At 37.0% G+C, this 144,179-nt stretch overlaps 8 protein-coding genes, 3 long non-coding RNA genes and 1 pseudogene across 17 annotated transcripts; 2 read left to right on the forward strand and 10 right to left on the reverse strand.

The window, feature by feature from the left end:
• The first annotated feature begins 7,777 nt into the window (after window positions 1-7,777).
• Window positions 7,778-8,833, forward strand: LOC112171315. Its single transcript, XM_024308517.1, has 2 exons — window positions 7,778-8,170; window positions 8,399-8,833. The coding sequence occupies exons 1-2, from the start codon at window positions 7,778-7,780 to the stop codon at window positions 8,831-8,833; spliced, it is 828 nt and encodes a 275-aa protein (XP_024164285.1).
• Window positions 8,834-21,030: 12,197 nt separating this feature from the next.
• Window positions 21,031-21,873, reverse strand: LOC112173802 (heavy metal-associated isoprenylated plant protein 2-like). Its single transcript, XM_024311490.2, has 3 exons — window positions 21,752-21,873; window positions 21,528-21,603; window positions 21,031-21,376 (listed from the first exon to the last, which is right to left on the reverse strand). The coding sequence occupies exons 1-3, from the start codon at window positions 21,755-21,757 to the stop codon at window positions 21,129-21,131; spliced, it is 330 nt and encodes a 109-aa protein (XP_024167258.1). The 5' UTR covers window positions 21,758-21,873; the 3' UTR covers window positions 21,031-21,128.
• Window positions 21,874-26,721: 4,848 nt separating this feature from the next.
• On the forward strand, window positions 26,722-27,792 carry LOC121050009. Its single transcript, XM_040508534.1, has 2 exons — window positions 26,722-27,100; window positions 27,458-27,792. Exons 1-2 carry the CDS (start codon window positions 26,722-26,724, stop codon window positions 27,790-27,792), a joined length of 714 nt encoding a protein of 237 aa, XP_040364468.1.
• An 8,457-nt stretch (window positions 27,793-36,249) lies between these two features.
• Window positions 36,250-39,523, reverse strand: LOC121050268. 2 transcript variants are annotated; one of them, XR_005802523.1, is made up of 5 exons: window positions 39,262-39,523; window positions 38,042-38,141; window positions 37,870-37,925; window positions 37,411-37,500; window positions 36,250-36,400 (listed from the first exon to the last, which is right to left on the reverse strand). It is a non-coding gene; the product is annotated as an uncharacterized LOC121050268 (long non-coding RNA). The 2 variants fall into 2 exon arrangements; XR_005802522.1 differs by lacking the exon at window positions 36,250-36,400 and having other exon boundaries at window positions 37,096-37,500.
• Window positions 39,524-40,394: 871 nt separating this feature from the next.
• LOC112173800 lies at window positions 40,395-42,273 on the reverse strand. The gene is made up of 3 exons (XM_040507900.1): window positions 42,076-42,273; window positions 41,851-41,978; window positions 40,395-40,920 (listed from the first exon to the last, which is right to left on the reverse strand). Exons 1-3 carry the CDS (start codon window positions 42,248-42,250, stop codon window positions 40,804-40,806), a joined length of 420 nt encoding a protein of 139 aa, XP_040363834.1. The 5' UTR covers window positions 42,251-42,273; the 3' UTR covers window positions 40,395-40,803.
• A 643-nt stretch (window positions 42,274-42,916) lies between these two features.
• Window positions 42,917-44,107, reverse strand: LOC112173804. Its single transcript, XR_002925718.2, has 2 exons — window positions 43,720-44,107; window positions 42,917-43,417 (listed from the first exon to the last, which is right to left on the reverse strand). It is a non-coding gene; the product is annotated as an uncharacterized LOC112173804 (long non-coding RNA).
• Window positions 44,108-49,126: 5,019 nt separating this feature from the next.
• On the reverse strand, window positions 49,127-51,192 carry LOC121049792. Its single transcript, XR_005801343.1, has 7 exons — window positions 51,111-51,192; window positions 50,825-50,976; window positions 50,254-50,361; window positions 50,045-50,153; window positions 49,789-49,899; window positions 49,550-49,667; window positions 49,127-49,245 (listed from the first exon to the last, which is right to left on the reverse strand). It is a non-coding gene; the product is annotated as an uncharacterized LOC121049792 (long non-coding RNA).
• Window positions 51,193-59,331: 8,139 nt separating this feature from the next.
• LOC112173801 (heavy metal-associated isoprenylated plant protein 43-like) lies at window positions 59,332-61,309 on the reverse strand. 3 transcript variants are annotated; one of them, XM_024311488.2, is made up of 4 exons: window positions 61,171-61,309; window positions 60,072-60,210; window positions 59,800-59,875; window positions 59,332-59,699 (listed from the first exon to the last, which is right to left on the reverse strand). In XM_024311488.2, exons 2-4 carry the CDS (start codon window positions 60,075-60,077, stop codon window positions 59,443-59,445), a joined length of 339 nt encoding a protein of 112 aa, XP_024167256.1. In that variant the 5' UTR covers window positions 60,078-60,210; window positions 61,171-61,309; the 3' UTR covers window positions 59,332-59,442. The 3 variants fall into 3 exon arrangements, with proteins under 3 accessions (XP_024167256.1, XP_040363436.1, XP_024167257.1); XM_040507502.1 differs by having other exon boundaries at window positions 60,072-60,190; window positions 61,171-61,299; XM_024311489.2 differs by having other exon boundaries at window positions 60,072-60,170; window positions 61,171-61,284.
• A 12,659-nt stretch (window positions 61,310-73,968) lies between these two features.
• On the reverse strand, window positions 73,969-75,330 carry LOC112171316. The gene is made up of 3 exons (XM_024308518.1): window positions 75,118-75,330; window positions 74,661-74,714; window positions 73,969-74,556 (listed from the first exon to the last, which is right to left on the reverse strand). The coding sequence occupies exons 1-3, from the start codon at window positions 75,328-75,330 to the stop codon at window positions 73,969-73,971; spliced, it is 855 nt and encodes a 284-aa protein (XP_024164286.1).
• Window positions 75,331-79,378: 4,048 nt separating this feature from the next.
• LOC112173803 lies at window positions 79,379-82,351 on the reverse strand (annotated as a pseudogene).
• Window positions 82,352-117,197: 34,846 nt separating this feature from the next.
• Window positions 117,198-122,198, reverse strand: LOC112173795 (alcohol dehydrogenase). 4 transcript variants are annotated; one of them, XM_040508691.1, is made up of 11 exons: window positions 121,840-122,198; window positions 120,870-121,006; window positions 120,518-120,564; window positions 120,080-120,405; window positions 119,889-119,971; window positions 119,733-119,808; window positions 119,579-119,640; window positions 119,159-119,254; window positions 118,907-119,068; window positions 118,673-118,790; window positions 117,198-117,486 (listed from the first exon to the last, which is right to left on the reverse strand). In XM_040508691.1, the coding sequence occupies exons 1-10, from the start codon at window positions 122,108-122,110 to the stop codon at window positions 118,674-118,676; spliced, it is 1,377 nt and encodes a 458-aa protein (XP_040364625.1). In that variant the 5' UTR covers window positions 122,111-122,198; the 3' UTR covers window positions 117,198-117,486; window position 118,673. The 4 variants fall into 4 exon arrangements, with proteins under 4 accessions (XP_040364625.1, XP_040364624.1, XP_024167247.1 ...); XM_040508690.1 differs by having other exon boundaries at window positions 117,198-117,504; XM_024311479.2 differs by having other exon boundaries at window positions 117,198-117,518.
• An 18,085-nt stretch (window positions 122,199-140,283) lies between these two features.
• On the reverse strand, window positions 140,284-143,678 carry LOC112173798 (alcohol dehydrogenase). The gene is made up of 10 exons (XM_024311482.2): window positions 143,524-143,678; window positions 142,637-142,773; window positions 142,339-142,385; window positions 141,903-142,228; window positions 141,712-141,794; window positions 141,556-141,631; window positions 141,403-141,464; window positions 140,979-141,074; window positions 140,727-140,888; window positions 140,284-140,610 (listed from the first exon to the last, which is right to left on the reverse strand). The coding sequence occupies exons 1-10, from the start codon at window positions 143,558-143,560 to the stop codon at window positions 140,494-140,496; spliced, it is 1,143 nt and encodes a 380-aa protein (XP_024167250.1). The 5' UTR covers window positions 143,561-143,678; the 3' UTR covers window positions 140,284-140,493.
• Window positions 143,679-144,179: the final 501 nt, after the last annotated feature.

Consider the following 144,179-nt stretch of genomic DNA (forward strand, 5'->3'; position numbering starts at 1 on the left):
AAATTGTTGGTGACTTAGTAATCGGCATAACCAAGGATTTGAGTTAACTTATCAATCCCCGTGGTAAGATAATTTCGGGTTCAAATATTTCCCACTTCTTTGATGACCGTGCCCTTATTGCGCGTAAGTTGCATTTAAGCACCAAATCAGAATGAATGTAGTGCATGTGAGATAAATTAAGAATAGTGAATGATGGAAAGAAATTGTTCATGTGTATTTGAAAGTAGTGCCGATATCAGTTTACCCTTTTCATGCAATTTCTTATCTTGCTGGAAAACCATTCTACTTCTTGTACAGCTCAACCGGTCATAGTAATACAGTTTGATAAATTTTGTGATTATTGACTTAAGTCATGAAATCTTTTGGAGAAATAAGGTGATCTCTTCATCAAGTGCAGTGTAATCTGCAAGAAATAATTACAGAAAAACGAAATTCTCTAAGATTATCAAGTTATTTGAGTAGTGTAAATAGTGGGTTTCATGGTTGTATCCGTCATGGAATTGTCTTTCTTGAATTTATATGTAGGCACCATGTAGGGAGTTGTCCTTGTTTTATTCGAAGTGCCTATGTGCCTCATGAGACCAGGAAGGAGAGAAAAAAAAAACAGTTTAGAAGGATAGTCTGATGTTTAGATCATAAGCTTCTTGACTATGCGTAGTGGAGTTTGACAGAATAAGATCCTTTTCATTCAACTGTGTTTTAATTTTGTCAGTGAGATCAGTGGCCACTCCTGCGTAAACTGTTGCCAGGTTTGAAGAGATGGTTGCTGGGACTCGGTGAAAGTATTACATGCTAGGTGGTAAAGGTGGAGTTGGAAAGACGAGTTGTGCAGCTTCACTTGTAATGCCCCATACCTTAAAATTTCTACTAGTTACATTTACCGGTTTTGACCGAGGAGTTAACTTTTTATATTGTCTGTTAAGTTGGGAATTTCCTCGAGAATGTCGTAGTTTACTGAAAATCTAGTTTGTGGACACGTAGTTTGTGTAAATGGGAATTTCGACGGGAAAGTTATGACCTAAAATAAGAGTTACTATACTTAGTGGGTTTTATTTAAGTGATTTCTATTTTGGGAAGAGAGAGAAAGTGACATATATAACAAGAAAAATCGGGAAAGCCCGATCTTCTACTTCTCCCCCTTTCCTTTTCGCGCGCACAGTGACCGGAGAAGACAATCCGGCAAATTTGTCGCCGTCAAGCCACCCCAGGTCGTCTCACCGGTCGACAAGCTTCCTCTCTTCCTCCTCTTTCATCTCAGGTAAGCGATTTGCATTGGGTGGCCTTGATTTGAGAAAATTTTTGGAGAAATACCGATCGGGGTTTGGGAATTTGCGACTGGGTTTTCGATTTCCGGTGGTCACCGACCGGAAATCCTTGTGATTTTGGTTCTTTGTGAAGTGTTGAACATATTTCCAACCTTGTTGTAGTTCGATTTGGCCGGAGGAGGTGAGATCAAGGTTTTAAATATCGGTATTTTCATATCTATCGGTACTTTGAAAAAGGGAGATATCGGATATATCGGAGATACAGTGTACGAAAATATCGTTTTTTGAAAAAAGTAAATTTATTAGAAATTTAGAACTACATATAAATACATATGAATGTAAACTTCATCTACATTCAAAAAGAGACTCTAGGCGGTTGAAAAGCCACTCGCTGGTCTACGAAAATGCAATAATCAGACCAAGACATATGACACATATAGTGCGAATTGTAGTGATGAACATGATAGTTATAGATCTCTTTAGAGCTGCCGACTGTTTCCCCTATAAGGATGGACCCAACTAGATGACTGATCATATAGTTCTCCATATTGATTATATCCATAAGCACCATAACCAAATTGATTGTTACCTTCATGAGATTCATTTGAGATCCCACTGTGCTCTATGCGTAAACTTATAGAGTCAAAACTTAAGGCAATTGAAGAAATATCAGGTGGGGTACTTTGATCATCAGTTGCACCTCTAGTCCTCCTCCCATATTGGGTCTTCTCTTGAGCACCATGACCAGCTGTTCTCACTCCGTGGTCTTCATCTTGGGTGGCATTATCAAAATTACCTTCAAAACTACATATCATATGTAGTTTGCTTCATATCATATATCACTTTCTATTTTTAATTATGTTGATCCACTAAAACAAGAGACAACTTCCAAAAAAAAATTTCTGGTTTAAGACACAGACTACACAGTAGTTTCGTTATTCCTCACTTTTTCAAGATGCATAGCCAAAATTTAATACTCCGTACTCTGTACTCTCTTCTTATCATGTCATCCATATATGGTTCCTTGATTTCCTTCTGCAATGTCATTTGGCCTCATTTGAATAATTGAACCTTTATGGCTTTATCTTATTTCTATTATTCAACTACAGAGTTACAAACTACATACAGAGTTACAGAAATAATCACAGACTATACAATACCAAATCTCTCCTCACACAGATTTGCATTTAGACTTTTAGAGAATTACTTCTCACCCAAAATCGCCTTGAGGGTATTTATCCAATTCTCCTCACCTAGATTCGCCTTGAGGGGATTTTCTACTCACCTAGATTCACCTTGAGGGGATTTCTCCTCACTCAAATTTGCCTTTAGAAAATCTCTCTTCACACAGATTTTCATTTAGAGAATTACTGAGTTTTTTTTTTATTTTTACCTCAAATTTTACAGATATTTCTTCACTTTATCGGGATATATCACAAATATCTAATATATCAGGGATATTTGACAATGTCGGAGAAATTTCGCAGAAACGGTGACAGATAAGATATTTACCCCCCTAGATATATCGGTCCGTCGAAAAAATGAGATATCGGGGGATATATCGGAAATATCGCAGAGATTTAGAACCTTGGGTGAGATTGATGATGAATAGTGGTGATGAACAGTAACCATCCGATTTCTTGATTTTGGAGTGAAATTCCGGCATTTTCTGCTTAGAAGTGGTGGTTGTTGCAGGTATATATTTTGTTGGGCTAGTTGTGGAGATTGTGTAGGTAAGTTTTGGTGGCCGGTTTTGGATGTTGGAGTGGAGGCGCGTGAGTGCCATGTGCCGCCACTGTTGGTGGCGTTTAGAGGCCCCATCAATTCATTAGAAATGCTTTATTTTAGCTGTTAATTATACTTATTGTTGGGAGCCCTTGTTTGTCACTGGTTGTGCTTATTTTGAGTTGAAATCGTTGGGAGGTTGGAGAAGTAGAATGGATTATAGAATATCAAAAGAACAATTGGAAATTTGGAAGAAAATGTATTTATAACCTTGATGACTAATTGTTGGTGGAGAAATTGGATGGAATTATGAATTGAAAAGGAAAAAAATTAAGGAAGAATTTGGAAGTTCGGAAACGAAATCATTTTATATTTGGTGGTTAGTTTTGGTTAAGTAATTGCATTAAATTGGCTAAGTTATTGAACAATCCTTGTGAAGGTTAAAGATTAATTGAGGATGTGGAAGTGGTTAAGAAAATTCGAATTCGAGAATTTTAATTCCAAATTGAAGTATGGGATTTTTTTTTATAAGAATTTTTGAGTAACGAATATTAATTCCAGAGGGAATGAGTTTTGACTTTGAAATTATTTACTTATTATGGTTAATTATAGACAGTAGTCCTTTCTAGTGATCTAATGAGTCTTCTTAAGAAGGATATAAAAGGATTGAGTTGGAAACGTTTTTATAAATTTTGCTGCATGTCGGTTTTTGTTAATGAGAAAATGGGTAACCATTCAATTATTTGTTTCATAACTTGTTTCAGTTTTGTCCACTCACTCTAACGGACTTTAAATGTTTTCCCCTGGGCCCTTCGGTTTCAAATGCCCAGATTTCAGATTTGCCGAGATCGCGTCCAGGAACTCGAGGCATAGGAATCAGCGCTTCCGTTTTGACCGTAGGTTAATACTTAACCTACCTTGTATGATATCGGCTTAGTTATGTAGCACTGCTCTAATAACCTTTTAATTTGGAGATTGTTAATGCTTGAGAATCTGTAACCATAATTGAAGTTAGGGTGGATTTCGTACTTCCTGAATGTAACTTATATACGTGGAATGTAAATATTGGAATGTGTATCTAAGTAGGAACTTATTACTATTCAAGTCCAGGTTTTGTGAAAATTTTGGGTAGCCTATTTTAGGGGAGGTTCTGCTGATTTTTCGATAGGATTTCACTTAAAGTGGACCCCACAGGCTCGGATCCGGGTTTCGGGGTAAAGGTTGGGTCGGTTCCTGTCAGTTGGTATCAGAGCACTAGGTTACTGGATTCTGTGGCCGATATCTTGTTATAGTTTCTTACATACTTGATTGTATTCAGTACCTCCCGAGTGATGGCCCGACTGCAGCGGTTCCCCATCATATACTCTTCGGTTCTGATATACATATCAAGCGTGTAAGATGATTGTTGTTGGTGTAAATATCTTTGGTGTAACTAAATCATGGAAAATTTTAGGTGGAATGAGACACGGACGCAGATCTCGTGCTGGTAGGGACCCTTCACCCGCTGGTGAGGGTGATGATGAGCAGGTCCCTCGTTGGTTGCTACGGACCGAGGAACGGTTGTTTGAGCATTTTGCAGCGGCACTCCCTAATCTTAGTACTGACTATATAGCAGAGCGTGCTAGACGCCATGCGGCGTATACTTTTTCCAGTGCTCCTACGGAGTCCGTAGCAGGAGATTGGATTACTCGGATGGAGAGAGTATTCAAGTCTTTGGGTTGTCCAGCTGCTAGGAGGGTTCCTTTGGCTATTGATTTCTTAGACGGGGATGCATGGCTGTGGTGGCAGGGTACCAGGAATATGGGTTTTGACCCAACTACCATGACTTGGGAAGAGTTCAAGGCGGAGTTCTCGAATCGATATTATAATCAGGCTTCCCAACATCGTCTACGACTTAGTTTCATGCAGTTGAAGCAGACTGAAGAGATGACTGTGTTGCAATATCAGGAGCGTTTCATTGCTTTATCTCGGTATGCACCTGAGTTGGTGGCGACAAAAAAGTTGAAGGTTGAGCAGTTTATTGATGGTCTCCTACCTATTTATCGAGACTGGTTGGCGCCTCACAATTTCCCGACTTTTTAATTAGCTATGGAGGCTGCTATGAGATGTGAGGCCAGATACCTAGATGGTTCCCGACCTTTGGAGAGTGGCGGACCCAGTCAGGGGCCATCCGAGAGAATTGCATCTAGTTCGGGTTCTGCATCATCATCGGGCAGTAGACCGAGTGGTTCAGACTCTAGCTCTCGACATCACTTCAAGGGACGCTTTAGGCTGCCTGGACAGTCTGGTAGGAGGTAGTCCAGGGGTGGCACTGCTAGTTTTAGTGGAGTTTCTAGTAGACAGCCGATTCAGAGAGACTATCCCCAGTGTGCCACTTGTGGTAGGTACCATATGGGCCAGTGTCAGGCAGGTATGGGGACTTGTTACCAGTGGGGCCACTACAGGAGAGATTGCCCTCAGTTGACTCAGGGAGTCCTTACTACGTCTGATTAGACTGTGGGGCAGACCACCGTGGGTGCTGTTAGTACAGGTTCTCGTGTTAGGCAAGAGCAGCACTCAGCCGAGTCGAGGACAGAGAGGGCGTCCAGTAACCCAAGCTCGTCTGCATGCTATGACCCAGCAAGAGGATCGCACTGCACCGAACGTCATTATGGGTATGTTAATTATTTTTGGCCAACCGACTTTCATTTTGATTGACCCTGGAGCCTCTCATTCCTTTATGTCTAGGAGGTTTGCTTTCTTTGCTAATGTGCCCTCATATCTTCTTCCTGGAGAATGGCATGTTGTTTTACCATCAAGAGAAATGCATAGAATTGAATGGGTTTATCGTTTTTGTGGAGTGTTTGTAGAAGGAGTTTGGTTAGAGGCTGATTTGATTCCATTTGAGTTAGTGGAGTTTGATGTAATTTTGGGGATGGATTTCCTACGGATGCATCATGCCCTAGTGGATTGTTTTTGTAGTACGGTGTTGTTCCGGAGTCCGGATAAGCCAATTGTCACCTTCTATGGTGAACGGGAGGTTCTCCCATCTTGCTTAATCTCAGCTTTAACTGCTAAGAAGATGTTGAGTAAGGGTTGCCACGCTTATTTGGCACATGTGGTGAATACAGATACTGAAGTTTTGGATCTTAGCCAAATTCTGATTGTTGGTGACTATCCAGATGTATTTCCAAATGAATTTCCTTGTTTGCCCCCTGTACCAGAGATAGACTTTACCATTGGTTGATTTACTTCCTGGTACAACACCCATCTCTCAAGCCCCTTATAGAATGGCACCGGCAGAACTAAAGGAGTTGTACTTACAGTTACAGGAGTTAACTGATAAAGGATTTATACGACCTAGTGTATCTCCCTGGGGTGCACCTGTATTGTTTGTGAAGAAGAAAGATGGTACCTTAAGGCTTTGTATTGATTACCGGAAACTAAACAGGGTTACTGTAAAGAATAAATATCCTTTGCCCCGCATTGATTATTTGTTTGACCAGTTGAGGCGCGCAAAAGTATTCTCAAAGATTGATTTGAGGTCTGGATATCATCAGTTACGGATTAAGGAGGAGGATGTAGCTAAAACTGCCTTTCGGTCACGTTATGGTCATTATGAGTTCCTTGTTATGCCTTTTGGGTTGACAAATGCACCTGCTGCTTTTATGGATCTTATGAACTGGGTGTTTCGCCCGTACCTTGACCGCTTTGTGATCGTGTTTATTGATGACATTTTGGTTTATTCTAAGAGTGATGAGTTACATGCTGAACATTTGAGTATTGTGTTGGAGACTCGGAGGATACACTAGTTGTATGCTAAATTTAGTAAGTGTGAGTTTTGGCTTAACCATGTGACATTTTTGGGACATGTCATTTCAGCTGCAGGTGTTAGCGTCGACCCTCAAAAAGTTGAAGCAGTGTTAAATTGGGAAAAACCTACCAATGTGACAGAAATTCGTAGTTTATTGGGTCTTGCTGGTTATTATCGACGTCTTGCTCCTTTTACCAAGTTAACTAGAAAGGGTGTCAGATTTGTTTGGTCTGAAAATTGTGAGCGGAGCTTCCAGGAACTTAACAGTTGTTTGACTAGTGCTCCAATTCTTTCCTTGCCTGATGATAGTGGGGAGTATGTAATTTACAGTGATGCCTCTAGACAAGGTTTGGGATGTGTCTTAATGTAGCATGGTAACGTAATTGCTTATGCTTCTAAACAATTGAAGCCACATAAGTTGAATTACCTGACACATGATTTAGAGTTGGCAGCTATTGTGTTTGCTCTTAAGTTGTGGAGGCATTATCTGTATGGAGCCAGATGCCAGATTTTCAAGTATGTGTTTACACAGCCAAATTTAAATTTAAGACAACGAAGATGGATGGAATTGATTGAAGACTATGATTTTACCATTGAATACCACCCCGGGAAGGCGAATATGGTGGCGGATGCACTCAGCAGGAACCCCTCCGTAACTTTGTCATATTTAAGGACCATTCGGGTATCGCTATTGTCTGAATTGAGGTCAACTGGGGTTGAGTTATCGGTTGATGAGGTTGGTACCCTGGTGGCTAGCTTTCATGTGAGGCCAGTGTTCATAAATAAAGTGCGTGAGGCACAATCTCTTGACCCAAGAATTGAGAGGATTAAAGAAGGTGTTCGTAGCGGTTTGCAACCTAATTTCTCTATTCGAAGATATGGAACTTTAGTTCTTGGAAAAAGACTTTGTGTTCCTAATGATGAAGCACTTAAACAATAAATACTTAATAAAGCTCATAATTCCGCATATGCTCTACATCCTGGTGGTACAAAAATGTACCGAACTCTCAAGGAATATTATTGGTGGCCGAACATGAAAAGAGAAATTGCAGCCTTTGTGAGTAAATGCTTAGTGTGTCAACAAGTGAAGGCGGAAAGGCAGAAGCCGTCGGGTTTGTTACAACCTTTGCCAATTCTGGAATGGAAATGGGAACATCTCACAATGGACTTTATTTATAAGTTACCTCATACCCAGGATGGAAATGATGGTATTTGGGTGATTGTGGATCGACTCACCAAATCCGCGCATTTTCTGGCGGTTAAAGAAACCTTTAGTATGGAAAAGTTAGCAAAGCTGTATGTGGATGAGATTGTAAAGCTTCATGGTGTGCTCGAGTCTATTGTTTCCGATCGCGATGCCCGCTTCACATCAAAGTTTTGGAGGAAGGTTCACAAACTTATGGGGACAAAACTACAATTTAGCACCCCTTTCCACCCTCAAACTAATGGGCAATCTGAGCGAACTATACAGACTTTGGAAGAAATGTTGAGGGCTTGTGCTCTACAATTTAAAGGAAGTTGGGATAAGCACCTGGCTTTGATGGAGTTTGCATATAACAACAATTATCATTCGAGTATTGGTATGCCTCCCTACGAATCTTTATATGGGAAACAGTGTAGGACTCCCTTGTGTTGGGATGAAGTGGCAGAAAGACAACTTATTGGTCCTGAAATTATTGAAATCACAACGGATAAAATTAAGGTGATTAGAAAGAGACTCAAGACGGCCCAAAACAGACAAAAGAGCTACACTGATAACCGCAGGAAACATCTTGAATTTCAAGTCGGTGATTGGGTGTTTTTGAAGTTATCTCCTTGGAAAGGTGTGGTAAGGTTTGATAAACATGAGAAACTTAGTCAAAGGTATATTGGCCCTTATGAAATTGTGGAACAAATTGGTCTTGTTGCTTATCGCTTGGCTTTACCTCCACAACTATCTAGATTACATGATGTCTTCCATGTATCCATGCTTCGCAAGTACATAGCTGATGCTTCACATGTGTTACCATCTCAACCCATTAAACTTAGAGAAGATCTATCAAATGAATAAGAACCAGTACAGATCTTTGATCGTCGTGAGCACGTACTTCGAAGTAACGTAATACCTTTGGTTAAGGTATTGTGGAGGAATCACCTTATTGAAGAAGCTCCTTGGGAGCCAGAGGAGCAAGTGAGGCGGCAGCACCCACATCTTTTTCCATGACAGGTACAATTTCGAGGACGAAATTTTATAAGGAGGGGAGATTGTAATGCCCCGTACCTTAAAATTTTTACTAGTTACATTTACTGGTTTTGACCGAGGAGTTGACTTTTTATTTTGTCTGTTAAGTTGGGAATTTCCTCGACAATGTCGTAGTTTACGGAAAATCGAATTCGTGGACACATAGTTTGTGTAAATGGGAATTTCGACGGGAAAGTTATGACCTAAAATAGGAGTTACTATACTTAGTGGGTTTTATTTAAGTGGTTTCTATTTTGGGAAGAGAGAGAAAGTGACATATATAACAAGAAAAATAGGGAAAGCCCGATCTTCTTCTTCTCCCCCTTTCCTTTTCATGCGCACAGTGACCGGAGAAGACAATCCTGCAAATCCGTCGCTGTCAAGCCACCCTAGGTCGTCTCACCGGTCGGCAAGCTTCCTTTCTTCCTCCTCTTTCATCTCAGATAAGCGATTTTCATTGGGTGGCCTTGATTTGAGAAATTTTTTTGAGAAATAACGATCGGGGTTTGGGAATTTTCGACTGGGTTTTCGATTTCCGGTGGTCTCCAGCCGGAAATCCTTGTGATTTTGGTTCTTTGTGAAGTGTTAAACATATTTCCAACCTTGTTGCAGTTCGATTTGGCCAGAGGAGGTGAGATTGATGATGAACAGTAACCATCCGATTTCTTGATTTAGGAGTGAAATTCCGGCATTTTCTGCTTAGAAGTGGTGGTTGTTGCAGGTATATATTTTGTTGGGCTAGTTGTGGAGATTGTGTAGGTAAGTTTTTGTGGCCGGTTTTGGATGCTGGAGTGGAGGCGTGTGAGTGCCATGTGCCACCACTGTTGGTGGCATTTAGAGGCCCCATCAATTCATTAGAAATGCTTTATTTTAGCTGTTAATTATACTTATTGTTGGGAGCCCTTGTTTGTCACTGGTTGTGCTTATTTTGAGTTGAAATCGTTGGGAGGTTGGAGAAGTAGAATGGATTATAGAATATCAAAAGAGAAATTGGAAATTTGGAAGAAAATGTATTTATAACCTTGATGACTAATTGTTGGTGGAGAAATTGGATGGAATTGTGAATTGAAAAGGAAAAAAAAATTAAGGAAGAATTTAGAAGTTTGGAAAGGAAATCATTTTATATTTGGTGGTTAGTTTTGGTTAAGTAATTGAATTAAATTGGCTAAGTTATTGAACTATCCTTGTGAAGGTTAAAGATTAATTGAGGATGTGGAAGTCGTTAAGAAAATTCGAATTCGAGAATTTTAATTCCAAATTTAAGTATGGGATTTTTTTGTAAGAATTTTTAGTAACGAATATTAATTCCAGAGGGAATGAGTTTTGACTTTGAGATTATTTACTTATTATGGTTAATTATATCCTGTCCATTTGCTACAAGACGTATTGATCCCTCGAGCGAGGAGGATACGAGCAGGCAGCAGGATTAGCTGTGAGATTCACCTGTGAGTGGACTTTTATTTTATTTACATAATGCATGCAGCACAGTATTAAATTTATAATGGATTATTATTTGAGTAAATGTGGTTTTTGTGAAAAGAAAAGAATTTAAAGAAAGGAGTTGACAAGGAGGCTAGTTCCGGCGCATGCGTACATTACCTAGTCAGCAGTCCCCTCTAGGTAATAGTCTAGTCGGCAGTCCCCTGCAGACTATATCCCGGTCGGCAGTCCCCTCCTGTGAGTCATCTGGTCGGCAGTCCCCTCCAGATGACATGGGTTAGTTAGTCGGCAGTCCCTTCTAACTACTTGTGGTTAGTCAACAGTCCTCTCTAACCACCGCCTCCTAAATTCGGTCAGCAGTCCCCTCCGATGTGTCATCTAGGCGGCAGTCCCCTCCAGATGGCATGAGATGACTAGACAGCAGTTCTCTCTAGTCATCGAATGAGTCTTCTTAAGAAGGATATAAAAGGATTGAGTTGGAAACAGTTTTGTAAATCTCGCTGCATGTCGGTTTTTGTTAATGAGAAAATCAGGAAGCATTCAATTATTTATTTCATAACTTGTTTCAGTTTTGTCCACTCACTCTAACGGACTTTAAATGCTTTCCCCTGGGCCCTTCAGTTTCAAATGCCCAGATTTCAGATTTGCCGAGATGGCGTCCAAGAACTCGAGGCATAGGAATCAACGCTTCTGTTTTGACTATAGGTTAATACTTAACCTACCTTGTATGATATTGGCTTAGTTATGTAGCACTGCTCTGATAACCTTTTAATTTAGGGACTGTTAATGCTTGAGAATCTGTAACCATAATTGAAGTTATGGTGGATTTCGTACTTCCTAAATGTAACTTATATACATGGAATGTAAATATTGGAATGTGTATCTGAGTAGGAACTTATTACTATTCATGTCCAAGATTTGTGAAATTTTGGGTAGCCTATTTTAGGGGAGGTTTTGCCTATTTTTCGGTAGGATTTCACTTAAAGTGGGCCCCACAGTCTCGTATCCGGGTTTCGGGGTGAAGCTTTGGTCGGGTTCTGTCATCATTTGATGTAAAGTTTGCTAACAATGGGCATCCCACTCTTGTGGTTTCCACTGATCCAGCACATTCCTTGAGTGATTCCCTGTGCAGCTTCACTTGCTGTAAAGTTTGTTAATACTGAGCTGCTGGTTTCCACTAATATACAAAACTGCACACCCAAAAGTTTGCTTCTTGTTGGTTTGGATTGCACCTGGGCATATCATTCTTGTTGGCCTTCGTGACTATCAGGATGACAAAGCTGATTTGATTCTCAAGTACATGCCTGATGAGCCTATGCAGCTGCAGATTAGGATGAAGGTGGTGCTGATGCATGGAGTTTGAAGATGAAGATATTGATAAGACTTAGTGTTTGCAAATCAACTTTTCACTTGTGTTATATGTTAGCTTTACCGATTTGGGGGTTATTGACACCACCCTAAGTGAAACTTGGATTGGCAGCTGGTACTTTATGGTTTTGTGTTTTGCGTTTCTAGATGGGCAATTTGTCATGTTCCATGTAAATTGGTCATGTTCCCCTCTAAATCATGAGGGAATGGACACATGGTTTTGTTTCCTAACCATACTTTCTCCTTATTTACATGAAAGTGATCTGGTGGGATACCATTTTGTGTACTTATGCTCTAAGTAAAAGAATTAAATACATGAAACTGATAGCTGAAATTGAAACTCGTATCCATATAGATTCTGACATTCCACAGTTTCTCCAAGAGTTCAACAAACACTAAAACGCTAGTTACAAGAATTTAATAAATGGGATCTTTCTGTATGCATGACACTACAAAATGTAAATACACAAACTATGCCATCTCCTTTCCTACGTCATCTACAAAACTCTCCTCTACTGTGAGAGATACAAAAATAATGTAGTCCAAGCCATGTTGCACAAAAAGCTATCATAAATTTCTTGTTCTCTGAAGCAAAATGTAGACAAAGAGTCAGCTTACATTATTCATTGAACAAAGGGCATGGTATGTATTGGATGCCAAATCATTAGAAAAAACAACCTAATTTCCAAGTCCCATCTCCATTATTAGTAATTTCCAAATCATTAGGATGTAAGTCTTCTTCCATATCATCTAAAGACATAGAAATTTGCAGCCCAGCATCCACGAGCTCTTCTTCCATTGTACTGGTGACCTCCTCAGTAGCTGATTTTGGGCATAAAAGCAACCCAATTTTTTCAATCTCCAAATTACGAAAAGCAATAAGGACTCCAAATTTCTCAATTTATCAGCAAACATATTACCCACAAATCATAAAGAAAGAAACTTGTGCAATTTGATATGAGCCAGAAGAGAAGGAACAGTAAGAACAATTGAATTGCAGAACAGAAAAACAAAGTTAAACATGAAATTACAGTAGATATAGTGAGATAGCAAAGAGAAAAGTTGGGATTTGACCTGGTTTGGAAAGATGAAGGTTGAGGTTGGTCAATTTTCAATTGAGTTTGTCTGGAGAAGAAAGAGAGAAGAGGAAGTGTTGTCGTGATTTTGGAGAAGAGAACGCGTGAGAGAGAGAGAGAGAGAGAGCCAAAATGAAAATTTGACTTTTGATGGTATTTTAAGAAGTGCAAAACAATTTGAGATGAAATATTATTAAAAAAATGAAAGGGGGTGTGATTTGCAAATTTCAGTAGGCTTGAATTTTGATCCTCGCATTATAAATACCCTCGGCCAAACCTCCTTAACATCAAGCACATACGTAGAACAAACGTTTATTTCATACTACAGTTCTGTCACTCCTTTTGCCCTTGTCCATCTGTTTCCTCTTCAACCAATTATCCATTGTAGCAGCTGAAAATTCTTTGATACAGAAAGTATGAGATGCCACCCCATATTATGATCTTTGTGTATCTACCTCCGATTCGATAAAACAAGCGAAAAATCTGATACAACGGGTCTAGTATCCCTTGTGGTGAAACAAGCATGCAGAAGCTAGTGCATCAAGCACATACACGTACATCTTGAACTAACTGCTTACAAACGGAACGGTACTCGGATCAGCTGGTGAGTTGTGCGAAAGCAACTACGGTTCTGCAAGACAGGCACTTCAAGAGTCAATCAAGGATTTGGAAAATGGTAACTTCGACTCTGCAGGACGCAAGGCAAGTGATGCTACAGAACAAGTTAAGATCTGTGGAAGTGAATTTGCAAGGTTCAGTGTCACTTATCCTCTAAACTTGGCAAAGAGGGAAGCGTTGCTAGTGCAACTGTGTGATATTGCTTCTAATATTATTTCTAGTCTTTTGGTTTGATTTTGGAACTAGTGTAGGTACAAGGTTTACACATGATATGTTGGCATCCCTATAAAGGTGGTGAACGATACTTTTGAAACATCAGGTGCATAACGCCAACAACTAATCAGAATTTGAGCCCAGAGCCTCACATAGGTGAGGACGTGGTCGTCTTTCAATTACTAACGCTTAAGTTGCAAATGAAGAGAAATTACCTTGTACTGATTTAATTGATATCGCTCGAAATAAAGCCCCATTATGATCACAAAACACTACACCAATCCTCTTCTACCATTTTTCTCATCGCATGCATCATCAAAATTCTATTTGATTTTGGGTGGACTTGGAGATTGCCACTGTTATCATATATACCACATCAATAGTAAATTAAGTAGTCAGTACTCTTATCATTTTTGCCACTGTTGTTGTTGTTGGTTTTTTTTTTCTTAATGAAAAGCCGTTTATACAACACAAATCTCAATAAAAATAACTTTAAAAGCAGCATTAAACTTAATAAGTTAAGAGTTTTTTTTTATTGGAACCTCCAAAATTTGCTCACTTGACATCTATGCTTTTTACACCTCTTATCAAATTTTCAAATACTAAATTTACTCGCTAAACCTCACTAAACTTTCTCAAATAACCTCACTCATATAATTTGCAAGGGGGCGGATCCGTGGCATTACAAATTATAGTTAAAATTATACTTCAATTACCAACCATTAGATTAAAAGGTTATCAATGGATGAGATTAGTCATAAAGAATATATCATTACCTATTATTTTTCTTTTCTTTTCTTTTCTCTTTAATTAATTAATCAAATCTATTTATTATGACTTAATAAAAATCAATAATTGCTATTCTGATTTGGAATACAATTAAGGAATCAAATCTTTCAATTGTTTTCCTATTGAAACTCATCTATTGAAAAGAAAAAGAAATCGATCAGATGAGGCCTTTGACGAAGCATGATGAAAACTGATTGGTTCTTTCTCACCGTTTCCTCATCAAGATGACAGAGCAAAATCAAGATTCATCATATTTTCATTGCATATCTCCAATAGGTTACCCTTAATTCTTTTCTTTTTCTTTCTGTTTGCTCTAAATATTGTACAGTTCATGCCATTTGTTGATGATAAACATCAGGTCTCATGATATCTAGTTGAGTAGTTGACGTTGTGTAAAATTCTTTCATGTTCATTTATTTGTTAAAGTTTTCATTTAGTTCATCAAAGGCCTCATCTGATCGATTTCTTTTTCTTTTTTGAGGAGTAGATGAGTTTCAATAGGAAAACAATTGAAAGATTTGATTCCTTAATTGTATTCCAAATCAGAATAGCAATTATTGATTTTTATTAAATCATAATAAATAGATTTGATTAATTAATTAAAAAGAAAAGAAAAGAAAAGAAAAATAATAGGTAATGATATATTCTTTATGACTAATCTCATCCATTGATAATCTTTTAATCTAATGGTTGGTAATTGAAGTATAATTTTAACTATAATTTATGATGTCACGGATCCGTCCCCAATTTGCAAACAAATTATTAATTATCTTTAAAATAAAATTTAGTCATTTCAATGATTTAATCACTCTATAAATCTTAACTAAATATACATTTCTTAATCAAACTTGAGTTTCAAAAATTAATGTCTAATCAATAATAAAATGCCATGAACTATTATGTTTTTTTTTTCTATTTTAGCTGTGCAAACAAAAAATGAAGAAATCATTTTGTTTTTATTCTAAAAAAAAAATCATTTGTTTTTTAATGTTTATTTTTTTCTGTATTTTTTGTACCACATGATTAATTATTTAAATATTTTTATTATTATTATTTTTCCAAAATATAATGGATTGACTTAGATTTAGGTCATAAATCATAAGAGGATTTATTTTGTTTCCCCTCACCAATATACGTTCAACATATATATCATACATTTTTATGTCACATGATCTTAATCATATTTTTAATTCTTATTAAATATATATGAATGCTTTAATGAGTATGTAGTGAAATTGGAAAATGAAAATATATAAGGAAAATAATAAGGAATACAATCTAATATTATTGAATTGGAAAGTCTACATAAAATAAATATAATATTTTTTGGTATAATTATTGTCCTTAATAGTCAATTTATAGTAGGTTATATATGTCATTTAATAATTCATAATAGTGTGAGGTCAAGTGAGCAGATTTGGAGGTCCCAATAGAAACTCTCATAAGTTAATAGAAAGAGTCTAGAGCACACTAATATGTACCCCCACATAGTAAATTATATGGCTGCAACTTGGTTTGGTAATTACCAAACTGATTGAATACCAACCAATATTTTAAAGTTTGGTAAACTGATTTTTTGATAATCGATACCGATAAAATTGAAATAAAAAATTACCGAAAAAGTTGGCTTAGTTTTGGTAAGGGAAAATTTCAGAAATAGTACCTGAAGTTTGGCCCACTATTAATTTATGTACATGAAGTTCCAAAACATAAACTTTAGTACATCAAATTGCAAGCCCGACCCAATATATGTACACGACGTCAATAACGGTGTTAACCCTTATGTCATTGTTCATTTGTCAAAGGGTAATTTAGTACTTTCAGTTTCCTCAATCTCTCACTCTCACTCTCACACTCTCTCTCTCTCTCTCTCTCTCTCTCTCTCTCTCTCTCTCTCTCTCTATGTACACAGACCCATCCCCTTTCTCTCCTCCATGTCCACGACCACCATATCTCATCCACCTTCCAAACCCATCCTCTTTCTCTCTTCTATGGCCACGACCACCACATCTCCTCCACCTTCCAAATCCACACCTACCAAACTCAACCCCATCCTCATCACCAATCACCTTTGGTCCACCACCCAAAATCTACCACCAGTTTTGCCGTCCTTCCTCGGGTCCTTCGACTACGACAAGTGTTCCTTATTACACCGGCGGCACCTCAACGTCCTCCACTACTGCCCAATTGATCGAATTTTTTCCCTGGCGGCGACCTCAACGTCCTCGCGATTCAAAACTCATAGAGAACTGCAACGTCTGGCTCCCTCTCGCCCTAATTCAAAGCCTCCATTCTTCCTCCACTTCTCTGACAATCGAGGTAAGCTCAATCTCTAGTGTCCGTACAGAAGACTTGATGTTGAGGTGGAAAGAAGGAGAGGAAGAAGAAGGTGGGGGAGAGTAGAAGGCGTGGTAGAAGAGCTGGAGGTGTAGAGAGCAGCCGCCGAGGAAGGAGCAAGACTAAATCAAGAAGAAGAGGGTGAAGTCGGTGTGGTAGGGACAGGTGGTGAGGTTGGGGGTGGAGGCATCGACGGCAGTGGTGGTGGTTATGAGCAGAAGGGCTTGGGATTTAAGAGGCAAAACCAACAAAGTGAAGTGAGAGAGAAAGAGAGAGAGAGAGAGAGAGAGAGAGAGAGAGAGAGAGAGAGAGAGAGAGAGAGAGAGAGAGAGAGAGAGAGACCGTTTTACCCCTCAAAATATGACACGTGTCACACAAACTAACGACGTCATTGACGTCGTGTACATATACTGGGTTGGGTTTGCAATTTGATGTACCAAAGTTTATATTTTAGAACTTCAAGTACAGAAATTAATAGTGGGCCAAACTTCAAGTATTATTTCTGAAAATTTTCCTTTGGTAAATACCGAATCTACCGATTATCTAAATATTAGTTTTATATATTATAATTTTCAATACGCATACATGTATATTAAGAGATAAACATATAAATGTTCATAATAGTATGAACATTATTGCATATACTACATTATTAGCACATGTACTTTAAGTAACCTGGTCAAAGATGATTAAATAATATAGTTTGATTAAAAATAGCTAAAACTTGATGTCATATGTATAAAATAAAACTATAATAAGTAGATGCATACAAAGTTTACGACTATAAAATTGAAAAACCTAGTAGTGCTTGTTCTAATTTATACTACAAAGAATTAGTTGTTATAAAGTTAGTGTTTGTTTTAATTTATATTACAAAGAATTAGTAGTTTTAAAGTTAATAATACCGAAAACTGAAATATTGAATTTGATAGATATGAATAAAAACTAAAAATTTTGGTTGGTAATTAGTAACTTAATTTTGAAATCAAATGTTTGAAGAAAAACTCCTAAAAATTTGTTTTGTTTTTTTTTTCATTTCCATACTTACCCTTTTAATTAAATAAAAATAAAAGTTAAAAAACTCTTTTTATCTTCTCTCTCACCCCAGCCGGTAACAACCAGATCTAATTGGGCCACTCTCCGGCGGTCATCTCCCTTCTTCTCCGACCTGACCCGCTTGCATCATCTCCGGCCGCTTGTCTCCGTTCAAACTTACCAAATATTTAATAGACACAAAGCTTTCTTTTATTTCCTTTGCTTCTTCTTCTTCTTCCTGTTGTTATCGTGTTCTCTTCAGACTGAGAGAAAATGAGTTTGAGAGAAGGCATCGATGATCGGAGCAGTTCAATTGGGACTCTTAGCGGCTTGCATTGTGGTTTTAGTTCCTGTAGGCATGGTTGGTCATCACACTTGCCTTCCGTCGTCACCACCGTCTCCTCTGTCGTCGTTTTCTAGAACCCTCGCGATTCCCGCCTCTCCCACCTTCACGACGTCGTTTGGCCGGGACGTCACTCCCTCCCTCCTCCAATTTCAACCCTCTCGACAACAGCTCCGTCAATTACCACAAGTCCTGGGCTTGGGACGCTTCTTCCTCTTTCGTCTCCACCTGTGGGTTTCAGAAGCTCGGCCGATTCGAAGCCTCCGATTTGCTCAACAGATCTTGGGTTGTCATCGGCCGGGGTGAGAGAGAAGATTTTTTTTTGGTCTGGGGTGAGACAGAAGATAAAAAGAAAATTTTAATTTAAAAGGGTAAGAAGGGAATTGAACAAAAAAAAGTACACTTCTATGAGTTTTTCTTCAAGCACGTGGCGTGCAGATCCACACGAGTTTGAGCCTAGCACTCCTCAAATTACCTAACTTGCTTCTTCGACTATTTTATATACATACTATAATTAGGTTATAACCATGATGAGGACATAATTATTAGTAAACTCATGACTCCACTCATGAGGATTCTCAAGTTCGATGTATATATATCACTAAAAAAAAAGTTTAATGTATATTTCTCACTTAAAACAAAGTTTGATGGAGTTTAAAAATATAAAGACAAGCTGCAATTGGGGAATCGATTATCAGAGACAGGCAAACAAATCATAGATGGCATCAAAGAATTATTCATGCGGACTAATTAAGATATGAGTTTTTTACTTCAACAGTGTTTGAATTCTTCGAGGACTTTTGAAATAATACATGAACTTTCAAAGTTATCAATGTGATACCTGAACTCATTTTTTCGTATCAACGTCATACCTGCGGTCGATTTCCATCACAGAACCGTTAATTATGACCATGTGCCCAACACGTGAGGCACAAAATAAGGGTAAAAATGACATTTCCCACTTCCTTTAGTTTTTCACGTGTCTCGTCGCACCTTCAGTTCTTCTTCTCCATTTCTATTTCCTTTTTCATCTGCAAAATGCAATTAGATGGGATGATGGCATTTTCTAGCAAAATGCAAAATCCAAAGCAAAACTTGAATCCAATTCTCTGATGGATGGACACCGCCGGGGACTCCATCTCGTCGGAGTTCTCCAAGCACAGCTTGCTCGATGGCTTTGCTTCTCTGAATTTATTGCAGGCAGGCCGGTGTAGACGGTTTCATGACTCTTGGCCTCCAGATCTGAGACTTGGAATTTACCTGAGATTTCAGACAAAGGGATCAGAGAGAGAGAATATGGCCGACGGCAATCCAAACCTTCTTGTGCAGCTTGCCGGAGATATGACAGAGGCGGGCCACGCCGTCATGGCCCTCGGCTTCCTCACCGCAACTAACATTACAACATAAGTTCATGAATTTCCAAAAATAGTCTGTGTCTTTGTAATTGAATCAAAATCTGCAAAAGTGAAGGAGACTGAGAGTCTCTCTCTTTCTCTCTCTCAACAGCGGCGAAAAGGCAAAGGATGGTGATGATGGGAGAAAACCCAAAACTGATTTTTCCGCAACTGCGTGTCTGTGTATAACTATATCTATCTGTATATGATTTATCGAACAATGAGGCAATGATCATTTCATTGATTCCAGCTTCTAATCAATTTGTCCAAAAAAGAACCGGGCTTGGGTTATTCGCGGCTGTAATATCAGTACTTAGTGGGAGCATCGGACGAGGTACTCTGGCGAGACAATCGGCGGCGGTTGGGGAGGGTGAGGAACAATCTGAGGGTTTTACGGCAGCGGAGGTGGATGACGGGGCTGGCGGATGGGCTGCACGTGGGGCTTCAGGAGACGACGGGGCATTGAGTGGCGAGGAGCTTGAATTTTTGCAAGGTAGCCATATTGATCTAGCTGAGTTCAATGTGGTTATAGTCAGGTAGTGCTTGGAAAGGGTTGGGTGGTTGAGAGAGAAGGTGAGATCTGATTTGCGGCCATGGCTTCCAATCAGAGGGGACAAATCAGAGGGAAGAAGACGTCGAAAAAGAAAAACAAGAAAGAAAGCAAAAAAAATAAAAATAAAATACTTTGGAGGGTAAATTAGTCTTTTGACCTCATTAAGTGCCTCACGTGCTGGGCACGTGGTCATAGTTAACTGTTCTGTGACGGAAATCGACCGCAGGTATGACATTGATATGAAAAAATGAGTCCAAGTATCACATTGATGACTTTAAAAGTTCAGGTATCATTTCAAAAGTTCTCGAAGAGTTCAGACACTGTTGAAGTAAAAATCCCGTGAAGAACTAAAGGAAGTGGGAAAGGTCATTTTTACCCTTATTTTGTGCCTCACGTGCTGGGCACGTGGTCATAGTTAACGATTCTGTGACAGAAATCGACCACAGGTACGACGTTGATACAAAAAAATGAGTTCATGTATCACATTGATAACTTTGAAAGTTCAGGTATTATTTCAAAAATACTCGAAAAGTTCAAACATTGTTGAAGTAAAAAACCCTTAAGATATCATACAAGTTAAATAGTACTCCTGACAACAACAGAATATACAATATGGTGTAGATTGCCAATGCACACCAATAATCATATAAAAGGAACGTATTTAAAGGACAACATGCATAAACTAAACTGTATTAGCTAGATTAACTTTTAACAAAAATAAGATATCTTCGTTAAAAAAACTTAATATTTAGGGTTCCATCTAAAAGTTCATCCTTGAGAATTATAACTTTCTAAATACCACAAAAAAAATAAGAAGAAATTATTCACTAATTTAATTATCAATCATCATAATCCTTGCAGAAAGTAATGATTTTTGTCCTTTTATTTTACAACAACTTGTGAAGACGGAACATTGAACAAATATGTCTTACGGAACATGATTCAGTAAATGAACACCTCAAAGAATATGGCACCCTCCACCCTCATAAGGAACATATTTGAATCCAACAAGCTGACATTGATTACAGCATGAAGGGAGATCAAGGAATATAAGAGGCTTAGGTTCAGAAGCCTTTGGGGGTCCAACACTCACAATTTCTGCTACTTTCCCAACCTTTCTTAGTCGTCTCACCACCAACACTGGATCAACATCTCCTACGACAGTCAATGTTCCCTTCTGACCATCTACGGCTACAATATCTATTCCTATTCAACCAAATAACAAGATTAGTTAGTACTAATTGTCACTGTTTAGCCAAGAACTAACGATTATTTGAGGGCGACGTTCCCATGTCAGAGTTTCTTGTAATGCAAGGAAATGAAGTACATACAAAGGCTGTTGCATGCTGTTTATTACCTTGAAGCTTGGTAACGGCTTTCAACACATCTGTCTTGCAGATCTGGCAATTTATGCTGACTTTTATTACAATTTTCTGTGGTATATATGTAGATGTTCATATACAAACAGATGCACAAGAAAACACAAAAACAAATGAATGTGTGAGCAAAACTAGCATATTGAACCAAATCAACAAGCAGCTTTGGTTATGAAATGGATGCATAAACAAACTACTGGTTTACCTTCATGGTTGCAGCTATATAAGAGAACTTGGAGGATTCAACTATCTGCCCCCATTGTAGAATCAAAGACAGACCACTTTATATTTGACAAACCTGAAGGATGTGGTATATATGGATATTTCTGTTCTTTAATTTTAAGATGGCGTACACAAATGTATCGCAAAAGCCAAAGAAGCCATCTTGTTGACTAGGACTCATGAATAAATCAAAGATACATGAGTATGTTGACTTGGTTATTAGTCTCTTCCAAGAGGATATTAAGATACTACATATGTCTGTTAGGTAAAAGAGCACTGTTGGCATAAATATATGTATATGTAGTTAGGTTATACAGTGCAATGTTGTTGCATATTCTTTGATTAATTATGCTTTGTTATGTAATTACCAATTGCTGATATACTTGGTTTTCTTATTTTAAGTAATAAGAGATTCGGTGAGATTAGCTCTTCGATCTAAGACAAACACTATTACTCGATTGATTCACTTCGCGAAAAACATGGGGAAACCTTCATATACTGAGTTGATTTGATTCCCAACATCAAAGTATCCAGCCAGGTATGTATTACACCATATTCATGAAAATTTAGAAAATAAAAATATAAAAAATATAACAAATTACATATAAGTTATTGACAGAAAATTGTTTGACAATGACAGCTACATCCTTTAAAGATGAAATTAAACATCCAAGGACAAAAACTTAAAGAAAATGACAATCTGATATCCACTTGCCACCTGTTATAAGATAAATTACTTATTTGCCCTTAACTTATTTTTTTGGGTTCTTTTATTCCCTTTATGCTAACGTGAAGGAGAGACCGTCTCTCTCTCTCTCTCTCTCTCTCATCAACAACCTCTTCTTCTTCTTCTTCTTTAATTTGAACGTAGTGAGAGAACCCGAAACCGATCGAATTTCTCTTCTCCTATTGAAACCGATCGAACTTCTAGGTTAGTTTTATGATTCTTCATGTCTTCAGGCTTCAAATTCATGCTTCTGTGTCAATTTCATGCTTTCTAAGATTTTGATCATCTACTATTTCATCCAATTTCTTGAGAATTTCTTTTCTTCTAGTTTTGGTTCAATTTGTTTCGTTTTGAATTATTGAACTCGTTTTAGGTTGAATTTGATTCTTCTTTTTTCTTTTTACTTTTCAATTTTGAATTTGTGTGTTGGTTTTGTTACCTTCTGTGTTTTTGCATAATTGGTACGGGAATATAGTTCGTGTGTTACGTCCCGAATCTAGAATTAACGATTTACTCACTTTTTGGACGGTAATTGTCAGATACTTACAATTTTTACTTTTTATTAATATTTTAGTGGCCCTAAAAGTTGACTTTTTGTTCGGGTCAAAATTTGAGGAAATGTTCTTCATGAAAGTTGTAGGGGACGTTAAACCGAGCGCGTACATATGTGGTGCGTAAAAATTGGGCTTAGTATGTGAGAGTTATGGCTAAAAATGTAGAATTTACTGTTCATGGTAAGTTATATAGATATATGGAAATTACTGTTGGTAGATTTCTATTTTTGGAAATCTACCTAGCCGGGTAACTCTCTCTTCTCTCTCTCCCCGACCCTTCCTCCCTTTCGGCCCGATTCTTTCCCCTTTGATTTCTTCCTCCTCCGGCCGACCCAGGATGTAATCCGGCCACCCCCAAGCTCGGTTTCTTCCCCTTGACACGTCTGTGGAGGTATATTACGGCGATTCGGCCGGAGAAGCTCGATTTGGAGCGGAGGAAGCTACGGTGGCAGTTAGCCATTTTTGCCGATTTCCGGCGATTCTGGCCACCTCCGGTCACCATTTTGGCGTCGAAGGCTCGGTTTTCCACGGAGATCATTTCGCCCCTAGCCTCGAATCAAGATTTGCCGTGTAGGGGCCGAATCGATAACCTAGGGTTCTTGATTTTCTGGGTTAATTTCGCCGGTTGAATTCGACCATTTACAGGTATAATTTGGGAATGTTGTAGTTGAGAAGTTTAATCAGTGTGTTGAGTAGTTGCTGTATATGAAATTTGGTAGCCGGTGGTGGAGGTTGGTACCGGCGCGTGGGTGCCAAGCACCGCCACTGTAGGTGGCGCGTGAGACTGTGTTTTGGCCGGAATTTGACTTCTGTTGTTGATATAATTAGTCAATTATACTTTTAGTTCCATAATTGCAGTTTTGGGATAAAGTTGGAGAAGAGTGATTATGGATTTTGATGTTGATCAATGATGAAATTGTTAATTGAATTATGAGAAATCCATCTATCGGATTTCCTTGATTCAGCCCTAAAGCCCATACCTTAAGGGAATAACATTAGTGAAGAAGATTGGGAGGTTTTGGGCAAATAAAGATAATGTTAGGGTTTGGTTTTATTTATCGTAATTTAGTTTTCCCTCCAGTAATTATGGGTTTACGAACGTTATATTGTACAGGACGTGAGGAGGATTCCCTCGAGGAGGGTTCGGATCGACGGTAGGCTTAGCCGTACACTGTGAGTGGACTTTTGTTTTCGAATAAGTGATGCATGCCTTTATTTATTAAAGCATGTTCTAGTTTATTAACATGTTTTCCGAGCATATAAAGTTGATTGCGAATTATCTCGTGGATTTGTTTCCAATAATGATTTTGTGAAGTATTTATGATTTATACCGGTGGTGAGCTTTGGTTATTAAGTTGTTATGCTCGGATTCGAATTTATATTTGATGTGATTTTTCGACGAATGGTTTTCGATGTGATTTCCGGATTTATACCATTTATATTATATTTATATTCGTCGATTTGAGACTTTATTTGCAAATTGAATTTTGTTGGAGTAAATCTCCATGTTTATTTATCGATTTTCGATTTTAGCATTGCGAATGCCTCATTGACAATCTACTTATTTCTGTAGCGTGTGGGACACGCTGTTAGTTTATACTACTTTACGAGAATTTCTGGGTACAGTTGGGAATCGTACCCGTGTTTCTTTTATTCGTGGGACATGGGGAAGCCTTAAGGATTTATTGGATTTTATTAGTTTTTACCCACCATACCTGGGTCGCTATATTTTATTGCTAGCTAGCCTATTAGTACTCCTCCCTGCTTACTATGTGTTTGTGGGTGAGTAAGATCAGAGCATGGAATGCTCCAGAGTGTGGGACACTCCGACCCGAGCCTGGGAGGCTCCCTTCTTTTGTATGGTGAAATCTCTTCCCCATATTTTATCATTACTTGACTAGCTGGGCTAGTCCGTTTTCTTTTAACCAGCGAGGCTGGTATGTTTTTCATGAGTTTTGAATTTAAAGAAACACGTTTCATAACGTTGCATGCATCGAGATTGTTTTTATAATGTAAATTTGTGGGAAAGTATAAACTTTTATTCCTTTATACTTATTTATTTTGGTCCACTCACGCTAACGTTTTTATGTACTTTCCCCTTGGGCCATTTGGTTTCAATTGCCCAGATCGCAGTGTTGCTGACCGGCTTAGGAGTGGAGGCTAGTACCACCTTTGTCATCTATCCTCAGTAGGTTATTTATTAACCTACTTTGTGTATTATATTTCGAGTGTGTCCTTTAGATTGCTCTGATTACTTAAAAAGGGTGGATTTATACATTTGTATAATTATGTGTGTATGGGAGTTGTTTAATATTGGAGAAAGTAAAAAGATTTGATTTGTTGGGTTGTAATTTATATAAATGGTTATGTTTGTGTAGTACGATGTTTATACTTGGAAATTGCGGATTGTTGCTTGGAAGCAGGGTGGCTTCAAGCATAGAAATTACTATACTTAGAAGTGTTTTCAGCAGGTTTAGGGTTGTCCACTTTTAGGGGAAGTTCTGTCGAATTTTTCCGAAAAGTGGGCCCCGCAGGTCCATCTTGGAGTTAGGAAGGTAATTCCGGGGTGGGTCCTGACATCGTGGCTATGATATTCAATCTTGAATTTTGAGGTCTGAGTTGGTTTATAATTGGAGTATTGTGATTTTTGTGTCTCATGGTTTATAATTGTGTTATGATTGTAGTAGAGCAGTAGTAGGTGTTTGAATTTGTGTAATAGCAGTAGCAGGTGGTTGATTATTGTGTATGTGAGGTTTGATATCTTGTAGAGCAGTAGTAGGTGTTTGATGTGATGTTTAGTTTTACTATTATCATAGTAGCTGTTTTAATTGTGTTGCTTTCATGTTGTGCAGTAGCAGTATATAACATTAATAATAGTTTTCTAAATGTGTTTTATAGTATGTCAAAATCAACATTTGGAAGATTTACATATGGGACAGAGACTATTCTTTTACTATTGTCATGAAGTACCACGTATGAAAATTTGTGTGCCAAAATTTCCTCAAAGTTTCGAAACCTCAAGGATGGTCAATTTGTTTTTAGATATGCACTTAACGATTGCCCCAATTGCTACTTAGAGTGTGACGATGATATTTTGATCATGTTGGATATTTTCCAACTGCTAAATTTTCCCTTTATAGATATACATGTTCTTGATGTTGGAGCTTGTTCCAAGATGTGTGTCGATAAACAGGAAATTGCTGCTACTGTGAAACATGCTACTGTGGATACTGCTATTGTGAATATCCCTGAACTTGTTGATGAAGATCATGCTAGTAGTGATGATTCAAACCTTGAGGATGACAACAACATGATAATTGGAAATTTTGTGAGCAACAAGTCTAAAAGGAAGTATATGTCTAGTGATTAGAATGACAATATATATAAGATTGGTCAAGTTTTCATTGGTGGTGCCGTCGAATTTCGAGATAAGTTGTGCAAGTTTGCAGTTGAGAAGGGGTTTGAGTTTAACTATGTTAAGAATGACAAGTGCCGTGTTAGTGCTACTTGTGCCAAGAAAGATTCCGATGGGTGTGAATGGTATGTTTATGCTTCCTTAAAAAGGCTAGTGGTTATTTCCATCTAATAAAGTTGGTGAATAATCATTCTTGTGTTGCTGTTGTCCGGCATCAAAATCATAAGAGGTTAGGATCCAAAGTTATTTCCACTATTATGGCTGATAAAGTGAGATCCGATCCTTTAATTAAGCCCAAGGATATTGTCAAGCATTTCAAGCATGATTATGGGTTTGATATTCCTTATCACATGGCATATAGGGGCAAAGAGGCTGCTAATAAGACGTTACATGGTAGTGAAGCATTTGGGTATTCTCTATTGCCTTGGTATATTGACACATTAAAGAGAACTAACTCCGGTTCATATTGCATCCTTGACTCTCTTGATAATCGTTTTCGTCGATTGTTTATATCTTATGGGGCTTGCATAAACGGCTTCAAATATTGTCGACCTATGCTGTTCCTTGATGGGACTTTTATTAAAAACAAGTATAAGGGGATGCTATTGGGTGCTTGTGCTAAAACAGGGAACAAAGGTATGCAAACTTCTTCTAAAGTTGAGTTTTCTTTTATGATTTTTTTTTTGTTTTGTCCATGTAGTAGCAGCATATTTAAATTTTGATTAAATGTGAATTTTTAGTGTAATTTATAAGAACCTGGCAGTAGCAGCCCTTATTGTGTTTTCTTGTGATCTTCACATGATGATCAGATGTGAGTTTGTTTTGCATGCTTTCCTATTGTCAAGTTGAATTTCTTTATGCCAATAGCAGTAGCAGTAGCAGTAACAGTATCAGTAGCATTTTAAAGCAGTAGCAGTTCTTATATTCGATCCTTTTTTTGTCTTATTTATTCTTGCTTTTGTTTTTGTTTTTGTTTTTTGCTTTTTTTTCCAGATGTTTTCCCATTTGCCTTTGCCATTGTTGATGCTGAAAGTAAAGAGAATTGGAGGTGGTTCCTTGAACATTTGGCAATAATCTTAGCGAGTGACTACCGGACTATTGTATTCATGACAGACCATGGAGCTGGTCTTTTGGATGGTGTGAAAGAGGTGTTTCCAAATGCGCCGCACTCCTATTGTATCAAGCATCTAGAGGACAATTTGAATGGCAGGTATCCATGTTCCTATGGTTCTACTTTTAAGGAACACATTGTGAGATTGTTTACACAAGCTGCATATGCTAGGACTTTAGATATCTTCAATGAAAAGTTGGCAGAATTTAGGAAGTAAAGTCGTGGGCAGGGTCAGTCCTTTCTTGCTAACTTGCCACCCGAAAACTATGCTATTGCTTGCTTCCCTGCTAAAAGATATGGCGAAATGAGTAATTCTTTGTCAGAGAGCTTCAACAACATGGTCAAGGATGAGAGATGCATGCCCCTGCCTCAGTTGCTTGAAGGCATTCGTGTAAGAGTTATGGAGATGTTTTGTGAAAGGAAGGTTCAATCTTCTACTTGGAGGAGTGTGCTATGTCCTAACCTTGAGAAAAAGTTGTCGAAAAGGATAGAAACAGGGAGAAATTGGAGAGTTAGCCAGTCCACTAATGATATTTTTGAAGTTTGTACAGAGGATAGCACCGTCATGGTGAACTTGGTTGAGAGGGAGTGCTCTTGTGCTTGGTGGTAGTTTAGGTGCTTCCCATGTTCTCATGCAGTTCAAGTAATGCAGAAGGCAAACCTTTTCCCTTACCGTTACATTGAAGATTACTGGAAGACCTCATTCAATAGAAGTGCTCATGATCTTCCTATTTTTCCAGTCCCGGATCTTGATAAGCCCAATCCTAGTAGTTTTGGTGATTCAGCTTTCAGCCTCCCAAGACTCGAAAACCTCCCGGAAGACCACGGACAAGGAGGATCAAGTCGTTTGGGGAAGAGTCCAGACCAGTGAAATGCACACGGTGTGATCAACTTGGCCACCACAATCGCAGGTCATGCAATGTGGCGATCTGAGATAGTAGCACATTCAACAGTAACAGTAGCACATGACATGATTCAGCAGTAGCAGATTGATTCAATAGTAGTAGATGACATGATTCAGCAGTAGGACATAACATGATTCAGTAGTAGCAGATTGATTCAACAGTAGCAGATGGCATGATTCAACAATATCACATGCAATTTTTTTATTCATATATGTTCGCACTACAATTTTATATAGTAGCATTGCCTCAGATTAATTTTTTGAGTTTTTGAGAAGTTTCTATGTCATGAGGAACTGAGTATTATAGGGATAAATGGTCATGGATGATCGTTTTCAAGCAGTAGCTTATTCAACAGTAGCATATGACATTGTTTCGTTATAGAAAATTACAAAAAAAAAGTTTAATTTCAGTGATTGATATTTTTGGTTTCTAGCAATAAAGTAGCAGATTTGTTTATGTTCACTCCTAAACAGGTGTAGTAGCAAAGTGTTTTAGTGTAGTAGCAGGGCCTGTTGGCGGTGCAGCGGCACGTTGCCTTGTTTTATGTTCAAGTCTTCTGCCTCCGTGTATATTCAATCTTTTTCATTTTATGTTTGGTCACCAAACCCGAAAACCACAATCAAATGCCTTCCAACATTACAATTCCCCAAGAAAATATCACACCAACCTAACATTAAATGTTGGTTTGGCTTAGAAAACTTGAATCAATTTCAACCTTTTAAGAACCTTTGCAATTCAAGATTTTGATCCCCTTCCCATCCTGCTTGTTGAAAGATAAAAAAATGATAGGCAATAGCAAATCTACAAACATATCCCTATCTTCTGCACATGAAAATATATACTAATTTGGCTGTCTGACTTAACACCGAATCCCATACGATTGGTGCACCAAAATAGACTACTAATATGTTTGTTAAGTCCTTTAATTGCTCTTCTTCCTCTGTTTCTTCAATGGTTTCTGCACCTCAAAACCTTCTAGTTGCTTCTCTTTCCAATCGGTTCTTTCTTTGATTCTCTTTATCGTTGATCATGTCCTTGGTTCATTTGTTGGAGCAGTAGCATGAGCAGGAACAGTAGCAGGAGCAGCAACAGCAGGAGGAGCAGCATCTTCATTGGCCTCTTCATCTTTTTCTACCCTTTGTACTATCATCATTAGTTGTTTGCTTTTGTTTCTCCATTTTCTAATCTCTTCTTGCTTCTTCTTCATCTTTGTCTTCAACTTTTTGTATTTTTTTGACACTTCTTCTTTTTCATCCCATAACCTCTCTATATAAGCTTGCTTCCTCTTGCAGCTCTCGATAGCGCTTCCCGCCATGTCTTGTTTCAACATTGTTACATCTTGCCAATGCTCCACTGTGTTGATCTGTTCTTCATCAGTGCTTGGATAGCCAAATTTGTCATACTCACTCTCCAACAAATCTTCCCATTCCTTGAACCAAGCTGGATCATTCCTGCACATAGTAGCATACAACCTCACCCAATTATGAACTTTCTATATCCCAACATCAAAACAACCAGCATTGCAATCCACACAACATGAATCAAAATAAATTCAAACCATATAACGCAAAAAAAATAAACTTAATCAAAAAATAATAGAGATAAATACAAATCTCTTCATTCACAATCATACCATATAAATGCAAATCATACCTGCTCTTGTACTCTTCATTCACAATCTCTTCTACAATGGTTTTGAGGATTTGATCCGTAATATTTACACCTCCCTCAGTAGCAGCTTCTTCATTCCTTGCACCTTCATATGCTTCAGTAGTAGCATTTTCGTTCCTTTCAGCTTCATACACAATCTCTTCTACAATGTTTTTTAGTATTTGATACGTAATATTTGCACCGGCCTCAATAATAGCTTTTTCATTCCTTTCCATTTGATCTGGTTCTCCTCCTTCAATTCCATCCCGATCCCGATCCACAAGGTTTGTTTCATTTTCCTGCCCCCCAATCCAGTGTCAAAACTAAAGTCACCTCCAATACCATCCGCAGCATCCTTAATCAAAAGAAAATGATAACTCAAAAAAATTAGAAAATAATGCAATATCACATTGTTACCAATCAAACTATATCAAAACAAGGTAAAGATCCAAAGTGAAGTAGACCAAAAGAAATCTGCAGAAACCGGAGAAACTTAAATTTATTTACCTCTTCTTCCTCCGTTGCACCCAAATCCATATAATTAACATTTACTCCACTTGTGCCTTTTGTTTGCATCCCGTCCTCTCCTCTATTTTTGTCAATCTTTTTCACAAAATTCATGCCGTTCATATCCACCTAAAAAACAAAACAAAGATGATTTTAGTAAAAATGTACATATAGCTACTATAAATGTAATTTTTCATTGTACTTACCCAATCTCTAAATGTCATGTCTTCATGTTCATCTTTGAAACCTTCAGATTCATTATCAGCTGTCTCTTCTTCATTTCTACGCTTTTCCTTTTCAGCTGGTGCAGTAGCATCCTCATTCGAGAACTTATTTTCTTTACTTTTTGCTCTCTTTTCTGTCACCCACTTTTTGGCTGGTTTTTTGGCAGCTATTGTGACATTTTCTTCTCTTTGTCTTTTCTGCCCCTTTGCCTGTGCAGTAGCAGCATGCTTTGATGAAGGGTTCTCAAAGTCATCGTCGCTGTTTTCTTTGCCATGTTTGCTTCTATTGTTGTCGGCCACTGCATTATCAATCTGCAATAAAATATTTTTCAAGTTAGTAGCATATTGCACAGTAGCAGAAGCACATACAGTAGCAGACAGTAGCGTATCCATCACCTCTATTTCATCAACTTGCATTTTCTGCAATTCTTTTGTGAATTGATGGAGACTCCACTTGACGCACCCTGGAGTCATTGCTTCTCTGCCTTCAATTTCAACAAGCATAGTACTCCTCTCGGATATCCAATACTATAACAAAAACAAAACAGATATAAGTAACACATAATTTTACTATACAGTATCAATAGTAGCAATAGCAATAGCAGTAGCATTAGCAGTAGTGACTTACCAGGATTAATGTTACACATCCACTGATTTGCCTTGCTTTTCCCTTTGTAGCAGCTTGCAAACACAATAACAAATAGTCTCTAACAGCTCGTGCCCAATTATATCTCTTCATTGTCTCAATATCCGTGATGCATTTCACGAAACTCCATCCTAAGGTTGACCCCGAGCTTGCAAACAGTAGCGTGATGAACAAATGCAGTAGCAGCAACTTTGTCATGTTCTCTGTCCACCCCGGAGCTTTTTCCCTTAACTGCTCATCAATACAGCTCATGATTCTTGCTTTTTTTATCCTTTGGTCATTTGGAAAGAACCTTCGAACAAGAGGATGATCAGTCGGCTTCTTAGGATCATCTATTGGGTTTGGCACCGTGATAGCTGATTTTTGGTTTGGCAAACCCAAAATGTATTGCACGTCTGATACACTTATTTCTGCCAACTTGTTTCCAAACTTAAATTTCTTTAAATCCGGCTTGTAGCATTGCACTAACCTATGCATCTCCCAATCTGATTTTGCAGTTGTGTTCTTAGTCATCAATCCCTTATCATAAGCTTCAATCAAGTTCCAAAATGGCGTCTTCTTCAACTCGGCTTTCAATCCCATCTTTGCTTCACGATTGAGCTGCTCATACACTTTATGAAGCACGTCGTGGAAGGAAATCATATTGCACCTATATTGGCAATATGATTGTTTCTGGCCTTTGCCTCTGTTCCTTGCTCCATCGTTCTCTTCTTCCTCCTCTTCTTCTTCATTATCTTCTCCTCCCCCGTCTTGTTCTTCTTCATCTTCTTCCTCTTTTTCTGCATTTTCCTCTTCTTCCCTATCTTGTTCCGCCTCTTTCTGCTTTTGTCTCTTCAATCTTGCTCTTGTGCTTGGAAACTTTTTCCTACATGCCAGAGTTTTTCTTCTCACCTACACAAAGTAGCAGTATATAACATTAACACAGTAGCAGTATATAACATTAACAGAGTGGGCAGTATATAACATTGACATAGTAGTAGTATATAACATTAACACAGTAGCAGCATATAACATTAACGGAGTGGGCAGTATATAACATTAACAGAGTGGGCAGTATATAACATTAACAAAGTAGCAGTATATAACATTGACACAGTAGCAGTATATAACATTAACACAGTAGCAGTATATAACATTAACACAGTAGCAATATATAACATTAACACAGTAGCAGTATATTACATTAACACAGTAGCAGTATATTTTGCTGAAACACATACCAAATAATTCACTGATACATTTCTTAATCAAAACTCATACTCTTTATATTGACATATATAGATTATAGAACATTAATACAGTAGCAGTATATTTTGATCTACAGTAGCAGTAGCAGTATATCTAATTGATGAACTACACTTCCATCTTAAAATCAGGCATTCAAACGTAATTCCACAGTAGTTATGCACTGATTGGACCTCCGAAATGAACACAAACAGTAACAACATTGTATGAAATCTGCATCGAATTGTGAATCACTGGACTATACACACACTAACCACAAAACACTTAATCCACTCGAAATGTGAGTCTATGAATACCACAAGATCTCAATCTCCACCAAAACCAGCCATCATATCCAACTCTCAACACCAAAACACAACTAGCACAGAGACACAGTAGCAAACATGAAGCTCAATCAAACAACACATAGACATAGTAGTTACTATACAAATCCTCGAAATCGATTATACAAGTGTTGAGGTTTCAAGCTGAGTAAATCGAACTTTGGAAGTTTCAAGTTGAGTGAATCGAACTTTGGAGGTTTCGATTCTACTGCTACTTTTGATTTGCCCAGTTTTGGAGATTTCAATCGATTCTACTGCTACTTTCGATTTGCTCAGCTGTGGAGGTTTCAATCGATTCTACTGCTACATAAACGAAGAAACATAAACGAAGGCAGCAAAATTGGAGTAAGAGCTTACCTTACCAACCTCCATTGGAGCCAGATTCAAGCTGAGTGCTACTGCTTCGGAGATCTTGGAGTGTGTTTTGGATCCATCGCTAGAGATTTTAGGGTTTCTGATTTGGGTTTGGGCGTTTTGTGTTTTGGGATTTTGGGTTCAGTCGTTGAGTATTATGCACAATGGCATGAACGTAAATTGTTATGAAAACTGGGCATTTAAGTCATTTTCTATCAAAATTCGAAGCCAGACCTGCTTCATTTGGTTTTGGGCCTGAGCTTGTGTCCTTATATGTATAAAACAAATCGAAGGTGGGTTTTTTGTGTTTATATCTTTGGTCAGGTGCTACTATGTAATTTTCTAAAAAAATAAGGGGTCGTCTAGGGTACCTTGATGTATGGCATACCCTTGTTTTTTTTTTTTAATAAATTAATGTAGTTGAAACCTATTGAACCGGTTAATAGGTTACCCACTTAAATGTTAACATATGTCATTTTTAAAATAAAATTTACTATATTAACAACACATTCTTTCTGGATATGTAATATTGTTCAGAAACATGTAACAAATAATGTGAAAATAATAAATTACACCTAATAGAACTAAAATTACGATTTATAACCACACTTATTGTGGTTATTATAATTGAGTGGTCAAGGATGTAAATATCATAGTTAGACAACTTTTATCAAATAAAGAACATTGATTATCAAATGGAGAACCTTCTTACAATACTAAGTACTTACATATCTTTTTGTCTAATATTAATTTTACCATGTTCACAACACGAATGTTGTCGGAATTGTAAAATGGTTGACAATCTTGTAAATGATGTAGTATTTAAAGTAAGGACTAAATATTGTTTAGTCCTTGAGCTTTTAACCATAAAACACTTCAGTCCCTGGCCTTCTAATTTCACACGTTTAGTCCTTATACTCAAAATTTCAGACCAATAGGTCATTGCCGTCTAAAACCTCAGTTAATTCGCAGTGAAATGTCTATTATGCCCTTAGTTTTTTTTTTCTTTTTTTATTCTTTTTTTTCTTTTTCTTTCTTTTTATCTCTTCTCCTCCATCCCCTACGAGGAATGATGAAGAAACAAATAGAAAGAAAGAAAGGGAAGAAATAAAAAATTCATTTTCCAAAAAAAATAAAATAATTAATTAATTTTAAAAAAAGAACTGAGGGCATAATAGACATTTCGCCACGACATAATGGAGGTTTTAGACGGCAATGACCTATTGGTCTAAAATTTTGAAGTACAAAGACTAAACGTGTGAAATTAGAAGCCCAGAGACTGAAGTGTTTTATGGTCAAAAGTTCAAGGACTAAACATTATTTAGTCCTTAAAGTAATTACTACAAATAGAACAAAAGTTACCGCTTTTACACCAATTGTTGTGGGTTGTGGTAAAATGTGTAGTCATTATAGTAATCATTTCATTAATGATAAAAACATAAAAATTTACCACTGACAACAAATTTGTTGTCACACTTGTTAAATTGTCCATAAACTACACTACACCAAAAATAGTCTTTTATCGCCCACATTGTGCACCGTAAATACCCTTTTACGGCACACAAATGCATTTACGGTGCACAAATGCAGGCTGTAAATGCCGGAGCTCTAAAAGTCATTACTCTTTAACGGTGTTCATAAGAGGGCCGTAATTGTGCATCCAAGCAGGCCGTAAATATATTCTCAAGTATTATCCAATTTGATTTATGGGATGTTTGCACGCCGTGAATGTCAAGAAAGCACGCCGTAAATGACTTTTTTACCACTTATTACGGCACACAGGGCATGCCGTAAAAGGCTATCTAGCACTCTATTCACCGCCTACTTCGAATGTCGTAAAGACTGTTTTTATGGCACACTTTTGCATGCCGTAAAAGAATTAGTTGTCCAGTTTTTTACGGCCCAATTTGCACGCTGTAAAAGGCTTTCCTGACAATTTTTATGTCACTTACGACGCACATAGGCAGCCATAAAAGTCTTTATAGCAAAGAGGTTTCGTGGCTGCTCATAATCCAAAAATGGTCAACTAACATTTCATTTTGTAAATCCTAAGCAAGAATAATAATTGCAAAGTATAGGTGAATCAACATATATATCATAGATAATAGAAAGGGTTTTAACAAACTTTTCATATCCAATCTACTACAAACTAAGTACAATTTCTGGCCAACTTGAGTTTAAACTTATGTTGAGAATATAGCATATTACAAAATATACTGCATCATCTTTTGAACATCTAACTATCCAAATGCAGATTCTCTCTATCGACCATCACTTTGAGCACTTTATCATCAGTAGGGCATGTTAATATAAACCTCAAAATCTGGAAGTCCCTCAAAAACTAGAAGTCCCTATTATGAATGTAAAACACAGTTAATAATAAACAGAAGTAAGTACTCAACAAACCATCTAATAGCAAATGACCATCTGAGTTAAACATATATATGAAGATGTCAATTTTTCACTAACAGTAACAAGTTCAATTACCTAATATTTCAGCACAACTTTACTGAAAACAATCAATGACTTAAAAACACAAAATAAACCAACAAACACTAAAAGAGAGAGCTAGTATCCAGCCTTAGCGCTTTTCCATTCTTCCAATCACACCAAAAGTAAAACCCAAGCTCTCAACTTAGGAGAACATATATAAACTCTGTAAAACAAACCTATACATAAGCCCAAAAAGAACAAAAGTAACTCTGAAAAAATGCAGCTCTTTCAGACTTTCCAACAATGCAATAAAAATCTGAAGCTATATGAAAACTCAGATAATTTGAAATGAAACCAAGAAGTAAGAACCAGAAACCAAAAAGAACAAAAGTAACCTTATATCTGCACACAGATATGGAAGAAAAAGAGATGATAGAATAAATTACCTCAAAGATTCAATACTAGCTAAACCAACTTGATGTACTTGATAGGCCATGCAATTGTACTTCCTTGAGCCATACTTGGTGTTCCAAACTCTCTGGTTGTAATTTAGGTATTATAAATGCAATCAAATAGACTCTTACATCAGAAGTGCAAAAACAAAGAAAATTGGTAGCAAATAAAAGTATCCTCACAAGGAGGTAAACACTCAAGTGATACAAAGGTATCATAGAACCATAAAAAACAAAGAAAGAAAACAAATAACTTAAGAAATACGCAATCTAGCCTTGTGAAGTCCATTATGTCATTATTCCAGCTAGCAAACACACATTTAAGTTAATATAATCAAACTCCTATAGTATTACTGAAACTCCTATAGTAATGTAAAAGATTGCAGTAGTGAATATTTGGTCAGAAGAAAACATGAACTCACAAGATTTTCTCAACAGAGTACAGCATATATAATCGAACTGTCAAAAGGGAAGTATTATCTACTTGCACAACCCAACCTAATCATCTATTTACCCTGCATATCAAGATTAATGTGCTAACAATACCAAAAGAGGAAATTAAGAATAGCTAGCTTGTCATTTTCCGATCCTGACTTTTTCCTAAATACCAAGTTCAACGTCCCTCATGTTGCCCTCATTTTGAACATGATGTTGCAGCTTTTAGCCTTCCCAGCTCCCATAAATTTTGACATGTGTACAACATTTGGGCAAATACTCATCTTAGAATTCCAATTTCATTAGTCAATTATAGCACCTAACTCCAAATCATAACCGTCTCCTACTTCCTGCCTCAGATAGGCTTTGCCAAATCAGTAACTATGATCAAAAGTTAAGAGCCCCCGAGAAGCATGAGCCTAGAACACAAAAGCCAGCCATTCACTTATCCAGGTCTTATACATTACCCAAATTTCGAACTTTTCACTCTCTAATCTCAAACACTTACTGTGTGCCATGCAAAATGAAAACATTCTAATCATTTGCCGCTTCACCTTGCACTATCTCTTGAATACTTTAAGTGAGGTCCGACTCATATGGAAATTAGAGCAATTTCAGAAACCAAAACAGGGGAAACATAATGTAGGAAACAGTATCTTACCTGCAGCTCTCGTGCTTTCCTCAATGCAATTCCAAAAATCACCTTCCTTCTCCTTGTTCATGACAAACCCAATCTAACAATCATAAACCCCTGCAGCACCAAAATTTTTCACCAAAATCAAGACAAAAAATCAATCCATTACCTGAACAGCAATGATTTTAATGAATGACAAAGAACATATGAGTTAAATTGGTGAAAATTTTTAGAATAATGCATAGACAATGATTGGTATGTCCATATTTTTGCCAGAATAACGCATGACAATGATGACATTAAAAAAATTGCATCTCCAACACCAAAAATGGATACAATTAAATATTTAAACACATTGGAGATAAAATTTGCATATGAATAAATCAAAATATGTGAATTTTGATAATAACCTTTATATGCCTGCTACTATGAGTTAACTTATATGCAAATTTTAACTGAACTAACTTAGTTTAAGGAAGCAAAGACCTTTATCTAGAAAGAAACAGAAGAAGTTTGATTTCAATGAAACCTCCCTTGAATCCCTGACATGAACATTAGAAGTAATATCAACTACTTGTTAACTTGTTCCAAATGTTAAGAATATGGTATTTTAAACAATAGTAAATCCTACTATAAAACGATACAGAAGATAACACACCTCTTGGACAGACTAAACCCAAAGCCGACCTATGCCAACATGCTTTCCCTCAATCTGACCAAGGCAAGGAATGCAGAAAGAATTCTTTGCCTATCCAGACCTGAAGGGCAGAAAATTACACTTATTTTTTCCAAGTATCAAACTGAATGTACCAAGTTTACGAAGTTAATAAAAATATGCTATGCATCCGAGAATAGAAGCCAACATTCAAATTAGTAAATATCCATCAAGCATGTGTTATAAGAAAACAGAAACGCATAACACCGAATTAATATCCAAAACTAATGAAGGAAGATGACGGTCATGTTATGGTATTTCTTGCTTCTGTCCAACATCTTTTCTAATAATGGTGAGCTAAAATGTCACTAGAAAGAGCCACATAAAAAATTATTGTGGAGAGGATGAATGTATTATTTGTTTATTTGACAATAAGAGTGCATTACAACAATATTCTTCAAAACCGACATAATGGTCGGACAGAAAGAGATAACAAAGCCTCTTCAATATGGTATAAATTATCTAACTACTGAACTTATAAAAATAGCAGCAATCATAAAGATAGAATGTGGTCCAATTATTTTTTTCTTTCCAAAAGAGTTCCTTGCAACATTTCCTCCTGGCATTTAGGGTTGTTTTCGTTTTCATATTTGAGCACTGGTTTCAGTAAACTACTTGCAGAAGAGATTTCATTTTGCTTCTACCCAAAGCATTAGGCAATAAAACAAAATCATTTATTAGACAATAAATAATGATAACATGGAATGTGCATGATCCAAAGAAACGGCTTGGTTGAAAAATACCAGAAATCTCATTTATAAGTGAAAGGAACTCAAATCAACACCGCATTCATCAAGTGCTTTCTCCTCAGAAGCTCGGATATTGATAGAACAATAGTTATTAATTCATAATCTTAACCTCAGTATATATGACACAGACATGATCCAAATTGAAGGATAGGAAAATCTCTGTCAAGGAAGGAAAAGCAGTACATGTATATATAGACACAAACATACAGATTCAATTATCTAATTCAATTGAGAAATGATAATGGTAAAATCTAAAAAGTTCCCATTTGAGAAGTTCTCAGATTCAATTATCTGAAAATTGTGATTTTCCAATGATCCCAAAAACCATGCAAACACAGGAAACCCAAAAACTCAAAAGGGAAAAAAATTGGGAAAATTGCGATTCTGGAAAAAAAAAACAAAAACAAAAATTACCGATTTTGATTGCTTCCCGTCCCCCTCTTCCTTTTCTCTGCTTTATTCTTGTGCTTCTTTCTTCTCTCTTTCTCTCAATCATGAATTTCATTCTTTTGGGCAAACAGAGCTGAGGTCTGGCGTCCCTAAACACGGTGGCAATGATGGTGTCCTTAGCAAACTACGCTGCACCGATTGCCCATTTGATTTGCTTCTTCTACTATCATTCTTCTCTCTATCTTCAACTTCTTCTTTTTTGCTTACAGCAGATGGTAATTTGAGTGGTATCTGCAGCATTTTCTGATGTGATGTGTTAACAAAATTCAAAATTCAAACCCAAGCACATATTCAACTTCAAACTTAACAAAAAAATATAAACTTTTTGTCTAAACTATCTATCTGGGCTTGATCATAAATGCAGAAAACTCAAAATTTGAACACAACTCAATAGACCCAGAATGGGATTTGATTCCCCGAATCGAAACACTCTCCAACTAAAGTCTCACTAAAGCTAAGAACAATCAAGATTGACCAAAATAAAACCTCAAATTTAGGTGCATACGGTCAAACCAACAAATTCACTACACCAATTTTTCAATCAGACGACAGTTTTTCACTGTCGTCTGATTATAGACTTTGCTGTTGTCTATCTCAATGCCGTCTGATACATGGATCAGACAATACCAACAAACTGTCGTCTGATAAAGTTTACTACAACAGCGACTACTATGCTGTCTGTTGTCTGAACACCAAGAAAAACAACAGCGGCTTATATACTTACTATTGTCTGAATGATGTGCCACACAACAAGAGCTTATATGCTTGCTGTTGTCTAAAGGCTGTGCCAGATAACATGGGCTTATATGCTTGCTGTTGTCTGAAGGCTATGCCAGACAACAAGGGCTTATATGCTTGCTGTTGTTTGAAGGCTTAATCAGACAATATATACTTGCAAATCCCATTGTCCATCCATTACTGATACTATAGATTTCTCCAAAAAACTGTTGTTTGTTGTTTTGTTGGACAATGACTTTCTCGTTCTTTTTAGTCCTTATAGTATTATAGTTAGATGGCTCATACAACAGTTTTTGTTAAAAATTTTGTGATGATCAATTATTGGACAATAGTTTTTAGCTGGATTGAACGGTATGATAGACATTCAAAATGACATCACATCCAAAACACATTCATTTATGTTAAAATCCGATACATTTATCCATATATCCAACAAAGTCATTACATCAACAGAACTAGTTTTCTAACAAAATTTAGTAAAATGTTGAAACCAACCAAGTCTTGAAGAACACACTTTATGATGACAATGAAGATGCCAGCAGAAGTTGCATCAACAACCTTTACTTTCACATCAACAGCCTTTACTTTCGCTGTTGAGTGAGCTTAGTAGAGAATCCACTGGAAGCCGTCTTGTAACAGCTAATATGATATACTACCAGGATCACACTACATTAGTACATTCAAAAAATAGATTTCTATTACACCAGATGCATAACTAATTAAGCACATTCCGAACCAATTGGGACTTGAAGAGTTTATATTCCGAGTTTATGTTGTTCTTTCAAAGCTACCACCAACCTGCATATGCAGCCATTCGGCTTGCGAGCCCTGCACATACTCCCTTGGTGTGTGTGGTCCAAATAACAACGCAGCTGCATGAAATTGCTGTGCACCAGGAAAAACAAAACAAATGCATATAAAGTTCAAAATACAAGCAAACAAATTTGTGGAGTAGATAGTAAGAGACAAAAGAGACTGGAATGATTAAACAGAAGCAACTCTATAGCAGAAAACTACAAATAAAAAATGTATCCTTGCTCATTAAATATGATATAATGAAGAATCTAGCAATCAGTGTCTTGTGTTATAACCATTGACACTAATGCAATCATAGCTCAAGTTCAAAATCATTATAATTCACTTAAATACTTAAAAACCAATGAAGTCAAGAATACTTCACCATTCAGTAACATTCGTTTACTTCAAGTAGGAAAACCAACTTTAAACTAGATAAACTGAATGTCAACCATAGCTTAGCTCCTACTTCACATACTGATAAAGATAATTGAATCTCTCAAAAGAAAATCCCAAAACGTTCCCTTTGACAGGAATATTTTCAGAAGCATAATAATTCAAAAGTTAGCAGCAAAATTTAGAAACAAATGGTCCAAACTCCAAAATCTAAGTCTCGTATAGGACACAGGGTTCTGCACCATAGGCAGGTTTTGGAAGGACCAAAAAGGTGGCCTCCACTGAAATTAAAAAATGATGAAGGCAGTCAAATACAATATGTTTCGGGTTTTTGACTTTTCAAAATCTCATATCATAACATTTGGAACACAAGATCCAATATGCTTTAAAACCAAGAATAGAAGAAAATACAATTAAAAAAACAACAAAGACACCAAAAAGTGATTATGTCCCCACAATGCAGTACTTACGAGTATCCTGGCAATGCTGAAACATTATATGGATTAATGAAATATTCTTTTCAAAATAGATAATATATATCACTCACATAAGAAGATATACGTATACGGTATACCAACAGAGAACTAGTATAACTTATTTCAAATATATGTAGACATCACATACAGGAGATGAAGGAGCTCCCATCGTAAATGACTTTGATGCAACCTTGTCAGAATTAATTCTTGGTGTAGGACCTCCATCCCTAGAAGTGTTGGGCAGTCTACTCTCACTCTCTACACAATCTCTATCACTTGAAAAAATGAAGGAGCTGTATAAGATGGTGATCAAATATTTAAGGGAAATTGGAGCATTTCAAAATCATTTGGCAGCACAAGAGAAGCTTATTACCATTCACAAGAGTATGAGTGGATGGTGTTGCCCGAAGAATTCCCCTTATGCTTTGAGACTTCATATGAAAACCATAAACCTCATCTTCTCGAAGAAGACAAAGAACTGATGGCCATAGTGAAGAGATTTCCTTGTTATGGGAAGTCTCTAAAACTTCACTGATAGCTCGGTTCATCTATTCTTCAGAATACCCCATGCGTGTAAACTAAAGAAAGGAAAATGAATTGAGAAAATTTTCTGACCAAGTAAGCAAACTAATACTAATACTCTATATTAAAAGAATGAGATCAAGACAATTGCACAAGTTAACAAAGCACAAAGCAAAAAGTTAAAAATAAAATAAAAAAAATAGAGAGAGGAAGAATGAATGTTCTAGTGGCGTTGCAGACCAAGGAGATAGCTTAATCAAATTACACTACCACATTGATTGCGACTCTGATTTAGGGATTAAAAACAGCCTTAAAACTAGAAACTCTATACTTCTCAAGATATTCCAGTAAACAGACTGCATATAACAATACAAATCAACCCAACAAGTAGGAACCCATTAGTCTAAAGCTTCTAACCAAGCAAGATTAAGAATCAGAAAACGAAAAATGAACACTGATGGCTGTGGCAATGAATAAGACTCAAAATTCAGGACAACTAGGTTCAAGGAATATAAGCTACCTGACTTGGTTCTGGGTCTCAGTCGGATGCTGCAGATTTTGGATGAGCTGAGAGACAAAACCAATCTTCAGAATCTGTTGAAAAGACCTAATTGATTCTGTTGAGAGACAAAACCACATATCAGGGGAAAAAAAACTAAGACTTGGTGGGTACATAGAGCCAAGTTCAATGCTTTTTTTTTTTTTTTTTTTTCTAATCAAATTCTAACTACAACAAAATGAACTAGGATGTTCAAATAATGCTATAATCTACTTCATTTCCTTTACCTCCTGTGTCATTTGTGATTATATTAGGCAAGCCGATATAGTTCACAATTCCACCACTCCTATATACCCAAAGCACCAAAGAACAAAACCCATATAGCCAAATTACACCATTTCTAGAACAGTCCTCATTTTCATCTAATCTCCCCATTTACTGATATACTAAAAGTATCGACAATTGCAGAAGCATGCATATACATATTGAGCCCGGGAGTAATAAAGTAAAAAGCTTTAAACAAATCAACAAATAATAGAGACTGTTTGGGTGAGTGATAGAAAGACCAGGTTGTGGTTCTCGGCAAGCTTAGCCATGGTGGTGCTCTCTCCTCCAGGGATTATGAGTGAGGCCATGGTTTTGAGCTGCTCTGGTTTCTTTATCTCCACGCCCTTCACTCCTAGCCTTCTCAGCACTGCAACACAGAACAGAGAGTTTCAATAAATATTTACACCACAATCCCCTCTCTCAAGTACCTGCATTGACGACATCAATTAGCCCTTCTAACCCATAATAAGGATTTGAACACAAACAACTTTAACTAAACAAAAAATCGACAAGAACACTAACCCCCAAATCGAAATTAACAGCAAACCCTAACACCCCAAATCGAGTTCTATGAAATCCCCAATCCCCAAATCCATTTTAACCAGAAAATCAATCAAACCCAAAACCAATCGATTTCAAAAACATGAAATTTCGAGGTAAGAGAAGTACCAGTTAACAAAACCAGAGCGCTTGAGCTTGTTTATCTTTTGAACTGGATAGCCTCAATTAACTTGTGTCGGATTAATGGGTTCCCAAAAGCTCTAGTCATTCTTTTTGTTGTAAAAGAAATCGAACCGTCGAGGATAGAGGCTGAGAGGGAGAGGGCCCGTGCCCGAGAGAGAGAGAGAGAGATGGCGACTTCAGTTTAGGTTTTGTCATTTTGACGAGGGCTTCTTCTTCGTTTTGGTTTTGAAATCTGATAAAGAAGAGAGAGAAGGATTATCTGATAGCCAAATCAAAACTAGAACTAGGCTATCTTTTGGTGGTGGTGGTGGTGATGGTGGCGGTGCCAAAAGTCGATGGCCGGAAGTCGAGCTTTCCAGAGTGAAAGAGAGAAGGAGAGAGGGAGAGAGAGCGCCCCGTGCGACCCGACAGAGGAAGAAGGAGAAAAAAAGGAAAGGCTAGGGTTTTTTCCTTTATATACTACTCGATGTGAAACATAAAATTTGGTCGATGGAGGGAAGTGAAAATTGAAAATTTTGGCCAAATGTTACAGCCAATTAACTAGGGCGGTCTATTGAACCCTAAAACTCAGACAACAGCAATTTCAGTATATTGTCTGAAAGAGAGTTGCACAATAGACAACTGAAAAACTGTTGTGTGAATCAAAACAATCAGACGACATCTTTTTCAACCATTGTATTAATGGTAATTGCACAACAGAGAAGTAATAACTGTTGTCTGATTAAAAACAATCAGACAACATCTTTTATCAACCATTGTATAAATGAACCTTGGACAACATCACATAATAACTGTTGTCTGAATTGACTCATTTAGACAACATAAAAAAAATCAACCATTGTCTGAAATGCTTTTGCACAAGAGCCAAGAAAAAACTGTTGTTGGATTCGAAAACTTAGACGACAGAATATTTCTTGCTGTCGTCTGATTATTTCAGACGACAGTTAAAATGTTTGCTGTCGTCTGATATGTGTTGTCTGATTCCGAAATTGGTGTAGTGATTAGGCAAACCAAGCAGACAAGAAACCTTCCCACAATTGAAAAACCCTAAATAGATCAAGCAGAAGATGAAAACTGAAACAATAAGTGAAAAAAATTGTACCTTGATTTGGCCAGAGAAGAACCCAGATAGAAAATGAGCAATACAAGGCCAAAGTTCTCAACTTTCTCCAAAAGGGGTTCAGAAACTTCAAGACCCTGAAACAGGTGGCCCCAATCTCCAAGAGCGGCAAGCACTTCAATGTTCTTTAATTCGTAGCTCAATCGATCCATGACATTTCGATGAGAGGAGCAGAGAACATGATGGTGGTGGGAGGTACGCGGCCAGCGACTCTGCGGTGGAGCAAATCCAGTGAACGGCGACTTGGCGGTGGGAAGAGACGTGGAAGGAAGAGATGGCGAAAATTGAGGTCTATGTCGGGGAGAGAGAGGAGTTTTTGTGTTATGAAATGAAAAAAATAAAAATGAAACGTGTACTGGGAAGAGATGGAGGGAAATAAAAATTTTGGCGAAAATTTTTGCTCTTTTTACTTTTACGGCACACATCAATGCATACCGTAAAAGACCATATTGAAAAATACATTAACGGTGCACTATTCTTGCACGCTATAAAGGATAACACTATTACGGCGTGTATCTATGCATGCCATAAAAGACCAACTGAAAAATGACATTAACGACGTGCATCTAATGGTATTAACAGCCTAAAAAAGAAAGATAATGGTATTAACGGCATCTAAATGAAAGATAACACTATTACGGCATCTAAACGCCGTAAAAGACCATATCAGAAAGAGTATTAACGGCCTGCATGAAAATGCGCCGTAAATATATACCTATTACGGCATGCATTAATGCACGCCGTAAAATGTGCGCGGTAAAAGAGTCATTTTCTTGTAGTGCTAGTACCTTAATTTAGGTAGAGTAATTACTATAAATAGAACAAAAATTACCGTTTTTACATCAATTGCAGTGGATTGTGGTAAAATGCATGGTCATTGAAGTAATCATTTTATTAATGATAAAAACATAAAGATTTACCACTCTGACAATAAATTGGATATCACAATTGTTAAATTGTCCAAAAACTAGTATATAGGTTGTATGTGGAGTAATTATTACAATTAGAATAAAAATTATCGTTTTTACATCAGTTGTTGTAGTTTGTGGTAAATTATGTCGATTGAAAGTAATTACAACTTCAACGATAGAAATTATATAATATATTACTTAGATTATGCAAGAGAGAACTTCATTACACCAATGAGGACATACATGCTTTTAGTCAAAATATAATGGTCTGCCTATATGACAACACATTGTGGTAACATTTGCAAATTAGTTCAAAAATTAGTAATAACAAGTTGTACGTGAAGTAGTTACTACATCTAAAACAAAGATTATCTATTTTTACATTAATTGTTGTGGTTGTCATAAAATGCATGTAAAAAGAATTATATTTGGTTAAGGAAACTACTAATACTATAATTAAGTAGTAATAAAGACTATTTAACTAATACTAAATCTGTGAGCCTAGGTTAGAAAGTTTTTGTTTTTAATAAGGAAAAAACATAATTGTCAATTGTGTAATTTTTTTTTTTTGAGGTAAAATGATGATTTCATTAATAGCAAAACACAGGCCAGAATGGCACAGGTACATAGTTCCCACCAGGGGTGATAGGTGCCATTACACTTGAAACATTTTCACTCCTCAATCAGGAGCTTATTAGAACTAGAATATTCTAGCTAGGAATAATAGCAAAGAAAAGCTTCCGAAGCCAATGCGCTGAATTGCGGTGCATTAAGAAACTCTTCCTCTTTGGATGTAGAATACCAATATTCTGTAGGCCAAAAAACTGGTACATAGCTTCCTAATACAAGGAATTTATTGTAATTAGACAACTAAAAACATAGGATGGGCCTAGGGCAAAAAATACCCCATCCCACATAGTAAGCCCAAGAGTAGCCAAATGGTAGTCCAACTCCAGAGTCCATTCAGCAGACTTGGTCCGAGCCCATCAGTCCGGACAACATGTCATACACCACAAACCCAGCGGCACCGCTCCTGAACCGCATTACTCCGACTCGTTCAGACCCGCTCTGCTCAAACCTGTGTCACCTCGATCTAACGGTGCCGCGACCTCGAAACAGCGCCGCAGCACACACCAGCTAGAAGCACAGAGGACCATCGCCTCAACCTCTGCCCACCGTCGAACCAGAACCCATGTTGACCATCTTGAACAGCATAAAAACACGTTGCCGATCGAGATGCAAACCAGAAACCAAGCTTAGGCTTCCTGCGACTCCATCGAGCGCAACCAACCATGGAAACCCTGGAGACTTTATTGGATCGAATACCCATCCGGCAGCAGCCCCAAGACGTTGGCGAGGCCGGAGACCAGCATCCTTCTGGCACCGCCGGACGAGGTCGAATACTCACGGAAAAGAAAACCGGTTTGTGGGTGGTTAGGGTTTCTCTCAAGGAAGAGAGCTTATTGGTGATCTATTATTTTCTGTGTTTGTCAATTGTGTAATTGTCAATTGATAATCAAACATTAGTCAAACATTAATTGGCTAATGATAAAATTAATTAGTAATAAATACTTTTTAACTAATAGTAATTGGCTAAGGGTGAAACATGTTACCAAATTTTAAATATTTTGGATCATTGGATATATTACTAATCCAGTGATCCAAAACATTTAACAAAATGAGTGTATGGCAAACATCCAGATACCTAAGAAAATTCCTCAAATCCTACCTTCTAAATAGCAAGCAAACTGCAACGCACCTAGTGCCTGGAGTTGCACGAGTCACCTTTTATCGGCTGATCATGATTGTATGAGATAGGAAAAGCGTGTCAAACGAGAACATTTCAATGCGAATTTCTGGCAAAAACAGGACCCAACTGGTATTTAAGTATTCTACAACATTTTAATTAATTTGTTAAAATATCCTCATTAAAAGTTCTAAATAATTAATCTATCCAATCCATTGCTTCTGCTCCACTTTTCAGGTTGATTAAGGAATCACCAAAAATTCTAATTGGATCAATATATTAATTATGTGAATATCTAATTCGCTTGCTTTATTGCAATTAATCAAAGTACAGAAAAGAAGACTAGAACTTTTCCCGAGGCATTTTTGAAATAAGATCAAAATGAAAGCTCAAACACTATTCGAAATATCACTACCACAAATCTAGCCTTTAGACACCATCACTAATGGTGTCTATTGGGTCAATGGGTACCAATCATTGGTGTATAACACCAATAGCCATGGTTGAGCCACCATTATCAGCAATGGTTTCCTTTGCTGGCGTGACAAAGACACAAGTACCCACTATCATATTTTTGGTGTCTGCCATTATGGGTCCCACAATAGCTTCATACCCACAAATACAAGCTTTGGTGAATACATATATTCCATTTTAAAATATATATATATATATATATTTAAATATGTAAATACCATGGTTCTAAAAATCGGCCTGGGCAGCCGCCTAGGCGCTAGTCGCCGGCGTACCGTTCTGATTTTGGCTTGGGCGAAGGTATTAGGCGCTGGCCTCTTAGGCGCCCGCCTAGGCGAGCTAGGCGGAGGTTAGGCGGCCTGAGCGGAGTCTGGGCGGAGCAGGCTTGGCCTTGGGCGCTTGAATTTTTTTTTTTTTTTTTTATCCTTATTCGTCAAAGCAACGATTGTCTTCTCTCACTCTCTTAGTTTGCCAACAACCCAGAACTGAAAAATCCATATTCTAAGCAAACAAATCACAATTCAAAATCAAAATCATCTATTTGGGTGCAGAGAAAACATGGGATTCCCTCTTTGGTTCAAGAAAAGCAAAAGCTTCAATCTTTACTATAATCCCCAATTTCTTGACCACGTTTTCTGGGCAACGAAACAGAGAGAGAGTAGTAGCTTACTGTTAAAGATTGGAAATTGTAGATGGAGATCTTGGAGGTCTCAGATCTGTGGTGGCCTTGCCTTGGGTCTTGACGCAGAGAAATGGAAGAGCTTGCCTTGGGTTTTGATACACAGAAATGGAAGAGAGAGGGAAGAGGTTGCCTGAGATTTTGACGCACGGAAATGGAAGAGAGAGAGAGAGAGAGAGAGAGAGAGAGAGAGGTTGGAATGTCGAAGACTCAAGCCAGGTTTTATTTTTTTATTTTTTATATTATTATACTTAGTGAGTTATTGCTCAATTGACCTATTTGTCCATGCCATTCTTTCTATTTTCCAACATTATATATACCTTATATTTTTATTTAAATAATTATATGTTATAAAAATAAAAATAAAATATAAAAATAAAAACCGCCTAGGCTCCCGCCTAAGCCCCTGGGCGCTAGTCCTCGGGTCACTGCCCGACTAGCGCCTAGCGTTTTTTAGAACCTTGGTAAATACAAATTATTGTAAACAACTCCTACAAGAGACTCCTTTCACTCTTCTTTCATCTGAAATAAGAACAATATATCATCTCTCTTGGTCCATCACTGAACTGCAAAAAGATCTCTCCTGCAAGCAACAAAGAGGCAAGTCAGCTTACTTGGCTAGAAATAATCACTATGATTTCACAGAGTATGCATGCTTAGGGACTAATGCACAAACAATATATGAGGGTATAAAAACTATTCCATAGTATGCATGCTTCTTGCACTAAAATGAAAATGGCACAAGTATCATGTCCTAATATCTAGAGAAACATAAATAATCAGGCATGGTTACTGTTTACAAATGGGATGTCAATGTAACTAGCTACATTCTCTTAAAGAGATACTCAGAGTTAAATAGTAAGACTCAATTAAATTCTTCCTTTTACCTGCATTAGCCAGACCCCATCCTTATCTCCGCTTTGCATTCCCTTGAATATTGTTTCACCCAATGCAGAGATGTACTCTGGATCATCAACAAGTGGAGTATTCTCATCGAAAGTATAACTGCAACAGGTTCATTAATCAGTTTAACAATCATTACATAGCATTTGTGAAGGGAAAAATACCAAAAAAAAAAAAAAAACGGAAGAAGCTATAATAGAAGAAAATGGAGGAAGCTGTATACCAATTGTATATGTGACTGGTCCTTCCACATTCTGATCAAGCAGGCAACGTGCTTTCCCTAGCTGAATCCTCTATTTTTCACAACACAGTTGATAAAAGCCTCAACACTCTCCTATGGAAAAAGTACAAGTCATTGCGTAAAATGGAGGACTCCTACTAAGAAAGAACAGGAGTAAAGGGAAAAGGCACATAATATGCCTCCTAAAGGAAACAAGAAAAGCTTGCATTATACAAGGAATTTGGACATTCTATTCAACCTGCAGAGCATCCTTTGAGGGAAAGCGAAATGTAATAACAGTTGTTGCACCACTAAACAATCCTTTCGTCTTGGCCTCCAATTCAAAAGAGTGGGATATAATGCCACCTCTGGAAACCAGTATGCAGAATTAGTAAATAATAAACAGAAGAAGTAGAAAGTAGAAACCATACAAAGCAACATGAGTCATATTAAACAGTTGGCACTTACACATCAAGCCTTTCCCATGACTTGAAAGAGTTTAAGAGTTTGCCGCTGACGAAATCAAAGAGATCTTGAGGTCAGCTCTCATCACTCAAACTCACATCATACGCTGTTCTGCAAAAGAAACATGGCAGATCATGACCAAATTTGTCACACATAAGCATATATGTATAAAGAATGAAAGTAAAATAGCACATAAAATAAATTAATGTAATGAGAAGTTAAAACTTGCAAAATCAAAGAATATCCACAAGAAGCATTATCAATTACTATTTCTAAGTCCTCATCCATAATTCCAACCAACAATTATTCCAGTAAACCAACATAATAGAGAAAACAAAACATACCAAGCATATCTGGAAGAGGAAAACAATGGCATAAATCACAATTTAACAAAACGTACCAAGCATATATGCTATTACATTTACAACTAATCAGTGGCATGCAAAACTAACGTTAAAAACGTTATCTCACCAATATGCCTCTTTCATGCTGAGAAGAATAAAATTAAAAGATAAAATCTTAGCCATATAGCAAACCAGAAACAAAAATAAGCTACATGGATTCAGATCTATACCGAATCTAAATTCAAATCACAGTGACAGAAACTTTCCATGACGAGCTGCATGCGTGTCAAGATAAACTCCAATTTTGTAACGAGGGAAACAAATTTGATAGGTTGCTGCACAAGCCCCAAATTTGAAACCCTAAGGTTGAAAAAATTGCAACCTGCGAATAAATTTGACAAAAGAAATTAGGTAAAGAGAAAGTGCAGAAAATAAAAAATAGACAATGGTTGATGTTCAGCCAGATCCAGCTTGAGAAGCTTCAAGAGAGACAGGTAAAGGATGAAATGATTATACAGTGATGCAAGAGAGGTGATCGTGGTCGTGGTGGCCATCGAAGAGAAGGCTGGAAAGAACAGAGAGTTAGTGAGAAGCCCCGGGGGGGGGGGGGGGGGGGGGCGCGAAAGAGAGAGAAGAAGAGTAAGAGAGTGGCATAGTTCGGTCTCGATCTAAACCAGGTCTTTTGTTTTTTTGTTTGTGAGCTTGGCACCGCACAAAATGAAAATGAGAGCTAGAGATTTATCAACAATTGTTTTGATATTTTTATAAATAATCTTTTATTGCTTCAAGGGTTTTGGTGACGATAGAACTCTTTTATTTTTTGCTTTTATTGATTTTATAAATATAAAAATCAATCAGACACACACCATTAAAAACATTGGTGAGCACAAATTGGCAAGACACACCATTAGCCCAATAGTGGGTAGGAAATGGTATCCTTAGCCCATTTTTGTGGTAGTGTATATATTACAAAATACGGATTCATTTAGGGTCGAAATTGGGTACCTAAAACAAAGTGATTGTTCGAATACATATTATTACATGGACACAACTCGTTCTACGTAGTTATTGAGTTAATTAGATGATTGGAACGAGTTTAGGATAGAAGAGCTTAAGCAATATATAAACAAATATAATTTTCAGCTTATGAAAATTGTCTCTCACTTACTTAAGTTACTAGTGAAATGGTCAAACTAGCTTCTTTATCCAATTACTTATAAAATTTTTACTGAACAAACTTTTGTCGTTGCTTTTTATTAAGTATTTTCTAAATGAGGTAAGTTGCACCAAAGTGGCGAATATATCATGGAATTGTAGCTAAGACCAAAATTCAGTTACAGATTATTATTATTATTTTTTTTGGTGACTTGAAGGAGGTTAGACTTAAAAATTTACCGATGGTATGGCATGGAAGGGTTAAAAGAAAATTATTATGTATATAGTAGTAATATGATAATACACCACCGAGTTATTGTCATCATTCCTCGAATTCTACTAGCTAAGACCTTTCAAGGATGTTGCAGACCCGGCCATCGTCAAAGATACCATATCCAACGGTAACAATCTGACATTGATTACAACATGGAGGGAGATCAAAGGAAATATCACCACGCGGAGGCTGAGACGATACCGTTGTCTGTTGATAAGGTGGTTTTGGTGGCGGTACCGGTCCAACACTTATAATTTCTACTATTTTGCCGATCTTCCTTGGTCGCTTCATGACCATTACTGGATCAACAACCCCCTCAACTGTTAGAGTTCCCTTCTCATCATCTACAGCCACCATATCTATTCCTGTATAGGCCACTTGAATAACCTAAATAACAGCTTAGTTACCTGTAAGCTTTATTTGTAACGGCTTTTAGTGAATCTGTATTGCAAATCTGGCAATTAATATTAATTTTTACCACAGTTTTCTGCTTAGCACAGTGTAGGCATAACAAGAAAGTTAATGCATGCATATATAAGAGTAAGAGAGTGGCATAGTTCGGTCTCGATCTAAACCAGGTCTTTTGTTTTTTTGTTTGTGAGCTTGGCACCGCACAAAATGAAAATGAGAGCTAGAGATTTATCAACAATTGTTTTGATATTTTTATAAATAATCTTTTATTGCTTCAAGGGTTTTGGTGACGATAGAACTCTTTTATTTTTTGCTTTTATTGATTTTATAAATATAAAAATCAATCAGACACACACCATTAAAAACATTGGTGAGCACAAATTGGCAAGACACACCATTAGCCCAATAGTGGGTAGGAAATGGTATCCTTAGCCCATTTTTGTGGTAGTGTATATATTACAAAATACGGATTCATTTAGGGTCGAAATTGGGTACCTAAAACAAAGTGATTGTTCGAATACATATTATTACATGGACACAACTCGTTCTACGTAGTTATTGAGTTAATTAGATGATTGGAACGAGTTTAGGATAGAAGAGCTTAAGCAATATATAAACAAATATAATTTTCAGCTTATGAAAATTGTCTCTCACTTACTTAAGTTACTAGTGAAATGGTCAAACTAGCTTCTTTATCCAATTACTTATAAAATTTTTACTGAACAAACTTTTGTCGTTGCTTTTTATTAAGTATTTTCTAAATGAGGTAAGTTGCACCAAAGTGGCGAATATATCATGGAATTGTAGCTAAGACCAAAATTCAGTTACAGATTATTATTATTATTTTTTTTGGTGACTTGAAGGAGGTTAGACTTAAAAATTTACCGATGGTATGGCATGGAAGGGTTAAAAGAAAATTATTATGTATATAGTAGTAATATGATAATACACCACCGAGTTATTGTCATCATTCCTCGAATTCTACTAGCTAAGACCTTTCAAGGATGTTGCAGACCCGGCCATCGTCAAAGATACCATATCCAACGGTAACAATCTGACATTGATTACAACATGGAGGGAGATCAAAGGAAATATCACCACGCGGAGGCTGAGACGATACCGTTGTCTGTTGATAAGGTGGTTTTGGTGGCGGTACCGGTCCAACACTTATAATTTCTACTATTTTGCCGATCTTCCTTGGTCGCTTCATGACCATTACTGGATCAACAACCCCCTCAACTGTTAGAGTTCCCTTCTCATCATCTACAGCCACCATATCTATTCCTGTATAGGCCACTTGAATAACCTAAATAACAGCTTAGTTACCTGTAAGCTTTATTTGTAACGGCTTTTAGTGAATCTGTATTGCAAATCTGGCAATTAATATTAATTTTTACCACAGTTTTCTGCTTAGCACAGTGTAGGCATAACAAGAAAGTTAATGCATGCATATATAAGAAGCTTTCAGTATTGATCGAACTGCATGCATGAACTTTTGAAGAAGAACCGATTTATTACCTTCATTGTGGAAAGCTGTGAGAGTAATGAGTAAATATATAAAACAATCATCCCGCACACAGCCAATATTTATACATAAAAATTCATTAATTAGGACCTCAGAAATGAAATATATGTGAAGTTACTATTGTTATTATTATGGGGCCGTGACCACTTATCTAATTTTAGCTAAAAAATTGCTCACTTACTCCACTAAGAGTTTTTTACTCCCATATACCCAATCTAACATTTATTGACAGTATTGCCTTCATTTTAATTAATAAATTACACTCATCTCTCTCTCAGACTCTCTCTCTCTTCCTTCTCGGCTGAGTCGACTCAGCAACCATCGTCAGCCTCGAAAATCAGCGTCCTCAAGTCTGGTTCGATTGAAGAGCAGAAGCAAGCGGCGATGGAGATCAGGCTCCTCGCCAAAAACTCTCCGTCGCTGTGCTCGGCGTCCTGAACCGAGTTCTCTCTCTCTCTCTCTCTCTCTCTCTCTCTCTCTCTCTCTCTCTCTCTCTCTCTCTCTCTCTCTCTCTCTCTCTCTCCATGTCTACAGATCTGGAATTCTGGATTTGAAATTTTCGGTCATCAGTTCTTTGCTCGGCATCTCTGTGCTTGGCGTGCCATCCTAACTCGGTTCAGCGACTCGACCAAGTCCAAGTCGGATTGGATTTTGTTAGCTAGAAAGTCGCCGCTTTCTGTGCTCGGCTTCGTTGTCGCTGACTCTGTCTGGAGCAAGTTCTGATAAGAGAGGTGCTAATAAGGAACAAGGACGACAAGGAATTGGAGAGGAAGGACCTAGAATTGGAGCCCTTAGGGGCACGATCATGTTGAGGTTCACAAGGCTCCAATCAGGTTGAGGTTCACGATCATCTTGAGGTTCAAGGGTTCTGATCATGTTGAGGTTCACAGGGCTCCACTACCATTCTCTCTCTCAGAGGTAGAGTTGATGACAACGTCGCCGTTATTTTTATTTATTTTTGGGTAAAATGAGGGCAGAAAGCCCAGAAGGAAAGGAAAAAAAAAACTATGTTCCAAATGTGAGAAGGGCAAGTCTGTGAGAGATATTTAGTGACGTCGAACAGGGAAGAAAAGCTCAATGTTCTCTCAGGCGCATGGTCAAGCTTGTTTTTTTTTAGATGATTTGGTTGGCAATAATATGATTATTGGGAGGCAATAATCAGATTATTGAGAGGCACTAATAAGATTATTGAGAGGCACTAATATGATTACTGGGGGGGGGGGAGGGGGGGGGGGGGCAATAAATGTTTATTGGGGCAATAATAAAATTATTTATTTGGATAAATCTCCGAAAACTTTCAAAATTAAAAACGTCTTCATTTTTTACTAATTATTAATCCCCAATAAACTTGTTATTGGGGACCAATAACTTTTTTATTGGGAGGCAATAATATAATTATTGGGGTGTAATAAAATCAGACGCCGGAATCTGGTCACCAGTCCGTTAGCCGGATTCGGGATTCCGGTCACCAATTGCCGGATTCCGGTCACAGGAGTCTGCGGCAGGCCACTGGTCACCGGAGTCCGGCAAGGTTTCCAATGACTTCTCTCTCTCTAAGTGACAAAGGAGAGGGCAAAAATGTCTCAAAAATAAATAAAAAGGAATAAAAAAATAATTAATTGGGTATTAGGGAAATAATCTCTTAGAGTGTTTGAGTAAGTGGGCAATCTTTTAGAGTGTTTGAGTAAGTGGGCAATCTTTTAGAGTGTTTGGGTAAGTGGGGTTAATTAACCCCAAAGTTGGGTAAATAATCATTTCCCTTATTATTTATTGAGGACACAAATATCTGAAACCTAGCGTTGAGGAAAGCCTTGGCATGCATGACTAGCTGGTGCGTAGTGCTCATAATGTAATCTCTCATTTTGAGGGGGGCATATAGATCGAAATTTGTTGAAAAAAACAACCCACTTATGAATTAGGTAATTGCGACAGTCGAACAAATTCATTAATGAACGAGTATTCATTAATGAACGAGTCTCCTCCTACCTATCTAGCTAGAGGATGATAATATATATATATGGTTCACATACGACTAAAATATTATCTAAGAGCTTTCGATCATCGTGGGGGCGCAGTGCACTTATAGGACTTGACTCAGCATAAATCACAATATTGATGTCTCCATTTGGTGGAAAATTTCGAGCATTCAATTCAAACGATAATGGTCATATACATAGTTCGAACATCTGATGTGTAATTCTACGGACATTGATCAGTTAAATAGAGATAAGGGCATGACTATAGGCAATAGCTTGCTATAATCCCTCTAATAGCTGTCAACATTCCGGTGGTCAATCAATCTTCGGTGAGCATTGGATATGAAAATGGCCGGGTTGGTCATTCGACTTTTGCACGTAGCTAGCTAGGTCATAAGTAAGAGGAAGTAAATCAAACACAAGATCCGATTGGAACACAGATTAATTATGATCAGTACTACTGAATCATTCGAGGGAGGACTTTGGACTATATCTCGTTTATATACAAGTATATATGATTATATGAATCATATTACTGAAGCTTTGACCAAAAAAGCAATAAAAAATATCAACGAAGCTAGGGTCGTAGTTTCTACTAGTTGCTAAGCCCGGCATTGCTGTGGTCTTGTGGATTTGATTTTTGTCTTAATTGTTTGGCTTAGCTAGGACTAAAAACGAAATGGTTTTTGAGTGAGAGAGAGAAAGGACAGAAAGTAAATCCCGTCAATATAGGGGCAAAATTGTCTCTTCACTATTCATTAAATTTCACTATTTTATTGCGACAAGTACAGCAGGTAGGATATATATTATAGACAGTGTTTGACCGTTTGTCTGTGTGTACACACACATGCATAAATATATAGCGCAATTTCACCATTTATTGGGGAAATGCTCATTTATTCAATTTCAGCTTTAAAATTGTTCACTTGCTCCACTAACAGTTTTTTAATCTCGTTTATCCAAAATACTCTAAGGGATTATTTCCCTAATACCCTATTAATTCTTTTTCATTCTTTTTATTTATTTTTGTGACTTTTTTGCCCTCTCCTTCTTTCTCACTTAGAGAGAGAAGTCGTCAGATACCTTGCCGGACTCCGGTGACTGACCAGTGGCCGACCGCCGTCTCCGGTGACCGGAATCCGGCTAACGGTGACCGAAATCATATTATTGCCCCCCAAGAATCATATAATTGCCCCCCAATACTCATATTATTGCCTTCCAATAATCATATTATTGCCCTCTCAGTGAATTACATAATCTCTCAAAACCAAAATGAATATACTACAGGCACAATTGATCAATTAATATGCATATTATTGCCCCCCAAGAATCATATTATTGCATTGTTGAACAGATAGTAGATCATTGGCCTCCAATACAAAGTCCAATGTCTCTACTGCCCCCCAATAGACCACCAAAAATGCACCATTTTGTAGGATTCACAGATAATTTGACTTTAATACACAGAAAACAACAGGTAACTTATTCAAACACCACACTATAGTGATCCCTGTCTCTCATTTCCAAGTCTACTGGGGGCCAATAATGTGTCTACTGCCCCCCAGTAGACCATCAAACAAACCCCACAGTTACATTGCAATGTCAGATTACTCACATTGTTGAACAGATAGTAGATCATTGGCCTCCAATCCAATAAACATTCAAAAAAAAAAAAAATTGCTATTCCTTGCCAAAAAAAAGAACTGAACAACAATACTTAAAGTTAATCAATTTGAAGCATCTCTACGTTAAGTGTTGTCAGCGTCTAAAGTCAATGGGTATTGGTAGATTGAATTGGTTGCAAACACTAGATGAGTTTCACGTGAACGCGGATATCATAGAAGAAGGATCGCTGTTGGAGGATCTGGAAAACTTGGACAAGCTTGAAGGGGCTCTTTCGGTGCAACATGTGGCATCCTCATCGCAAACTGTGAGTGGGGCCGTGAGAGCACAGGTTGAATAAGAAACGCCTCCTTCACTTGGATCTTAATTTCGATTGTTCCTGTGGACGCACCATACGGACGGGCAGAGCCGAAGAAGAGATCTGAATGCTTTAAGACCACATCCAGATTTGGAATCATTAATCATATTATTGCGCCGGTCTCAGAGAAGAAGGTGTTGAAGGCGTCGTCGCTCGGAGAGAGAGAGAGAGAGAGAGAGAGAGAGAGAGATCAGTGGGGGGAGGAGAGAGAGATGAGTGTAATTTATTAATTAAAATGAGGACAATATTGTCAATAGATGTTAGATTGGGTAGATGGGGTTAAAAAACTCTTAGTGGAATAAGTGGGCAATTTTTAAGCTGAAATTGGGTAAGTGGTCACGACCCCTTATTTATTTATTTATTTATTTTGGGTCATTTTAAGGGATTCTTTGTAGCACTCATTTTTCGATCACATATTGGCATCTAGACTGTTCAGTTCTAAGACTCCATGAATAGTTCTCTTATGCAAATTTCAGCCAAATTGATAACTGCTAAGGCATCAAATTAGATTAAATCAATTGACGAACCAAATCTGTCAAACCTGAACCGTTCATGTTTAAAATTGTAAATCACAGTTTTGAATGCCTTAAAAATTATTAATTTAGCTGAAAATTTGCATAATTAATCTACTCATATAAACCTAACAATTAAACAGTGCAGATGTTAATAAGTGATCAAAAATTTGACCAAATAATCAATTTTATATATATATATATATATATATATATATATATATGATCCTCCAAATTGTATGGTCACTTCTAAACCAACTATCTTATATAGCTATTTAAGTAAAAGATTAAATCTGAAAATCATTCAACAGTTTGATAATTACCCATCACAGTCATTTGAATTTTTTTTTTTTGGTAACGGTGCAAGGATAATTTTTATTGAATAAACAAAACTTTACAAACAAACAAAGTTAAAAAACACACGAGTGAGGAAAACGCAAACAAACAGAATAGAGACTAACAATAACCCATCAAAATCCATCCAGATAGCAAACCCTCCAAGGGAGGAAATGAAAGCAAATGCCAAAACTGCCACATGTTTAAACTTCAGGTGACACAAAGACGTCACCCAATTTGCAATCGAAATCCTGGAGAACGCCTAAAGAGGAAACAAACTTGCCACCGCTGGGGCAGAAATCAACCACAAAGGCGGGTTGGGAATGGAAGAAAACAACGGAGGGATGAGAGCTAGGGAAAAAGAAGAGAGAGGGAAGAGAGAAGCGAGAGCCTCTCTCTCATCAGGTCTGCTTTTGAATATAGTCATTTGAAAAAAAATATTCACCCGAAGTTATTAAATTATTTTAAAGAAACAACTAATTTTTTTCACATGCAGAACACGGGTTATTTATAAGTTTCGACCAATAAAATTACATAAGCCTCCAAAAACAAATATGGCGGTGGATATATATGATGAAATTCACTCTTACATACGGGGTATTATCAAGTTACTATAACATCATGGAGGAATGAATATTGCAAATTCATGAATATATTGAACTATTGAAGTTCTGCTCCTCAAAGGATGTTGCACACTCCACCATCAAAATGAGGAACATAGCTGATGACCCCAACAAGCTCACACTGATTACAACATGGAGGAAGAAGGAATACAGAAGGAATTTGCTTAGGTTCTGAAGGCTTCGGCGGTCCAACACTTATAATTTCTGCTACTTTTCTGGCCTTCCTTAGTCGTTTCACCACCAACACTGGATCAACATCTCCCACAACTCTCAGTAATCCCTTCTCACCATCTACTACCACCATAGTTATTCCTGTCAAAGTTCAACAGTTAAACCATGCATATACACCAGTGCATTACCAATTTATAAATACAACCGAAAAAGAATAGCAGAGGCGAACATAGTTGTTTACCTGTAAGCTTGGTAACGGCTTTTAGTACATCTGTCTTGCAAATCTGGCAATTAATATTGACTTTTATCACGATTTCCTGTGATGCATATGCAAATACCATGTCATTTTTTCTTTTGGGCCAATGCATATACCATATAGAATACAGACATGACAACACAAAAACGAAGGTAATGTGGGTATGTGAGGGAATTAAACTTAGATTCCTGACCAGAAATTAGAGGCTTTAGTATAATAAAAAATGGGTGCATGCCACCATTGATATGATACATTACCTTCATATTATTGGCATGCAAATGCGAGAACTGGTGGTGGATAGTGGAGACAACACCGAACGTCCGAACCACTTTTATATAGAGGACCTTGAGGGCTGCCTGAGATCATTGGTTGTGTACTGTATATGATCTCAGATCTCTTTGATTCCCGACGGAAAATAAATTATCAATATATATTAAATGATAAAAGTACAAACCAAGTTGTTAATTAGGTTTTGGGGCAACTGATATGGACAAGTTAAGAAACATAATTAATTAATTATGACTGCAGTCTCCTCCAAGAGGATATTAAATTATTAACTATCTTTATATTTATCTACTATCTTTATATGTAATCATACACTAACATTGACTTCTCCCATGAGTTACGTCGGCCTATGAGGTCTATGTTATGTGGAAGAAGGGTTCAAAGTTGATCAACTTGAGAAACCGTTCTGATCGAATATCTATCAGCACACTGTAATGACATGGTGGGCTAGAGGTGTCTGATCAGCGATTGGCCTAGACAGTGGCGGAGGGAGGAATATATATGTATGGGGGCCAAAAAATTTAACCAAATATCAAAAGACCATTGATGAACCAAAATGGCAAAATACATCCCCTGTATTTGGTTGCAATCAGTGCATATAACTACCATATAATACACAAATATGATTCGCATTATACAAAAAAGACTTGAGCTATTTCCTAGCACAAAAGACAATCAATATGTAATTAGCAACTACATTAGATGATTAAAGTGTAAGTAAAATTGTTTGAAAACTAAGAAACGATCAATATAGTAAACAAAATCATATGTAATTAGCAAAAATATTAGTATATGCTTATAGAGTTCCACACTTCGATCCTTCCAGGCATGCAAAAAGAAAAGAGATCAAAACAATGGCAATAAAATCTTTCAACACAAAAACAGAGTTACAGAGCAATCAAATTATATTATCAACATCATAACATGAATCCATGAATCCATGATATTGATGATAGAACATAAAGTCATCAATTCATCAATTCACATTAATTGTTCTCAACAAGTCTACACAAGAACAGAGCCATAGAGGAGAAGAAAAACAGTAAAAAAGAAACAAAAAAATTAATCAACCTGAGTGTTGGCTTTGGTAGTTGAGTTTGATCAACAAAGAGATATTGATATATGGGGTTTGAGAAAAGAAGCCATCGCAGCAACTAGAAAGCCAGCAATATCAGTTGGTACTTGGTTATTGACTTTGAGTGCAGATTGCTGGCTTTGGTAATTGGTACTTGGTAGTTGAGTTTGAATATATAAGGTGAATGGGGTTGCACAAGAAGCTACGTGCTCCCTTTTTTCTTGTTTTTTCCGTCAGTTTGTGCCTTTGTAGGAGACTGGGAGTTGTGTCACTTGTGTGTTGTGGGCCTGTTGATAACTTGATATCATGATATGCTTAGATGGTTTGTGGGCTTTCAAGTTTGAATTGTGCCGTATATGATACTATATGGGAACACTGAACACAATATATATAACAATATATATGGCCACTTGATGGGGGCAAAATGTATACTCGGGAGCCAAATGTCAAAATCTCAGTGGGGGCAGTGGCCCCCGCTCGTCCTGAACTGCCTCCGCCCCTGGCAGCAACTAGAAAGCCAGCAATATCAGTTGGTACTTGGTTATTGACTTTGAGTGCAGATTGCTGGCTTTGGTAATTGGTACTTGGTAGTTGAGTTTGAATATATAAGGTGAATGGGGTTGCACAAGAAGCTACGTGCTCCCTTTTTTCTTGTTTTTTCCGTCAGTTTGTGCCTTTGTAGGAGACTGGGAGTTGTGTCACTTGTGTGTTGTGGGCCTGTTGATAACTTGATATCATGATATGCTTAGATGGTTTGTGGGCTTTCAAGTTTGAATTGTGCCGTATATGATACTATATGGGAACACTGAACACAATATATATAACAATATATATGGCCACTTGATGGGGGCAAAATGTATACTCGGGAGCCAAATGTCAAAATCTCAGTGGGGGCAGTGGCCCCCGCTCGTCCTGAACTGCCTCCGCCCCTGGGCTTAGAGTACCTAGTAGAAAATAGTTGGTGATCATCTATTGGCCTGGGTACGAAGGAACCACTGGGAACAAGGAATGCATGTTACACTAATCTAGCAATGAGCAATTAATCTAATTGGGTTTTAGTATTCGATCAACACAATTTTGATACATTGGTTAATCAATATAGTATCCCATCTTATTGTTAGTTTATACTGCTACTGTTCATTTAAATGTTATCCATTCTCACCCCAGATTTTTACATTGCAAAATCACTGACCCTATTTCTGATATTTCTTGGATTACTACTTTCTTGTATGCTTATCCTCATAAGCCCCTACAGGCAAGTCTTTGGAATGAAATAAAGAACTTGAATATTGATGATAATACTCCCTGGAATTTGATTGGTGATTTTAACAACATTGTCTCCCCGGCTGAAAAAATTGGGGGGTGTTCCCCTTTTAACTTGTATATGCATAATTTTATTACTTTCTTGAATGACATTCATATGACTACTATCCCTGCGGAAGGAATTCCTTTTACTTGGACTAATAAGCATAAGGACCACACGGTGATTTTTGAGAGATTGGATAGAGTTGTTGCTAACTCTTTTTGGTTGAATTTGTTCCCTAATTCAACTGTTGAGAATTTACCTATTGTTGGGTCTGATCACAGCCCCATCTTGTTAACTACTTTGCCTTCAAGCTGGAAGCCATTTGGAAGCCATTTGGATGAATCATCCTGATTTTTCTCATATTGTTAGAAATTTTTGGACCCAAATCCATGACTCTAACCCTCAAAAAAACTTTTTGACTATTTCTGGTGCTTTTGCTCACCACCTTTCTTTCTGGAAAAGAGAGGTTTTTGGCAATATTTTTGCTAAACTCAATACCCTTCAAAAGGATCTTCTTTTCTATCAAAATCAGATTATGATGTTTCCCCAGTCTTTGTTCCTACATGATAAAGTTTTGGAACTGTCAGAGAACATCCTTGAGATCCAAAGAAAGGAGGAGCTTTTTTGGGCTCAACGGGACAAGGCTAATTGGCTTGCTCTTGGGGATAAAAACACTAGATTTTTTCAGACTCAAGCTACGATTAGAAAGAAAAAAAAAAGAATTAGTAAAATAAAAAATGATATTGGCTTTTGGTTGTTTGATCAAGCTGACATCAGGGACTGTTTTTTGCAGGACTTTATGAATAGGTTCAAGAGCCGTGGACTTCCTGATGGAAACGCGTTGTTTGTTCCTCCCTTCTTCCTTACCATGGCAAGTCTTTGTGAAATTCCAAACCAAAATTCAAAGGCAATAAACATGCTGTCAAATACGCAACAAAGACCAAGAATTTCAAGAAAATTAAAGGTAGTTGTAGGGTGTGTGGAAAGCTTGGACACAAGGCACAAGAATGTCGTCACAAGAAAGATATGCCTGCTGCCATTAGGAATAACAACAACAACAACCAAGCAAATGTGGTTGTGGCTATGGAGGATTTTGTGGCTGTTGTTTTTGAAGTCAACTTGGTGAATGACAATAAGGACTGGTGGATTGATACCAGTGCGACAAGGCACATTTGTGGAGATAGAAATCTGTTTACCACCTATCAACCACTTAATGGTGAGGAGAAATTGTTCATGGGAAATGCATCTGCATCAAGTGTTGCTAGAAATGGTAATGTGGTTTTGACATTCACTTCTGGGGAAAAACTCACTGTAACTGAGGTGCTACATGTTCCTGAAATTAGGAAGAATCTTGTGTCTGGTCCTTTGTTGAGCAACAAAGGATTTAAGCTTGTTTTTGAATCTGACAAGTTCGTTCTCACTAAGGGAGGAACTTTTGTAGGAAAGGGCTACCTGGCAGAGGGGCTCTTCAAACTCAATCTGTATGTATATGATGTTGCTAATAATAATTTAGATAATGCTTCTACTTACTTGCTTGAGTCTTCTAATTTATGGCATCCTAGATTAGGACATGTTAACTTTCGTTCTTTACATAGAATGATTAATCTTGGTTTGCTACTAAAATGCACAATAGATGCGGCACATAAATGTGAAACTTGCACATAATCAAAATTTGCAAGGCAAACTTTTAAATCACTTTTTGGTAGATCAAATGAGGTGTTGGGATTGATTCATAGTGACTTATGTCACTTAAATCCACACCAACTCATGGGGGAAAGAACTATTGCGTTACTTTCATAGACGATTGTAGTAAGTACTGCTATGTTTATCTAATACATAGCAAAGATGAAGCTTTGAATATGTTTAAGACATATAAAGCTAAAGTTGAGAATCAACTCGATAAGAAAATTAAAATCTTACGATCAGATAGAGGAGGTGAATATGAGTCCAACGCATTTGCAGAATTTTTCTCCTTACGTGGCATTATTCATCAAACAACTGCACCATATTCCTCGCAACAAAATGGAGTTGCTGAAAGAAAGAACATGACATTTAAAGATATGATAAACTCCATGTTAAATAGCTCTGGACTTCCTCATAATTTTTGGAGTTAAGCATTACTTACTGCTAATACAATCTTGAATAAAATCCCACACAAGGGAACTAACAAGTCTCCATATGAAATATGAAAAGGAAGAATGCCTACGTATAAAACATTGAAAGTGTGGGGGTGCCTTGCTAAGGTTCAAATTCCTTTACCAAAGAGGAGCAAATTAGGACAAAAAACAATTGACCGTGTGTTTATTGGATTTGCCAATAATAGTGCAGCATATAGATTCTTAGTATTTAAATCAAAAGTGATTGATATACATGTAAATACTATTATAGAATCTATGGATGCAGAGTTTTTTGAAGATATATTTCCATACAAAACTAGAGTATCTTCAAATAAAAGGAAACATGATTCAAGTCATATTGATGATGCTACATCATCTGGTGTACAAGGAAATGGCCTGGAACTAAATGCTATCAATAATGATGATCAAGAATCAGACTTAGAACCAAGAAAGAGTAAGAGAATCAAAATTGCCAAGGACTTTGGACCCGAATTTCTTACTTATATAATTGAGTCGGAACCACAAACATACAAAGATGCAATGACATCTCCAGATGTTCCTTTTTGGAAGGAAGCAATAAATAGTGAAGTTGAATCCATTTTGCAAAACAACACTTGGGAATTGGTTGACTTACCTCCTGGTAATAAACCAATTGGATATAAATGGATTTTCAAAAAGAAATTAAAACCAGATGGTACCACTAGACAAGTATAAAGCTTGTCTAGTTGCAAAAGGATGTCGTCAAAAAGAAGGGTTGGATTTCTTTGACACTTATTCACCGGTCACAAGAATTACATCTATAAGGATGCTAATTGCAATTGCATCGGTGTATAATCTAGAAATTCACCAAATGGATGTGAAGACTGCATTTTTAAATGGTGAATTAAATGAAGAAATATATATGGAACAACCGGAAGTGTTTGTGGTAAAAGGTCAAGAAAAGAAGGTTTGTAGACTTGTTAAATCCTTATATGGACTTACACAAGCTCCCAAACAATGGCATGAAAAGTTTGATCACACAATGACTACACATGGTTTTAAGATCAATGACTGTGACAAATGTGTTTATATAAAGAATTTTAAAATTAAGTTCTTGTGTCATTATATGTTTATATGTAGACAACATACTCATCTAGGGATCCAACTTAGATGTCATAAATTCCACAAAGAAAATGTTGAACTCTAAGTTTGATATGAAAGATATGGGAAGAGCTTATGTGATTCTTGGCATTCGCATTCAAAGGAGTGCAAATGGATATGTTTTAACTCAATCCCACTATGTGGAAAAAGTACTCAAGAAATTTGGTCACTTTGATAGCAATCCTGCCGTCACTCCTTTTGATACCAATTGCAAGCTAGTTAAAGAAAAATGTTGGTGAAGGTGTAGCACAATTGGAGTATTCCCAAGTAATTGGATGTTTAATGTACATTATGAATAGTACTAGGCCAGATATAGCTTATTCCATCAGTAGGCTTAGTAGATACACTAACAATCCCGGAAAAGATCATTGGGAGGCTTTAATAAGAGTACTAAGGTACTAAAAGTATACCATTGATTATGGGTTGCACTACATATGATACCCTCATGTATTGGAAGGCTATACTGATGCTAATTGGATTTCAGATTGCAATGAATCTAAATCCACAAGTGGATATGTCTTCACTCTTGGACGAGCAGCAGTATCTTGGAAATCATCAAACCAAACGTGTATAGCACGATCTACAATAGAATCTGAATTTATAGCTTTAGATAAAGCTGGAGAAGAAGCATAATGGCTTCGAAATTTCTTAGACGACATTCCATTATGGCCTAAGCCTCTTATAGCTATTTACATACATTGTGACCGCATGTCAGCAATAGCTAGAGCAAAAAGCCATATATATAATGGTAAATCGAGGCACATAAGATGTAGGCATAATACAATTAAGGAAATGCTCAAAAAATGGAACTATTTCCATTGACTATGTTAAATCAAAAGAGAATATTGCAGATCCTCTTACAAAGGGTATACCTAGAGAGCAAGTAAAGTATACATCAAGGGGAATGGGTTTAAAGCCAATTCAATGAATCAAACTTGGCAAAAACCTAACCTAGTTGATTGGAGATTCCATGGTCTAGGTTCAATAGGCAAACTAGTTGAGTGAGATTCAAAACTTTGAACACACAACATAACTCATTCCTAAGATGGGAAAGTGTGTTACCTGTGATAAAGTGAAGGTTGAACTCTATATTCTTAATGACACTAATCTCTTACATTTCAAGAAGAATATAGCAGGATATTCATAAATTAGGTGTCACCTATACGAGAGTAAATGTGGGGTCGCATTTATGAGAATTGCATGGCTAAGTTATCTAAAGCTCTCATGAATCCGGAATTTGTTCAGGACCAAAATGAGCACAAACGTATGAACTGAAAAGCGTTAGAAGTGATACGTGTGATGCTTGTTGTCTTGGCCTACTACAACGGTGAACAGTTCAAGATTTTATATCCACTACGTCACCAAGTAAGTCCGATAAGTATTCACTAAGTTAGGTTCAAGTCCAAAAGACACCACTCCCGATGAGTATCAATTCCAAGTTTCTCTCGAAATGTTTCATCATTAGTACAATTCTACGATATTTCCTTATTTTCATCTTTCTATTCAAATGTGGGGGATTGTTGGAGTTGAATAGCGATCTAACTCAAAGGGATCCATCTAAGATTTCTTCCTCACCCAGATCTGTCTCAAGGGGACATTACCTCTCCAAGATCTATCTAGAAGAGATTTCACCTCACTTGAATCTTCCTCAAAGAGATTTTTTCTCACTCGAATTTAGCTCAAGGAGATTTCAATCAGATATGTCAGAGTTTGAATAGAATTCAGTTTTTGTAATTTGAAATCAAAAGGACAAGTCTGATCAACTTACCTTTTGAATTTGAACTAAAGAGGTTATTGAAAGGATAAGTCTAAACAACTTACCTCTTCAATTTAAACTAAAGTGGTGTCTCAAACATTATATAACCAACAGGTCTTCCTACCCAAAAAACAGAACAACGTATTTCCTTCCTTTCCTTCAGAGAGAAAAAACACTGAGTACGTTCGCTAGAATCCAAGGTCTGGTGCTAAGCTCATCGATAGTTCTATCCTGGTGGTCAGAAGTCTAACGAACTACAAGCACTGAGTAGGGGTGAAATTATGTCTAAAAGACATTGCCAATCTGCAAGCCTCTATCGAATCACAAGTCAGTTCTCTTGCAATTACAATTTCTTTATCTTAGATACATGTTGTGTATTGTAATCCATATACTATTGTATAAATTATTGCTGTAATTACTTTTATATATATTGTAGAAGCATATTTTCAATTCATTGATATAAATCCAACATTACATATCAGATGATCTCTCTTATTGAATATAGATTTTTTTTTTTTTGTGGTGAGCAATTCTGACAGGACCCGCCCCGGATTTTACCCTGAAATCTGAAGTGGCCCTGTGGGGTTCACCTTAGAAGAAATTCTTCCAAAAATTTGGCAGAACTTCCCCTAAAATGGACTACCCAAAACCTGTAGAAATGAAATTTACACTACTAAATCATTCATCCTTATTCTCCTAGAGCCATCCTGCTCCCCATATCACAACATCGTCCAATTCGCATAACACAAAACGCAACTTGAATAACATTAATCTCACAGGTAATCAGAGCAATTCTAATAGAAAGGTAAACAAGGAAAACCTAATTCAAAGGCAAACGTGGAAGCCATGCTGTTGACTATGCCTCAACTCCATGTACGCTCGACCTCATGCTAATCTGGCCTGCAAACTGGCATTTGAAACCGAAGGGCCCAGGGGAAAAGCATTTAAAAACTGTTAGAGTGAGTAGACGAAAAATAACCAATCTCAAAGGAAAATAATTATAAGATTTAGTGCTTTCCCAAATTATCCTCTTAAAAACCAAGCATGCAGTAAAAATCTTGAAAATACTCTTAATCATCATCTTTATTGGAATCTCAATCACGTAAAGTAGAACATCTTGCAATCTCTTAAAATCTCAAATCCCTCATATACGTAATCATATTCCAAACATCTGGTTAAATTACTCATATCTCAAAATGGACGAAGACTAAAGGGGACTACCGATTAGTCATCTCATGCCACCTGGAGGGGACTGCCGACCAGTGACTCATCGGAGCGGAATGCTGACCGGACGAGGAGGTGATGGTTAGAGGGGACTGCCGACTAACCATAGGTAGTTAGAGGTGACTGCCGACAGAAATATTCCGAAAGGGACTGCCGACCAGAATATTGTCTGGAGGGGACTACCGCCCAGACTATTACCTGGAGGGGACTGCCGACCAGGTAAAGCATGCATGCGCTGACTTATTTACCTCCTCGATAAACTGGAATCAATCTCTTCAAAATAATTGCTTTCGGAAAGAAAACCGTTATTAATCTAATAAGTCATCAATAATTCACCGAAAGCTTAACTTAAGAATATCCCGATAACTCAAGGCTCAATATCTCAATAGATCCTCGGAAGTATAAATCCTCGGTAAATCAATAAATGCTTTCTGAAAGAATCTCAATAAAACTTCAAAGCTGATAAGTGCAGAGCTCAAAACACAAGAAATCTCGATAATTCCATCGTGCTCTAATATTTGATAAATCATTCGTACTCGTATATCATCATATAAATCGATATTCGAAATCAATATAATTCTCATAATATTTTCTTAATTGAACACTTGCCGAAATCATTTCCCAACTCAATAACTCATAACTAACTATCTCGAAAATCTACTAAAAACTCTCGGGAAGGAATTTCAATACTAACCCTCGTAATTCATAAATAAATCTCAATAAAAAAATCATAAAACTCAATAATTCAAATAATAAATTAAACCTCAATTAGAAAAATAATAATATACTGCATGCACAATTAATTTAAAATAAATGTCTACTCACAGTACTGTTTAGGCAACCATGCAAACGGTTTCCCTCATCGAGCAGTAACTTGGTACGTCGTCCTGTACACAATTATAATTCGTGAATAACTATCCGGAAATTAAACACGATTCCCACGTCATATCCTCATAATTCAACATTTTCATTTCTTCTATGATTCAACCCAAATTTTACCTCTAATACCAAGTCATTAATTTAAAGGTTCTGAGGAAGAACCAAGAGATATCCGACGGTCGGATTCTCGTAAATCGATAATGGAATTCTAAATTCCGGAAATTTCATAATCAACACAACTTTTCTTCAATTCTAACCAATTCACATTTACGAGCTCTATATCAAATATAGGATTTAATAGGCTAAAAATCGAAGCCAGAAAACTACCCTACACGCCTCCATCGCCGCCCACACCAGCTCCGATGGCCACCAAATTTGGCAGTACCACCTACTCAACAGTCCAAGAATTTTTCACAACTACAACAAGTTCCAATTTTACCTGTAAGTGATCGAAATTGGCCTGTGAAGTTTTTCCAGAAAAAACCCAACCCTAGGATTTGAAATCGTCGATTCAACCTCCACACTGTAAATTGTGGCTCAAGGCTAGGGGCAAAATGATCATTGGCAAAAACCGAACCTTCAACGCCGGTTTGGTGGCCGGAGACGGCCAGAATTGCCAAAAATTGACGAAAGTTCCGATCGGCTACAGTGAACTTCACTGCTCAAAATCGAGCTCATCCGGCTGAATCATTGCAAAACACCACCACATATGTGACAAGGAGGTAGAGGTGAGCTTGCCGGTGCCAGGATTCCGTCATGGGTCAGCCGGAGAAGGAAGAAATCGGAGGAGGAAGAATCGGACCTAATAGGAGAAAAGGGTCGAGGAAGAAGAGAGAGAAAACTGGGTAGGTTTCCAAAAATGGCAACTCACCACAGTAACATTCTATATTTATAGAAAGTTACTATGAACAGTAACTTTTACATTTTCAGCCATAACTTTCACATACGAATTCCGATTTAAGTGTACCACATGTCCACGGACTCGGTTTAACGTCCTCTACAACTTTTATGAAGAATATTTTCTCAAATTTTGACCCGAACAAAAAGTCAACTTTTAGGGTCACTAAAAGTATCGAAATAAAGTAAAAAGTGAAAGAAATTGTCGTTTTCCGTCCAAATGACTAGTAAACTGGTAAATTGAGGTACGAGACGTAACAAATTCGTTCGATGGCCTGATCCAAGTAGGATCTAGTGGCGAGTCGTTAGACAATGCTTGATGGTCATGTTTGGCTGCTGCTAACCAATTCATTGTTTCAGCTATAGTGTGTTTGGGCTCTAATAAAGTAATCTGGGTTCCATTTAAAATTAATTGGTAATAGATGAAGTGGCCTAAATTCTTATAAACCCACAGGCAAGATTCCCATTTTTTCATGTAGGATTCATACTCTCAAGAGGCTTTGCATGATTGATCTAGATCCAAGGGCAGATTTCTTCTCTAGAGATGGTGCTAAGAAGTTAGTGGATTGATGCGGTAGCAAGTGATGTAGCTAGGGTTGGATTCGGTTAAAAAATGACCAAAAAATTTGTCGACTAGCTATTGACCAGTTTTGATCTGTTTTTTAAAATTTAAAACCGGAACCGTACCACTGCCATTCGATACTGAGAAGTTCATATATCAAGATATCAGCTTGATTCAACTCGAGTTTCTATCATAACGATGTCGTGGAGTCAAATGATGAACATGCAGATCCAATGATTAAGATGCAGATGCAATGATGTGGATGATGGAGAATTGGAGAAAAATGGGAGAAGATGAATGAAAAAGAAGAAAGAAGAGGGATGATGAAAGAACTTGATGAAAGAGGTGGAGGAGGAGGAAAAGAAATGAAAAAAAGAAGAAGAAGAGAACCAATCAAAAAAGTTTGATGGAGAAAACAATGAAATAAATGAAGTCTTGTTTTTGACTTTTATCATATGGAAGATACAAATTTAGATTTTGTATATAATATAACAAGAAGAACATGTGGATTGTGGTTTACTGGTTTGAGGTTAGAGTCTCTACCTAAGAGGTGAGAGCTTTAAGTGTCACCTCTTGCAAAATATATACCATTTTATATAATGGTTCAGCTAGAAAAGTATATTTTGTTGGTATATGTGTATTTCAATTGGTATAGTATATCATTGGTATATAAAATGACGTACCATAACTGAGCCGAAACTTTTTCTTGATATGGCTCAGCCGAGTCGAAACGTAAATGAGCCGATTAATTCGGCCCAAATAGGTTTGGCTAAGTTTGAAATAGGCCTGGTTCGGCCTAAGCTGCTGAAATGGCCAGCTTTAGGTGCAGTCGTGCTTGTGGCGGATTATGGTATGGATTGGATTATGTTTTACCTAATTGGTGGCATATGGGTCTGATTAGGCCTAACCTAGTTGTGATGGTGCTTTCTTTGCAATTTGGACACGTAGATGGCTTCCTCCTCTCATTGTTGTCATTATGAATTTTGTTATGTTGATTTTCTTTCAAATTTGGTTCACTAGGAAAGTTTCTTATCGGGTTGTGTTAGGCCACCTCCAATAAGGAGGTCTAGAGGGCCAAAGGCTATAATTTAGCCCTTATTTCATCTCCAATAGCATGTTTTAAAAGGGCCAGAGGGCCATAGATGGGCTATCGGGCTAAGTTTAGCCCTTTGGCTGGCCTAGTCCAGAATTTGTGGTCCCAGCAGCAAACCCAAATGTGGAGAAAATGGGCTGCTAGAAGAAGAAAAATTAGGGGCATGTGGCAGCTTGCTATATATTGGTTTAAATGAAACCAATTTGATTCCCAACGGTCATAATTGATCAATGGCTATCAATTAAGCAATTATCACCATAATTGCAAATCAATGGCCAATATTATCTAGCCGTTATTTATGCAACGGCTAGTTTTTTTTTTTTTTTTTTTTTTTAACAAGACAATAAAATTTGAAAGCATCATTTTCTCTATAAATATAACCACAATTTCTCTATAATTTCACACCTTTAGTTTTCCTTCTACAATTCACTTCAACAAACTTCTTCTATCTTTCTATTCTCTTTCTAGTGAAAAGTATGTCCATCAAATGAGCTAATTGGACAAGAAAGGAATATGAAGCTGTTTGCATTGTGTTCATCCAAGTATCCGAAAACTCCGATAAAGGTACGAGCCAAAAAGAGACCGGCATTTGGAAACAAGTGGAGCAAAAGTTTAAAGAATTTTTCAATGGTACTCCTCCGAATGTTAGAAATTTTGAGAGTTGTAAATCTCGATGGCAAAAACACTTCTTCCCACAAATGAACAAATGGCATCAATGCGTCAAACGCGCTGAGAGGAGAATTCATAGCAGAGCTAATCAATCCGACCAAGTAAGACCTCTTTTACATAATTTTTTTTTTAAAATTTGCTTAGCAAGTAATTGTAATATTTTTTTTTCATAAAACTATTCTTATTATTATTATTATATAATTTTTATTTTTGTTATAGCAACACTTAGCCGAAGATTTCTACAAGGACGATATGAATGGAAAAAAATTTCACCATCAAAGTGGTTACAATTTGTGTAGTGATAGTTGGGTGACGTTTGATGATCCACCACTAGAAAACTTTGGTCCATCACCGGTGCAAAGAAACCTCCCTATTTCCTTGGAGGATGATGAAGAGCCAAACGGATCTACTTCGACACCAACTTCAACTCTGAATTCCCTTTCTAGACCAATGGGACAAAATATGGCAAGAAAACATAATTGAAGGCCAAAGAAAAGGAGGAGAAAGCCTTTCAAGAAAAATTATTGGCTAACATAGAGCGAATGAGGGAAGAAAATATCAAAGCGGAAGAGGCAAAAGCCATAAGAGAGAAAATGAAGGAGGATCGACGAGAGAGGGAAAGGGAAGAAGCCATTGTAATGATGCAAACCGTTGATTTTACTCGAAAGAGCAAGACATATTTTGATGGGAAGAAGAGGGAAGCTCTTGAAAGGCTAAGGGCACGTGAGTTGTTTCCTAATTCCGCCACAACATCTAATGACTACCATCCACGTATTGCAACAGAAGACGACTATCACCCACGTATGGCATCCGAAGATGATGAATAGTTTGGTTATTTTATCAATTCGGTCAATGTTTTCTTAATAAATTGTTCAAGTTATGTAGAAATGTAGGCGGTCGAATTTGTTTTATGTCAATGAAGTTTATGCAATTTTAATCTGATGAAATAAAATGGTTGGAACATGAAAAAAAATTAAATACTACTTTTATTCATTACAAATTAAAGTAAGCAACCACATAATCAAAAGAAAACTAAATCAAGCCACATAATAATAATAACAAGAATAAAAAAAACAATAACATTTATGACATGAGGATTATGACGTGACAATAAATTGTCAGTTATTACCTCACCTAGCATAGATATTCTCCTAGCATCGTCTATTTGACCAAACATGTTGGATAAGGTTATTTCGTAGATTATTATTTCCAACATGAGAGCGTATCCTTCGGTAACGAGACATGTATTCAGTCATTGTGATATGTCCGGTTCTTAGATTACGCGGCAAATTTGGGCCATCATATATTCTTGCCCGAGCTCTCCTTGACCTATTTGGATTTGGATCATCATCGTCGGACTCACCATTGTAGTAGTCATCTCGTTCATCCTCAACAATCATGTTATGAAGTATTATGCAAGCCAACATGATTATCGATAATGATTCTCGCTCCCAACCTCTTGCAAGTTGCCTAATAATTGCAAATCGTGCTTGCAGAATCCCAAATGCTCTTTCGACATCCTTGCGATACGCCTCCTGCTTGATGGAAAAATACACTTCTGCATCATTCTCAGGATGTTTGATTGATTGCACAAGTGTCACCCACTTAGGGTAGATGCCATCAGCAAGGTAGTACCCAAACTCATAAGGAGTCTCGTTGACATGGTAATTAAATTGTGGTGCCTCACCTGCTGTTACAGCATCAAATAATGGTGAACGTCCAAGAACAATGATGTCATTCTAGGCTCTAAGGATTCCAAAGAAAGCATGCCAGACCCAAGTGTATGGACCTACCACATCTTCAAGAACAATGGTTGGTTTTTTTGATTTGCCGCTGAAGCTACCTTGTCATCCCACTGGACAATTTTTCCACTGCCAATGCATACAATCAAGCGAACCTATCATTCCAGAAAATCGTTCAGCTCTTTGTAAAAGCTTATCCAAATCTTCTGTTGTAAGAGCCCGAAGGTAGTATTCTTGATAAATTGTGACAATAGTACGACAAAATCGACTAAGGTTCTCAATGGCGGTCGATTTAGGCATACGAAATGATTCATCTAAGGAATCAGCCGAGCATGCAGTAGCTAGCATTCGAAGAGCGCACGTTAATTTCGGGTGAGGCGAGAAGCCCAGCCGCCCAGCATAATCTTAGGACTGCCTAAAGTATGGGTCTGCTATCTGGACATGCTCTAACATGCGGAGGAACACTTCACGTCTCATCCTGTAACGTCGTCTGAAAGTTTCGGCAGGGTACACAGAGTTAGCTATAAAGTAATCATTTAACAACTTTTCATTCGCTACCTCACGTGATCGGTGACGGGTAGCGAGGCCTGAAACATAACCTCCCCATTGCAGTTGTTGATGGAGTGGGTTAGTAGCCAACCAGCTAACTGCTTCTGCCATAAGTTGTGTTGTATTTCTTCGCCTCTGCGCATCATATTCTTCATGTTCTTCATCATCTTGCTCGTCTTCATGTTGCCTCTCATTCCACTGAGAAAACCAGTTGGAATTCATTGCAAAATATAAGGAAAATTTATAAACTGAACAAACAATTAGAGAAGAAATATATGATATAGTGATATATGCAATCGAAAGACCTCTTTTTATTGAGGTTTGAAGCTGAAGATAGAATAGCCACGTATGCATAAAATCTAATCGAAAATCTAGGGAGTTGATCACAATGCGACACGTGGCATTCACAAATACTATCCTAAAATTTGATAAGGTCTACAATGATTAGTTTTGCCACGTCGACAGTATATCTAATCGGGAATCTAGGGATTTACTTGTGAAGGGGCACGTGGCACTTAAAAATCCTATCCGAAAATGTTATAAAAAATACCACATAGATACCTCATCCAAACATACAGTTTAAAAACATTAATTTTTGACTCCAAAATTAATTTTGGTCTAAATTAAAATATTATTATAATACAATAAAATGATAAATTTGAAAAACATAATTTAAAACTATAAAATACTTGAAATGGCTAAAATTTAGCCCTGCCTTACTAGAGATGGTTCATTATTTCAAGAATAAAAAATAATATTTCTGGGGCTAAATTATAGCGTTGACCTCAATATAGCCCTCTCCTACTGGAGATGGCCTTAGCTCAACCTCTTCAGCCTACATGCCATATCCTAGACAATTAGAGTCCTCTCTTAAGCCAAAGGAAGAAAATATTATCGCGTCTTTCTCGAGGCTTAGCTATTTTTTAGTAGAACATTGCCTAAGACAATGGCTCTAAATTTGTTTTTTTTTTTCTATGTATAATTGTTTCGGGGTCTATAGTTTCTGTCATTTGTGCGATAATTGATTGAATAGGTGAAATAGTTGAGAAAATTGAATCTAAAGAATTCTATTTATACCTCCAATCCATATGCAGACCTCTCTTAATTTTTGAAAATTTTAAATTCCAACTTTGCTCTTCTATGGAACAAGGAAGTGAAATCTTATGCAGCAAATGTCGTGACTGCAATCAACAGCAAGAAAAAAGACCTTGGTATGGAAGGATCCGATCTTTGACGAAGTGAGGAAGCGCAAGCCTGTATTCAAGGAAGTCATGTGGAGGAAGATTCAAAGAAGTTGCCACAAGGTAGCCCATTAATCACCTCGCAAAAGAAGCTTTAAATGTAGATGGAATCAAGTGTTGGAAAGAAGTCAGACCTCCATGGCAATGACCTTGCAAATTGCAATAGATGATAAAAAACATCAGGGGTTTCCTGGACTTAAGGCAAAACTAAAAGTTACCTTATGACTGGTTCTAGTGAAAGCAATGAAAGTATAGTTGTGCTCCAGCTGTTTGGGCAATTAAAGTTTATGTCTAGTTGACTCTGGGGGAATCCTTTGACAGTCATTTGATTTGGCAGTGTGGTTCTTCGAACGGGCAGGGTTTTTAATAAGGACACATGATTGCATGAAGCCCATTGGATATAATTTCCATTAGTTTAACGAAAATTCTTTTTTAATAAAAAATAAAATAAAATAAAAAACTTCATCCTTCTAAAAAATTGAAGATAAAAATTCTTTTTAAAATGTGCCCTAGAGAACCAATGTCATTTCTCAACAAGTCTGCACTTTTATTTGCTTTTACAGAAATTGGATCTTGAAAACGAACATGTAACATTGTTATAGTATTAGATAACATGTCAAGTCAAATTTGACTTGCAAAACTCAAAGTCTAATCAAACAACTTAATGATTGAAGAGAGTACCCCAAAGTTCCACAAACAACCCTCTCTTTCTCTCTATTTGATTGATCTATTTATTTTCACCATCAATGTAACATGCTAGTTTTAGATATGCAATTTCGGACCTAATCATTATCCTAGATTCAGGGAGAGATTCTTACGTAGGACAAATATACCACTTGGTTGGTAGGGCTGCCCAATCAGTGAACATGCAATGGGCTGTTTTGGGTATTTCATTTTAATAAGTACGGAAAATTCCACAAATGGTCACTCAACTATGACTCATTCGACACTTTGGTCACTCAACTATTACACTGTCAATTACTTTAGTCACTTTGTTAATTTTTTTTCATTGAAAAAAAATTATTTGCCACAATATTAATGATATTTTCATCCGACTAATTATGAAAAAATTGATAAATATGTATTAGAATGATTGGGAGAACTGATTAAAGTGAGAAAAAAAATACTTCTTGGGTGACTAAAGTGATTGACAGTATAATAGTTGAGTGGCCAAAGTGATATATTTGAAACTTGAGTGACCAAAGTGTCGAATGAGTCATAGTTGAATGACCATTTATGGAATTCTCCCTAATAAGTAAGGATAGTTTCAGAACACACTTAAATTTTTTTTAGTTTTGATTGGACTGCCCCACCACCACATGGTACGTTTGCCCTATGTAAGAATATTTCTACGTGTAGTGTGGTTATAAGCATGGACATGCTTTAGAATTGTAAGATTTAATTTATAAGATTATAGTAGCATTGGGTTAAGCCAATTAAGTATTGCGAGATAGAGCATATATAGAAGAAGTGTATAGAAGAAAGACTTGAAAAGGATAAAATTGAAGTATGAATAAAAGCATTATATATAGGGCCTTTTAGGAAATTTCTTGTGAGACCCACTTTTCGATCAATATCGGTATCTCGACTATTCAATTTTTAGGTCTCTATAAGTAGAACAGTTGTACAAATTTTTGGCTAAAATGATGATCGTTAAAGTAATGAAGTAATTTTTTTTTTAAAAGGTTAAATTACAAAAGTAGATCAAGTTAATGGACGTACCAAATCGCTCCAACATAAGCTGTTCGTATTCATAATGGTAAATCACGATTATGAATACCTTAACGATTAACAATGTAGCCGAAAATTTGCAAAAATGATATATTCATAGAGATCAAAAAAATGAATGGTCGATATGCTAGTATGTAATCGAAAAGTAGATCCCTCAAGAAAACCCTTAAAATGGCAAAAAAAAAAAAAAAAAAAAGGATCCCTTCATGGAAGGGATACCTCTATATCCCCCATGGTTCATTTTATTAGAGCAACTCCAACAGTTTCTCCATATTTTGATTTTTCTCTACTTTAGGGAAAAATAAGCCTCTTTTGCTTCCACAGATTCCCTATAATTATCTCTATTTTAGAGAAAGTGAGGAAAGATAAAACCGAATTCCCTATATTTACAGCAATCTCTAAAATTTAAGGAAGAATATGGAGATTTTAGAGATTGCTGTAAAATAGAGATTTTGTTGGAGTTGGAGAAGAAAAAGATGCTAAAGCTTTGACTTTTACTTTTCTATTATACAGAAATTATAGAGAATTTGTTGGAGTTGCACTTAGATTCATTTCTTTTAGAAGAGGCAAAAAAATTAATAGCTAGTAATCAGCCTAGTTAGTCTCCTATCAATATAGGCGAAAACAAGGAGTTCCCGTGCGCTCAAGCAAATGACTGACCAGTTTTCAATCACCCAACAACCCAAATCTTGGCGGGCAGAGGGCTCCACATGCACGTGGACTTGCTGCCAACGGTCAATTTTTTTTTTTTTTTGGGTCCAGCGAGTGTACTGAACACGTTTGGCATTTAATGATGAAAGCGGACCCACATGTATTTTAACAGTAATTTATTTTAATCTGTAACAATCATTTAATTGCAATCCTTAGATTCTCAATCTAACAGCTGTAATTAAATGATGATAATAATAATAATAATGATGGGTTGGATCATGACACCAACTCATATGAGTCATGACACAAGTACAAAAAGATTCGTACATAAACAATAATTACTTCAAACCAATTTATTCCAGAGAGACTGCCCAGTGTGCTTTTGCTCGCTCACACAGAAAAAGACTTTCAAGTCGAGGGTGTTGCGAGTACTGGGATCAATGAAGAATACCATAACAGAACAACATAACATGTAGAACAAAATACTTTTCAAAACGGAAAACCCCCAACTATTAACAAATTCCTCTCTTTGCACAAGTCTTGAAATTCCATAACCAAATTATTCCTTTTCCATATGACCTAGATGACATGATATACATAAAACTCTTTTAATTAACATAAGAACAAGCAAAGTAAAAAAAACAGCTCTAGAGCTCCATGCAGATGATACACCGGATTCCCTATCCTGCCACCATGTAATCGAATGCCTTATTGATCTCGGAGAAAGAAACAGAGTGAGTGATAAATTTGTTCAATTCTAACTCCTGCAGACCAAAATTATTCCCATGTCAAAAATTAATGTTTTCTATAGAGTATCTAAAAACCCATCAGAGCCTTCATTAAGCGGGTTGCTAGAATGGAGGGCTGAAAAAAAGTGTGATTACCTTGTTCATGTACTTCTCCACAACACCAGGTAGATCAGTGCGGGGCTTGTAGTTACCATAGAAAGTTCCCTTAAGAGTCTTCTCATTCAAGAAGTTCACTGGTTGGGTTTTGAACGCATCGTCTTTGTTTGGCACTCCAACAAGTACAACAACCGCCCAACCCTAAAATTGGACAAAAGAAAATAAGTTGCAATGTTAAACTTCAAGAACAACCAATCAACAAGAACACGGAAGCCTGAGGTAGATGCTTACATTATGAACACATTCAAAGGCAGAGATCATAGCCTGGATGCTACCAGTACACTCAACACTCCGATCAACTCCACCATTGGTCATCTGAGCAATCACCTTTATGTCAAAACTCAAATGTTAGTCTCTCTTAAACCGTAATCACCACGACTTTAAATTCAATTGAGAAGTCATTATGTATTTTGAATCAGTAAAACCAGGAGTATAAACATATTGTTGCAGACTTGAAACTCTTCAAATCCTCAACAGGTAGGGTGGAGTGCAATAAAATCACAAAATACTCATTCTAAAGTGCAAAAGGATAACTCAGTAGTCCTAAGTGCTAACCGAGAAATGAGACAGATGGAAATGTTTGGCTATCTAATCAACTAACAGGAAATACAAACTTAAACAAAATTGTCTGTACCCACCTCTTGAACAGGTTTGTTATGATCTCTTGGATTCACATATTCATTCACCCCAAACTTCTTGGCTGTCAAAAAAGTGATAAATCATAAATGACCAATCTTTTAACATGATATGAAATTATGAAGCAGAGTATTTCCTGAACATGAGCAGGCATTGTCTATACCTTCCTCAAATCGGTTGGAGATCAACTCCAATGATCCTTGAAGCCCCAGAAACCCTTGCACCTTCCGCAACCTAAATTGCAACAAAAAGATCATCAGAATAGTTCTAAATATCTGAACAAATGGAATAGAGAAGAAATAAGAATAACTTACAGCAAGACCAACAACACCCAATCTGAAAATGGCAACAGATGAACCCTTTTTCGGCTTTGCAACATTTACAGTTGCACCAAAACCTTTGGAGCACGTATAAAAACGATTCATTACTAAGAAATACAGGTAAAGAAACCAGTGATATATGTTCCACGGTAACGATTAAATGTGATAAGTTTTGTTTAGCCTAACCTGTACAAATTCCGCAACTAAGAACACAAACTTTGTCAAGAGGCGTTACAGGGTTGATCTTCACAACGGAACTAACATGTGAAACAGTGTATTCACTGAATGTAGAGGTACCAACAAAGTGATAAATTGGCTTTCCATCCTTGGAAAACCGGGTCTGGCCGTCATTGATCACAGTACCCCTGTCGGTATTAATCCTCAGGAGATCACACATGTTGCTTTCCTCTGACGTACAATGTGCGCACTCCTTGCATTCTCCGGTGAACACCGAGAGGACATGGTCTCCCGGTTAGAGTTCAGTTACACCCTGGCCTATGCTTTCCACGATTCTAAACAAAAAATCCCAAGGAAAATTAAATATATTGTATGAAAGGGAACTAAAAACATAGTATTAATCTTCCTGTTACAAAATAGCTTTAAATTTCAAAGATACACATACCCTCCAGGTTCATGACCTAAAATCCGAGGGAACAGTGGATTTTGTCCAACATATAACATCTATAATTTTCAAGGCTAGAATCTCATGTATGATCGACAGAAGTTGAGGGAAGCATTGAATTCATTAACAATATTAGATACATAGTGACGTATTGTAAATTGAAAAGCAGAACAACCTCAGTGATGGATTCCAAGATATGAAACTAAACTAGTAATGAGCATTCTGTTCAATGTGCCTTGTTCAAACAATTATGGACAAAGCTTTAATAAGTTTAAGGTTTACCTTCGCTTCACAGAAGTATATATCCGTGTGGCAAAGAGCGGTAAAGAGGATCTTCAAGCGTACTTCATGTTTCTGTGGTGGTGCCACCTCCACTTCCTCAATAACCAGCGGCTTCCCAGCTTCCCAGGCCACCGCTGCTACAATCCACATATGCCATCATCAATAAGCAACAATTATATGGTTAAAATTAGTGTTCTCACAAGAGGAACTAACTACAAGACCAAGAAGTTGAGTGTGGTTACAAATTGTAGCAAAAGAAAACAAACAAATTTATTTATCCGATGTTTCACTGCATTGCCAGATAATAAAAGTAGTGTTTTTACCGAACTTCAGAGATCTCCCAACATTACTATTCTCATAAAATCTAACCAAGCAAAGGTTACAAAATAGAGAAAGCCCAAGCCACTAGACGTTCATATTACAAAAATGAAAGCTGCTTCGCCCAAAATGGTACAAATCTAAGACTAGTGTTCATCACGATTCCCACCAACATTACAAAAGAACAAAATGAACGACACCCCCTTAGATACAGAAAAAAGATGGAGTAGTTAAACAGCAATCTCTAATCATGATCATAAGAAAAGAAAAAAGAAAAAATACTAATGGGAAAGACATCAACAGATTATAGGGTGAAAAACCACATTGACATTAGGGAATCTAACAGAAGGGTTTAACAAGTAAATAGGGGTCACAAGAAAAGAGAGCAAAATAAAGAAACTTGATCGTTATCAGAACTCAGAAACAGAGAACCCAGTAAAGGAGGGAGTGGAGTGCCTCCAAAAACAACATGACCAGATCAAAGTGTCTAACAGATTTACCTTTGCACTTAATAACCTTGCCAGCAGTGTTAAACATTACCAGATGTTGATGTCTGTGTTTGTGAGAGTAAAAAAGAGTTGAAAGACTCTTGGATGTGGACATGGAAAGAGTGAGCGGCAGTATTTATAGTACATGTGACAGTGGGAGGGAGACAAGAAAACCGCTTAAGCCGTATCTACGAGAATACCATCTTCATGTTGACGTTATTACAGCCTTGGAGAATACGAATGCAAATGAAATTTTGTGATTCTGGTTTTGGAATTACTGTTACTTGAACTTCTACTGTTTTGGTTCTTCCAGCGGCGCCTTTGTTTCTTAGCCACTGCCACGTGGCCTTTTGTTTTTTGTACCTTTAGAGAAACTCCACCGGTTGCTTCTTGACTGGTCACCAGCTAGGAAAAGCTGATGTGGTGACCATGGAGGGGAAAATCAAGTTTCCAGCGGAGGAAGACTGACCAGCCAAAAGCCAGCCTTTCTTGACCTAAGCCAAGAATTTAGTCAAGGCCCTGACTAATTCCTTGACCTAGCCAAGGTGTCTGCCAGCTCGGCCCAGCCCGGAAACGTGGCTGACGTCAGCCATGGACACGCAACGAGAGACGAGGAGGAGAGGAAGCATGGTGGACACAAACGAATGAGGAATCGCCAGCGAGCAAACCGTGTCTGCCCTAATCCCTGAGAGGATGCCGGAAAACTGGAATTCCGGCCAGGTCATGTCGCACGGCTGTGGGAGGCCTTCGATCTCCTTTTGGGCTGCGTGGTGAGGTGAGGCACCACTGTGGGGAGGACGAGCGAGCCGAGGTGAGCCCATATGGCCCGGGTCCGCGATCGGAGGACCAACGAAAGGCACCGGAAAACTCGGGTTGGGTCGGTCGAGACCCGGCGGGTCTGAGGAGAAGCGGAGGAGAGAGAAGAGAGAGTTTCAGGGGTGAAAGTGAAGAAAAGAGGAAAAATATGTCCTTATGAAGAAGGACTAGAAATTTTTGTTATTTATAGAAAATTTTCAAATTTTCAAAAATTCATAACTAATTCATACAAACTTCGATTTTTGTGTTACACACATGCACGAACTCGTATCGACTGTCTCTATAACTTTCATGGAGGAAGTTTTCCCATATTATGTATGTATAAAAAGTCAATTTTCGAGACCCCCCTAAATTACGTTCGTTTCGAAAATAAAATCGATTCGAAAAGCAATAACAATCACAATTATGACATTAATTATCCTTACAAATCCATTATTACCATCTTTTTACATGAAATCTATTTCAATTTTCTAATTATAAAAAAAATAAAAAATAAATCAATGAACAGTAAAACTGACTGGTCAAGAAACAGAATGGGTGGAAACCCCTGTCCAGTGGCAGTGAACAGTTTGTTGACTGGTCGACGCCTTGACGTTTCGACCTTGACATTTCTTGACAACGGGTGGACTTGCTCTTACTTCAGTTTTTTGGTAGGTAGCTTGGCTTATTGATCGGAATCAGGCTCTGTGTCTGCAAAGTCTTTTAATTAAGGGAAAATATTTTAACAACAGTATACGATAATGGTCATTATAAATTTTGGTGAATTTACTTTCATAAATATCAAAATGGTACATGACTTTCAAATTTCTACCTAATTTTGGTACATGTCGTTATCTTTTACGTTAGTGTATTTTCTGTCAAATTTTTAGGGGCAAATTAGTCAAAATGATAGAAAGCCGCCAATGCTTCATCATTAACCATGCTTTTTTTTATATTTTTTATAAACCCTCTCTGACTCTCTTCTCTCCTACTATCGACTTTCTCTCTCCTCTCCTCTCACCGTCTCACAACTACAAATGCCTCCATCTCTCATCGTACAACGAGCCCTCTGCTTATGCCATTAAGGCCCGACCCGGATTGGGGGAAGACTCGATCATGGTGGTGAGGAAGGAGGAGGAGAGTATGGATCTGTGGAGCCTGAATCGGAGTACGAATGGGTTTGGAGAGAAAACCTGAGTATGAAGAACCGGAATTAGAGTTAATAGAAGTTTGCTTCTGCGAAGATGAGAGAGAAACTGAATCATCGGCATCAACCTCTTCGTATTGCTGTTGCCAACAACCTTGTCGCCTTGGAGCATCCACGCATCAAACGAGGAAGGATAATCGACGATCGAAAGCTGGAAGTTTTTCTCGCAGCTTCAGCGATTTCTAGCGACTCCGGCTACCGATTGAGCTGCATGTGGTATGGAACTTACTCCTCTCCTCATGCTCTATGCTCTAGTGTAATTAGTTTTTGAAATCAATTAAGCTTTGACTAATTGAATTTCTGGGTTAGCTTCGCACGCTGTCGAAATTGATGTTGTCGGCGGTTGTTTTGGCTCCCTCAGTTCATCATCAGCGTCCATAAGCTGTCGAAATTGACGTTGTCGACGGTTGTTTTGGCTCCCTCGGTTCATCTTCAGCATCCTTAACTACTACTGACTCGATCTTGATTGAGCTTAATCTGTTAAACAATTACTAATGTGGCCCATGACCCACTATTACACTGATATTGTCCCAACTTAACCACTAATTAGGTGTTGGGTTTTAAACACAAAGACCTCGGTACAATTGGGTGTGATCCACCCACTTATAAGTTATATTTTATTTGTCACTTTTCCAATGTGGGATCTTTCCTCTCCAACATAATCTGCAGTATTGGGTTGGGTTGTTCAACTCGGAATTGATTAGGCTGACTTCGATTTGCTGTGTTCTTTGACACAGAGTAGACCTGCAGTTTAGGATTCTGTTTTGATCTAGTTTGATCACAAGGTTAGTTAGAATTTGTTTGAGAGTTCTAGGAATTTGCTTGTGTAGTTAGCTTCTGGAGTTGAATGCTTGTGTTTACATGTTTACTGCAAATCGTGTTTTGAGAAGGATGAATTCGACAGGCAAGAGAGAGATGAATATTACTCTTCAACAAATTAATAATTACATAAAGTTAACGATATTGTTGACGATATGTACCAAAATTAGGTTGAGATTTGAAAGTCATGTACTATTTTGATATTATCAAGAGTAAATTCCCTAAAATTTAGAATGGACCCATTGTTGTGTACTGTTGTTGTCGTTAGAATTTTTCCTTTAATTAAATTGGCCAATAAACAAGATCAAATGCCTAAAAAAGTAGAGCTGCCCAAGAAAACAAAGGTAAGACAAACATTTTTTTTTTTCTCTTTTTGTTGGTGAATGCCAAATAAAGTTACCTTTAATTCTTTTTTTTGTGAATGTACGACAAATAGGAAAAAAAATTATTAAATTGAATTTCATTTCAATAAACTATATGGAGAATTTCACAAATGATCACTCAAGTATGACCAGTTCCATACTTTAGTCACTCATTTTTCAAATATATCACTTTAGTCACTCAATTATTACTCCGTCAATCACTTTATTCACATTGTTAAATCCTCTATTAAAATACTTCTTAAATATACAATGTTTTTGTAAATATGCATTTTTATATGATAATTTTATCAAAATCTCACTTTAATCACTTCTCCCAATCATTCCAATTCAGACTTCTCAATTTTTCACGATTGGATAGTCGAAAATATCCTTGATATTGTGGCAAAAAAAAAAAAATTAATGGAAAAATTAACAGAGTGACTAAAGTCAATAACATAGTTAAATTAAGTGATCAAAGTGATATATTTAAAAAGTTAGTGACCAAAAGGTCAAATATGTAAAAGCTAAGTGATCATTTGTGATATTTTCTGATCCCTCAACTATAATTACAAACTTATAGCAATCACAACACTTAAACAAATCTGACAAAAAGAGTGATCTTTTAGAACACGATTCAAGCAACGCTGGAGTTGGTCTTTGGCCGCGATGGCTCATGATGGATGCAGCCAGGCAGGATGTCTGGTTCGTGGGCGTATCCTTGGCTCGGAGGCTAGGGTCGGAAAGGGATTTTATTTGCCTCTCTTGGAGTAAAAAGGCGGATGCATCAAGGATTGGGATCAGACCGCAATAGGAATCTTGATGCGGTGCTTGTGACGGTCAGAGGGTGGGTTGAGATCACTTGGTTGACTAGTTGGATGTCGGAGGCGCCTTGGTCTTTTCAGGTTCCAATGTTGATCCATGGGTGCGTGGATGGCTCTATAGCAGTGCATTGAGGCAAGCAAGCGAAGACGCGTTGGGAGTCCCGCGACGTTATAGTGGTGGAGCGGTGGTGTTGGTGCAATGGCAAAATTAGGCTAAGAAGGCAGGGTACGAGTCCCTTGCTATCTTGGCTTCTTGGGCCTGGATATAACGTCAGCGGACCCATTTTTGGTTGGTCTTGTGGTTTGAAGTGGCCTAATTTTAATTTCATTGTCTTTTGTTGTTGTTTTTTTTTTTTTTTAGATACTTGTGGCTATATTCTTGTAGTAAGTCCATCTTGAGTTGGGATAGGGTGAAGTGGGCTGTGTTCCCACACACCTTGTGTGCCTTATCTGCCCTGGGTAGGCGGCGAGTTCCTTACTTCGTCAAATGGTGCATCCTCCTAGTGGTAGGGTAAAACCAAGTGTTGTCAGATTTATCTTCCGACAGCAACATAGTAGGGAAGTTATAATTTTGGTAATTATACTATAGAAAATTACATATAAGTGTTATTTTGAGACTTATATTAGCCATAAGGCCATTGAATTTTTCTTGTATACATAAGGCCACTTACATTCACAAATTAATTTTTTCATGACAATTTTACCCTTCTACCTAACAAACCCAATTGCATCGGTCTTTCCGTCTTACATTGATCACATATCTCGATCTCGCTCTCTCTGTAGCGACCTCCTTGCTCTTCTCCGGTGGTGAAGACGTCGATAACGCTGTTTGGATGAGGCGGCAGGCCAGGCTTCTCTTTCTTCCCCCCAATTTTAACAAGAAAGCTCCCTTCTGTTTTGCTGCTGCTCCAATTTGAGCACCACCGCCTTCACGTCATTGTCTCCTCCTCCGATTCCAGCTACAAGCGGTAAGACGCTATTAGACCTTGCACCGCCATCTTCACCTTCGATCAAAAAATTACAAACCGGACGAAAACGTGGGGAAGTCTGCGGCTACAGTCCGATCGCTATTTGATGATCGTGATTGGAGGGGTGAAAGGAGTATCGCAACGATGATAAAGTTTCATGGCAAGGCGAGGCAACCCAGGCGTCGATGACATCGTCTAGGGCTCAGTTGTTGACTCCTTCGCTCATTCTTTCATTCTCCACTAATGCTCGCTGGATTTCATTCTCGGTCGCTTTCGATGGATGGCAACAGTAATAATAACGATTGTGGATGGCAGAAGGTGACCTATGCAACAGGCTAGGGGAAGAACAAGGTCACGGATTCCATCGACAATCATAATAGGCTCGTTCCGGCGCTGTGATCTCCGGCGGAGCACATTTTCCGAGGTGGGGAGAACAAGGTGGAGGAGCAAGTTCAGAGGCTGTAGGAAGCTGATAAGGCGGAGATGGTATTTTCGATTTTTCCATCATTTTACAATTGGTTGGTTAAAGTTTGATGAATTTTGATTGTTTTAAGTTTTAGTTTCAGTTGATTGCTTTTGATTTCTTCAATTTCAATTTTTGATTCTGATAAGTAAATAGGTTTATGCTTGTGGACTGCTCTTGTTTTGAAGCTTTGGATATGAAATGAATAGGCATTAGTTTTGCTTATTATGACTTGAAGATTGAGACTTACTAATTAAGTCTGTAGCTCTCTATAACTGTTATAGTGATTTTTCAACACTTTGACAGTAGCTTTCTATATTTATATTAGTATCTTTTTAAGCTAATGTCAGTAGCTTTTCTATTTTCATTTTTATTGATTTTAAGTTGTTTTATGTCAATAGTTTATCAAATTGGAAATTTTAGGATTTTGTATGAAATTTAGTTTTCTTTTTGTTGTGATTTCGTATCACTCGTATTTCTTGTTTGAGATTTGTGTTACACTATCAACATGGACAATCAGATGGTTTTGTTGCAATCAGTATCTCTATCAGTACTTTTTATTACTGGTCTAGTAACTTTGTACATGTGTTATAATATCTTTTTGTACCTATGTCAGTACCTTTTAGATTGCTTTTTTTATATTATCTAGCTAGTTGATAAAGAGTGCGAAGTTTGCGGTGTTGCTATTTTTAGTTTGCATTTTAAATACTAATATTTTGTTATATCTTCGTGCAGAACTATTTCCCTTTGCATTTGCAGTATTATATTCCGAATATTATGTGAATTTGAGTAATGAAGGCTCCATTGGCCAAGAGATCATCTGGGTAATCAAGAAATGTTGAAATGAAGTCTGGTGTTTAAGGTGGCAAAATAATGCCCATGGTGTTGGTGAAAGCAGCTTTTGATGTTGGTGAGTGTAGTTTTCTAGTGTTAGTGAGAATAGCTTTTGGTATTACCGTATTGGTGACAGTAGCTTTTGTTGGTGAGGATAGTAACTTTTCGTTTTAGGGAGCATAGGTCATTTGGTAAGCAGTACCTTTTATTGTTTGTGATAGTAGCTTTTGTTATTTCATTGGAGGTTGCCGGAAATCTTACTAGAGTAGGTTTTGTTGCTAGTGACAATAGCTTTTATTACTAGTGATAGTAGATTTTGTGACCTCATCGGAGATTGCCGGAAATTTCATCAGAGTAGCTTTTGTTGCTAGCTATCGTAGCTTTTGGTATCAGTGACAGTAGCTTTTGTGGTCGCCAGAGACTCACTGGAAGTCGGTCGAAGTTCGCCGGAGGTTAGCCGGAGTTCCTCGGAGGTCGGCCGAAGACCCGCTGGAGTTGACCGGAGACCTCGCCGGAGATGAGAGAGAGAATGAATGTTGATTGTGTACTCTAGTGACATTTATGTAAATATATTGGTTTATAATATCCAAAATATAACATCTTTTTTAATCTAGTGGCCTTATGAAGGAAAAAACTAGTTGGTGGCCTTATGAAAAAAAAAAAAAACATTCTAAGATCCACTTATATGTAATTAACCCTACTATACTACTTAGTAATCGAGTTATCTTTTCGTAATGTCACCTCTATGTCAAAGCAAGAGGAGTAGCCAATAGATCACTTTTTGCTTGTTGGTGCCTGGTTGAATACATTTATCCGGTAGATACTCCTGGTATTATTTTAAGACGTTCTTTAAATGATTATTGTAATCAGGGGTTTAGGCCCAATGTCCCCCTTCTTGTATTTGATAGTTTCATTAATTAAGGCGTGAGAGCAGCCGCACCAGCCCTTTATTTAAATATTATATATATATATATATATATATTTATATATAGTCCTTCTCTGCTAAGGATATCCTTACCTTAGCTAAACAACGGATTTCCATATTTTGACCACTTCTCGATCACATATTCACATCTTAACCAATCAGCTTTTAGGTCCTAATTTATAGATCACTTCTGCAAAATTTTCAACCAAATTGATGATCGTTAAGGTATCGAGCTCAATTAAATTAATGAACGAACCAAATCTGTCCAACCGAAACCGTTCGTGTTTATAAACTATTGGGTGACGACAATTGGTTTAGCCAAATTGACCAAACAACAACAACTTGTTAGGCGACCACAATAATAAACTATTGGGTGGGTTATGCCAGAATCCCCTGCTCAAATCAACATAGGCTAGTAGGAACGTGCTTGGCTTTAAACCAGAAATGTTGCTACTTAAGTAGTATGTTTCTTTTAAAAAGTGACTTAATTTTAGTTTGATTGCAAGGCGCCCCATAAGCTTCTTTTTTTTTGGTAATCATCGTTGGCATCCTCCTCAAGAAAGAGAGAGAGTAAGCACAAGGTTGAGGACCTTGTAACTTCTCCTAATATTCTTGATGTTAGATACTTATCACAAGAATGTGGAGCAGAGGTGGTCAACACCGTGAGCTCTCACTAAAATAGTTGCAAAAAGAAATTAGTGTAGAGTTCCATCTATTTACTTCTATCCATTCTAAATATATATAATTTTCATTTTCAAAAGTCCAAAAAGTTACTAATTATAGGTGAAATATTTAGGTAATTTTCTATAGAGCTCATGAAAATGAGTTACCATGTGTAATAATTACACTCATTTGAATAATTGACATCTTCCGGAGTTCCCAGCTAATAAAATGATGAGTCTTTTTCATTGGTTCAATTAATTATGTAGTAAAAGTTGTGTTCAACTGCTTTTTAGATGTAAATCGAAGAATGGAGAAATTAATTTATGGGCTAATTTCGTTTTACCTCACTATTCTTTACACTTTAAACCAGTTATGCTTATGCACTTCTAATTTCATCACATGTATCAGTTTACTCTCTAATTTTAATTAATATTATCAAATCACTAACTTTTCCGTCAATTTACACTTGTATACGTGGCTGTAGTGGGCTCCCTTGTATGATGATGATTTATAAATGCTGCATGCAAAATTATATTGTAAGTTAAAAGAATTTCAAAATATCTCACATAATTGTTGACAAAAATACTACAGGCTGGACAAGATTGATTAAAATTGGTAAGTACGAAGGCAGCCGTAATGAAATTAACAGTGTTAAGTCACAAATAATTTAGGATATACAATTCATAAAGGTAAAATGGAATTTACCCTCAATTCATTTACTTCATTATTTTCTTCTATTGAATTTAGATCCAATAAATTAGGGTGTTGTTATTAACACACCTTAAATCTCTATTCGCACACGGCCCATTTTTTTCTTTAAATTCACATTTATTGTTCGTAAAATGTCTTAACTGTGAAAGTAAAAATGGAATTGGAATTGATCTACTCATTTCATTTCATTTTATAGTCCATTTATATAGGGAGAGAATTACAACAGAAATATTAATTACAATGATGACATTAAATGCTGATTGGTCCGTAATCCTTGTTGATTGATGGTAATCGTTAATTCCTTGATTCTTTCTCCATCAGTCACTTTGACAAAAACACATAATGTGCTTTTCCTTTAACACTCCCCATTGTGCCAAGTCAAAGACGAAATGGTGCATGAGTTGTTGCCTCACTAAAAACCTTGCCAAGTAACAATAAAAATGTTGTGGGACAAAAAATACCACTTGGTCGAACGAAAACGAAAAGAGCATAACGCACCTTTTACATTTGAGGATGACATGTATGTGTTAGACTCCCCCTGACGTCTACACCTCCCCCTGATCCTTACATTAATCAAGGGAGCTTGAAAAGTCTTCGCATTCCTATACTTTTCACATGTTTCTCAAATATGGCCTTAGGTAATGATTTGGTGAACAAATCTGCCACATTCTCCTAAGTCCTTACTTGATTCACTTGAATCTTGAGGAGGGCCTGTTGTTGCTGATTGTAGAAAAACTTTGGCGATATGTGTTTTGTATTATCACCCATGATATACCCTAGCTTCATTTGTTCGATGCAAGCTGCATTATCTTCATAAATGCAAGTAGGCTCTCCAGTGGTAGAACTCAAACCACTAGTCCCTCGAATATGTGTAATGATAGCTCTTAATCACACACACTCACAAACCGCCTCATGTAGAACAATGATCTCTAAGTGGTTTGAGGAGGTAGCCACAAGGATATGCTTGGTTGATCTCCAAGATATCGTCGTGTTCCCAATGGTAAATACATAACCAGTTTGGGAATGACCTTTATGTGGGTTAGAGAGGTACCCAGTATCAGCAAAACTAACCAAAACGTCATTTGGCGTTTCGGTGTAGTGAGTGGCGCTTTCACCATCAACATTTGACGTTTCGGCGATTCGGGATTGTAGTTCCATCTGCGGTACCTCTTGTCTCTCAGTAGGGAAAGAACAGTCCTAAGTCAATGATTCCTTTTAGGTCTCGGAAAATATTCTTGATACCATTTCAGTGATGCTACGTTGGCGCTGAGCTAAATCTAGCTAATAAGTTCACTAAGAATGCAATGTCTGGTCGAGTATATTGGGCTAAGTACAATAATGTGTCTATTGCACTTAGATAGGGAATTTCAGCTCCCAACACCTCTTCGTCATCTTTCTTTGGACGAAATGGATCTTTCATTGCATCCAAACTTTGACCGATCATGGGAGTGCTAGCAGAATGCGTTTTGTCCATGTTAAATAGCATGAGCATCTTATGGACATATGCAGACTGATGGATTAGTATTCCACAAACTCAGTGTTCAAGTTCAAGGCCTAGATAGAATCAAGTTTTCTCAAGATCCTTCATCTCAAATTCGGATTTCAAGTACCTTGCGGTTTCTCTTATTTCATCAAGAGTACCTATTATGTTCATATCATCGACATTTACTACTACAATTGCAAATCCGAAACTTGTTTACGCAAGGGCATAATTCATCGTTCTTATATCCATTCCAAATCAAGTAGTCACTTAGACGGGTATACCACATCTGCCCGGATTGTTTCAATCTGTAAAGTGAACGTTTCAACCTAATTGCAAACGCACTCCGTGGTTTAGAGTCACTTGACTTGGGTAATGTAAGGCCATTAGGCGCTTTTATATATATCTCTGAATCAAGATCCTCATAGAGATATGCAGTAACCACATCCATGAGCTGCATTTCCAGTCCTTCGGAAACTACCAAGCTAACTAAGTAGCGGAACGTTATAACATCCATTACAGGAAAGTATGTCTCCTCATAGTCAATTCCAGAGCATTGTGAGAAACCTTGCGCCACAAGGCGAGCCTTGTACCTCAGGAATTCTTTCTTCTCATTACGCTTTCTGATAAAGACTCATTTATGTCCTACAGGCTTTACACTTGGTGGGGTTAGCACTGCTGGACCAAATACCTGTCTCTTTGCCAGAGAATCTAGTTCTGCCTGGATTGCTCCTTTCCATTTAGGCCAATCTGCTCTTTGTTGACATTCTGCAACAGAGCGTAGTTCGATATCATCGTGCTCTATGATTTCTTGAGCAACAGTGTATGCAAATACATCATCAATGTGTATGGAAGATCTTTCTATCAACTCATATGCACTGTCATAATCCATTCAGATTTCTTTGTTCTCTGGAATCATTTCAAACATCAGAGCGTCCTCCAGTATTGATTCATGGACATAACTGTATGTTAATGTTGGTGAACGAGGGGTCTAATTAACGTTAGAGAGAGAGAGAGAGTAAATGAGACACGAGAAGTATCTTGGCGAGAGACTACGTCCACTTGAAAGCTTTAACTATGTGTGTGTTTAGGCCTTGCGGCCCAAAGGAGATTACAAGAGATGTAATGGGATGGAGTTTAAGTGGGAGGAGGGGTCTCTTTTATAGGTAAGGGAACCCCTCTCCTTTACATTTTCTTCTATGTGGGACTAAGAGTTCTTATTCTAGTGTAGAAAGCATGTTGTGGAGGCATGTTGGCAAGGCCGGGAAGGTGGCTTCCCGACTAGGTATTGGCCCCTTTCGACTACCGTGGCGTAGCTTGGACATCGGGCTACGAGATACAAGTCGCAGTTGGGTCCCACCATGGCTTGTGGGTCCCCCAAAGAGGGTATTACACATGCTTGGTGACATAGCAAATCCTCCATAATAGTGGAGGTATGTACACTATAATCAGAGACAATCTCATGAGAGGGATTCTCTACATTGATGATTAATAGATCGGTTTGTGCCTTACTCGCCCTCTTCTTCCTTGGGTGAGTGTCAATCGAACCAAGTGGCCTCCCCCTCTTCCTTTGGGGAGCCAAGGCCTCAACCACACCTCCACTAAGTGTGGTTGCAGTGCCTCTATCTGCAGCACCGTGCCCCTTGTTGGGAACTTCTAACCTTGCAGGCACATTTGCAGATGGTATGTGTGATCTCGTCACTTTTACGATATCAGTAAACGCATCAGGCATCGAATCTGCTACATTATGAAGATCGGTTATTCTTTTCACTTCACTTTCACATTGTGAAGTGCGGGGATCAAAATGAGACAGAATGGGGACAAACCATGACAATTCATGTCGTTCCCTTGGAAAATCCTTTATCCTATCTCCCCCTAACGGCGGGAAGACTGTCTCATCAAAGTGACAATCCGCAAATCTAGCGGTAAAGAGATCGCCTGTCAAGGGTTCCAAGTAGTAGATAATTGTTGGGGATTCGTATCCAACATAAATACTGAATCGTCTCTGAGGACCTATTTTGGTGCGCTGTGGGGACGCAATAGTTACATATACTGCACAACCAAATATGCATAAGTGTGAAATGTCAGGCTCATATCTAGTTACCAACTGGTACACAGAAAATGGTTGGCTAGCAGTGGGTCTGAAACGAATAAGTAAAGCTGCATGCAATATTGCATAACCTCATGTAGATATAAGCAGGTTGGTGCGCATAACCAATGCCCTAGCCACCATCTATAGCCTTTTGATAGTGGCTTCTGCGAGACCATTTTGTGTATGTACATGGGGTACAGGATGGTCGACATCGATCCTAATAGACATGCCATAATCATCAAATGCTTTTAATGTAAACTCTCTGGCGTTGTCAAGCCTTATAGACTTGATAGGGTGATCAGGGTGGTGAGCCCTTAAGCGTATAATCTGTGCTAGGAGTTTTGAAAATGCCGCATTTATTGTGGACAATAAAACGACATGTGACCAGCATATCGAGGCATCCACAAGAACCATAAAGTCTTGAATGGTCCGCATTCTGGATGGATAGGTCCACAAATATCTCCTTGTATCCTTTGTAAGAATGGAATGTTTCATTTTGTGTCTTTAACATAGGAATGTCTTGCTCCTGCAAAACGAATGATGTGCCTTTGAAATAGTCAATAAGGCATAATGGGAGGGAGGTAGTGCTTCTGGTACTTCATAAGGCAATAGCTGGATTTGAGCAGTACTAGGACCGACACCTTGCAGTGTGGCAGATTTTTCTCCCATTTTATTTTTCACTCGAAAGAACGGATGTCCGTGTGAGTTCTTTAAAATATGGATCACCATGTCACGACCGAGGTGCCCTAGGCGGTCATGTCAAAGCCTGTATGAGTCAATGTCCCACATTTCATTGTTGGTGACAGCATAGGATTCAATGATCTTAATAGTAGTGAAGTACAACCCACTAGATTGACTCATTAGTTTCTCTAAAATGCGTTTCCTTCCACATTGATTAGAGGTAATATAAAGGTATTCAGTTCCATTCTCACAGTGTGTTTCTATATGATATCGTTGGCACGAATATCTTTGAAACTTAACAAGGTTCGATTAGCTCTTGGTGCATATAGAGCGTCTGTGACTTTAAATGTATCTCATATTCTTTAGAGTATTTCTAATTTAGGTAGAATGATAATCTTTTCATTCAAATAATTTTTTCTTTTTCTAGATGTATTGTTTTACATCTTTATAGTGCTATTTCGAACCATGTAAATATGTGCAGTAAATAAATTTGAATAAATTCAGTGCTTCAGAATAAAATTTGAAATTTATTAATAAGCCAACGATAATCAAATCAAGATCTTGTTCAGAAATATAATTCATCAAACCATTATTGAAATAAATTTTACGACCAAGTAATAGTCTAATTAAAAATGAGGCATTATGCCTTCAGAACTGTTTTTGGAAAATAAATAGATAAAGCATATCAATCAAAATCTAGTGCATCCATTGACTGAGCAAGTTCCTTGTTGCCATTAAAGTCTGCAATTGTGAGATTGACATCTGGGTCATGGCCTCCTTTTTCCATACAGTAAACCTCTTGTTCTTTAGACTCCCTATAACTCTTGTAATTGGCTGCTACTCTATTGCTTCCTTGGTAGTTCTTGTACCAATGCCCAATGAACCATGCTATACCAATGACTCCACACCTATAGCATGGTTCATTGCCTGTTTGACTGAAGGGTTCTTAGGTGCCCTTTGCACCTTGTTTCCATGACCACTAGGGCCAGCACCACCATCTCTGCACCATACATTGGGAGGGCCTCCACGACCCATACCACAACCCCCACGTCCCTTGCCACGTGGGTAGGGATCAGCACGTCCAACCCCCCTTTGCATTGGGGTTCTTTCCACCTTTCACTTTGCCATAATTAGCCTCGGGAATTTTCTTTGTCAACAGGCCTGGAATTGTTGTTCAAAAGAACCTCACTATGCCTCTCAGCCACTTGCAATAGGTTGACCAGCTTATTGAAGGTTGTGATTCTTTTGTTGTCATACTCCAGCCTATACTGGTTCGCTAGTATAAGTGCTGAAGTAGGAAAAGTAGAAAGAGTCTTATGGATCATATCATCTTCTGTGAATTCCTTTCCAAAGAAATTTAGACGTGCCTTTAGGCGCAACATGTCCTTATTGAAGTCATTGATCCTTTTGTAGTCAAGCAAGCGGATTTCATTCCACTGAACGGTCAGTTCTGGGAGCAAGGTGTCATGAATGTTTCCAAAACATCCCTTAAGGGCATCCCACAGCGTAGACTATGATCAATATGTCGCCTCAGAAACATTAAGACATTTGCTTTCACCTTGTCAGATGGTCCATCGTCTTTCGGGTCAATGAGAGTTTTGATGTGGCAGTGTAGTCTTTTGCCACAAACACAGTTTCTACATCGGAAACCCAACGGTGGTACTCAAGTCCTTCTGAGTCCAAAATGTCAAATTCAGGTCGAGTTGGATCAGCCATCTACATAAACAAGAGAGAAAAAATAAATTACGGAGTCATAAAGACATCTACGTGAATTATTTTCCAAACATATGAATTAGATTTCAAGACCAAGATTCGTAATGGTCAAATTTTTCGATGCTAAGTGAAAATGCTTTATCACAATAACTGTGTATGTATAATGCACATGAATTTTCATTATCATGGCAAAACGGAATTTATATGTATAGCATTTTAAATAAGGAATAACTATAGCACGTAATAAAGGATAAAACATAGCATATATAAAAATAAATTGCATGGCATGCTCCAATTTCACAAATATACAACAAATTATATACTACACATAATAATAGCAATAATATATCATGCATAAAATAAAATGTAAACAATAGCATAATACAAAGCATGCATAGGCATAATTTATATAAGTGTAAATAAAATAAAAACATGCTCAAAATTTCATAAATAACATATATAACAAAATATATATGGCATGTTTAAACATAATTATGTAAAAATCACAATGCATGCTTGAAAGTTTACAACAAAAAAAGAAATATAAAAAAATATAAACAGTAAAATATATAAATCATGCTTAAAGATAATCATGCTCAAAATTTATAATTATAAACAATTAAATATACCAGAGTATAAAAGAGAACATACTTGGTTTTTGAAAAGGGGAAATATCACCAATGGTCATTGAGTTATGACTTATTCGACACTTAACTCACTGTATTTTCAACAATATCACTTAACTCACTCAGTTGTACATCCGTCTTTCACTTAACTCACTGCTGTTAATTCTACCGTTAGAAGCCATTAAAATTGAGGGTATATTTGTCAAAAAACTTAAAAATCATTTTTAACTTAAAAAAACTACATTTATTAGACTTTTTTTCAATTTTTTTAAATTTCTGAAATTTCTAATAAAAAATGATTTTTTTTAACTTAAATATAATTTGAAAAAAAAATTGTCTATTTTATTTTTTTAGTGTTTAGACAAATATACACTCAATTTACATTTATTAGACTTTTTTCAATTTTTTAAATTTCTAAGATTTCTAATATAAAATGATTTTTTTAACTTAAATATAATTTGAAAAAAAAAATTTGTCTTTTTAAAAAAAAAGAAGTTAGAAATGCATTTTTTTAGTGTTTAGACAAATATACCCTCAATTTTAATAGTTTTTAACGACAGTGAGTTAAGTGAAAGTCGGATGTAAAACTGAGTGAGTTAAGTGATATTGTTGAAAATACAGTGAGTTAAGTGTCGAATAAGTCATAACTCAGTGACCATTAGTGATGTTTTCCCTTTTGGAAAAAACAAAACGAACCTAGCGCACATGCGTGTTGATGCAAGCGTGCGTGGTGATGTTTTTAGACTTGAGAAAAAGTAGGTTGCTTCCTCTTACAGTGAGGCCATAAGGCCTTGTGTTTTTTTTTTTCTTTGCTTTTCTCTTGGTTTTTTTTTTCTCTCTGCCGCAGGCCTGCTTCTTTTGTTTTTTTCTTTTCTTCCTGCTAGGCCGCGTGACCACTCAAGGCCCATTTGTTTTTTTCTCTTTTTTTTTTTTTTTAATTGGACCGGGATTCTTTTTTCTCTGGGCCGGCTCACTTTTTTTTCTTTTCTATCTCTTCTCTTTTTTTTTCTTTCTTTTTCTCTCTTCTTCCTCCTCCGTCTAGATTGCAGGTGGCGGCAGGACTGCTGCGAGTTTCAGGGCACGCTGGGATCGGGGCGCAAGTCGGGTAGAAGGCTCCCTGGGTCTGTTCGACGACGTTGGTGTAGATCTGGAGACCTACAAGGCGGAGGCGCTGGGATCCGGACATGTAAGGCGGAGGCTGCGCAGGCCGGTGGAGGTGAAGTCGATGAGGTGGACAGTGAGGTATTGTGCACGCTGGTATGAGGCCAATGAAGTGTTGTGCACGCTGGTCTGAGGCCGGTGAGGTGAAGGGGTCTGGCCGGTTGTGGGAGGCTGCAAAGCGTAGGGCAGATGCGTTGCAGAAGCTGGGCACGTGCAAGGCGAAGGTGAAGCGCGGCCTGGTGTGCTGGGTAGGCGATGGAGGCCAGTCTGTTGCAAGGGAGATAGAGGCCAGACGAGGTCAGTCTGGTCGGGGAAGAAGGAATTTTTTTTTTTTTTTTGTTGGTGGTGGCAGAAAAGAAGAAAAAGTTTTTTTCTTCTGGGGTTTTTTGTTTTCGACGGAAAGAAACTAGAAAACTATGTTTTTTTTTATTAGTTATTAGCTCTGAGCGTGCTGATAACGTGTAAAAATAAAAATGGAATTGAAATGGTCTACTCATTTCATTTCATAGTCCCTTTATATAGAGAAAGAATTACAACAGAAATATCAATTACAATGATGATATTAAATGCTGATTGGTTCGTAATCCTTACTGATTGATGGTAATCGCTAATTCCTTTATTCTCTCTTCGTCAGTCACTTTGACGAAGGCACATAATGTGTTTTTCCTTTAACATTAACTAATCATCTTTTGCAATTTTCTGTCATTCTCGTATGCAAATTCAACCAATCTTCACACCAAAATTCCTCAAATTCAAAAGACATGCAACGCTATCGCGCACTTGTTCATTTTTTGTTTTGGTGAATTATTCGTTCATTTTCTATTGATCAAATTTTGTTGAAGCAAAAGAATTAGGGTAGAATAATAGATGAATGAGTGATTAACCAAAAATAAAAATGAACAAGTGTGATATCATAACATATCTTTTGGATTTGAGGGTTTGGTGTGCAGATTAGTTGAATTTGTATTAGAGAATGAGATAAAAAAAAATTGCAAAAGATGGTTAGTTAAGACATTTTTTTTTTTTTGAAAAAAAGGCTGGTGCGGCTGCCCTCAAGCCTTGATTAATGAAACAGTCGAATCATGAAACTCTACGAAACACTTGTATTCAAATAGGCACATACTAGCAAAGAACGCGCTCCAGACGGCTCTATTTGCTTCGCAACGGTGACACAACGGAAAGATAACTCGATCTGCAACTCGAATACAGCATAGCATAATTTCCATAATCAGAGCTTTCCCACCATGTTGCCATTGAAAAATATATCCATCTTTCTGGTACGTCTGAAAGATGCACAACTTAAACCTTGCACTCAAATATCATCGTTGGTAATATAGTGATCAAGCAAGGGTCATTACCCGCTGAAGATTGTTCCTAAACTGCTAATCAAATGTCACAAACTACTCTAAACTATGCTACTGAACAGTTAACGAAAATAAATTATTTAACTAATCTAGACTCGATGGAATTTTCTGAAAATTTTACATGATACTAAACACACATTGAATAACACGTATACAAAATTTCAAAACAATCGGAGTTGATTTGATATATGAAATAATTCACGTAAAACTGAACACAGAAAGATAACAAAGCAGAAACAGATTTTATAATTTTAAACTATTGATAGAAACAAAGCTAAGGACTCATTCTCCACCACCAAACACACTCAATCATATCAAAGCTCAGTTATGGAATCTTAATTCTCAATTGAATTTACCCGAAGTTAACTCACAAGCTCGAATTAACCCGTTACCCTTTCTTAATTCCTTGTTAAGTGAATACAAGCTCACCACTTAATCTATTTCCAATTATGCAGCCTAGACACAAGCTCGCTAAGTTTAACATATCAAAATCATTAAGCAAGAAAAGGGTTTGGATAAATCTAGGGTCACAAGTACATTGGTAGTCTTGCTAAACCTAGGGTTGAGTCACATGTAATTCAAGAAAACATTTTGCTACTCAATTGGAATCAACACACGACATATACGAATCTAGTGTCACTCCTAGCATTAGAACCCTAACCTATTCATTTAGCTGCGCACCTAAACAAACAAGCAAAGATTCATCTTGTAGACACGGTGAAACAAACACTCAATTGATAATATAGAAAACCAAAAACTGAATTGTCATCAATATGAATTGAACATGTTTGGGGCTTTGAAATCGCCCCTAGCTACAAAAGTATTTAGCTAGACATAGTCATGAAGAAAACAAAAACTAGAAGAAAAGAAGAGCAAGAGATGGCGGCTAGTTGATGGCAGAAGATGTCGCTCTTTCTTTCTCTTGTGCGGCCCTCCCCCAAGAGATTTTCACTTCTTTTCCTTTTAGGATTCAAGTAGCTTCTCCTCTAAGATTTCTAATAATTTTCACCCATAAAAAAATATGTCATATATCTCTAATAAACAGAGATATTCAGTTAATACTCGTCGGCGGGCTTCTAAAAGGAATTCAGGCCTCAAATCATGGATTTCCTTCAAAGTGTCAGATTCCCGGACTGCCCGACCTTGCTGTACTAAATCAGCCATAACTTCTTGCAGAAAAATGATATTAAAGAGCCGTAAAAAGATTTGGAAACTAGACATCCAAGGCTTTCCATCAATATAAAGATCACCCTCTGGATCGTTGTGAGCTGGTCTCAGTAATCCATCGAAGTTGACTGATCTGCACAGGCAGATTTGCCGATTTTGCCTTTCAATCCCTGTTATTTCTCCTTCTTTGCTCAAAATACCTATAAAACAAGTAAACAATGTAAATAACGAGAAAATACACTAAACTAACAAAGAAAGTATAGAGATTAACGTTATTAATATCGCATAATCATGCTCCTATCACTTTCCCACCATGTTGCCACTGAAAGACATTTTACTAACAATAAATGTGAATTTAAAGAATAAAAAATCAGAAAAGTATGTGAATAGAGATTAAAGTGTGTTAATAACTACACCCATAAATTATTACAAAATTTATGAAGGCAAAATGAAATTTATCCTTAATTTATTTACTTCATTATTTTCTTCTAGATCCAATTAATGAGCCCAATTTGACTAAGAAATCAATTAACTACACCTTCAAATAGCGTTTGCAGCTCATGTTGTGGCCCCTGCGTTAAATTATTATGTTTACGAAGTGACCAAGTCGAAACCAGCCCCATATCAAAAGGATGGTACTAAACTGGCAAACTGCCAAACAGTTTCCGTTTCTATCATTTTGTTTATGTCAGAAAGGAATAGGCCTTTTCTAAAACCAGCAGAATCAAATAACACCTCAACGAAACCATCAACGATCTAAATTTAAAATCAGTTAATCCCTTTATTACAAAATAAACAAAACCACTGTTTATTCAATTATTCTAATGACAAGAGGGCTCATGAGCAACATGACTTTTGCTCCTGGACTTGTCTTGATATAAATTTGTGAGGTCGATCAGTTGATCCAATTAATCTCACCAAGTCATCTCCTGTATCAGTGGAGACAGCATCTTTTAGACTTTAATAATTCTATCTGAATCCGAATCCATCTTTATCATCCAGCAAAAGGCAACAGGAAAACAATCACATAATCATGAAGCCATGAAGGAGCATCAGAAGCTTTGGTGTAATTAACAACTAAATTTAAGTAAAACTTCCCTAGCTTTTGACTCATAACAAGATTATAATAGGAGCAACTTGGATACTGGTGGTTTCTTCTCAAAACTAGTTACTGACGACCTGTTTTTGGGTAAGTTTCCCAGTCATTTTTGTCCGACAGTGGCATTACCGGCAGTGCTAGTGCCTTGGCTGGAAGCAAAATGTGCATTAGGTAGGGAGTCCCAATCCACCGAGCACACCCTACACTAAGCCAAAGACGCCACTAGATTATCAGCAACAACATTAGCATTCGTACTATAGTCCAATGCCAGTTAACACGATCAAAGCGGCATGCTTTGTAAAATAACCATATACATGCTCACAATATATGCACACAATCATAAAAGGGATTAAGGCTTACCTTCAGCAATCACTGGCATGGATTCCATCTTATGCTACAAACACGAACACTGAATATAGCCTTCTGTTACTTACCAACTTGCTTCTCAATGGACAGAACAATATGCAAAACGTCGGTAGTAATCAGGGACCAATTCATTTGTATATATAGGTGACTTAAACCTCAAGAAGCTTCCCATTAAAGCTATCCATATCGGTTTAGGTTTCCTAGTTAGATTCTTAATGTATCACAACTTGTAGCCTTCCTTGTAGACTAAGCAATAGATTACTATCCTTAATGAATTGATACACTATTCATTAAGTCACTAGTATTGATTTACTGTTTGTATCCATGTTAAACTAGGATTGATATTAAGCTAATCATCAATTACTTTATGATGATATGTGTTATGTCCATATTTGATCTTACAATCTCCCCCTTGGACTCACACATATCATGCTCGATGATTTGCACCAGAGAACATCAAAACCTACTTAACTTACTGAAGTGCGCGCCAGATAACAAACTTAAATCGAAAATCCATTCCAACATGGTCAGATCACAGTTACTTATGCAGAGCAAGAAACAGTATACATTTTAACAAAAATGCAGAGTTTCAAAACCACAAACACAAGCTCCTGCAATCCACATATGTCAAACCAGAAGTGATACAATATATGTTAATGTGTATCAACAAGTAAACATATATTAGGTCCTACTTTATGTTTCTAAAACCAAAAACTCAAGCAAATTTACTGAACACTGATGGCTTAAAGATATTGCTTGAACCTTAACATCATGCTTCACATGATTTAAGCCATCTGATAGCAAGTATAACTTTAAACACAAAATCGATAATTTTCAGAACATTCAACAAAAACTGCAGTAATAACCAAAATCTGAAAATACCTCAAAATTTATTAATAATAAAATCTGTCATTACAAACAAGTTGTGATAAACAAAATAAAAGATCACAACTAAAACACAAGAACTCAAAAAACCTTAGAATTTTAAATGCTCCAACTGGACTAACTCTCTACTGAACCTAAGCATCTAAATTAGCTAAAATTCCAATGCTTGCTGTATGTTTCTGGAATGCTGCTACTGACAATGCCTTAGTGAAAGGATCTGCTAGCTGTGAATTTGTGTCAATACTCAAAACAGCTATTTCACCATGCTTTACTCTTTCTCTAACACTGTAATACTTTAGATCAATATGCTTGGAATTATTTGACCTTTTACTGTTCTTGCTAAAGAAAACTGCAGCCTCATTGTCACAATAAATTACAAGTGTTCCAGCCACAATGTGACTCAATACTTTGGTCTGCATGAGAAAATTCCTAATCCAAAGTCCTTCACACACAGTTTCATATACTGCAATAAATTCAGCTTGCATAGTAGAAGTTGAAACAAGTGTTTGTTTCATGGTTTTCCAAGCAATAGCACCTCCTGCAAGCAAGAACACATATCCACAAGTGGACTTCTTGGAGTCTGGATAATTCCCTGCAAAATCCGAGTCTGAGAATCCAATGAGTTTCAGATCCTCCACTTGCCTATAAACTAGCATGTGACTTTTAGTTCTCTGCAGGTATCTCAACACTTTCTTCCCAGCTACCCAATGTTCATGGCCTGGATTAGATTGGAATCTTGACAAAATCCCTACTGCAAAAGACAAATCCGGCCTAGTGCAGACTTGTGCATACATGAGACTTCCTACAAGTCTGGCATAAGGCTTTGACTCCATATTTTCTTTCTCAACATCACTATTGGGACTTTGCTTCTTGGTTAACTTATCTCCTTTGGACATGGGAACTTCTCCAGCTGCACACTTCTCCATACCAAATCTCTTTAAAATTTTGGTAACATAATTCTGTTGAGACAAACCAAGTAGTCTCTGTGCCCTATCTCTTTTAATCTCAATACCTAGTACATAGGATGCTTCTCCTAAGTCTTTCATGTCAAAATTCCTTGATAGAAAACTCTTGGTATCTTTAAGCAATTTAATGTTACTGCTAGCCAAAAGTATATCATCCACATAGAGTACCAGAAAAATAAAATTGTTCCCAACAGTCTTCAAATAAACACACTCATCAACAAGATTTTCTGTAAATCCAAAAGTAGAAATCACAGAATCAAATTTCTTGTACCACTGTCTAGAAGCTTGTTTTAGGCCATAAATTGATTTTCTTAACTTACACACTAAGTTTTCACTTCCAGCTCGCACAAACCCTTCTGGTTGCCTCATATAAATCACTTCATCTAGTTCACCATTCAAGAAAGCTGTTTTAACATCCATCTGGTGCAGCTCCATATCAAAATGAGCCACTAAAGCCATGATTATCCTAAACGAGTCTTTTGTAGAAACTGGAGAAAAAGTCTCAGTAAAATCAATGCCCTCCTTCTGTGTAAAACCCTTGGCAACTAATCTTGCTTTATGTCTCTCTACATTGCCATTTGCATCTCTTTTGGTTTTGAAAACCCATTTACAACCTATAGGCTTCTGGTTGGGGTCAGGTTCAACTAATTCCCAAACTGCATTTTGACTCATGGAATTAATTTCTGCTTCCATTGCTAGCTGCCATTGATGAGATTCACTACTTTCAATGGCCTGATTAAATGTAGTTGGATCATTGTCCTCTGCACAGTCCATTTCAATTTCTGCTTCTTGTAGATAAACAATGTAGTCACTCTCTTCCCCCCCATAAGTTGGTTTTCTTGCTCTCTGTGATCTTCTAGGTTGAGCTACTGGAGGATTTTGAGGTTCAGTTACTTGACCAGTTACGTGGTCAGTTACTTGGTCAGTGACATGGGCAGTGACTTGACCAGGTACAGTTACTTGGGTAGTTACATGGTCAGTGACATGGGCAGTGACATGGGCAGTGACTTGATCAGGTACAGTTACATGGTCAGTTACTTGACCAGTTACTCGACCAGGGACAGTTACTTGGTCAGTGACATAGTCAGTTACGTGACCAGTGACATGATCAGTTACATCTTGTTCTAAAGGCAATGCTACACTTAAATTCTCATCTGACACAATTTCCTCAAAAACTGAGGTTAAATCCTCAAGGTTTGTATTGTGAACTTTTTCACTTAGAAACTTTACTTGATGTGTTTCAAAAATTCTAGGTGAATGATGAGCAGAATATAACTTATAGCCTTTAGATTTATCTGGATAACCTACAAAATAGCAACTAACAGTTTTGGGGTCAAGTTTATTCAAGCTTGGATTATAAATCCTAGCTTCTGCATGACATCCCCAAACATGACAGTGATGAAGACTAGGTTTCCTGCCACACCAAAGCTCAAAAGCAGTATTTTCTATGGCTTTGCTAGGTGTTCTATTGCAAATATAATTTGCAGTTTTTAAAGCCTCACCCCACAGAAATTTAGGCAAACCAGTTGTACACATCATGCATCTAACCATGTTCAAAAGAGTCCTATTCTTTCTCTCTGCAACACCATTCTGTTGTGGATTATAGGGTGTTGTGTATTGAGCTTTAATTCCATTGTCTTGCAAAAACAAGGCAAATGGACCCTTTTGTTGGCCGGATTCAGTGTACTTTCCATAGAACTCTCCCCCTCTATCTGACCTTACTGTTTTGATTTTCTTTTCTAGTTGATTTTCTACCTCAGACTTAAAGATTTGAAAGGCTTTCAATGCTTGTGCCTTTTCTGAAAGTAGATAAATATAACTGTATCTAGAAAAGTCATCAATGAATGTGATAAAATACACATTCCCACAGATAGTTTGATGCCTAAATGGTCCACATATATCAGTGTGTATGAGTTCTAATAAATTTTGGCTTCTATATGCAGTCTTCTTTCTAGTATTAGTTATTTTTCCCTTAAAGCATTCAACACAGTCTGTTAGATCAGAAAAATCAAGTTCATTTAGGATGTTGTTTTTCACCAAAATTTTCAGTCTCTCTTTTGAAACATGGCCGAGTCTTCTATGCCATAAAAATGCAGACTTTTCATTTAGTTTGGTTCTTTTAACACCTATTAAAGTGTTAGTACTGTTTGTGTTATTTTCAACAAGTAAAATTTCTTGTTGAGCCATTGAACAATTTAACTGTAAATAATCATTCATAATAACACCAGAACCAATTTGAACAGAATTTTTAGAAATAAGAATTCCATTACTATCCATAACAAGTCTACAACCAGATTTTACTAAAAGAGAAACCGAAACCAAATTCCTTCTCATGGAAGGTACATAAAAAACATTGTCCAAAACTAACAATTTTCCTAATCCTAAATCGAGCTTTAAGGTTCCAATAGCCTTGACTGCCACTCTCATGCCATTGCCTACACACAGGTTCACTTCATCACTTTTTGGGATTCTCCTCCTTATGAATCCCTGCAAAGAATTAGTAATATGAATAGGTGAGCCTGAATCTATCCACCAAGACTGTGGTTCAACATTTATAAGATTAATTTCTAAAGAAAAAACTGTATTAGAAAAAATCTTACCCTTTTTGGCTAACCAATTTTTATAGCCAGTGCAGTCCTTTTTCATGTGTCCTACTCTTTTGCAAAAGTAGCACTTGAACCTAAATGGCCTATTTTCCTTGGCCACTGCAGCTGTTGAACTCTTAGTTATGGCTTTGATAGGCTTGAGCTTATTTTGGGGCTTTTTCCTTTTAGGCTTCTCAATGAGGTTAATGGTTGTAGCAGGTTCCTTTTCTTCCTTGATCCTAGATTCTTCATCCACACAGATGGATATAAGTTCATCTAGAGTCCAGTTTCCCTTTTGAGAGTTGTAACTGGTCCTAAGATGACTAAAACTGTTAGGCAAGGAATGTAGTGCATAATGCACTACCTGCTCATCCCTAACCCCCATCAAGAGCTCCCTGAGTCTGCCATTTATATTGATCATCTTCATAATATGCTCTCTAACTCCCCCTGGACCCATGTACTTCAAATCATGAAACTCCTTGGTTAGTCTAGCTGCTTCTGCCTTTTCACTTTCTTTAAACTTAGCACCTATGAGTTCCAGAAAATCTGATGCTAGCTCAGGTTCTTCTATACTTCCCCTGACAGTCTTGGACATAGAGGTACGAATGAGATTCTTAGCCATTCTATTGGATCTATGCCACTTCTTGTAAAGATCAGTTTCCTTCTTAGTGCTCTTTTCAGTTAACTCTTCAGGTTTATCCTCAGTGAAGCAATAGTCTATGTTCTCATGCATTCCCATATAGTTCTCTACAGAATCTAGCCAAGCTCTATAGTTGGTTCCAGTTAGCATCAAGACACTGTTCAAGTTCATGTAAGAGTTACCTAAGGAGCAAAACAAAAATTCGTGTGAGTTCTCAATTTGTAAAGAAAATAACTTTAAGTTTTCTGTGTTTTATTTAGCTTTAAGCAACCAAAACAAGAACATACAGAAAACCTAAACAATCCATACTTGCATTCATATCAGTCCATAACCAAAAATAATGTTAAGCAACACTTTTGAGCAGAAGCATAACATCCTGGAGTTCTTTATCAATATACCATGTTCAATGAAAACAAGTTATCCAAAGAAATTTATCCACATCTTTAGACAGAAGAAAAATTTCTAAGTATCCGTATTTATTTTCATCAAGCACGCATATTGCTGTTTTGTATTCTAAAACCATACTTGACCACTTCTTTGGAAGATAAAACTGAAGCATAGTTTTAAAACACAAAACACAATTTCAGTTTTGTTATTCGATCAGTTACTTGATTAGTTACCTGACCAGTTACTTGGTCAGTGACCTGGCCAGTTACATGGTCAGTGACCTGGCCAGTTACATGGTCAGTGACCTGACCAGTTACATGGTCAGTGACCTGACCAGTTACATGGTCAGTGACCTGGCCAGTTACATGGTCAGTGACCTGACCAGTTACATGGTCAGTGACCTGACTAGTTGGTCAGTTACCTGATCATCGTTTTCTGCCAACATCAATGAAGAATGCTTTGTGCATCATAATCACTTATGCCAACAGAAAACCACAAAACCCATGAGCTTTTAACTTTATATTCTACCCAGATTCATCCTTGTAAGAAAATTAAGCTCTCGTATCTGTCAATTTTAATAATGTGTAAACAAAATCTGGGAGATTTTTGTTCTTCATGCAATTTTACACAATCACAGATACAATACCATATCATCAATCAATTCAACATGCATATTCAAGCATAACCAAAATTGATTTGATTCCAAGAAACCACAGAACAATCAAGAAATTGTAAATTTCATCCGGTCACCATCTACTCTAACCTAACGCACGCCGGGAATGCAACTAGTGTTCTTGTGCACAATCAAAAATTCAATTATCATGCTATGAATCGAAATCAATTTCACAGAAAAACCTGTTTTTGCTTTTTCCCCAATTTGCTGCTAAAAATCACAGCGGAAGCGTGAACTTGATATTTAACCAGATGCAGCAATTGACTTAAGTAACTTACCTTGATCAGTTACATGACCAGTTACATGGTCAGTTACCTGATCAGTGACTCGGTCCGTAAAGCAAAAACCTTTTTTTTTTTTTTTTTTTTTTTTTTTTTTGTTGTGTTTGTTTTGCAAAACCCTAAAACGATTTTGATACTTGTGAGCCTATGCTCTGATACCAATTGTAAAATAACCATATACATGCTCACAATATATGCACACAATCATAAAAGGGATTAAGGCTTACCTTCAGCAATCACTGGCATGGATTCCATCTTATGCTACAAACACGAACACTGAATATAGCCTTCTGTTACTTACCAACTTGCTTCTCAATGGACAGAACAATATGCAAAACGTCGGTAGTAATCAGGGACCAATTCATTTGTATATATAGGTGACTTAAACCTCAAGAAGCTTCCCATTAAAGCTATCCATATCGGTTTAGGTTTCCTAGTTAGATTCTTAATGTATCACAACTTGTAGCCTTCCTTGTAGACTAAGCAATAGATTACTATCCTTAATGAATTGATACACTATTCATTAAGTCACTAGTATTGATTTACTGTTTGTATCCATGTTAAACTAGGATTGATATTAAGCTAATCATCAATTACTTTATGATGATATGTGTTATGTCCATATTTGATCTTACATGCTTTAGTTCAAATGCTAGAAATAAGTTGAGAGGCCGACCAATCAGCTCCATGTGACGTCACAAATGAAGGCAATTTTAAAATTTGAATGCGGATAATGAAAATTGAAAGTGTAGAATGATCATGATTAAAAAAAAGCAAAATCGGAGACTGAATTGATGTTTGTCCCAAAGATTGAGAGAGTAAACTGAATTTAGTCCTAACTTTAAAAATAAAAAATAAAAAAAATAAAAACAAAAATCAATCAATTGACACGCGTGAGCCATTTTGTAACAGACTGCCCAGTGTGCATTTGCTCACATAGAAAGAGACTTCAACATATGGGTGTTGGGAGTGCTATCATCAATGAAGAATACCATGGCAATGCGATATGTGGCAAAACAGTAGAGATAATTGAACAACATAACATGTAGAACCATCTAAATACGAAAATCCAGGCCATTACATTGTAATTTTTGTTTTTTTTTTCCCTTCTGTTTTGTATTTTTTAAGTTAATATCATAACCTCTAAATAATAAATAAGACATGTTAAGAATTTGATTAAGCAGGGACAATTTCAAGGATTTTAAAAGTTTAACCTTAAGTTTTATTGGCTTAATTAATACTGATAAATAAAACAAAGTTAATTGTTAATAAATAAATAAATAATTTAATAAAAAATTATTAATAAAGAAAACAAAATTTTAAAAAGAAAAAGAAATTAAAATTTTAAACTATGTGGACCCCACAGCAGTAAACTAACATACTAATAAAAAACCACATCTTTTGACTACTAGAGCCTGCAATGGAGAATACTTTTTTTTCATTCCGTGGCTGCACCGTATCTAATGAATTTTAAATACGGTTATATATATTCTCTAAGGCAAAAGATATAGAAGAAAATCTATATCATATGAGGCTTATTCTAATAGTGACGTCTAGTCTGGTTAAAAGAGTGCACATGCTTCAGCATTTTAAGGTTTAATTCAATAGCGTTGGGTTACACAAATTAAGTGGGGAGAGATGGAACATGGAAGAAGTGTATAACAGAAAGAAAGAGAAAGGATAAAATTGAAACTTTTATGTCAATTTTACAAAAGTAAGTTCAAATATAAAATTGAAAAAAATTATCACTTTGATAATTCAACTTTGACCCAATTAACACTTTTTTTTTTTTTTGTGAGAAGAACTCAATTAACACTTTGGTCATTGTATTTTTAAAAATATCACTTTAGTCAATCAAGTTTAGATTTATTTTTCACTTCAGTCACTACCAGTAAATACTCCATTACGCACCGTTGAAATTAAGAACATTTTGGTCCAATTACTAAAAAATATTAAAACTGAAAATAATTTTAAAAGCAAAAAAAAAAAAAACACCGTTAAAATTCACTACTTTTATTGAAGGAAGTAGAAGGATCAAGCTTAGTGTTGTTAGCCAAATAGTCACCCTCAAGTATAAAGGACAAGTTATAGTGTAGGGGATATCGTACTCAAGAGATTGAAAAACTCACTCTAGCTAGGGAAACCTAAAGGATGCTAGATGAATATGCAAATGTACAAATCACAAACAAGAGCTCACAAGTGAACAAAAACTCATGGTGATTATATGCAAGGTGGAGTAGTGATTTGATTTTGGTTTTGGAGATGATTTGATTCGGAAACAACTAAATGAATTCTTGAAATATAAACTAGGCTAAGCTAAATTAGATGTATTGAAATGGATGAGATTAAGACTTAAGATTTTCACCTCTAGTCTTTCTCGCAAACAATGATGCTTCTATAGTGAATGATATCGTTTGAATTAGCCAATTTCTCTCCTTGCATCCCTCTCGGGTATGACAAGGGACATGCTCCTTTGATGATATCAAGCAATCCCTCTCGGGTGTAGTACTTAACTATTTAAGTCATACATTTCAATCCGGTTAGGTATCTAATGCATTTACGTAAGTGCATAAAGCTTGGAGATGAAGAGATTATGAAAACCAATCATGCTTATCTTTAAGTGCTTGTAGTTTACAACCCTAATATGCACATATGATATGCTAGCATGGTTCAAACAACCAAGGTTAATCAAGCCCTATTTGTTTCTCGTGTCATGGCAAATATTCATGGCCAAATTGATTAAGTTTAAGCATAAACATTCAACTCTTGAACTAGCATGTTAAGGTACTAAGGAAAAGTGTATCAAACATAATATCTACATCAATGTCATACAAGATTGGCTAGGGCTTTCAACTCTAGCCCCAACAAACAAACTGCTCACTCATAATCAAATACGTAAATTCCGACATATTTATGAACATCAAACTAAAAAGTAGGGATATAGAAGTGACTAGTGTGATCAAGTTGAGGATGGTGTAGATGAACTCATGAAGACATTGACATGGTGCTAATGGTGATGATTCCTCAAGTGATTCTAGACTCTTCTTCTTTCTCCTTGCTTGATAGTGGAGTATGATTTAGAGATGATCGAATGATACTTAATGTATATGAAATGGAATGGATAGATGGAAAAGATGATGAATTTGGTGGTAGTGGTAATGGAGGTTAGGGATTAAAGGTGGTGGTGATGGAGGTTTGTGGAGGAGATGCTAGTGGATTGTGTATAGAATAGAGAGATCAAAATATGTATGTAATGGCTAAGTATGAGTGATCATCTTGCTTGTAGGGAGACGGGATGCTTAAATAGATGGAGAGAGAGGTGTGAAATCATCATTAGAAGCAAAAGAGAGCAGCTATAGCCTTGTAAGATGCATCGATGTGAAGTATGAGTGGTATTAGATCCCAAGACTAAGGGAAAAGGGTATGGGAGTGGTGGTATAGGTTAGAGTAGGTAATAATGAGTGAGAGATTGTGATTAAACCTAAAACATGATAGATTTTGAAGAGATAGTGATAGTGGACTTTTGAATAATAGGGAGTAGAGATGGTATGATAAAAGATGGAAAATTTGATAATTCAATAATCCAGAGTCATATAAATTTAAAAGAAATACAAACCATGATTATTCTGGGTGGTTATTTCTTCCTTCTACAAATATATACTAGAAAAGAAGAAGAAACATAAATTGGGATTGTCTTTTAATTCCACAAGGTCAGTTCCCTGGGCTTGATAGAAGTGGAAGACTTTTCTAACATCGATCTTCACAATCGGAAGGCTTGCTAGGCTTCAAAGGGAGATTTAGATATTCATATATGTTGCCCAAAAAACGCTTGTTGTTCTTTCATGTATTTTTTCCGATGTTCTTTCATGTATCATCATTGGGAAAGACATCATTGGATAAGTTAAACTGAAACGGAGGAGAAGACAATGGGTATGGGAACATGACTACTATGACTTTGTTGCCCCGGTTAATCTTTTGTTTTTCTTCTCATTTTGTTAGAGGGTAGAATACGAAATAAAATTGTACAAAAATTAGGAGAGGTATAAATAGCAAATTAGGAGGTCTGAATAGAACCTCCTTTTTTTTTCCTCCTCTTGTCAATATTTTCTACAAAACATGAAATTAGATTAGTCAACATTAAATTGAACTTTAAAATAAGTAATTTCTATATTTCACGACACAAATATATCTTTATTAATTAAGCCAATTCTCAGGCAGAATGTTTAAATTTTTGAAGTACCTGTAATGCCCACGATTTATTAAAACTCCACAAATATATAAATATTGTCCAAGGGATATGATGGTAATCTTGATACTAAAAGGCAAACAAAAATTACGGGAAGAGGATTCTGAAGAGAAGAAAAACAAAAAATTTCCTGCGAATCCGAAGAGAGAGAGAGAGAGAGAGAGAGGGAGAGAGAGAGAGAGATAAAAAGAAAAAACAAGGCACAATTGCACACGATCTCCAGACCAGAGAAGTACTGCCGGGCCACGATCTCAACACAGACGGATGCTCAAGACGACGTCGGAGAAAATCGGTGTACAAATGGATGCATCAGGACTCATCCTTCTTCCAATTTACAGTTCATACGAAAATAGAAAACAGAGAAAGAAAGAAGAGCATAGCAGAATCAAACCCAGAAGGAAGAGAAGGAGAAAGAAACAAATCGGAGAAAATTATTATCAACTCGGCTGACAGTGCTGCAGATTCACTTGAAGTCCGACTTGATATTGTTACTGGGTAATTTTCAAATTTCAAATTCCATGTATTTGGGTTTTCGTTTTCGATTGAAGTTTCATATGTTAACTGTTGTCATTGGGTTATTTTCAAGTTTTCACTTATTTAAGCAAACGGAGAAAGCCAGATAACCAACGTGGAATGAAGAAAAAAGGAAAAGAGGAAATCAAAACATGTTCTATTTGAAGATTTTGCAATTCTGGGTGAGTCTAGGTGCCTTATATTTCTTATCAGTTGCGTATTAACTGATTTCACCCACAACTCTTTCTTCACTTGCATTGAATAATGCTTTTAGTCCTCTTAATGTTGTTATTGTATCAATTGTTGCCCTTTTGCTTTTCCATATTTAAATGTGTTTTGGGTTTTTGTCTGGTTTTCAAATCCTCATTGTTGTTAGACGTATTCAATTCCTTTTCACTTTGTTAGTCTTTTCCAAATTTCGTTTACCAAGTCAATTGTTTTTAATGGGATTGATTTTAAGGCATGCATAATTATTTATTAGAGGGGTGAAAGATGGGGCTTAGTTTAGAGATACACGCAATTGAGGTTGTTGGGCATCAGAGAGTAGGGAACTTTATTTCTGGGGAATGGCATTTGTGCTTTGCTGAGTTAGGTACAGAAGAATTGGAATCTTTGGTTTCTGGTTATTGGGTTATCAACAAGTAGCAAATTGGTTTTGATTTTGATTGAGATTCTATTGATCTGGACAGGTCGTTAAAAAAGCTTTTATATTTTTCTTTCTTTGGCAGGCAATGGGTTGGGTTGGTTTTATTTTAAGAATGACAATTAGTATCGCAATAGTGGTGTAACTTTGAATAATATCAAGTTATGAACATATATAAACTGGAACATAAGCAGAGCAAATGAATTGTAAAGACATTTTGGTTGAGTTTTTTACTTTATATTGTTTAGTACTTTGGTTTAGTGTGCAACTGATTTTCTATGAATGGAGAAAATGATGGATTAATTTCACGATTTTGTTCATCAGCGTTTGCAGGGGGTCCATTCAGATGCAGTTGTCATGACCGAAACAGACTTTGAGAAATACAAAGGTAAGGCATGCTTATGCAGATTGCCAATTAAAGTTTGAGTCCTTGAATTGAAGGTTTAGTAATTTTCATTTTCAGGTCTGGAAGATTTGGAATTTATATAAGGGGTTCAAACCAAGTGAGTCTTCTCTGACCTGTATCTTTGGTTTAATTTGGTTGTTCGATAAGTTGCTGGAATTGATGCAAAGACAATGAGTTTGGGTACAAGTACAATGGCCAGCAGTGACTAAGTGAGTTTCCCACCTTTGATATTTCCCTTCTATATCACTTTTACTTATCTTTTGAACATCTTGGTTTGTTTCATCAAAATTGGTTGGATTTGTTGTGAAAGGTACTTTGTTTTGTCTCAAGCCCGTAAGTATTGAATACTCATATCAAAATTTGTTGGTGTGTGTTGCAGATTGTGTGTTGCAATTTGCAAGGTATGCTAATCAATTTTCAAGTAACCTAATAGTTGCTTGGGGAAGAGGGAGAGGGAGAGATTTGGCTGGATATATGCTGTAGAGGTTTTTGTATTTCCACCTTTTGATTGTTAGTTCTGTTGCCATAACTGATAAATTTATCCTGGGATGAGTTTATCCAAACCATGCTAGTTCTGTTGCCATAACTGATAAATTTATCCTGGGATGAGTTTATCCAACCCATGAGTAGTATCCAAAACTTTGCAAGTTATAGTTACAATCAATCATATTTATGATTTAAATATCTTTTCAGAGATTATGGATAGTCAGTGTTGAATTGCAGGGATACTTTGTAAGCTTTCTTTTCTTACATGCTTGCTGATATTCTTTTCATAAGCCTAAACGAGGACTTGCTTCCGGTCAAGAAGAAGAAGGGCAGGTCGTTGGGGTCAAAGAACAAGAATCCCTCCAAGAATAAAAAAGTTTCTGCTGAAGAAGTGCTAAGTGTGATCTGCCCTACCAAACCTCCAAGCCCTAGTGTTAAGGGCAAGGAGAAAATTTAGTTTTTCTTTTCATTTGAATTTTGCCTATTTACTTGTCTTTGGCAACATAGTTTATAGGCTTTCTTAAATAAGTGAGCATGGGTACCGTCAAATGATCAGACCTAATCTATGTATCACTATGGTTTACCACAAACTCTTTATCTACCTATAGATGGTACAGGGAGGATATGTAATGGTCCTTTCTGGCCTGAGAATTAATATATCGACATGATATTCTTCAAAAAAAAAAAAATATATATATATATATATATAGTTATCTTTATAATCAGTAAATAATAAAGAGCTAGGGAGGCCAAATGAGATTGGTTTTTTTTCTTTTTTTTTCTTCTTTTCAGTAAGTTGGTTTCGAATCTTCTGTTTCCTTATTCTTCGGGTTTTTTCCCCCTTCCCTTTGGATGCAGGACTGGCTATCGATATCATAATCTTGGTGGAAGCTTGAAGCCTTGAAGTGACTTCGAGAAACATGTATTCACATAAATGGCAAGCTATAGCATGCATGTTGCTACAATTATTCCATAGCAGGAAGGCCGATGGGGAATTGTAGTGACATGAAGGACATGATTTTGGTAGTGCATGAAATCTAAAAAGCAGAGGACCGCTTTTTTGTGGCCACATTTTTCTTTTTTTGTTTACAAGTTTGAGGGTTGAATACATCTATTTCAAGTTGTAAATATTTACAATTTGTAGAATTTGGAAAAGAAAGATGACGAGAAAGAGAGAGGTATGTTTAAACAGAAGCCATAATGTTTTTTTTGACCAACTCTTCTATGTGAATGTTCCTAAGTAGGAAGAAGATTTAGAAATTCACACAGCAAAGTTATTATACAATGTCAATTTAAAGAAAAACAATAAAAAAAGATATTGCATAAATGCACGCGGCCCTTTCGTAGGTGCAATAAGGCCAAAAAAAAAAGATGCAGTAAAAAGAAAAAAAAAAAACAAACAAACAAACCGCACGTGCATAGGAAGAGAGGAAGAACAATATGCGCGTGCAGGAAGGCCAATATGTGTGTATGTGTGTGTGTGTGTGTGTGTGTGTGTGTGTGTGTGCATAATATATATATATATATATATATATATGAATTATGATCCAACAAGGAGTAAAAGAATCTTTGAGAAAAGAGAGAAAAGTTCAAAGTTTTTTCTTCTTCTTTTTTTGTCAAAATATCTTAAAATAAAAAATAAAAAGAGAGAAATTTGATATTCAATTTGACCAAAATGCCATGAAAATTTAAGTTATTTACAAGAACTTAACGGGGAAGTTGACACCAGTAACCAAAGTGATAGACAGTGTTTAAGTTGAATAATTAAAGTGAAATTTTTAAAAATTCAGTGACTAAAATGTGGACCGAGTCATAATTGAGTGACCAAAATGATAAGTTTGCCTATAAAATTTTGAGATTATCATACATATAGACACACCCGAGTTCATTTTATTTGATTCAATTCCTTTATTTTGGAGAGAAGGCAATGGTTTTCATTAACAACTAGTAGTCACCCAACATGACACTCAACGTCTCCGAATGTTTTTTTTTTCTTTTAATAAGAAACATGCAAGACAAGTTAAATACAAGTACCTCTAGGGCACCCTAACCCTATCTCCGGACGTTTCGTAGAGAACGCATCCTACCACCATAATCGATTAGAAGCCATCTTCTTCATCGACCCTGATATCTCCACCACCAACGGTCCGCCTTTACCTAGAGAGCTTTCAAGGTCCTCAAATAGCAAACTAAAAGGTTGAAAATGATCAGAAACTGAAAGGATGAAAACGATCAGAAACTTGGTGTGCATGGAGGCTAGAAAACCCCAGCATCCATCAATATCCGACATTCCAACCCAAAAAGTAAAAATGCTGTGTTCCGCTTTTTGCTGAAATTAAAAATCCAAACTACTAATTTGTGACAATTATTCAAGATATCCAAGTTATTGCCACATCATTCAACTCTATTACCTTTAGACACATTTTTAAAAAAGCAAACTTGGTAGCAGATGGTTTAGACAACTTTGGTCACAATCATGTAAACGGTTCAACATGAACCAATAGGGTCCCTAGTGAGGCTTTGAGAGCCTTATTATTTGATGTTGTAAACTCTGGTTGCCTTAGAGGCTTCCAATTCTAATTTTTAAGCTTTTTAAATCAAAGTAAAAAAAATAAAAATAAAAAACAAAGCCCCACTAACTTATGACACGAAAATAAATGTTTCATATAAAATATTACTTCAAACCAATTTGTTCTAGACTGTTGTGCATTTGCTCACGCATAAAAGGACTACAAGTAAAGGGTGTTGGGAGTGCTGTGATCAATGAAGAGTACCATGGCAATGCGATATGTAGCGCAATCGTAAAGAGAACATAACAAAATAACAAGTAGAACATTATACTATTTTTCATTAACCATATATTCTAGAAATTCCATACCCGAATTATTCTTTTTCCATATATATACAGTCTGTCTCAGGAACGGATGTCCTTTCCTTAGCTAAGGAACGGATTTCCATATTTTAACCACTTTTCGATCACATATTCACATCTTAACCGTTCAATTTTTAAGTTTTAATGTATAGATCACTTATGCAAAATTTCAGCCAAATTGATGATCGTTAAGGCATCAGAAACTGCAATTTTCCATTATAAACACAAACGGTTCAGGTTAGACAAATTCAGTTCGTTCATTGATTTAATCGAGTTCGATACCTTAACGATCATCAAATTGGCTGAAAATTTGCAAAAATAATCTATACATTAATACCTAAAAACTGAACTGTTAAGATGTGAATATGTGATCGAAAAATAGTCAAAATATGGAAATATGTTCCTGAGAAAAATCCTACACACACACACAAACTCTTTCGATTAACATAAAAACAAGTAGAGTAGAACTACCCTAATGCTCCATGCGGATGATGCACCGGATTCCCTCTCCTGCCAGCATGTACTCAAATGCCTTGTTGATCTCAGAGAAAGAAACAGAGTGAGTGATAAATTTGTCCAATTCCATCTCCTGCAGACCAAATTAATTCCCATGTCAAATTAATGTTTTCTACTCGTATCTAAGAACCCATCAGAGCTAGCATGAAGCCAGTTGTAGAATGGACGGCTAAAAGAAAGTGCGATTACCTTGTTCATATACTTCTCCACAACACCAGGTAGATCGGTGCGGTGCTTGTAGTTACCATAGAAAGTCCCCTTCAGAGTCCTCTCATTCAAGAAGTTTATCGGATGGGTTTTGAATGCGTCGTCTTTGTTTGGCACTCCAACAAGTACAGCAACCCCCCAACCCTAAATTTGGACAAAAGAAAATAAGTAACAATGTTAAACATCACGAGCAACCAGTCAACAAGAACACGGAAGCTTTAAGTAGATGCTTACATCATGAACACATTCAAAGGCAGAGATCATAGCCTGGATGCTTCCAGTGCACTCAACACTCCTATCAACTCCACCATTGGTCATCTCAGCTATCACCTTAATGTCAAAACTCAAATGTTAGTCTCTGTTATACAGTAATCACCACCGACTTTAAGTCCAATTGAGGAGTCATTATGTATTTGATTAAGTAAACCACTAGTATAAATATATCGATGCAGACTTGAAAAAGTCAAGTCCTCAACAGATCTTATAGGGTGGAGTGATCTTTTACAGTATGCAGTGCAATGAAATAAGAAAATACTCATTCTGAAGAGCAAAAGGATAACTGAATAGTGCTAACCGAGAGATAAGACAAATGCATATGCTGGGCTATCTAATCAACTAGCAAGAAATACAAACCAAAAAATTGTCTTTACTCACCTCCTGAACAGGTTTGTTATGATCTTTTGGATTCACAAATTCATTCACCCCAAACTTCTTGGCTGTCAAAAAATTGACAGATCAGGACATCAACATACTTCTAACATGCTATCAAGCAGAGTATTTCCTGAACATGAGCAGGCATTGTCTATACCTTCCTCAAATCGGTTGGAGTTCAGATCAACTCCAATAATCCTTGAAGCCCTAGAAACCCTTGCACCTTCCGCAGCCTAAATTGCAACAAAAAGATCATCAGAATAGTTCTAATTAACTGAAGAAATGGAATAGAGAAGAAATAAGAATAACTTACAGCAAGACCAACAGCACCCAATCCAAAAATGGCAACAGATGAACCCTTTTTCGGCTTTGCAACATTTGCAGTTGCACCAAAACCTTTTGAGCACGAATAAAAACGATTCATTACTAAGAAATACAGGTAAAGAAACCAGTGATATATGTTCCACTGTCACGATCAAATGTGATAAGCTTGTTCAGCCGAACCTGTACAAATTCCGCAACTAAGAACACAAACTTTGTCAAGAGGCGCTGCAGGGTTGATCTTCGCAACAGAACCAACGTGTGAAACAGTGTATTCACTGAATGTAGAGGTACCAACAAAGTGATAAATTGGCTTTCCATCCTTGGAAAACCTGCTCTTGCCATCATTGAGCATAGTACCCCTGTCGGTATTAATCCTTAGGAGATCACACAAGTTGCTTTCCTCTGACTTACAATGTGCGCACTCCTTGCATTCTCCAGTGAACACCGGGAGGACATGGTCTCCCGGTTGGAGTTCAGTTACCCCCTCACCTACGCTTTCCACTATTCTGAACAAAAAAGAACCTAGGGAAAAGTAAATATACTGCATGAAAGGGAACTAAAAGCATAGTAATAATTTTCCCATTACAAAATAGCTTTAAGATTCAAAGATACACATACCCTCCAGCTTCATGACCGAAAATCCGAGGGAACAGTGGATTTTGTCCCTGTGACACAACATAATTGTTTCAGTTCCAACATATGACATCTACAATCTTCAAGGCTAGAATCGCATGTATGATCTTCAGAAAAGTTTTATCTTCCTATATTATTTTTAATTTAGGGGAAGCATTAAATTCATCAACAATATTAGATAAATAGTGACATATTATAGATGGAAAAACAGAACAACTTCACTCATAGATTCCAAGATATGAAACTATACATTATGCTGATACTCATACAGCGCATTTCGTTCAATGTGCCTTGTTCAAACAATGATGGACAAAGCTTTAATAAGTTTAAGGTTTACCTTTGCTTCCCAGAAGTATACATCAGTGTGGCACAGAGAGGTAAAGAGGATCTTCAAGCGTACTTCATGTTTCTGTGGTGGTGCCACCTCCACTTCCTCAATAACCAGCGGCTTCCCAGCTTCCCAGGCGACCGCAGCTACAATCCACATATGCCATCATCAATTGGCAACGATTATATGGTCAAAAGCAGTGTTATCACTTCTCACGAAAGGAATTAACTACAAGACCAAGACATTTGAGTGTGGTAACAAATTGTAGAAAAGAAAACAAACAAATTTATTAATCAGATGTTTCAGTGCATTGCCAGATAATAAACGTACTTGTTTTTAACCAACTTTAGAGATCCCCAAACATTATTACACTCATAAAATCCAAAGAAGAACAAGGGTACAAAACCAGAGAAAGCCCAAGCCCCAAGTGGTACAAATCTAAGACCAAAAGATGGAATAAAACCAAAAGACAGAGTGATCATCACGATTCCCACCAACAACATTAGTACATTACTAAAGAACAGAATGAATGACACCCCCTAATTAGATGCAGAATGTGAGAAAACCCAATAACAGCTTTGAAGAAAAAAGAGAGAGAAAAAGTGGAGTAGTTAAACAGCAATTTATAATCATGTTCATAAGCAAAAAAATCACTAATGGGCCAAACCATCAACAGACTATAGGGTGAAAAAACCACATTTGATTTCAGATTAGGGGATCTGACAGAAGGGTTTAACAAGTAAATAGGGGGTCACAAGAAAAGAGGATCAAAATAAAGAGAACTTTGATCGTTATAAGAAATCAGAAACAGAGAACCCCCAATAAAGGGTGTGGGGTGCCTCCAAAAATAACATGATCAGATTTCTGATCAACCAAACAACATGATCAGACAGACCAATTTCCATTATCAGAAACCAAAAGCACAAACGGGAGAATCAAACAGAAGGGTTTAGCAAGAAACAACGATCAAAGTGTCTACCTTTGCACTTGATCACCTTGCCAGCAGTGTTGGACATGGTTGGGCTGACAAGTGGCTGCTGCTCAGGCTCTGAGTTTCGCTTGCGAGCCTGCAGTGTGAGGGACTTGTTGGGAACAAAGCGAAATGGGTACGGGCAAAATGGGAAAGAAAGCCTTTGAGGTGGGAGAGAAGGGTGTTGGAAGTGAGAGGTATTGCAACTATTGGGAGTGATGAGTGGGGCAAATGAAATAGCAGAGGCTCTGGAATTCCATGCTGTGCTTAATAATTCCATTTGTTTTGCTCTGGCTTCTACAATTGAACTGAGTAGTGACTGGGTTCCAGAAATGGGTCACTGGGAAGTGCCCAGTAAAATTTGAAGGCAGTTTTTTTTTTTTTTTTTTTTTTCAAAATAAGATTTGAAGGTAGTTTAGGACGGTAGGGACCAGGCGGAAGTGGTAACCTCAAGTGGCGTCGTTTTCTGTGTCTTTAGAATTTAGATACGTGGGGCGAAAATCCGCAAAATTGATGTTCATGTTCATATTAATTGATTTCCAAGCCATGCGGCTATTTTCCATCCATTTTTTGAATTGATTCCGTCAAATATGAAATTACCAAAATAACCTCTACAAACTCTTAAACAGATACGGAGACTTCAAACATCCGGTTCAAGCTCTGCATTATTGAAGCCGCCAAAGCACATCTGAGCTCTGATTCGGGTGGAGGTCTGAGTGCTTTGTGCGTCTGAATGTAATTGAAGCCGCCATTCATCATGGAGAATTTGAATCCAAACACAATCTCAGGTTCTGCTTGTGAAACTTTTTCACATCAAGCATCCACGTTGTCACTGTTTCTACTTGTTATCTTTTGTCAAAGTGTGCTGATCCTCTTTTTCAATCTCTTTTGAATCCTCCCCAGCCTTTTTACCATTTTTTGAGCTCTTTCCCAATTCTCCTCATTCATTTTTTTTATTTTAAAATTGTGTCGAGGCTGTCCAGTTCTTCCTTCATGTTTTCATTACTTTTCTCTAGTTTATCTTTCATCACCTAGCTGCAAGGAGTCATCTGATAATTTTGTTTTCTAATGTTAGTCATATCTCCAATAAAATTGCATAAAAGTATTAACCCACCCACAGTATGTTTGAACTTACCCATTCACCAAATGTTGGTGTGCTTGCTATTTCATCCTCTTCTTCTTCAGCCATCTCCTCCCTTACTATGTCATCCTCTTTTTCATCCATCCCCTCCCTCATTCTTCACCGCCCACTTCCATTTCATTCTCTTCTTCACTGTTTTTGCTCTTGTCAAACAAGATCTGTATCAAAAAGTCCAATAGAGACGATGAATAATTTTTAGAATGAATGTCAAAAGAAAAAAAAATTAAATGTATTGAAATATAGTAATATTATTTTACCTCAAAATACTCATCAGTGATTTCCAACATCAAAGCTGTGTAGCTTCGGGAGCCCTCATTTTGCAAATGTTGGCTTGTACTCTTCTTTATTAGGGATTGGTGGCATTATTTCAATCTTATTGCACACCCAATACAGCCAAAAAAAAAAATTACAAGTCAATAAAGAAAATAAAAACAGTACTGAGGCACAATAATATTATTGATAGAATGCTAACCATTATCAATAATAGGCATCCCAGCAATGCACATATTTTGTCTTTCTCTACCTATGGTAGCCCTCTTTCCAGCGCATCGGCAACTGCTTTTGCCTAATTGTACTTCTTCAACTCTTTCAAATCTGAACAAACAATATTCACAAGATTCTATGCAAGTGTATGTCCTGATGCGCATACTAAGAACAAGGCCAAAATGTTCAAGATCAACAATCTTGCCACACCATCTGCATTATGTTTGGTTCACTTAGGAAAAGCTTCTTGCAATTCAACATCTATGTCGCTTTTTCTCACACAACAGTCGCATTTGTTGAAGTGTCTTTTGATCATTTCAGTGTCACCCTTTGACTACTTCACTGCCATAACATGACAACAAACTGCAAGATTAAAAATAAACATCCCCACGAATGAGAGACTATCATATTAATGGATCCAACAACGACACAAAATTGGACAATTGGTTTAGCCAAATTGACCAAACAACAACAACTTGTTAGGTGACCACAATAATAAACTATTGGGTGGGTTGTCCCAGAATCTCCTGATCACATCCAAACACAGGCTAGTGTGAACGTGCACGGCTTTAAACCAGAAATGTTGCTACTTAAGCAATATGTTTGTTTTAAAAAGTGACTTAATTTTAGTTTGTTTGCAGAGCGCCCCATAAACTTCTTTTTTTTTTTTTTTTTTTTGTAAGCCTCATTGGCATCCTCCTCGAGAGAGAGAGAGTGAGCACAAGCTTGAGGACCTTGTAACTTCTCCTAATATTCTTGATGTTAGATACTTTTCACAAGAATATGGAGCAGGGGTGGTGAACACCGTGAGATCTCACTAGAATAGTTGCAAAAAGAAATAAGTGTAGAGTTCAATCTATTTACTTCTATCCATTCTAAATATATATAATTTTCATTTTCAAAAGTCCCAATAATAACTAATTATAGGTGAAATACTTAGGTAATAACTTTTTCTATAGAGCTCATGAAAATGAGTTACTGTGTGTAATTTCACTCATTTGAATAATTGACATCTTTCGGAGTCCCGAGCAAATAAAATGATGAGTATTTTCATTGGTTCAATTAATTCTGTAGTAAAAGTAATGTTCAACTGCTTTTTAGATTTAGATCCAATAATGGAGAAATTAATTTATGGGCTAATTTTGTTTTACCTCACTATTCTTTACACTTTAAACCAGCTATGCGTCTGCACTTCTAGTTTCATCATATGTACAAGTTTACTCTCTAAGTTTAATTAATATTATCCAATCATTAATTTTTCCGTCAATTTACACTTGTATACGTGGCTCTAGTGGGCTCCCTTGTATGATGCTGATTTACTAACGCTGCATGCAAAATTATACAGTAAGTTCTGAGAATTTGAATATATATCCCATAAGAGCATCTTTAGCAATGCTAGTCATTTTTGAGTTAAATTTTAACTAAAGTAGCTAAAAAGTTATTTTAGCTAGCCACTTTAGAATTACGTCTGCATCAATGCTCTCTATTTTGACTAGTTTTGAATTTATATTATTTTTTAAACGAAGATTAAATAGTTTAAATGTATTTATAAATTACATTAAATAACTTAAAATGAATGTTTTAAATTATAGAGAACATCATCCCGCTCTCTATATTTAGGAGCGAGATAGCTAAAAGTTATAATAGAGAGTCACTTAGGAGGCTGGTATAGCTGCTAAAATAGATAAAAAGCTAAACATACTCTCCAAAATAGCTAAGGAGTTAAAATAGAAAGTCTGCTAAAGATGCTCTAATAGTTGACAAAAATATTAAAAGCTGGACAAGATTGATTAAAATTGATAAGTATGAAGACACCTGTAATGAAACTAAAAGTGCTAAAGCCACAAATAATTTAGGATATACAATTCATAAAGGTAAAATGGAATTTACCCTTAATTCATTTACTTCATTATTTTCTTCTATTGAATTTAGATCCGATAAATTAGGATGTTGTTATTAACACACCTTAAATCTCCATTCACACACTGCTCATTTCTTTTCTTTAAATTTACATTTATTGTTGGTAAAATGTCTTAACTAACCATCTTTTGCAATTTTCTTTCTTATTGTCTAATACAAATTCAACCGATCTTCACACCAAAATTTCTCAAATTCAAAAGACATGCACAATGCTATTGCACTTGTTCATTTTCGGTTTTGGTCAATTACTCATTCATTTTTCATTGATCAAATTTTGTTGAAGCAAAAGAATTAGGGTAAAACAATATATGAATGAGTGATTGACCAAAAATAAAAATGAACAAGTGCGATAGCATAACATATCTTTTGGATTTGAGGGATTTTGGTTTGAAGATCAGTTTAACTTGTATTAGAGAATGGGATAGAAAATTGCAAAAGATGGTTAGTTAAGACATTTTACTAATAATAAATGTGAATTTGAAGAATAAAAAAATCAAAAAGGTGAGTGAATAGAGATTTAAAGTGCGTTAATAACAACACCCATAAATTATTATAAAATTCATGAAGGTAAAATGAAATCTATCCTTAATTTATTTACTTCATTATTTTCTTCTAGAATTAGTGAGCCCAATTTGACTAAGAAATCAATTATCTACACCTTCAAATAGAGTTTGCAGCTCATATTGTGGCCCTTATGTTTACAAAGTGACCAAGTCGAAACCAGCTCCATATCACAGGGATGGTCCCAAACTGGTAAACTGGCAAACTGTTTCCGTTTCTATCATTTTGTATTTTTGTTTATGTCAGAAAGGAATAGGCCTTTTCTAAAACCAGCAGAATCAAATAACACCTCAACTAAAAGTCTAAAACCATCAACGATCTAAATTTAAAATCAGTTAACCTCTTTATTACAAAATATACAAAACCACTGTTTATTCAATTATTCTAATGACAAGAGGGCTCATAACTTTTGCTCCTGGACTTGTCTTGAAATAAATTTGTGAGGTCGATCGATCAGGTGATCCAATTAATCTCACCAAGTCATCTCCTTTATCAGTGGAGACAGCATCTTTTAGACTTTAATAATTCTATCAGTATCCAAATCCATCTTTATCATCCACAGGAAAACAATCAAGTAATCATGAAGCCATGCTGGAGCATCAGAAGCTTAGGTGTGATTAACAACTAATTTTAAGTAAAACTTCCCTAGCTTTTGACTCAGAACAAGATTATAATAGAAGCAATTTGAATACTGGTGGTTTCTTCTCAAAACTAGTTACTGACGAGTGACGACCTGTTTTTGGGTAAGTTTCCCAGTCATTTTCGTCCGACGGTGGCTCTACCGGCAGTTCTAGTGCCTTGGCTTAATACTTTGGCTTTTTACTTTCAAAATAAATTATTATGTGTAATGTCGCTCGCATTCAGATATAGTTAACATTTTCATCTCAAAAAAAAAAAAGATATAGTTAACATTAATAAAAGAGGTGAAATTTAGTAATAACCATGTCCATATAAGCATCCTCTTTTATTTTCTTTTTTTTTTTTTTGGGTTACAAATATAAGCATCCTCTTTGGTAGCATCTAGTAGTTTAACTCCACTGAAAGCTAATTTGATTAAATATTTGTTTTTCTATCCGTGGAAAAAAATTTATTGGATACTTTAGACTAGCTACTCCAACGATGAGTTTGACCAACATGTAAAAACCAAGACAAAATTTCTAAAAGTGGAATCAATGAGTGGTTTGGGTTTGGGTTTGGGTTTGCTTCTGATATTATATGTCCATTCTAGTTTTAATATTTTAATCTTAAGCCTTATTGGCTTAATTAATACTGATAAATAAAATAAAGTAAGTTGTTAATAAATTAATTAATTAATTAATTAAAAAATTATTAATAAAGATTACAAAATAAATTTTGTCCAAAAAGAAAAGAAAAAGATTAAAAATTGAAATTATGTGTTCCCCATAGCAATAAATTGACATACTAATATAAAAACCGCATCTTTTAACTACTGGAGCCTACAATGGAAAATACTCTTTTTCATTCCATGGTTGCACCGTATCTCATAAATTTTAGATAGATAACAGTATATTCTCTACAGTAAAAGATACAAAAGAAAATCTGTATCGTATGAGGCTTATTTTAGTAGTGATGTCTAGTCTGGTTATAAGAGCGGACATGCTTTAGCATTTTAAGGTTTCATTCAATAGCGTTGGGTTACCCCATTAAGTGGGGAGAGATGGAACATGGAAGAAGTGTACAAAAGAAAGAAAGAAAGGGAATGGATAAAATTGAAATTTTTATGTCAATTTTACAAAAGTAAGTTCAAATATAAAGTTAGGCAAATAATCACTTTGATAATTCAACTATGACTCAATTAACATTTTGATCATTATATTTTTAAATATATCACTTTAACCAGTCAAGTTTACATTTATTTTTCACTTTAGTCACTGCAGGTAAATACTCCATTACATACCGTTGAAACTCAGAATATTTTGGTCCAATTACTTTTTTTTTTTTAGTTGAAAAGGTCGATCCTTGTATAAATTTCAGCAAGCAGTATAATAACAACTTGCCCATAGGGCCGTCAAAAGAAGTCATTACACAGTGTACACTACACTAGCACACTCCTCACACAAGCATACTACTCAGTACACTCCTAGCACACCCACCTTTTTTAATTAGGGTCTTTGACCCTAAGCACCAAAATATACAAAAAGTATCCCACTTACACCAGCAACAGATTTTTATTCCAACTTACCCATTTTAACAGAAAATGACCATTTTGCCCTCAATCCAATTAAAATATTACAAGCATGTCACTGCGTCCTCTCTCTCTCTCTCTCTCTCTCTCTCTCTCTCTCTCTCTCTCTCTCTCTCTCTCTCTCTCTCTCTCTCTCTCTCTCTCTCTCTCTCTCTCTCTCTCTCTCTCTCTCTCTCTCTCGGTCCTTGTTCACGCCGACGTCGATGCCGCACCGGATCTCTTCTGCGCTAAGTCGTCGGGGCTGGGTCTATTTTGCCTGCACAGTTCGGATCCTCGTCGGCTCGTCAGCGGCAAGGAGATTATCTGAAGCTACGTGGTAGCCAGAGTCGAATGAAGAGAAACGCCGGAGTCAGATGTCTGGTAGGTTAGTGGCGGCCGGAGTCGAGGAGCGACGACAAAACTGCTTGAAGATGACCTGGTACGCGATCTCGGAGTCACAGATCTGAAGCACCGGCACCGGCTTTTGACTTGGGTGCCCAGCCGGAACTCGAACTCTCCTCCAGAAAGCTCCTGACGTCGTCCAAAGCTCCCGCCCTTCTGTTGATTCTTTGTCGGAGACGAAGACCGGATCCCTCTGCAATTTTTTTTTTCCGTTTGAGATCGACCACTTCTTCCTTTTTCTTTTTTTTTGGACGACATCCTTTTTTTTTTTGGACAACGTTCTTTTTCTTTTTTTTTTTGGTAAAATGGGGGCAAAAGTTTTGAAAGAAAAAAATTATTGGGAGGCAAAACAAGGATATTGGGGGACAATAAACGTTTTGAATTGATGTAATCTTCTTGTTTTTTCTTTAATCAAAGTTTTATTTGTCTAAATTTAGGGATATTAGTTCTAATTTCGGCGATTGAAAGTTCTATTGGAGGGCAATAGACGTCTATATACATGGCTGATAGACGTCTATTGGGGGGCAATAAACGTCTATTAGGGACAGTAAACACCTATTGGGGGGCAATAGACCTTATTGGAGGGCAATAGACATCTATTGGGGGCAAAACCTTTCTGGTGAAGTTTTCAGAAATTCCGGTAGGCGACGACCAATGACCAGAATCCTGCGGCAGGTAACCGATCAAGGCCACCGGAATCCGGTGACCGAGCTCCGGTGAAGTCCCCTATGGTTTCTCTCTCTTCCATTCTCTCGCTCTCTCTAAGTAACAAAGGTAAGGGTAAAATGGTATTAAAAAGAAAATAAAAACAAAAACAAAAAAATCTTAATGGGGTATTAGAGAAGACCTCCTTAGAGTGTTTTGGGTAATAAAGAATTAGAAAAACTTAATGGAGTAAGTGGGAAAAAAATCTCTAAAAATGAGGTAAATGGACAGAAACCCTTTTAATTAAGCGCAAACAAAGACAGGTCAGAGCTCCGAAGAAAAATAAAAAAGACAACAGAACCCAAAACTACCTTTGCGATCTTTCCCACTCAAACCAAGAAAAAAATAGACCCATCCTCTTTTTGAACAAAAAGAGAAAGGCCCACTAAATTAAACAACGAAAACATATGCCCGAGGACCTATAGCCCAGCCAAAACAGACCATAACCCTAAAGCCCAACCCCAGACTAGAACCCAACAGCCCCATTGAGGAGGAACCCTAGCCTCCCGTATGATTCTGCTGTCGCCACCACTGTCACTATAGCAAACATTGCCGCACAGACAGAAACCATGGAAGCCTTGACCATCGACTGCATAACCACCATCATGGCTAGACCACATAATTTGATCTGATCCACAACAACTCAGATCCGTCGACGAGCAAAGCCGATCTACCATCACTACCCAAGGAGCCATGCGATCCAAAGAGAGCCGCCTTGAAGAATCAACGGGACAACCACCATAGATACGATCACCACCACAATCCACAAGTCGTACACTGATACCCACCCTTGCATCCATCCTCTCCAAAGGATCAACATCACTAGCAAACTAATCCAAACTCAGATCGGCCCCAGACCCACCATCACCACAGTTAGCGCCAGCAATTAGAAGAATTAGACAGTAGCCTAGGAACAAGAAGCCCCGTCGAGTAGTCCCGCCAGCAACACCAAGAATCATACTAGAGAAAGGTGAAAGGACACCGTCGCAGTCAACAGCACAAGATCGCCACCACCTGAAAATAGTCATCGTTGAGACACCTCCCTTGCAGGAGTTAGAGACGAGAGCATCTCCTGGAAATAAGATAAACTTAATTAGAGTAAAAGGAAAGCTATTTTGGTCCAATTACTAGAAAATATTAAAACTCAAAATAATTTAAAAGGCAAAAAGAAAAAAATGCACTGTTAAAATTCACTACTTTTATTGAAGAAAGTAGAAGGATCAAGCTTACTAGCTTAGTGTTGTTAGCCAAATAGTCACCCTGAAATATAAGGGACAAGTTATATTGTAGGGGATATCATACTCAAGGGATTGGAAAACTCACTCTAGCTAGAGAAACCTAAAGGATAATAGATGAATATGCAAATGTACAAATCACAAACAAGCAGGGCTCATAAGTGAACAAAAATTCATGGTGATTATATGCAAGGTGGAGTAGTGAATTGATTTTGGCTTTGGAGATGATTTGATTCGGAAACAATTAAATGAATACTTCAAATGTAAACTAGGCTAAGCTAAAGTAGATGTACTAAAATAGATGGGATTCACTATACCACAAAGTTAATCAGACAACTGTCAAACGACTGTTGTCTGAATGAAAAACCTGTTGTTGTCTAGTAGCCTGATGTCTGATTGACTTCATTCAGACAACTGTCGATAACAGTTGTCTGTTTTTCAGTCACACAACACATATAAGTAAATATTTGTTGTCTGAATTTATCCAAAATCTAATGTGTGTTGACTTAGACAACAGCTTGTTATTTTGGTGTTGAGTGAAATTACTTTAGGACAACTATTTTCTGAATGTTGTGTTGTGTCTAATGAATCTCCAACAACAACAATATGTGAATGTTGTTGTCTAAAATGAACCTCAGACTACACATACTTTTTTTCTGTTGTCTGAAATGTATTTAAGATAACAGGTTGCTAGATGTAAATGTTGTCTGAAAGCATTTAAGATAACAATGTGCTAGATGCATCTGTTGTCTTGAATGAACCTCAGACAACACGTAATTTTTGTTTCTGTTGTCTGAAGTTCATTTAAGATAACATGTTGCTGGATGATAATGTTGTCTGAAATCCCATTAAGATAACAATGTGTTGGATGCATGTGTTGTCTTGAATGAAACTCAGACAACAGTGATAGTTTGGTTATGCCGTTGCAAGGAATTGCACACAATGTCTCCTTTATTAAAACTGTTGTCTGAATGTTCCTCAGACAATAGATATTATGTGTTTGTAAATTTATGTGTTGTCTGATGATATTGCACTACCACAGTTAGTAGCCTTATATATGTTGTTTGAATTAATAAGCACAGCTGATTTCTGGAAATAGGCAAATATGAAATACAAATTAGTTCAAATGTCATTTACTAGCACATCATTGTCATACATTGCTAAAACACACCGAAACTACAAATAGGGTACCCAATTGTATGAAGTATTTCTTACATATCAATTCAAAGTACTAGTTATTTCTTACACATCAATTCAAAGTACTAGCTATTCATGTCCAACCAAAACGTAACCACAAACTTTGAACTGAAATAACAAAATAGGTCTCCAAGAAGTACCAACACAAATCTTACATATATGTTTTAACCACAAACTTTGCCCACTCAGTTCTGACCACCCAGTGCAGCATCAATGCATATCTTCATATATTCTGTTAAAGAGAAAGGACTTCCTGCAAAAACAAAACACTTGTTCAATAGTAACTATATTGTAGAATAATTAAGTGATACTTGAGCAACAACTAATGTAAACTAGGCTTATATGCACCAACATCTGTAGGTACTCTTTAATTACCTTATGAAATAATATAATCCAACAAATGGTGTTGTCTTACATTGTAAACTAAAAGCTGATAACAATACATGGATATATACTATCAGTGCACCATCAATAACCAACTCACAAAAATACAGCTAACTGAAAGAGCCAAATTTGGAAGAAGTAAACTTACAAGTGTTAGATAGCAGTTATTACAAAACAACATTATTTGCAGTCTCGATTGCTAGCCTCATCTAAAATTACCAAGTCTTCTTTGAGTAGCATGCAAGTGTCAAGACCTGAATGTGGAAAGAATTAAGATAATAAGCTACTTAATGATTGCAATAGAAAACTGGTATAAAACTTAAAACTTAAGAGTTGTACCAGGGCATATAGGTGTTTCAATTTTTATCATAGAAATTTAGACAAAAGAACCAACTAATATTGGTAATCATAAACTTCTACAAGTGCCAATAGATACACTAGACAAAATTTACCTGATCTCCTTGGCCCATCTTATTTCGACCCAAGATAAAAGATGAAAGAGTAAAAAAAATCATAGAGCTCTGATCTAGAGTAAAAAACTTTGTAAGGTATAAATGATCATGCAATACCTCTGAACTCCACCAAATTTTGTAGGCTCTAATTGATTCCTCAAGGACTCCTCCATAGAAAGCCCACTGCAAGTTCAAAGAAAAAAATCATATAGGACAGAACTTATCTATAGTTCATAAATCATGTTTCAGTTGGATGACCTAAGAACCTACATCAAAGATGAATACACAATAAATGAACAATGATTTTGTGAGGAAAAAAAGAAAAGAAAAACTAATTTCAAGTATAAATATACCTTGGTACCTTCCCTAAAAAATGGGACAAAAGAAAAAGTACCGTCAAGTATATAAGTTGTTGCAACAAACACCCCACCAGGTCGTAGTACTCTGCTAATTTCAGCAACCTTCAAAAACCACAGCTGCCAAATTACTCAAGGAAAATACTAATTACCTAAGAACCAAAAAAGATGGGGAGGAGGAGGGGGATGGGTGGGCAGCATTGACATTATAAGAATGAACAGAAATTAGATAGTCGATATGGAATTCCATCATTCCATATAGTCAACTTTCCTTCTCATAGATTATAATGGAAACAATACTTCTATATCTAACATATTGGACATCCATAGTCTCCTTTAAAGTAAAATCTGTGCAGTTTGCATTTTAATCTGCAGAAAGAAGTGACTACAAGTTTAATGCACTAAATGTTTGCAGTAAAGCTCATCTCCTCTCATGATTCCATCACTATCTTTACATCATCAATTTTACTCGGCGATCATGCGTTTCCACTAAAAGACAAAAACTATGAATACGTAAGAAAAACAGCAGAAATGATGGAGGAAAATGTCAAATCACCAACAAACTTATTTCTTTACCAAAGTATAAAAAACTGTAAAGTAAATTCTGCAGAAATGATGAAAGACACATGCATTCAACAACAAAGCTATCATTCTACATGATGGTCAAATGATAATTTACTAGCCCTAGTATAATGAATGCATATACTAGGCAATCCTCAGTTAAGATATAGCCATTAACATATTAAGCAACCTAACCTTTACTTCAATTAGAATCAAAGAAACCATACCACAATTGTTTGGGCCCATAGTATCCAGAATACTGTTGTAGAGAAGTGACGCAAGCTTGTGCCCATGCCAAAAGCCACTCTCTTTTATCTGTTAATCATATAATGTTGCACTAATAAGAATAAATACCAAATTTATAGGTAAAGATGCTCACATCATGCCTTATAATTTTGTAAAGCACTATGCAAAAGGGCAGCTTAAGCATCATAAATTTACACCATATAAAAGATCAATACAATATACAACATATAATAATTTGATGGCTCGGTGCATATTGTACAAGAAACTTCCAGCATTTGAATGATGCATGTACATGACAGTTTGATCCAATCAAGGAAGGCACTAGTTCTTTCCATGATCAGGTACTTAAAGCTATAATTTGAACTCTCTAATGCTTGGATTTAAAAGGTTGTGATGGTGAGCTGTACTATAAATGTTTACCAATGATCTTGGGCTTCTTTGACCAATGAAACTACTCTTGACATTATAGTTATTATCAGTAACTTGCTTAATGGCTTGGGGGTAGTTACTATGCTTCAATTACATATATGGAATCAATTTTTTAGTGAAAAAAAAATTATGAACAAGGAAAATCTCACAATGAATCAAAGAAGTTGTGTCGGAAAATCATTGGAAAGTCAATATATTAGAATTGTTCTATCTCATAGACCTAAAAGCTGGATTATATATGCACAATGCAAAGAAATTTGTTTGCATAAAATTTATATATAGATATACCTTCTCTAGGTCCACCATATTATACCAGGGCAGGCCTAGTAAATCAACAGCAGCCAAGAACGTACCTTACAACATTTTCTGAGCTTGGCACTGAGTTCTGATCATATCTATTAACCTATAATAGAAAACGTCCATTGAAGTTAAAAACCAGACATTCAAGTCTAACTTGTAAACAACTTATAAGAGGAAGACTAGGAAATCAACATTTATCACAGAAACACACACACACATATATGGATAGGTCGATGCACTACCCTAAATAGATTGAAAATTTTAGTCTACAAGCTTAAAAATATATAGCAGCAAAAACCAGGAATATGCAAGCTTCAAATTACCTGAAATCTGCAGGAGAAAAATGAACTAGGAACACTTAGAAACAAAGCCATAGGCTAACAATATAACTATAAATTGCGATTCCAGCCACACCTTAACTATACAGCCACACACAGATTCCTGTAACAGAATCAACTAACAGAGGTCACACTTTAGATTCCATATTGACGTGGAATCACCATTATAATTGTCCCTTATTCCAGCATGTCCACTAGAATTGTCCCTTATTCTACCATGTTCAGATCTAAATATGATGGTAGTGGAATTCAAGCTTACCTAGAAAAGCAGAACTGTGTGATCTGTTAAAAGCACTGTAATGCTTGTGAAAGCATTAGGTGTGTGCCCTTTGAAAGAAATATTTAAATTAGCTGGAGCCTGAATTTGTTGCCTACTGAATGATCCAATTTAAATCAGGGAACACATTCAGTCCAGCACAGTTTGCAACAATAATGAGCACCTATATATACACTCAGAAACCAGTTCAATACACTCAATTCCAATTCCTACAAATCCTATTCCAACCAAGTGAACCCAGAAACTAATTCAACACACTCAATCGAACCAAATCTTAAAAATCAAACAGACACCATCTTAGATTATCAAATAGCTAGCTATAAATCCTAGATAGGCCCGGTTCACTTTTGATTAAAAACCTAAACAAATTTACCAAAATCCATATGAATCCACAATGTCATATGGTCATACCTGAATTTTATGATTAAAAATTACAATCTGAGTCGCTTATCTTTGTCCTCAACCAAACACACAACACCGGTGCACCCAACTCGTGTCACGAAATCCGACAGCCCAAGAGAAGAACACTGGAAAGAGTTGAGATTTTTGCAATAAACCCAATCATATCAGTAAACCCAATAAAAAAAAAAAACAAAGAACTAAACTGAATCTGAAAGAGAAGACGTTACAAGGAGAGAGAGATGGAGGCTAAAGAGTGAACCCGTAAATCCTCAAGGGAGAGAGAGAGAGAGAGAGAGAGAGAGAGAGATGCAGTCGCGACCGAGGGACTAACGAAGAGAAAACCTGTGGTGGAGAGACTGAAGGGGCACGCGATGGAGAGGTCTGAGTGAGAGCGAGGCTGTGGGTGAGAGAAAGCGAGGCTGAGAAGGTGAGGGGGATGGGTGAGAGCGTTGGTGAGTGAGAGAAAGCGATCTGGGAGGGAGAGTGACCTAAATTTTTTTAGCTAAGGGAGGGAACACGGTTTTTCAGATAGGCTAGGTTTTGAAAATTTGAGTGTTTTGAGTGAAAAAAATAAATGCAAATTAAATTTTTGTTTGTTTTTTTTGGCTTTCAGACAACAGATACTCTTGTTAGTGTTGTCTGAAATTTCTCAAATTTACCAAATGACGATGTGTTGGCTGAGTAGAGATGAGACGACTGGTTTAAAAAATCTGTCGTCTGACTAACTTAGACGACAGCAAAAACTCATGTGTTGTGTGATGAGTGTCGTGTGATTAACTTATTCTAGTAGTGATTAGAACAAGATTTTCACCTCCAGCCTTTCTTGCAAACAATGATGCTTCTGTAGTGAATGATGTCATTTTAATTAGTCAATTTCTCTCCTTGCATCCCTCTTGGATATGACAAGAGACATGCTCCTTTAATGATATCAAGCAACCCCTCTCAGGTGTAACTTAACTACTTAAGTCATGCATTTCAATCTGATTAGGTATCTAATGCATTTACCTAAGTGCAAAAAGCTTGGAGATGAAGAGATTATGCAAACCAACCATGCTTATCTTTAAGTAATTGTAGTTTACAACTCTAACAATGCACATATGATATGCTATCATGCTTTAAACAACCAAGGTTAATCAAGCTCTATTTGTTTCTCATATTATGGCAAATATTCATACCCAAATTGATTAAGTTTAAGCATAAACAATCAACTCTTGAATTAGCATGTTAAGGTACTAATGCAAAGTGCATTAAACATAATATTTACATCAATGTCATATAAGATTGGTTAAGGCATTCAACCCTAACCCCAACAAACTAACTACTTAATCATAATCAAATACATAAGCTCCAACATGTTTATGAACATCAAACTAAAAAGTTGGGATAGAGAAATGAATAGTGATGATCAAGTTGAGGATGGCGTAGATGAACTCATGAAGACCAATACATGGTGCTAATGGTGATGGTGATGATGATTCCTCAAGTGATTCTAGACTCTTCTTCATTCTCCTTGCATGATTGTGGAGTATGATGTAGAGATGATTGAATGACACTTAATGCATATGAAATGGAATGGGTAGATGGAAAAGATGATGAATTTAGTGGCGATGGTAATTGTCACGCCCCTGATTTTATACACAATAAAAATTGATATATAACCCCATAATTATATATGCGTGAAACGTTTAGCCATCAATGCAAAATACTTAGAAACTTATTCCCTTTTAACCCAAGTACATATTTATGCCCTGAACCCACAATTTCAATATTGACTCGCTCCATAGAGTCACATAATACACGAGCTTACGAATTAAATTGTCAACAACAAAATAAAACATAAATGCTCCTCATAGCTCACTACAAGCGGAAGTCTTTATAACGGTAAAGTCACAAAATTGACTTCTTACCGTTAAGCTGCAAGCACGCTACCTCAACATCAGCCACGATTAACCTGACCTGCAGAAATAACCCCTACACCATTGGAATGGTGTACCTGGTTGCTACACAACAAACCCGGTAAGCTTTTGCAAGCCCGTATGAGTAACTCAAAACACACACGCACAACTCACCCAACGAGGAAACCCATCAACTCGTAAAAAGGGATACACACCCTGTTTTCCCAAAACAACACATTCTTTTCCCAAAGAAAACAACTCAATTCACCTCGTGACGAAATCATATTAATTGAAACTCTGACAATTAAATATGATACACAAGTCCTCCCCAGACATTTAAAAGAAAGCATCCCCGAAACTCTCTTTTAAAACACGTACTCGTGAGCATCAAATAGCTCCCCGCTACCCCCCCCCCCCCCCATGATGTACCAACAACAAATCAGTCCAACCTGGACAAAACAACACATCGGTCCAACCTGGGCACACAGTACATAAATCCAACCTAGACACACAATACATCAGCACACACCTCAATTATATCTATCGTTAACCTAACAAATAGAATATGATTCACAAGCCCTCCCAGGACATTTAAAAGAAAGAATCCCTGAAACTCTCTTTTAAAAACACGTACTCATGAGCATCAGATAGCTCCCCGCTGCCTCCAATGATGTACCAACAATAAATCAGTCTAACCTAGACACACAATACGTCAATACACCCTCAATCATACCTATCGTTAACCTAACAAATAGAATATGATTCATAAGTCCTCCCAGGACATTTTAAAAGAAAGAATCCCCGAAACTCTCTTTTAAAAACACGTACTCATGAGCATTAGATAGCTCCCCGCTACCCCCCATGATGTACCAACAATAAATCTTGCACTTCCCAAACAAGAGGGATTCCCAATTCCTAACACATTGTCTCCCGAAAAGTCAAGCCTCAAGCAATAGAATGAAACTCATCAATCCCTATTGCATAAATCACCCCTCTACCCACAAGAATATACGTATTTCACGTAAATATATATATATATATATACACACGTGGTCATTCACTCAGGAATACCACTAATACCAACAATAGTTTGCAGTTAACTAAATAACTCTAAAAAACAATAAAGGTATTCCGTTTATTAATGAACCTTGTGAGATTACTCACCTCGAAACTCCCGCTGCGTCTTCAATACAGAACAAGGCAGCCACACCACAAAAACAACCATCCAAGGATACCTCGTCAAGTACCTAATCACATATGGTTTCAACTTAGCAACAATCCACAAACGATTTAAGTCTGAAACCCCTGTTTTGAACTAAAATCCCCAATGTGACGCCAATTGAGGCGAAACCACATCCGAGACCACCCAATGTCTCCGGAATACTCCTACGATCGATATGCCAAAACCACAAGTCGATCAGATAGTTGGATCCTCACGGATCAAAACATCGAACGGTCCGAAACCGTAAAAACCCTAACATGCTCATACAATCTCCAAAAATTACAAACAATATATCGAAATGCTCGTATCGACGAGCAGATCGAACTCAGGGATAGAAACTATCCCTAAGGTGGTAGAAAACTGCCGGAAAACACCACTACAGTGGCGACGCCGCCGCAGGCCCCAAGTCGGAATTTGACAAAACTCCCAACACCAAAGTTCTTCATCTCAACTCCAATTTAAACTTTCATAACTAACACAAAGTCTAAATCATAGCAGTTTGGCCGGTATTTACCTTGCAATATCTGAAATTCTATGAACCCTAGAATTTCAAAGCTTTGATTCATTCTCCACAAGTGAAATCGCTCCAAGGCACTTTGAGAGAAGCATCTACGTCCTCCGAGCTCCAAAATCCCTCGAGAATCATCGGTAAAGGTGACCGGAATCGGAAGTTCACATCTGGGTTCGACGCAGCCCCGCCGCCAAACTTCTCGGCCTTACACCGCCCTTCACAGCTCGTTTCATGCTCCAATTCTTCCACAGACCTCAAGAGGGGATTGAGGCGAAGAGAACCCACTTTGAATCGCGTCTTATGGTGGCCGGAGGAGGGAGAACGACGCCGGCGAAGTGGAGAGGCGAAACCGGGCTCGGGACTGAAGAGAGAGAAAAGTTTCTCAAAATGGAAACTCTGATTTTCTGATATTTTTCCGGAAAAATCCCATATATATCAAAATTGAAACTTTTTCCGATGGCCATAACTTCTTCATACGAACTCCGATTTCCGCGTTCCGCATATCCACGAACTTGTATCGATGCGCTCTACGACTTTCGTGAAGGAAGTTTTTGGAGAATCCCAAAGAATAAAAAGTCAACCCTTGCGCCCCCCCTAAATGACGCTTCCTGAATAATTATTTGCCCGAAACACTTCCGCTCCATCCACGAGCCACGAAACCGTCCGATACCCACAATTTAAATTTCAGAAAATCCTCGGAAAATAAATACAAATTTCCGGGGCATCACAGTAATGGAGATTATGGATTGAAGGTGGTGGTGATAATGGAGGTTATGGATTGAAGGTGGTGGTGATGAAGGTTTGTGGAGGAGATGCTAGTGGATTGTGTATAGAATAAAAAGAGAAAAAAAATGTAATGACTAAGTATGGGTGATCATCTTGCTTGTAGGGAGATGAGATGTTTAAATAGATTGAGAGAGATGTGTGAAATCATTATTAGAATCAAAAGGGAGCAGCTATAAGTCTAACCTTATAAGAAGCATGGATGTGGAGCATGAGAGTAGTATTAGATCTCAAAACCAAGGGAAAAAGGTATGTGAGTGATGGTGTAGGTTAGATGGTGATTAAACCTAAAATATGATAGATTTTGAAGTAATGATGATGGTGGACCTTAAAATTATTGAGAGTAGAGATGGAATGAGAAAGATAGAAGAAATGTATGGTCGAATTTCAAAAAAAAAAAGTTTAAAATTTAGTTAAGATAGAATTATAGTGGGAGTGTTGTGATCAATGCGATATGTAGCACAATCGTAGAGAGAACGGAACAGAATAACATGTAGAACATTATTCAACTTTTCATTAACCAAATGATATTTAAAGGAAAGACATCCAAACTATTGCAGACTCAGATTGCAAATTCGTCTCTTTGCACAAGTCTTGAAACTCCCGTAACCAAATTATTCTTTTTCTCCACACACACCAAAACTCTTTCGATTAACATAAAAAACGAGTAGAACTGCTCTAATGCTCCATGCGGACGATGCACCGGATTCCCTCTCCTGCCAGCATGTACTCAAATGCCTTGTTGATCTCAGAGAAAGGAACAGAGTGAGTGATAAATTTGTCCAATTCCATCTCCTGCAGACCAAATTAATTCCCATGTCAAATTAATGTTTTCTACTCGTATCTAAGAACCCATCAGAGCTAGCATGAAGCCAGTTGTAGAATGGACGGCTGAAAGAAAGTGTGGTTACCTTGTTCATGTACTTCTCCACAACACCAGGTAGATCGCTGCGGGGCTTGTAGTTACCATAGAAAGTACCCTTAAGAGTCCTCTCATTCAAGAAGTTCATCGGATGGGTTTTGAATGCATCGTCTTTGCTTGGCACTCCAACAAGTACAGCAACTCCCCAACCCTAAATTTGGACAAAAGAAAATAAGTTACAATGTTAAACGTCAAGAGCAACCAATCAACAAGAACATGGAAGCATTAAATAGATGCTTACATCATGAACACATTCAAAGGCAGAGATCATAGCTTGGATGCTTCCAGTGCACTCAACACTCCTATCAACTCCACCATTGGTCATCTCAGCAATCACCTTTATGTCAAAACTCAACTATTAGTCTCTGTTATACAGTAATCACCACCGACTTCAAGTCCAATTGAGGAGTCATTATGTATTTGATACAGTAAACCGAGTAGTATAAATATATCGATGCAGAATTGAAATTTTCAAGTCAAGTCCTCAACAAGTCTTATAGAGTGGAGTGATCTTTTACGGTGTGCAGTGCAACGAAATAAGAAAATACTCATTCTGAAGTGCAAAAGGACAACTGAGTAGTCCTAACCGAGAAATGAGACAAATGCAAATGCTGGGCTAATCAACTAGCAAGAAATACAAACAAAGAAAAATTGTTTGTACTCACCTCCTGAACAGGTTTGTTATGATCTTTTGGATTCACAAATTCACTCACCCCAAACTTCTTCGCTGTCAAAAAGTGACAAATCAGTACATCAACATACTTTTAACGTTCTATGAAGCAGAGTATTTCCTAAACATGAGTAGGCATTGTCTATACCTTCCTCAAATCGGTTGGAGTTCAGATCAACTCCAATGATCCTTGAAGCCCTAGAAACCCTTGCACCTTCCGCAGCCTAAATTGCATAAAAAAGATCATCAAAATAGTTCTAAATAGCTGAAGAAATGGAATAGAGAAGAAATAAGAATAACTTACAGCAAGACCAACAGCACCCAATCCAAAAATGGCAACAGATGAACCCTTTTTCGGCTTTGCAACATTTACAGTTGCACCAAAACCTTTTGAGCACGTATGAAAACGATTCATTACTAAGAAATACAGGTAAAAAAACCAGTGATATATGTTCCACAGTAACGATTAAATGTGATAAGTTTGTTCAGCCGTACCTGTACAAATTCCGCAACTAAGAACACAAACTTTGTCAAGAGGCGCTGCAGGGTTGATCTTCGCAACGGAACCAACATGTGAAACAGTGTATTCACTGAATGTAGAGGTACCAACAAAGTGATAAATTGGCTTTCCATCCTTGGAAAACCGGGTCTGGCCGTCATTGAGCATAGTACCCCTGTCGGTATTAATCCTTAGGAGATCACACATGTTGCTTTCCTCTGACTTACAATGTGCACACTCCTTGCATTCTCCGGTGAAAACTGGGAGGACATGGTCTCCCGGTTGGAGTTCAGTTACACCCTCACCCACGCTTTCCACGATTCTAAGCAAAAAATCTCAAGGAAAAGTAAATATACCGTATGAAAGGGAACTAAAAGCATGGTATTAATTTTCCTGTTAAAAAATAGCCTTATGATTCAAAGATACACATACCCTCCAGCTTCATGACCAAAAATCCGAGGGAACAGTGGATTTTGTCCCTGTGACACAACAAAATTGTTTCAGTTCCAACATATGACTTCTATTTTCTTCAAGGCTAGAATTGCATAATTAAATTCATCAACAATATTAGATAAATAGTGACATATTATAAATTGAAAACAGAACAACTTCACTGATGGATTCCAAGATATGAAACTAAACATTATGCTGAAACTCATACTGAGAAATCAGTTCAATGTACCTAGTTCAAACATTGATGGACATAGCTTTAATAAGTTTAAATATTTACCTTTGCTTCCCAGAAGTATACATCAGTGTGGCATAGAGCAGTAAAGAGGATCTTCAAGCGTACTTCATGTTTCTGGGGTGGTGCCACCTCCACTTCCTCAATAACCAGCGGCTTCCCAGCTTCCCAGGCTACCGCCGCTACAATCCACATATGCCATCATCAATTATCAACAATTATATAGTCAAAATCAGTGTTCTCACTTCTCACAAAAGGAATTAACTACAAGACCAAGACACATTTGAGTGTGGTAACAAATTGTAGAAAAGAAAACAAACAAATTTCTTTATCAGATGTTTCACAGCAATGCCAGATAATAAAAGTAATGTTTTTAACCAAATTTAGAGATCTCCCCGCATTACTATTCTCCTAAAATCCAATCAAGCAAAGGTTACAAAACCAGAGAAAGCCCACTAGATGTTCAATTTACAAAAACGAAGCTGCTTATCACAAAATGGTACAAATCTTAGACCAAAAGACAGAGTGATCATCACGATTCCCACCAACATTACTAAAGAACAGAATGAATGACACCCCCTTATCAGATACAGAAAACCCAATAATATCTTAGAAGAAAAAAAAGTGGAGTCATGATCATAAGCAAAAAATCACTAATGGGAAAGACCATCAACAGATTATAGGGTGAAAATACCACAGTGGGTCTCAGATTAGGGAATCTAACCGAAAAGTTTATCAAGTAAATAGGGGGTCACAAGAAAAGAGGATAAAAAAAAAAAAAAAAAAAGAACTCTGATCGTTATCAAAACTCAGAAACTGAGAACCCAATAAAGGGTGCGGTGTGTGCCTCCAAAAACAACATGATCAGACGAACCAATTTCCATTATCAGAAACCAAAAGCACAAACAGAAGTGTCTAACAGTGTTGATTACCTTTGCACTTGATCACCTTGCCAGCAGTGTTGGACATGGTTGAAATGTTTATGTCTGTTTGTGAGAGTAAAGTACAGAGAATGTTTTGGATGTTGAAACGGAACGTGTGAGTGGCCGTATTTATAGTACGTGTGACTGTGACAACAAAACTGCTTAAGCCGCATGTACGAGAATACCATTTTCGTGTTGAGGTAATTACAACCTTGGAAAATGCGAATGTCCAGGAAATTTTGTGATTCTGTGGAAGCCAGTTTTGGTATTACAATTACGAGCACTTGTTAAACCGGAGAAGGTTTTGGTTCTTACTTCTTCCAGCGGCGCCGTTGTTTCTCAGCCACTGCCCACGGGGCCCTTTTTTTTTTTGTGCTTTGTTACTTCGGCTTTTCGGTACGGTAGGGAACGTGGCTTCTACTTCATCATACGTGTCTGCCAAGTCTTTTAATTAAATTGGCCAACAAAAATAGGCCAAAACGCAGAAAAAAAAAATGTAAATTCAAAGTTCTTCGGTCATCTCTTCACCACCAAAACAGAAACATGCTTTTTTTATTAAATAAAATCAACAAATTGAATTAATTTTATATTACTCTACAGAAGATGAAATAATATCAACAAAACAGAAACATGGTGCAACTCTAACGGAAGAGCTCAAATTGATT

Source organism: Rosa chinensis, chromosome 6 (genome assembly GCF_002994745.2).
Source record: "Rosa chinensis cultivar Old Blush chromosome 6, RchiOBHm-V2, whole genome shotgun sequence".
NCBI classification, from domain to species: Eukaryota; Viridiplantae; Streptophyta; class Magnoliopsida; order Rosales; family Rosaceae; genus Rosa; species Rosa chinensis.

Coding starts and splice junctions, on each gene's coding strand:
- LOC112173800 (XM_040507900.1), bottom strand. CDS start 42,250: ATGAACCGAGCTATCAGTGAAGTTTTAGAGACTTCCCATAACAAGGAA. Junction 41,979..42,075: donor CACTCATACTCTTGTGAATG/GTAATAAGCTTC, acceptor TCATTTTTTCAA/GTGATAGAGATTGTGTAGAG. Junction 40,921..41,850: donor TGGGAGCTCCTTCATCTCCT/GTATGTGATGTC, acceptor CCTGGTGCACAG/CAATTTCATGCAGCTGCGTT.
- LOC112173801 (XM_024311488.2), bottom strand. Junction 59,700..59,799: donor AGCCGTTACCAAGCTTACAG/GTAAACAACTAT, acceptor GAACTTTGACAG/GAATAACTATGGTGGTAGTA.
- LOC112173802 (XM_024311490.2), bottom strand. Junction 21,377..21,527: donor AGCCGTTACCAAGCTTCAAG/GTAATAAACAGC, acceptor TTGGTTGAATAG/GAATAGATATTGTAGCCGTA.
- LOC112171316 (XM_024308518.1), bottom strand. CDS start 75,330: ATGAATTCCAACTGGTTTTCTCAGTGGAATGAGAGGCAACATGAAGAC. Junction 74,715..75,117: donor CCCGTCACCGATCACGTGAG/GTAGCGAATGAA, acceptor CTGGAATGATAG/GTTCGCTTGATTGTATGCAT. Junction 74,557..74,660: donor TTGTCCAGTGGGATGACAAG/GTAGCTTCAGCG, acceptor CTTAGAGCCTAG/AATGACATCATTGTTCTTGG.
- LOC112173795 (XM_040508691.1), bottom strand. CDS start 122,110: ATGGAATTATTAAGCACAGCATGGAATTCCAGAGCCTCTGCTATTTCA. Junction 120,406..120,517: donor TTCGGTCATGAAGCTGGAGG/GTATGTGTATCT, acceptor TTTTTTGTTCAG/AATAGTGGAAAGCGTAGGTG. Junction 119,641..119,732: donor CTCCAACCGATTTGAGGAAG/GTATAGACAATG, acceptor ATTTTTTGACAG/CCAAGAAGTTTGGGGTGAAT.
- LOC112173798 (XM_024311482.2), bottom strand. CDS start 143,560: ATGTCCAACACTGCTGGCAAGGTGATCAAGTGCAAAG. Junction 142,386..142,636: donor TATACTTCTGGGAAGCAAAG/GTAAATATTTAA, acceptor GTTGTGTCACAG/GGACAAAATCCACTGTTCCC. Junction 141,075..141,402: donor ATAACAAACCTGTTCAGGAG/GTGAGTACAAAC, acceptor TTTGACATAAAG/GTGATTGCTGAGATGACCAA.
- LOC112171315 (XM_024308517.1), top strand. CDS start 7,778: ATGTACCGAACTCTCAAGGAATATTATTGGTGGCCGAACATGAAAAGA. Junction 8,171..8,398: donor CATCAAAGTTTTGGAGGAAG/GTTCACAAACTT, acceptor TATGGGAAACAG/TGTAGGACTCCCTTGTGTTG.
- LOC121050009 (XM_040508534.1), top strand. CDS start 26,722: ATGGCTGATAAAGTGAGATCCGATCCTTTAATTAAGCCCAAGGATATT. Junction 27,101..27,457: donor TGCTAAAACAGGGAACAAAG/GTATGCAAACTT, acceptor TTTTTTTTCCAG/ATGTTTTCCCATTTGCCTTT.